The 138192-nt window shown below is 59.1% G+C and overlaps 2 protein-coding genes and 1 long non-coding RNA gene across 11 annotated transcripts; 2 read left to right on the top strand and 1 right to left on the bottom strand.

Moving 5' to 3' along the window:
• Nucleotides 1-13313: 13313 nt before the first annotated feature.
• On the top strand, nucleotides 13314-16856 carry ACTG1 (actin gamma 1). 3 transcript variants are annotated; one of them, XM_038370853.2, is made up of 6 exons: nucleotides 13314-13421; nucleotides 14229-14361; nucleotides 14478-14717; nucleotides 15005-15443; nucleotides 15620-15801; nucleotides 15896-16856. In XM_038370853.2, the coding sequence occupies exons 2-6, from the start codon at nucleotides 14239-14241 to the stop codon at nucleotides 16037-16039; spliced, it is 1128 nt and encodes a 375-aa protein (XP_038226781.1). In that variant the 5' UTR covers nucleotides 13314-13421; nucleotides 14229-14238; the 3' UTR covers nucleotides 16040-16856. The 3 variants fall into 3 exon arrangements, with proteins under 3 accessions (XP_038226781.1, XP_038226782.1, XP_043353445.1); XM_038370854.2 differs by having other exon boundaries at nucleotides 13341-13421; nucleotides 14226-14361; XM_043497510.1 differs by lacking the exon at nucleotides 13314-13421 and having other exon boundaries at nucleotides 14220-14361.
• A 17858-nt stretch (nucleotides 16857-34714) lies between these two features.
• LOC119843183 lies at nucleotides 34715-41859 on the top strand. The gene is made up of 3 exons (XR_005288883.2): nucleotides 34715-34791; nucleotides 34875-34927; nucleotides 41472-41859. It is a non-coding gene; the product is annotated as an uncharacterized LOC119843183 (long non-coding RNA).
• Nucleotides 41860-47145: 5286 nt separating this feature from the next.
• Nucleotides 47146-136958, bottom strand: BAHCC1 (BAH domain and coiled-coil containing 1). Of its 7 annotated transcripts, none has more exons than XM_038372080.2 (29): nucleotides 136821-136958; nucleotides 136201-136521; nucleotides 120023-120332; nucleotides 86749-86928; nucleotides 78324-78446; nucleotides 75781-77502; nucleotides 74563-74668; nucleotides 73434-73642; nucleotides 72847-73005; nucleotides 72487-72677; nucleotides 71746-72106; nucleotides 69744-70529; nucleotides 65954-66129; nucleotides 65095-65231; nucleotides 64572-64700; nucleotides 59992-60106; nucleotides 59299-59581; nucleotides 57916-58074; nucleotides 57095-57420; nucleotides 56741-56848; nucleotides 55719-55851; nucleotides 55046-55160; nucleotides 54498-54573; nucleotides 53962-54070; nucleotides 53295-53417; nucleotides 52874-53047; nucleotides 51242-52377; nucleotides 50466-50702; nucleotides 47146-49744 (listed from the first exon to the last, which is right to left on the bottom strand). In XM_038372080.2, exons 3-29 carry the CDS (start codon nucleotides 120195-120197, stop codon nucleotides 49538-49540), a joined length of 7755 nt encoding a protein of 2584 aa, XP_038228008.1. In that variant the 5' UTR covers nucleotides 120198-120332; nucleotides 136201-136521; nucleotides 136821-136958; the 3' UTR covers nucleotides 47146-49537. The 7 variants fall into 7 exon arrangements, with proteins under 7 accessions (XP_038228008.1, XP_043352373.1, XP_043352372.1 ...); XM_043496438.1 differs by having other exon boundaries at nucleotides 65954-66126; XM_043496437.1 differs by having other exon boundaries at nucleotides 86749-86925.
• Nucleotides 136959-138192: the final 1234 nt, after the last annotated feature.

The raw sequence follows: 138192 nt of genomic DNA, 5'->3' as shown, positions 1-138192 counted from the left end.
GCAGCTCCCTTGGTCTGGGTAAATGGTTTCACTCCCACAGGCCCAGGCTCTGATTGCTCGGGCAGCCGCTGGCTGACGGGCGACTCGGGTTGCAGCAGGACCAAGAGGCAGCCATTGTTCCTGAAACTAGGTCCAGGGGATTGGTTGCCTAATAATGTTTTCATGCTTGAGCTCTCGCTTTCTTTGGCGGTTCCGCTTACAGCCGCCTGCGGCCAGCTCCTCGCCTGCCTGAAGCCAGGTGCACGTTACCTGAGCCGCACGGCCACGGGTTAGTGTAACCGCTGCTCGTCATGCCCGCTGGAAGGGAGGCAGCGCTGTAATGTATACGCGGCAGGCAGGTTGTGTTTCCGGGCTGGGCTGGGGGCTGGCCAGCGCTGGATTGCTAGCATGTTTGGAGCTCAGTTGCGCCAGTATTTCACAGGGCCGACTGCTGCCCTCCAGCCCTGCTCCTCGGACACACCCACTACCCCACCCCAGTGCGCCCTGCAGCGGGTTACGAGCGGGAGGGAATAGCAGGGACCTGGGTTTCTGTTGGGCTTGGAAAGGCTAAAAGATCATGGGTCAAATTCAGCCCCTGGAGCCAGTGGGGTTGCTGGGCTGGAGCGGAGGGCAGAATCCGACCATAGGTAATCAGAGCCGCAGAAGAAACCAAGTTAGTGCTGTCCCTTGCAGTGGGAGCGCGGTGTGGGTGTGCATGGGTGTGAACACACACGCCTGGGCGGGCACTTCACCATGTCTGTCCACAGATGCCCACTCCCTTCCCCACCCACTGGGTACCTCTCAAGGATTGTTAGTGGGTGGAGACGTCTCTGCCACCTGCCCACTGGAAGAATGGCAAAAGGTGCATTTCTGACCCCCAATCTGGACAGGAATAGGAGTGGGATCAGCTTAAAAAGTCCCTCTTCCATGATTTATCCCATTTATAGCCAGCCTACAATGGAGGGATCCAAACTTCCCCTGCAGTGTCTGATCCAGGGTTCACTTCCTGTCCTAAACTGTTGTGTTGTGTGGCTGTTAAATCGTTGCTGGGTTCTACCTCAGAGGTGGCTGCATTCCTGTGGCAGGCAAAGCGATTCCTGAGCTAACTGTAAAGCACTTTTGGTCTCCTGCATATGTGAATTATTGAACCTCCCATGCCAGAGAGCCTGAGACAAACCACACCCCCAGCCCAACTCCAGAGGCAACAAGCTGAGAACTGAGCAACTCATCCCCTGTCACTGGTTTGGGGTGAGGGTTGTTCCCGGCGTGCACTGCTCTTCCCCTTAATCCTGTTGTGTTCCCCTTTGCCCTGGCCTGGTGCCTTCCTCAGAGCTGGGCGCAGGTCACTGGAGATGCAGCAAGAGTTGCAACCCCCCGCGGCTGCCTCAGCACGAGGTCACCCCTGGCACTGGCCTGTATGTGCCACAGGCTGCAGCAGGGGTGAGGCTGCCAGGACAGCGGCTCTTGGGCACCAGGCTGCGCTGTGTCAACCCAGGGACCCACCTGGTGGCTTCCACACGAAACTACAGTGCCCTGGCCCCAGGATCTGTGTGCGAGCAGAGCTCTCCCGGAGAGAGGGGAGATCAGCAGGGTGCAGATGGGGGCGCTGTCTGGGGAGCGCTGAGAACACCTCTAGTCCCGTTGACCCCCGGCTTTAGGGAGCCATCTGTACCCGTGCAAAGGCAGCGTGAAACCAGTGCAGAATCTTCCATTCACTTTGTGCAAGCAAGGCAAGGAGGCGTGGGGGCTCCCACCCATGCACGGAGCAGGCACAGCTGCTCTCGGCTAGCGAGATCTCCCCCAAGCACAGCCGGGGGGGGGGGCACAGGCAGAATCAGGCTCTGGGGAAATCCTCCTGGCAGACCCCACACTGGCTGGGCCAATGGGGATGGGCTGGCCAGAGATGACATAATGCACCAGGGGCTGGGTGGGTCCTTACTGGTGTGTGTGTTTTCCCGTGTTACCGGGGTAGGTGGATCTCGAAAATTACCAGCTCGCAGCCCCTGGTTCCTGCGATTGATGGCCAGCAGCCCCTGCGGTGCCAGAGGGTCTCTGCAAACAGGGCAGGGGCCAGTGTTCTCAGCTGGGGACATGGCTTGGTTCTGCGGGGTGCTGAGCACCTGCAGCTCTGTGGCAGCTCAGCCTCGCTCAGGGTGAGGCCTGGAGCTTCTCTCCTTTGGCTTCTGGGTCCCAAATAAACATCAACCCCAGAGGGGCTGGAGAGGGCCAGAAGCAAAGTATTAACCCTGCCTAGGTCAGGGCCACAGCCCCCCGTTCCCTGGGAAGTGGGTGGCTAACGCTTACCATAGCGGCTGGGCCAGGCTCTGGGACGGTTCAGACGTCATTTCTGTCTGCTCTTTCCCCACGCACACCCAGCCAGTGGGGACCTGACTCTGTACTGGGGCTGGGGGTGAATCAGGAGTGACTCCATCCCTGGCCTTAGCGAGGGCCCCCAACTGGCTCAGTGATTGGTGCCTGCTCACTCCCCAGGCCATCGGCACAGCCAGGCCGGCACAGAATGGGTCGGGGGCCAGCGGCAGAACTGCACCTCCCTGCACTGGGTCTCTAGCCCAGGCTATCGATCTATTGGCACAACACCGAGGTCAAGGGGTTTGCAGGGCCGGTAGCTACATCATGATGAATAAGGCATTTGGAAGGGGCCGCGTCATCGGAGGCGTTCCTGGCTGCACAGAGGACCTCGGAGGACCAAGCCTGCTGTTACAAGCTGATGCTTCTGCCAGGAAGACAGGCAGCAGGCTGATAGCCTGGCGGGACTCTGACAGCCCAGACAGGAAATCAGTGCATTTCCCTCCTACATGACGATCCATCCCTCCCTCTAGCCCCACGGCTGAGAGCACATGCCCTAGAGACGAGAGGGTGGAGATTTTAATGGGGAAGCCTTTAGCCTTCACAGCCCACTGTGCAAAGCAGACATGGGTCCCGTCCCTGGTGAAATGAGCCAGGCAACCTCACCTAGTGCCAAGGAAAGAGCCATGGGCATGAACACCCACTCCAGAGATTGCACCATCCACTGCCCGCAGTGTGAAAGCTAAAGCCAGGTGGAACTGTGTCCCCCAGCCAGGCACATGTATGGGGGTACAAAGGGCTCCAGGCCCAGCAGTAAGAAAAGGAGTACATGTGGCACCTTAGAGACTAACAAATTTATTTGAGCATAAGCTTTCGTGAGCTACAGCTCACTTCATCGGATGCATTAGCTCATGAAAGCTTATACTCTAATACATTTGTTAGTCTCTAAGGTGCCACAAGTACTCCTTTTCTTTTTGTGAATACAGACTAACACGGCTGCTACTCTGAAACAGGCCCAGCAGTGCAGACCAGGCCTTGCTGAACCCAGAACATGGGCTGCAACGTCAGTTCAGATGCTCCTTCCAACCATTTCAGTGCATCCGTCTGGCTTTCTTGTGAGCACCCAACACCTCCCGGGCTGGGGCGCGGAGACTGGCAGAGACGCCATGTGGGTGGGTATTGGGCTTTCTTCATCTTGCCAAAATTGGGGGGTAGGGGGTTCTTTCTAAACAAAGTTGACACCTGGCATCTGATCTTGGGGTCCAGGCTCTGGCCTGGCAATGTCTGAGTTTGCTCTAGGCCAGGGGAAGGTTCAGGTCAGTTCTTCCATCCCAAGGACTTAACCCCGTCTTGACCCAACAGCATTTACACCCAAAGCGACTGTCTCGCAGGCTACTTCCACTGTTTGTTAGTGACACCCAAGTTGTCCCAGGACAAGAGCCTGGGAGAGCGGCAGCCTGGCCTGGCTGAGACACAGGGAAATCATTTGGATGGCACTTTGTAAACATTCATCTTGCTGGAAAAAATCAGGGCCAGCCGTCGGATCTCTCAGCTGAAGACTCTTCTCGCTATCGCCCGAGAAAAACTTCCCTCCTGAGGGTGGGAACCAGCCGGGGCTCTTTCCAGGGGCCATCCCCAGGCCTTTGGAGAGTGCAGGCTGCGCCCCACCATGCCCTGCGTTCATGTCCTCCCCCTGCCCACGTCTCTCCCCGGCTCCTGGGGTCTGAGCAGGGGAGGGAGAGAGAGAGGAGTGGCTTGGCCTGCCCCGCCTAGCATAGTGGCCGTGGGGAAACAGGGAGACACAGAGCCCCTGTTCGTGGCAGGGTCTTTAAATCGCTGGCTGCTCTGCCCAGTGGAGCCAGGGCCCAGGGAGACTCACTGAGGAGAACGGCCAGTGAAACTGCCCCAGGGGGGCAGGGAGCGTGGCTGTGGGGCTGTCCCCAGCTCTTCCTTTCATGGCAGGATTTTTCCCTGCCTGGATGAGACCAAGTGACTTGCTGCTGTTCTGCATTTGCAGAGCTGAAATACGCTGTTCGACACCTGGCTGGGGCACTGGGGATCCCCCGCCCGGATCCGCTCCAGCCTTCCTTTCCAGCATACCGCCCAGCATCGGGCCGGACTTGTCCCTGGGCAGCGTCACTGTGGTGGGCAGCAGGCAATGGGCGCAGGCTCGTGACAATTCGACATACGATGCTGCTACAGTTAGGGGAGGCAGGGCCAGAGGGCCCCACTGAGTTGAGGCTCAGCACAAAGCCCCTGTGCATCGCCAAGCAAGGGTGCATTATGTCACATCCCGTTAGGCCACGGCAAATTGTTCAGCCAAGTGAGTGCAGAATCCAGTGGGGCAGAACAGCCCCTCTTGCCCAGAGTCCTGCCGCTGGCTACTGCAGAGGGAGGTGGAAAAACCCCATCAGAACATTTTGCCATGGCCTAATGGGATGCAGTGTAAGGCCCCCTTGCTCAGGTGACACACGGGGGGGTTGTGCCTGCGGTGGTTTGGCCGAGGATGTGGGGTCAGGGAGTTTCCTCCTGACCCCAGCTATAGGCCCTGAAGCTGCAGCTGACTCAAGGCTGCAATGTTATTTGCTCAGCATGTGTCTTTAAGGTGCCTTCTCTCCAGGCAGCCTGGCCCCTCCTCCCCAGCGAGGTAGCCCTGCTCTGAGTTGGGGGACGTGGTGATCCTCTGCAGAGGGGGGGTCCCGACAGAGCTGGCATGCTAGACTCCACTTTGCGCATCACAAGGGGGAGGCAGAGCCGTGTGAGGGCTCCACAATGCCTGCCGGGAGCCTGGGCTGGGCAGCAAACCCTCCAGCTGCTCCCCTGGGGAGGGACTGGAGATCAGCACCAAGGCAGCCCAGCCTGGCACACGGGCAGCATGGGGGTCTGGCTCACTCCCAGCAAGCCAAGGTCTGGGACTGGGGGAGCAATCACAGGGCTGCAGACGGAAGAGTGGCAGAGCTGGAGGCAGGCAAGCCTGGGAGAGTAGACTGTGCCTCTGTGCAGGGTGGGCGCTGGGCAGGAAGCGCCAGGTGGCACGGGAGGCTGGCTGAGCAGGGTCAGGGGACTTGGTGACACAGACACCGGGGGCTGCTCAGCTCCGATGTGCCCACCAAGGCCACTTTCAGCAGAGAGACTCCCCCAAATTGCTTGGGGCTGGCACCTGTCCATGGGGGGAGAGGGATGTCTTGAGAGGAACAAGAGTTGCTCCCTTCCTCCAAAGTGCCAACAGATCTATCCCCCGGGAGGGGCCAGGCATCTGCTCAGGGCTCTGCTCCCTGCTCTGCACCGCCACTGAGGCACACCCCCCACCTCGCCCCCTCCCAGCGCTACAGAAACTGGTGCTCACCGACAAGGATCATCTGCCCACAGGCTGTGCCCCAGGGGAGGTCACGGTGGGTGTGGCACAGTCTGGGGTAAAACAAGAAAGGACCAAATGGAAGAGACTCCCCCTTCCCCACACCCCAAATCTCTGACCACGTTCACCCCCGGATCTCCCCCCGCACATTTAAACCTTGCCACCTGCCAAATCGCCCCGGCCCTGTCCTGCCTCCCGCCTCGCTCCCCACATCTCCTTCACCCCTAGATTCCCCCGGACTCCCACCCACCCTCAGTGTCCCCCAGCCCCTGGTAGAGCGGAGGACATGGCCTGTGGGTGTGTCATGGTGACCTTCAGGGCCCCTGAGGCTATAGAAGGCCCTGTTGCTGGGGCGTTGGCACCGGGGCTGTTCCCTACAGCACTGCTGGAATGACACCTGCTTTAAAAATGCACCTATCTGCCCCCGATCTCTGCCCATCACCAGGTGGGGAGCGAAAGTCCAGCCCCAGAGCCAGCCGGGTGTGTTTGCTAGGTGTGGGTGGTTCCCAGCTCACGCAGGCCTGGCTCCCAGCCAGCAGCCTGAAATCACCAAATATAGACATGCCACAGGCTCCGTCCTGCCTCCTGGAGCCACCTGGGCAAGCTCCACCTGCTGCCCACACCCACGAGGTTTCGATGCAGGCGGCTCCCTCTGCACGTCACGCTGCCGGCGAGTGACACATTCGGGGGAGCCTGGCTGGGGCGGGGACTTCACCAGCTGTGCATGGCACGGCGGTTCCCTTTTACAGGGGGGTGGGGTGGGGCTGTTCCCATACCCTGCACTGGGGAGTCCTGCCCTTTATACCCCACACCATGGGGGGAAGTCAGGCTGTGTCTCTCATACCCCACACCAGAGGGGGCTGCCCTCATACCCCACACCAGAGGGGGGCCCTGCCCCTCAGACGCCACACCGGAGTTGGGAGTCAGGCCCTGCCCCTGATACCTTATACCGGGGGGTTGGGGCTCTGCCCCTATACCCCACACCATGGGGGGGTTGCCCCCATACCTCACACAATGGTAGGTTGGGGGGCCAGGGCTCCACCCTTCCTGCCATACCCTGGGGGAGGAGGGACAGGGTGACCCAGTTCTGCCCCTCGTGCTCCTGGTTCCGAATTCAGACTTGGCAGGTTCCCCCCAGGCAGCAGCCAGGCCAGTGCCCCTGGGCCTGTGGCTCAGCCTCACTCAAGCCCCTGCTCCTCCCCTGCCCCCCATGCAGACCCCCAGTGCTCTGCCCCACTACAGGCCCCTGGCACTGTGCGGAGCCAGGGCTGCCATGACCAGCGCTGAGCAGTACACACCGCCTGCTCCCTGCCGTGGTCCCTGCTCAGCCCTGGCAGGCAGCATTCGCGTCGCGGGCACTGTACAGATGCCAGGATTATTTCCCGTGCTGACCGAGGAGCCGCCTGGCCCTGGAGCTCCAGCTCAGCGGGGGCAGCGCCCGCCTGGCCACTGTTTGGGACCTGGGGGTTCACAAATCCTCACTGGCTCCAAGCCTTAAGTGAGCTGTGCAGTGGGACGGCAGAGCTGTTCACCCTCCTTTATCTCTGTGGGGTCGCTCACCAGCACTGTCCTGGGCACAATTACGGTACTGGGGCGTTCTCTGTTATTGAATGCTGGGCTGCTGGCATTGGTTCATTCTTTGTGGGGGTTGGAGGAACCAATGATGCTTTCATTTTCCAAATAAAAACCTCTAAAAAATTGCAAGAAAATCACCACAGTAGGTGCACTGTCGGGCCTACTGCCCCCGAAAGCAGTTCTTCTTTACCCTCAGGCAGCTTGAGCCTGCAAGTGGCCAGAAAGGAACAAATATGCAGGAAAAACACATGCCATCTGACATACCCCCAGCCACACCCTCCCTGTTCCCTACAGGCTGAACCAGGCTGTTTGCGTGACCACCTATAAGAAGTCACACATTGTTTTGTATTGTTGCTAAATTCCTGGCCACTTGTTTCTTTTTTAAATAACTATGGCAGGGAAAAGATCAGTTCCTGAAGGGAGCAGACACAAATGCAGTAGGAGAAACCTTGACATGGTCCTTTTAACGCAGCTTGGGATCGCTGGGTTTGACGCCTGGCAGAAATGACACACGCAGCCTTGAGCCGGACAGTGGGTTGTTGTGATACCCCTGCGGCAGCTTTGATGCCCATTTGCCCCCTGAGTACTCCAGCGGAAGGATGGGTACCACAGTCAGCCGAACTGGGGATGATGGAAAGGAAGGTAGGACTGGATCGAAAGGATGGGAAGGTGGTATCCAAGTTGATCTGGGTAAGGGGGCAGCAGGTCAGACTGGTTATCTGAGCATTTCTCTGTATGTCTACAAAGAGACATTCTGCTCACCTGGGAGCCAGTTCTGCCCCTCCCAGGATCTGATCTGGAGTTACTCAGATGCACTAACACTGACTACTTGGGGATTGGCAGGGCTGGCAATCTGTTTTCTAGTTTGGCCAAGAGGAAGAGAACCAGTTTCCTTGTCTGTGGGAGGGGACGAGTCAGCTGTTCGTACACCAGGGCTGGTTAGCTGTCTGTGCGTGGAGCATGTGGGGATGGGAAGGGCCCAGCAGTTTACCTGGCTGATGCTAGTGTTGCTTGTGTGCAACAGGGTTTTGCAGGCCATTCAGCCAGGACAGGAGAACAATTAGCAGCAGCAGTTGCCCCTCTCCCTTTTTATATCCAGGCATATACAGGCATAGCTGGTTTCCATCAGCACCTCTAGAGTATGGCTGTAAAAGCCTTTTAGTGCTGTGGCGATGAATAATGGCTGTTTCCTCTAACTAGGTGATTAACCCATTTCCCCCCAGGGCCCAGAGGTCTGAATGATGGAAGATTATGTGTTTTTCCCAGATGCACTTGAGGTGTCCTGGACTGTAACAGGAAAGGAAAACAGCCTCTCCTATTGTTAGAGGGAACCCAACAGGACAGCCCTCCAAACAGGAGCTGGTTATTCATCACACAATATCTAATATTAAAGATCTCAAACCCCCCATATTTTAAAGATCTCATCCAAATAGTAACTTCAAGCCCCACCCCAGATCCCTACATATCCCGTGCCAGGAACTTCTCTGAATTGATACTGTGTCAGCTTCTGGGTAGGCCATTACTCCACCTAATCCATCGGTGTATTATTTCACTTGTATACACTGGCTTGCTATAATGAATCTTACATTTCCTGCTTAAACGCTAATAACGGGTATTTGTTGATATAGCACAAACCTGTTTGTGCTCTGGGCTCTACAGACAAGCAAGACAAGGAGACATGGTCCTTTCTGCACACGGGGGTTGAGTCTCCATACTATCAAAGGTGAGATTACCCAAAACTGGGGACTGCCCCTCCGGAGCAGCCGTTTCATTCACTCTGACCAGAGGTGCCACGGATTGCAGTCTGCACGCTGCACGCTGCCATATACGGAATCAATTTAGCATTTTCATTCAACATCCCTGAAGGCAGAGCGGTGACAGCGGTAACTAGCCATCAGGGCTCCAGCTCTGCTACTGACCTGCTGACCTTTGACCTTGGACAAAACACTTCACCTTTCTCTGCCTCCATTTACCCAACTGTAAAGTGGGGATAAAGATACCTACTCATCCGGCCGATAGGCTAATAGGCAGAACAGCCCTGCAAAGAGTCACATCCGTGTAGCTATGAGTACCATGGCTTACTCTGGGAAGAGTCGTTAGAAACTGAGCTCCTGCACAGACACATCCAAGACACTTTGTACCCTGATGTGTTTGGGCACAAGGATGCTCTTTCTTGGGCCTGCTGTGTCACCCTTCACTCCAGAGGTGGCTGCATTTCACTGCTGCTTTTGGCATATTCAGTACAACATGGCTTATCAAATCCCATTTACGCAAAACTCCCTGTTCCATGTCCCCTGGTTTTTAATTACATTGACCATGTCCGCCATTATCCATATTTACTCAGTGTTCCCATAATCCCCTAGCGGAGGGCCTACTGCACTCAAAAGTAGGGCTGAGCACTGAAGCCTGAATAAACCTGAGTAACTTGGTATTTGCTTTTTCTTGCAACTCTGATGCACAAGAAGAGCTGACTGCATGGTATTTCGTCCCCAGCAATGGCTTCCTGAGGCACTCAGAGAGCCCATGAAAACAACCAGATACAAACACGAATTAGTTAATGTTTGTAAATCCCTTTGAAGATGGCAATCAATATTAAACACAAATGCAAACACTCGGCTATCCGCATCTAGAGATACCTGTCCCTACTGTAAAGTGCTTTGGAATCCATCCAAAGGAAAGGCGCGATAGGACTCTAATTGCAGTTGCAAGGCCTGATTGCAGGGCTGTGTGAGAATGTGGCCATGCAGCTCCCAAGCAGCTTTCCAGGGGGTGGCTCTGGGCGCAGAGTGGCAGGGGCCCTGTTCGAGTGAGATGGGGACCTGGGGGGTTAGAGGATGGTGCTGTTGCTGGGACGTGATGGCAGCACCATTAGGATGAAGGTGTGTGGCGGGGTCGTACCACAACTGGTTAGGAGCTGAGGCAGGACAGCAATGTGTGGTGGGTGGGACATGCCATGGCTGGAAAGGGGGGGGAGGGTCATTGGGTTGTGCTGGCAGTGCCACTGGGACACAGTGTCACCACCGGGCACCCAGTGCCCGGCACAGGGCAGTGAGACCTTTGGGGCACCCAGTGCCCGGCTTGGGACAGTGAGACCTTTGGGGGAAACAGTGCCTGCTATGGATGGTGGTGTCATTGCAGCACACATTGCATGGCCTGGGGGGGAGCCACTGGGGTGCACAATGCAGGATCTGGGGATACCATTGGGGCACAGGGTCTGGGGGTGCCATTTGGGTGCATGGTGCAGGGCCCAGGGGTGCCATTGGGGCACAGAGTGCAGGGCCCGAGGGTGTCATTTGGGCGCACAGCACAGGTCTGGGGGTGCCATTGGGGCACACAGCGCAGGGCCTGGGGGTGTCATTGGGACACACAGTGTGGGATCTGAGGGTGTCATTGGGGCACACGGTACAGGGTCTTGGGGTGCCATTGGGGTGCACAAAAGGTCTGGGGGTGCCATTGGATCACACAGTACAGGGTCTCGAGATGCCATTGGGGTGCATGGCCCAGAGGTGCCATTGGAGCACACAGTGAAGGGTCTGGGGGTGCCATTGGGACACACAGCGCAGGGTCTGGGGGTGTCATTGGGGAACACGGCGCAGGGTCTGGAGGTGCCATAGGGGAGCACACAAGGTCTGGGGGTGTCACTGGGACACACAGTGCAGGGCCCAGGGATACCATTGGGGCGCAGGGCACAGGGCCCCGGGGGTGTCACTGGGGCACACGGTGCAGGGTCTGGGGTGTCACTGGAGTGTACATCCCAGGGGTGTCATTGGGCACACGGCACACGGCCCAGGGGTGCCATTGGGGTGCACGATGCAGGATCTGGGGGTGCAAATGGGGCACACAGTGCAGGACCCAGGGGTGTCAGTGGAGTGCACGACCTGGGGGTGTCACTGGGGTGCAGAGCCTGGGGGTGTCGCTGGGGCAAAGGGTGCAGGGCCTGGAGGTGTCATTGGGGTGCACGGCGCAGGGCCCAGGGTGTCACTGGGGGGCAGGGCCCAGAAGTGCCATTGGGGTGCACAGCTCAGGGCCCGGGGGTGCCATTGGGGCACACGGTGCAGGGTTTGGGGGTGCATGGCGCAGGTCTTGGGGGTGTCACTGGGGTGCAGGGCCCAGGGGTGCCATTGGAGTGCACTGTACAGGGTTTGGGGGTGTAATTGGGGTGCACGGCTCAGAGCCCGGGGGTGTCCCTGAGGCACACGGTGCAGGGTTTGGGGGTGTCCTTGGGGCACATGGTTCAGGGCCTGGGAGTGTCCTTGGGGCACACAGTGCAGGGTTTGGGGGTGTCCTTGAGGCACATGGTTCAGAGCCCGGGGGTGTCACTGCGGCGCACGGTCCAGGGTTTGGGGGTGTCCCTGGGTTGCATGGTGCAGGGTTTGGTGGTGTCCTTGAGGCACACAGTTCAGGGCCCAGGGGTTTCCCTGGGGCGCATGGTACAGGATTTGGGGGTGTCCTTGGGGCGCACGGTTCAGGGCCCGGTGGTGTCACTGGGGCACACAGTGCAGGGTTTGCAGGTGTCCTTGAAGAACACGGTGCAGGGTTTGGGGGTGTCCCTGGGGCACACGGTGCAAGGCCTGGGGTGTCACTGCGGCACATGGTGCAGGGTTTGGGGGTGTCCTTGGGGCACACGGTGCAGGGTTTGGGGGTGCATGGCGCAGGTCTTGGGGGTGTCACTGGGGTGCAGGGCCCAGGGGTGCCATTGGAGTGCACTGTGCAGGGTTTGGGGGTGTAATTGGGGTGCACGGCTCAGAGCCCGGGGGTGTCCCTGAGGCACATGGTGCAGGGTTTGGGGGTGTCCTTGGGGCACATGGTTCAGGGCCCGGGGGTGTCCTTGGGGCACACAGTGCAGGGTTTGGGGGTGTCCTTGAGGCACATGGTTCAGGGCCCGGGGGTGTCACTGCGGCGCACGGTCCAGGGTTTGGGGGTGTCCCTGGGTTGCATGGTGCAGGGTTTGGTGGTGTCCTTGAGGCACACAGTTCAGGGCCCAGGGGTTTCCCTGGGGCGCATGGTACAGGATTTGGGGGTGTCCTTGGGGCGCACGGTTCAGGGCCCGGTGGTGTCACTGGGGCACACAGTGCAGGGTTTGCAGGTGTCCTTGAAGAACACGGTGCAGGGTTTGGGGGTGTCCCTGGGGCACACGGTGCAAGGCCTGGGGTGTCACTGCGGCACATGGTGCAGGGTTTGGGGGTGTCCTTGGGGCACACGGTGCAGGGTTTGGGGGTGCATGGCGCAGGTCTTGGGGGTGTCACTGGGGTGCAGGGCCCGAGGGTGCCATTGGAGTGCACTGTGCAGGGTTTGGGGGTGTAATTGGGGTGCACGGCTCAGAGCCCGGGGGTGTCCCTGAGGCACACGGTGCAGGGTTTGGGGGTGTCCTTGGGGCACATGGTTCAGGGCCCCGCGGTGTCCTTGGGGCACACAGTGCAGGGTTTGGGGGTGTCCTTGAGGCACATGGTTCAGGGCCCGGGGGTGTCACTGGGGCACACGGTCCAGGGTTTGGGGGTGTCCCTGGGTCGCATGGTGCAGGGTTTGGTGGTGTCCTTGAGGCACACGGTTCAGGGCCCAGGGGTTTCCCTGGGGCGCATGGTACAGGGTTTGGGGGTGTCCTTGGGGCGCACGGTTCAGGGCCCGGTGGTGTCACTGGGGCACACAGTGCAGGGTTTGCAGGTATCCTTGAGGAACACGGTGCAGGGTTTGGGGGTGTCCCTGGGGCGCACGGTGCAAGGCCCGGGGGTGTCACTGCGGCACATGGTGCAGGGTTTGGGGGTGTCCTTGGGGCGCACGGTGCAGGGTTTGGGGGGGCATGGCAGTGGCCTAAGCTGTGACTGAGACGCCCAGCTCCAGCCGTGCCGGCGGCTGGGCTGCCCTGGTCCTGGGCAAGGGGAGCGCGACCCCCGAGCCCCGCTGCACCCCGGGCTCCCCTCCTCCCCTCCCCTCCCCTCCCCCGACTCGTTTTCGACGCAGGTTCCAGGGCGCGCTGAGCAAGGGAGGCGGGGCCAGCCGCCCCACGTGGCCTGGGCCGCGCCAGCCAATGGGAGCGCGTGTTTCTGAAAGATCTCCATATATGGCTATGTTCTCGGCCGGCGAGGCGGGGCCGGCGCCCCCGGGTATAAAAGCGCGGGGGTGCGCGCCAGACGCTCTCACTCAGCCAGCGGTAGCGGATCTGGCAGCCTCGCCTTTCCCAGCACCGAGAGAAGCCTCCTCCCCGCAGGTACTGGCCGCTCCCCTGGGCCCGGGGGGGTCTCCTGGCCGCCGGCTCGGGCCCCGGAGCCGCCCATCGCGGCCGCCTCGCCGGAGCGGGGCGAGCACGGGGTTCTCCCCCGGCGGGCCCCTGAGCAGCGCGTCCCTCTCTTCTCCTCCCCCCCCCCCCGTTCGGTTCGCGGTGGTATCGCCCGGCCAGCCGTTTGAATGGCGCGAGCCTGTGGGTGGGCCCTGGCCGGGCAGGGGCTGTGATTGGTCCCGCTGGCGGTGACGTCCCGAAGCGGGAGATTTGAATGGGGGAGGGCGGGGCTGCTTCTTCCCAGGCGCCGGAGAGGCTGGCGCGGGGCGGGGCAGCCAGCAGCCTCCTCGTTGCTCTGGCAACAGGCCCCCTGGGGCTTTGGGTGGGGCGCCCCGCGCGCGGGAGGGGGGGCGGCTGAGCCAGTCCTGCCTCGTGCTGGGGGGGCGGGGGAGGGCGGCTGGGCCTGGCCCCAGCCCTGACCCTGCTGCCCTCTTCCTGGAGCTGATCCCCCCCGCCCTGGCTGCTAGAGCAGGGCTGTGATGGGACTTAAACCTGTGCCTGGCCTGGGGGGGGCCCTGGCTGTTCCTGGGAGCTGCCCCCGCAGCCTCTTGTGGCCAAAAGCTTGAGTCCCTTGGGGGTGGATGGGTGGGGCAGGCACTTGCCTGCAGGCCTTAAGGGCCCAGCCCTCCTGGCCCGGTGGAGTGCGCTCCTGCGGCCATGACTTTGGGGGTGGTCAGGGGCTGAGGAGAGCACTGGATCTCCAGCGTTGCTGACCCAAGGCTCTCCTGTTCCCAGCAGATTCTCCAAGATGGAAGAAGAAATTGCAGCCCTTGTCATTGACAATGGCTCTGGTATGTGCAAAGCTGGCTTTGCAGGAGATGATGCGCCTCGGGCTGTGTTCCCCTCCATTGTCGGGCGCCCAAGACACCAGGTTAGTAGCCAAGCGGTGGAATGTGTGCTGTTTAAATGAGAGCGCTCTAGTAGAAGCCTGCCAGGTATTACAAAGATGGGCATCTTAAACTTAGGGCTTGTCTTTTTGCTTTAAAGGGTGTCATGGTTGGCATGGGGCAAAAGGACAGCTATGTAGGTGATGAGGCCCAGAGCAAGAGAGGTATCCTGACTCTGAAGTACCCTATTGAACACGGCATTGTCACCAACTGGGATGACATGGAGAAAATCTGGCATCATACTTTCTACAATGAGCTTCGTGTGGCACCTGAGGAACACCCTGTTCTGCTGACAGAAGCTCCCCTGAATCCCAAGGCCAACCGAGAGAAGATGACACAGGTACACTTGCTACAGTACAACAGTGATCTACCTTCCTCTGTTTTTTTTCACAAGCCATCTCTGAGTTATGACATCTTTTAAAAACCAAGTGTTCTTTCAATATTTTCAGGATTCTGTACTCCTGGCATTTCCTTCTTGAAGTCTCAGGTTTCTTTTATTTGTCTATTTCTGCCTGCTTTCTTTGCTTTTTTCCTTTCTCAACACATCAATTTTTGCATGCCAGCATGTTTTCTAACATTGGCTTGAGGGATTTTTATTTCTTGTAGTAAAACAAATTTTCTTTCTAGATCATGTTCGAGACCTTCAACACCCCAGCCATGTATGTTGCTATCCAGGCAGTGTTGTCCCTGTATGCCTCTGGTCGTACCACTGGTATTGTTATGGACTCTGGTGATGGTGTTACCCATACTGTGCCCATCTATGAAGGTTACGCTCTGCCCCACGCAATCCTGCGTCTGGACTTAGCTGGCCGAGACCTGACAGACTACCTCATGAAGATTCTGACAGAAAGAGGCTACAGCTTCACCACAACAGCTGAAAGGGAAATTGTACGTGACATAAAGGAAAAGCTGTGCTACGTTGCACTGGATTTTGAACAGGAGATGGCTACTGCTGCTTCATCTTCCTCCCTGGAGAAAAGCTACGAACTGCCTGATGGTCAGGTGATCACCATTGGCAATGAGAGGTTCAGGTGTCCAGAGGCCCTCTTCCAGCCATCCTTCCTGGGTAAGTATCTGCCAAACCATATTGAGGACCAATCCTTGTCTGGAACATGATTGATTCAATGAGACTCATGAACTGCAAGCGCTATCTTTCCAGTTTGCCTGTGATTGCAACCTAAATCTGGGGTTGGGATGGTGTTTAACTACCTGTGTACTAAGTCTCACCACTCCTGTCTCTAGGTATGGAATCCTGTGGCATTCATGAGACCACTTTCAACTCTATCATGAAGTGTGATGTAGATATTCGAAAGGACCTGTATGCCAACACAGTATTGTCTGGGGGGACCACAATGTACCCTGGAATTGCTGACAGAATGCAAAAGGAAATCACAGCTCTGGCACCCAGTACAATGAAAATTAAGGTAAATAAAACTCTGAAAAAATAGAGCCAATGAGTTATGGAGGGTGACTGTCTAGAAGGGTGACCTTGGCAACTGACTTCTCGTTTTCTTTTAGATTATTGCTCCACCTGAACGTAAATACTCTGTCTGGATTGGTGGTTCCATCCTGGCTTCCCTCTCTACCTTCCAGCAGATGTGGATCAGCAAGCAGGAATATGATGAGTCTGGCCCATCCATTGTCCACCGTAAATGCTTCTAAATGGACTGCTAGCAGATGCACAGCATTTGCTGCATGAATTTTCACAAGTATATGTTTGCCTGGGCAAATTTATACACTTCATGCTAGCCTCATAAAACTGGAATTAAGCCTTCCTTCAAAAGAAACTTGCCCTTGGAAAGTCTGTATCTGAGACAAAGAGCGGTGTTGGATTGAGCTGTTGCTGATTTGACCCTGTAGTCAAGTTAACTGGTCCCTTGGTATACATTTTAGCATAATACCCTGTACATATCTGAACTAAACCTTGGTACAGGTGCCATCACTCTTGTGATAAAATGCTAGGGTTAACTTGTATTTGTGGAAGAGAATCTGCCTGTGACTCTAGTTCCGGTAGCTGGCTAGTATTGACTAGTGGCACCTCATTTAAACTCTGCAGGGCTTGAGACTGATTTGTACAGGGTATTTGAGGTCAGACTTCCAATACACAAAGCGCTAAGTATTCCAGATTTTGGTATAGAGGCTGGTAGGAGTTCATCAAAGAACTTACTTCTGTTGCTGCCGTTCTAGCAAGGCTGGAAAACATTATCCAAGCCTTAGGAACCAGTTTTCCTTTTCTTACCCCTCCTGTATCCCAACAGAACATCCTTGGGGCAAAAGTTACTCAACTTAAGTTGCTGCAAGTTTGCATTTACACCTGTAAATTCTACACCAAGTTTAATTTATGTATGATTTTTGTATGTTGCCTTAATGTTCTCACATGACAGTAGAAAACCAAAATTTGTAAGTCATCCTGAAGTTGAGGAATTGTAATGCCCAATACATCCTTGTGTAAGGGAAAATAAAGCACTGCAGACAACTACTCTGGGCGTGTGTCTCTTCAGAAGGGGAGAAGGATCTTGGACTCAAAGTCCTGGGCTAAATATAAATAGCATGCAAGGTTTGTTAAACATCCAGTGACATTCTCAGCTTCTTGTACAGGCTTGCCTGATGGCTCAATTTTTCAAGCTCAAACTGGCTTCCTTGGCCTTTGCTGGCTCTAAGCCAAACCTCTTTCCTACCTTAATTGCCAGCTTTTGTGCAGACAATGACTTGATCCTAATCAAGAGCTCTAAAAATGGAATTTTCCTTGCTAAGAGTCTGAATTATTAGGCAATGTCTCAAGCTGGTCTAGATGGACAAGTTTTGGAATAACTTCAAGTTCTTGGTCTCTCCCTTGTCCCTAGTACAGGTATGAGAAAACAGCCCCTGGCTTGTGTGGCCTAGTACCACTAAACACCAATAGCATAACCAATCAACATCGATCAGGCCCTACTGGCTTATGCGGGGGGAGGGAGGTGAAAGGATAATGAATGTCCTTTAAGGTTTCTGACTTCTGTTAAGCCAGCTTGAATTTTGCATAAAGAGCAAAGCAGAGTGAATAGGCCTCTAGGATACATAAGAGCTTCAGAGGTGTAACATCCAGTTGGTGGTCCTTGAAGATAGGAGTGGACTACTCCATTTGGGCCAAGCAAGCCTGCTTGGGCTCACTAACTCCCCCTCACAGCTAGTGGAGGGGCAAGAAAGCATCTAGTAGTATAGGACAGCGCTTCCTCCCTACTACTGCAGGAAAGGTGATCTGTTCACACCATTATTCATGGGGATCTTGCTGTGAAAGGGACACACAACAAGTCCTGGGAGCTTGGCTGGAGGGCTAACCCAATTCCCTAGCAGTGCTGAGTCAACTCTTCCCTGTAATGACTCATACTGGTGCACAGAGCAATAACTAGATGCCTGATTATTCCCCTTCAGAAACTCATTCAGCAGCTGCTGGTAATTCAAGTAGTATAAACATGTTAATGTACTTCACTATCTGAATTTCTGAACCTTCCTTTCACTGCATGTGTAATGGTTGCAATAGCTAGGGGCCTTGATTGCCCCATGCATAGGTCTTGGCCCTAGAAATGCTAGTAAGTTCTGGCCTTTGTTCAGGTGCAATCCTGCAAACTCCCCATTTCAGTTTGTGGCTCAAACTTCAATTGCTCTTTGGCAAGATTGTTGGAAGTTGATGAATTCAACGAGCGTGCCTAGTTTTGCCAAGGACGAAATTTCTGATGGATGGAACCCTATAGAGTTTATTTGAAATATACACCAAGTGGATTCTAGGGTTTAGCATTAGTGAGTTTCCTGGTGGTAGACGGTTGCCTTGTTGCAGAAGAGATGAGTTTTCTGCCATATGCAGAGGCACCATGTAGAAAACTGGATGGTTTCCATAACATGGAGCATTCAACTGAGGGCTGTAAATTTCAATGTGCTGCACAAACAGTAACTCATACAAAACCCTGTATGATAAGTATTGTTCTAAATAGGGGAGAAGAGATGCTAATTAATCGAAATACTGAAGGTCCTGCAGTGAGTTAGTGGCAGAGCTGCAATTAGGTTCTTACATTTGCTTCTCTAATTACTGCTGTACCACTGTTCAAAACCTTGCAGTTAAATGTTAAACAGCGGTGCTGCTGTGTTAAAGCACCATGGCAACTGGGCTTACAGTCTAACAACTTTCCTCGTCGCACACACAAGCTGCTGTGGCCAATAAATCAGCTTTGCAGTTTGGTTTTGTACAGTAGCGCTCTGATGAACTGCCTGCTTTTCAGCCACTTAGTTTTTCCTTGCAAATAGAAATAAGGTGATCAGCCACCCCTGGGGCATGTGATGATGTGGGGTAACAAGTATGGTGAAGCTGGGGCAGGGAGGGCAATAAGTACAGGCTATTGGGGTGGCTGCAGGGATAGAGGATTGGGCTGTTACCTTACAGGTGTTTTGGAGTCCTAGGCTAAGGAGAGAGCAAAATCACATGATTTGAAAAGCAGAACTCAATAAGGCTGCTTGGTCCAGATCCACAGAGGTATTTAGGCTCCTCTCTTCCATTGGTCATCTGGGCCCTTGTCACTCACTGCTCCCCAGAACCTGGGCACTGTTTGGGAGGTTCTCCAGGGACTCTAATTACCTTGGATTTTTTTATTCTCCCTTTCCAAGGCCTCCTGCCTAGATCTTTTCTGCATTTGCCTTTCCCACCATTACAGAGATTCTTACCTGACCTTAGCAACAGTGAGTGGGGTTAGTGCTTTGTGTAGCCCCAGCCGTAATGACATGCCCCAGAATTCATCCCTTCTATTTCCCTCCCGATGGAGACAAGGGGCTCCCCACTGACCTGGAGAGGGAAAGCCCAGTCTTGGGGTTGAGGACCCCACCTGAGTCTGTTGGTCTTGACTCCTGATGGCGGCTGGGTACAAATACTAATGTTAATTAAAAACTTCACTTCCAGGCCTGTTTCCCTGGTGGCAGGTGCCGAGTGCTTCCAACCAACCAAGCTTTCATATCTCCGGGCTGAACAAAACGCTAAGGGAGGAGCAGCTTGCTTTCAATGGAAAGTATTTCCATGCAAAATCCTACCTTAAGCACGTCTTCATCAATCGCTATTTTAGAACTGGCCAGACAGGATCAAACTTGGGGTTCGTCTAGCCCAGTGTTTTGTCTCTGGCAGTGGCTGGCAACAGATGCTTCAGAGGAAGAAATCCTGCATGAGGCAACCTGCCCCCAGGGAAAGTTTCTTCCTGACTCCCACCAGCTAGAGATCATTTGGGCCCTGGAGAATGAGGGTTTATATACCTGCCAGAGCTCTTCGGCCTGGTCTACACTAAAAAGTTATATCGCTTGGGGGTGAAAAATTCATGCCCAAGTGATGTGTTAAGCTGATTAATCCACATTGCAGACAGTGCTAAGTCGACGGAAGAATTCTGTCAGCCTAGCTACTGCCTCTCAGGGAGGTGGAGTACCTATGCCCATGGAGAACCCCTCCTATGGACGAAGGGAGTGTCTACACAGAAGCAGTCCTGCGCTTTTGAATCCTGTTACACACCTGGCTTCCGTTCTAACTTGTGCACAGTGCTGAGTCCCACTGGAGGGCTTGGGGCTAGTGCCCTGTGTCTGGTGCATTAGGCATTTCCACTGGCACAGCAGACTATATTTTCACCGTGGGGGTGGATTTGAAAAACACCAGGTGGCAATTTTTGCCAAGCTGTTAGGTGCCATAATAGAGTCATAACCTGTCTCACATTGGCTTTTGCTGTGTGATTTGCCAGGGAGATGGGGGTGAGGGGAGGGAGCCAACGTGTTTTGTTCATCCATAAATATCCTTAAAAATGAACAAGAGGGATGGGTAACTCCCAACTAGAGTGGAAAGCTGGGTTTGGATTCTGTGGGGCAGGAAGATTTCCTCTGCCATGGAAAAACAATTCAGTCTTCAGAGATGCCGTTTGGGATGCCTAACAGATGTCAAGCTAAATACGCGGAATCTGTCTGTTGGAGAAATTTTAGTTGGCAGCCAGCCGCTTGCTTCTATGTATCCACAAAGGCCTTAGCTCTAAATCCCCTTTCAAGTGTTCGCATATTACAGGATATGATGTACTGTTCTTAACCTCCTAGGTAGAATGTTTGCACATTAATCACTCCAGAAAAAAAAAGAACGAAAGAAAGTCTGCAGGGGAATGTGCAGGGGGAGCGGAAGGATGTGGCTGCTTAGTCAGAGCAGCCGGTACTCTGCATCCCAGACCAGTGAGCTGTGAGATCATCCTGCACCTTCGTATTGGAGCTGCAGGCGTTCCGGCCAAGGGCGGCTTCTCACGTCGCTTGCCGCACCCCGTCGGTCTCTCGCTGGACATATATGGCAATGCCACAGGGGTGAGGCACTTGGGGCCTCCCAAAGCACCTTGGGTTTGCGTGGCAAGGGCGTGGGGAGGGAAGGGACGCGCTGAGCCAGCCCTTGGAATGACGTGGGGGGAGGGGGTTGCAGTTTCTTAACTCCTGTGGGACAGCTGCTCCATCGGTTGACTTGTGTGGCTTCTTAGCACCAATTTATGCCAGCTGAGGATCTGGCCCTACACTGGGATTTCTTAGTGATCCCAATCCTGAATTTATGCAAGCGTGTTACCGCCCTCAGGCTCCTGCAGATAAAGGGGTGTTGTGCTGTTTGCCGTTGTTTGCCTCTCTCTGCATTCGGTGGGCTTGCTACGATATAGATATTCAGGCCTGTCTGTAAAGGCCTAGACTCTAAGAATTTAGGTGTATTCTTATCACTTGGCTAGTTGTAGAGGTATAAAAGAAAGAATCAAAATCACTGTCTGCCGGTGTAAGGGCCTTCTCCTGCTGTGACCGTCTGAGGCCCTGTGCTTAGGCTAAGGCTTTTGGCTAAGCAGCAGAGGCAGCCATAAGCTGGGAAGCAACCGGTCACCTCCTCACATCCCAAACTAGTCCCATTGAAAGCAGGTGCTATTGGGCTGTTAGGATACAATCCTGCCCTGATAATGCCTGTCGCCTCCAGAGAAAGGGAAGTGCCTAAAGATGTAAAAGGAAACTTAGTTTGGTAGCATCCTGTCTGGCAAGAACTCACTGATCAATAGCTGGGATGTGAAATCCTCATTTCTGTGTTGTTCTATCACTGTAGTCCCCATTTCCCTATTGTTTGTCTGTATAATCTCTGTCCGGTTCTGTGATTGTTCCTGTCTGCTGTATAATTAATTTTGCTGGGTGTGAACTAATTAATGTGGTGGGATAATAATAATTGGTTAAATAATCATGTTACAATATGTTAGGATTGGTTAGTTAAATTTCAGTAAAATGGTTAGTTAAGGTACAGCTAAGCAGAACTCAAGTTTTACTATATAGTCTGCAGTCTATCAGGGGGTGGGTGGATGGGGGAAATTGGAATCATGTTTGGCTAAGGGCAGGAATGGGAACAGGGACACAGGTGTAAGGCTCTGTGGTGTCAGCGCTGGGAAGGGGGACACTAAGGAAGGAAACTGGAATCATGCTTGCTGGAATTTCACCCCAATAAACATCGAATTGTTTGCACCTTTGGACTTCAGGTATTGTTGCTCTCTGCTCCTCCTCCAGATTCCCGTTGTGCATCCCACGATCCCATCGGCTCTTTTGGCCAGTGTTGCACTGGGAGCTCACGTTCAGCTGATTTCCCCCAAAAAAATCTTTTATAGCATCAATGCTCCCCAAAACAGTCCCCCACCCTGGCAGCATGGCCTGCCTTCTCTGTTCCCAGATGTGTAGTTACATGTAGTTATATTCAAACACCCTTTGTTTGCTTGTATCCAGGTTACCAAGCGATACCAGCTGGCTGTGTATCAGTGTATCAGTGACCTGGCCTCTGCATTATTTCCCACTCCCCCAATTTTTGAGTCATCGGTAAACTTTATCAGTGATGAGTTTCTGTCTTCTCCCGGGTCAATGGTAAAAATGTTAAATAGAGAAGGGCCAAGGACCGATCCCTACAGGACCCCACTGGTAACACGCCCACTCCATGGTTATTCCCCGCTTACCGGTACATGTTCAGACTTACAGTTGTCCAGTTTTTAATCCATTTTGTGTGTTTCGGGTTAATTTTGTATCAGGAGAACCCGGCCCTGTCTGCCGAGGGGACTCCCAGGGCTGTGGGAGGAATAGGCTAAGTCTGAGGCCATGGCAGGGCATTTGTTGAAGGCTCGACAGCTGCCGCAGTGAATGAGGATGCTCAAGGGGCCAGCGAGAGCAGAGGGCCCCTCCGAAAGGCACCAGTGAGCACTGGCGCTCTCTCCCAGCGGCTGCCAGGGGACTGATCACCCACGAGGGGTTTCACAGAACAGGAGGCGAGCACCCGACTCAGCGGCAGTTCCACGAAAAGAAGCCAGGTACAAGGAGAATCCCGCCGGGACATGTAGTGGCCGCCATTAACTGCATCAACCTGGTGTGATAAATAAAGTGGGGGTAGCTTCCTTTTATGGACACCCAGCCAGCCAGTTAGCTATAAAGTCCCTCTTGGTAGCTGTTCTCTACTTGCGTTACCTGTAAAGGGTTAAGAAGTCCCTCAGGTAAAGGGGAAAAAAGGTGGGCACCTGACCAAAAGAGCCAATGGGAAGCCTAGAACTTTTTAAAATGGGGAACAAAACTTTCCCTTTGTCTGGTTTCAGAGGAGCAGCCGTGTTCGTCTGTATCCGCAAAAAGAAAAGGAGGACTTGTGGCACCTTAGAGACTAATGCTCAAATAAATTTGTTAGTCTCTAAGGTGCCACAAGTCCTCCTTTTCTTTTTCCCTTTGTCTGCTGCTCTCCTGGAAAGAGGGGAACAAAGGGCAGCAGGAATGCTGTGTAAAGCTTAAGCCAGGTATGATCATAAATCATCAGATCATACCTAGAACTACTTATCTGAACTTTAAATGTGTAAGTAGATCAGAATGTTTAGCTAGACGCAATCAGGTTTATTTCTGTTTATTTTTTCAGGCTTGTGGATCTCTGTGCTAACCCGTGACGCTTTTGTTTGCTTGTAACCTTTAAGCTGAACCCCCAAGAAAGCTGTTTCGGGTTCTTCATTTTTGTAATTGTTTCTTTTAAGATCTACCAAAAAGCCTGAGTTCCAGATGTATTTTTTCCCTTTTTGTTTTTAATAAAATTTACCTTTTTAAAGAACAGGATTGGATTTCTGGTGTCCTAAGCGGTTTGTACATGTTGTTTGATTAGCTGATAGCCACGGCTAATTTCCTTTGTTTTCTTTTTCAGCTCTTCCCTGGGGGGGGGGGGTGTGAAAGGGCTTGAGGGTACCCACAGGGAGGAATTCCCAAGTGCTCCTTCCTGGGTTCAAAGGGTTTTTTTTGCATTTGGATGGTGGTAGCGTTGTAACCTTGGGAGTTTAATGCCAGCCTGGAGTGGCAAGTATTAATTTTTAGAATCCTTGTGGGTCCCTATCTTCTGCACTCGGAGTGACAGAGTGGGGATTCAGCCTTGACACCTGGTAAAGGTCAAACACTACTTTGTGGGCTCCCTGCCCTGCCGGGGCCTTGGCAGGAATGGAGTGACTCGTCTCCCCCGGTCCTGAGAGAAATGAAATGCATCAATATCGTGGCTACTGCTGCTGTGTGGGCATGTTGGGGGAGGGGAATGGGATGAGGGGGTGGGGGGAAGGAATGGGGGAGGGGGAGAGTGGGGAGGGGTAGGGTAGGGCAGTGGGGGAAGAGGGAAGATGGAGGCAGGGGTGGGGAGGGGAAGGGAGAGAAGGCAAGATTGGGGGTGAGGGGTATAGAAAGGGGTGGGGTGAGAAATGGGACGAGGGAGAGATGGGAGGGGTGGGCAGGGGGAAGTGATGGGGAGGGGTGGAGAGGAGGTGACTGGTGGAAACTTTACCAAAGCTTCAAAGTCCTGCAGGCTAATGTGGTGTGTAGAGAAATGAGGTGAGTGGGGAAGACAATCGAATCCAGCGTCCTGAGAATAGTAGGTGGCTAGTGACCTCCCCATTCACACACGTACATGTTACTCCGTGGGTGACTGTCAGCCCGTGAGACTGGTCCCATTGACAAGCACAGGGCTGCCTGCGGGAATAAATTGGACACCCCGGGACTCTGCACCAGAGCTAGGCCTGGGCGTAAATGGGATGTGAGCGTCAGGACTGGCTCGGCGTGTTACAGATCTCAGGGATGCTGATGGAGACAAGAGGTAATAACAGCCAGGTCTGGAGGGGTAAGGGTTAGGGTTAGGGATTTTCATCAAAAAACTGAAAATTGTGGCTCTGAAGCCAAATCATAGGGTGGGGAGCGGGTTTCGTTGACAAACATGGACATTTTTTCACAGACATTTCCATTTAGGTGAACTCCTGGGCTCTCAGCAGTCTGGCCCCTGCTGTCGCTGCTGGGGGTGGAGCACTTGAACCATCTGGGCAAAGTGACTTGGCTGGGGTCACCGAGTGAGTCTGTGGCGAAGCTGGGAGTTGAAGTTGGCTCTCCTGAGACACAGCACAGGCTGTAAGCACTAGGCCGCGCTTCCTTTTGCAATTGGTGCTCAGTCCCTCCCTCCCTGGAGTCACTGGGAGTTCTGCTTGAGCAAAGACTGGGCCAAAATAACATCAACACCTTGGATTTGATCCTTGGAAGTTCCTGCCGCTGCTGCCCAGGTGCTGCATGGCCCTCCCTCATGCAGGCGGTCCCAGGGGCTCCGGGTCAGCCCTGCTGCTGTCACGGCAGTGAACACCTGCTGGCCATGGCCGTTCTCCATCTCCCTCTGAGCCCCGGTGCCAGAGGATGTTCAGGAGCCAACGGTGACTCTGCAGAGATGTGGAATTCTTCTTCTTCTTCTCCTCTTCTCTTAGTATTAACCATTTGCCTGACAGGAAGATTTAAAGAAAAGGAAGAAAAAAATCAATAACCCCATTCTGCCGAAAAGTCCCCCGGGCTTTCTCAGCAGGGCTTTGCGAGCCTGTGCTAAGTCATTTCACCAGATGGGGCTCAGGTCAGAGCTGGGCTTATTCTGGTAGTGAATCCCCAGAGCAGAGTTGGCTTCAGGAAAATTCTCCCAGCACCTTTTCCTCACCGCAGCCTGGCAGCAGTGTGCAGGCGGGAGAGCAGGGTCGGTGGCGATGGCTGCCTGTCCGAGGTGCCAAGCTGTGTGCGATAAGCCGATGGGTAATGTGATTAGAGCGGCTGCAGAGAGCTCAACACTATGTTCCGGCCTCCCGTTGCTCTCTTGATTCCAGGCTCTTTCTGTTCCCAACTCTCCAGGCTTGACAGGGTCCCCGCGGCGCCAGCATTCCCTGCCTGGCCTCTCTTTTGTCTCGGGATAAAGGGCCTGTCCTCTCGGAGAATTCAGCAGCCAGATGTCACATGTGGAGCCCCAGAGGGGTCTGTCTAATAAATTCTGCTCTCCCCTTTTATAGGGAAATATTGATTCTCTTCTGCCAATGAGGCTGCTTTAGCCCAGCAAATGCCCGTGGTGCCAGGTCCTTGTGGGTGGGGGAGGTGGGCATGGGGGGTGCTGCGCTAAGGGGCCAACATCTGGTTAACATGCTCAGAATTAGCAGCCTTGGTAAAGGGAAACGGTCCATGGGAGCCAGGTGGCATCTTATTGCACCATCCGGACATGTGGTGGGCTCCAGCCGGGGTGCTGGTTCTGGTCACAGGGATGGCGCAGATGTGCCAGGAGAGGTGTGGGGTGCCCTCAATGTATAAGAATCCCCTCCCCTCCAACCTGCTTCCTTCGCTGTCCTTGGGAGCGATTCTCCTGCCACAACCTGGCCTCCGACCCTTCCCAGGCCCTGCCCCGCCCAGGTAAGAGGCACAGAGACCTGTGTATGAAAGGCCAATCTCCTGCAGCTTCCCACCCTTGCTCCATTCCCACGTTCAGGGGGCAGGGGCTGGGGCCTGCTGTGTGGGTTTGCAGCCTGCCCAATGGTCTGGCCCTGGCCTCTGTCTGTAGGGATCCATCCCAGTGTGCCCACCGGGGAGCATTGCTGCGGCTTTTGGGGGATACACCCCCACAGGTGGCCCCAAGGAGCAGTTTTAGTCTTAGTGTTAGTTTTTTAATCTTTTCAAAGATTTTGAAGGGTAATTTAAAACCAGCAGTCCTGACCCGCAGTCCCCCTAGATCCTAGCCCTGGGCTCACCCCACTCTGCTGATGCCCCTCTATCCTGACTCATAGCCCCCTGCTATCCCAGCCTGGGCTCACCCCGTCTGTCGCTGCCCCTCAATCCTGACCCACAGGACCCTCGGACAGTGCAGAGTTGCACGGTGGTTTTGTTCAGATGCCAGCTAGGCTGGTCTCTCAGGAGCGGGCCGGAGAGCAGGGGCCCTGCTGGCTTCCTAAGGGGAAAGGCAGGGGCCCTGCGCGGGGTCCCATTTACACTCTTTTACAGCTACTGGGCTCACACAGTCTCCTCCCTCATCCTGTGCAAGTTCATGTTCCCAGCCGCCTGCTTCCAGCCACGGTCACTCCTGGGATCTTGCTGCAGGGAGAATGGGGGCTGCAGGGGTGGGTCAGAGTTCCTGCTGTTGTAATGCAGCCATGTGGACTCAGAAGCCTGCATTGCTCTGTGCTCGCCAGGTGCTCTGCATCCTCCCCCCCCCCGGCCCCCTGAGCTGTAGCAGTACAGGCCTTAGGCACAGGGGCAAGCTGCTCCCACTCCCTCCAGCAGAGAACAGTGGTCATCCATGTGACACACATGCGCACCCAGTTCACCCCAAGCTGCTCTGTGAATGAATCTGAGTCGTTTGACTCAGCAGGGCCATGAAATCTTCCCTGGGGGGCAAGTGGAAGAGGGAAGGGGGCATTGCGGGTGGTTGTGGCCGTGCTCCCCAGGAGCAGAAGGGCTGAGCTTTGGGGAAGGGCCTGTCTAATACAGAACAGACACCTGCCCCTTCCCCACCTCAGGCGCTGGTGCCCTCCCCCCGGCCCAAACTGCCTACCCCTGGGTCTCCCCCGCTGAGCAGGGCAATCCCACCCTGGGTCCCCAGAGCCAGTACCGCCACGTGGTGCCAGGGGCCCTGTGGGTATTTCAGAGCCCTAGGAAAGAGGGGGCCTGTCCTCAGGGGGCTGAAATCTCTCAGCCCTTGGGACCTGCAGGACGTCCCCCTGGATGGGGTGACCTGGGGTGCTGCAGCCTCGGGCCTGGCTTGGCCTGCTGCTCTCACACACCTGAGGGGCACGCCGGCTCCTTGCCCCACTGCTGCTCTAGCTTTACCCCACAGCGGCCCAGGCCCAGGCCAGCCCAGAGTGACGCGGGATGGCCCCCCGTGTGCTGCCCAGCAGCCCAGAAAGGGTTCCTAGCATGCTCCCCAGCGCCTGTTGGAGAGCCGCTCTCTCGCAGGGACCCAGGAGTTGGAGGCAGGTATGTAGCACACCCGCCCTCCGCATCTCTCTGCAGTGCCAGCTCCGCACAGATCCCCCCGTCATTCGGGGGGGGCTGAGTGCTGGCAGGCCTCCCCAGGTGGTGTGGTACCCTGAGTTTGCCGGCTGTGCAGGCAAATGGTTAGTGCTGGGGAGACCAGCTGGGCTGGCGCATGGAGGGGAAGCAGGGCAAGTTGTCCAGGCATGGCTCGCTGGTTAGAGTCCGTGCCGGAGGCAGAGCTGCTCCCTTGGAGATGGGACAGCCCCTGCCCCTGCCCCTAGCTGTGGGACCCAGGAAGGGGATGGAGGTGAGCTGCAGCTCCTGCCCCAGTGCTCACCGCCTCAAGCAAACACAGGCCAGACCCAACGGGCAAATGCTGCTCTGGCTCATGCGCTGTGTAGGACTCTGGCCCACTCCTGAGACCTGACATGGGCTGCTCTCCTGTATGGTTATGGGAGGGTCACTCAGAGCACGGGGCCGGATGGTGCATCGCCCTGCACTCATGTGGTGACATTTCCCTGGCTGAAGCATGCCGCCGTTTGGACCCAGGTGAATTTCTCACCTGCTTCAGCCCAGCGGCAACGAAGAGACAGATAATGAGGACTCAGGCCCTGCAAACTGCTGCCATCACGGTCCAAGGCACCAACTCCAGCCTCCAGGTTCTGGGTGTCTCCCCTGGCTGCTGTCCCCCAGGTACCTGGGTCATCATGGTGGGTCACTAGCTGCACAGCTCGGACACTTAGCCTGCTGCACCCTCTGTTCCCAGAATCCCAGGCTTGGCACTGCTGGATCCCAGCTCAGGCCGGACAGTGCTTTCCTCTGGCGCCAGAAGGGTGGCAGCATCCAAACAAGATTCCACGGGGTATCGGGTAATGCAGTGGTAGCCCTGCTACTAGCTGCCTGGCGCAGTAGTTAACATTAACCCACCCGGGAACTGCAGGCTCATCAATGCAACATCTGACCCCCACTCGATTCCCCGGAGGCTGCTGGTCACAGGGAGCCAGCAGTCACTGGGTCCCATCTGGGCCAATGTCTGTCTGTCTGGCCAGTCATTTATTTGCTAGGAACAGAAAAATCTCCCTGGGAGGCAGTCAGAGTACAACACAGCAACTCAAATGCTGCCCTCGCTTGGATCAGCTCCTGAGAGCTCCAGCCAGGGACTGGCAGGAGTAATTTCCCACGTCAGACTCCCATTAGCCAGGTAAGGCCACCATATTGCTGATTTGTTCTTTATCTTCACCAGTGCCGTGCCGAGGAACCCCAGCATGGCCCAGGACCCCGTGGCGCTAGGCACTGTACAAACAGCACAGAGACGGTCCCTGCCCCAAAGAAACACCAGCTGGAGACAGACTGACTAACGGGGGAGCACAAGTTCACACAGACAGTTAATGTCACTTTCTGGTTCTGGTCGATTTCACACTCATCCCCTGGGACCATCCTACCAGTGATTCCTGCATTGAGCCCAGTAGCTGGTGGTGAACCAGAGCCCAGCTCTCAGCTAGAGATGGCCACTTTCCATGTGAGGCCTCGCATACTGGAGACTCCCTGGTGTCCCTTGCTAAGTTCTTCCCGGAGTCACCATCAAGGGCATGCCTTGTGGCCAGTTTGCATCTTCTTGCTTCAGCTGCCCCCCGTTGGGCTTTGGGGCGCCCTGTGGTGCGTGTTATATTCAAGAGCCCTCCTGCACCAGCACGAAGTGGCACCATTTGACTCCTCCCCACCCCTCAGCATTTCCGGTGAAAGTTTAAACTTTTTTTTTTTTAAATTGGTTTAAACAGAAATTAACAAAATCATTCATGAAACCATTTCCAATCTGGCTGGGGGGGAGAGGTTGTTTATTTTTAAGGCCCACGTCTATTACAATCAAATTGAAACTGGGGCCTGAGACTAGTGAAAAATAGCTCCCTGGCTCCCTGTTTTGTTGAAATAACTTGGAGTAGAACATAGCCCTGGTATTTTTTGTTCAGGTTTTTAACAAACTATGGGGACTTTTCCTGCTCTCTTCCCCCAGAGCTCCTCCAGTCAAGCGTATTTCATTGAGAGTAAAGGAGCTGTTAGATTTCTCCCCAAATGTCCCTGATCTAGCCATCTGTCTGTCTGTCCCATCCCATCCCCATCTGCCTGCCGGTCTGTGGAGGCTGCCGAGACAGAAGCAATCTCTCTGTCCCTGGCTGATGTGTCTAGCCTCACTTCTACAGCTGTGCGTGTCAGTTTTCCCCAGGCAAGTGTAACCATAGTGGCTGGGTTCGCTCGGGTAAATATCCTTGGAGGCTGGGCCAATAAAACTATTACCTCACCCCCCCTGGTCTCGCTAATATCCTGGGGCCAACACAGCTCCAACAGGCCTGCAAACAGCTTGGTGAGTTTGTATGTTTGGTTCCTGCGCTGTTTGCAGCCAAGTGTAGAACATAGGCCGGAGGCAGGTGGCAGGGCAGCGTTTCCTGCCAGAGAAGGCCTGGGAGTGTTTTGATCCCCATCCCCTTCCCATGCCACCAGCAATTTGAACCCAACGCTGATGAGTTTCCGCTCCAAACCCAGTCTGTCATCCCCAGGGTGCACACTAGAGGGCAGTGCAGCACTGCTCCAGCCGGCCAAGCATTTGGGGGTGCCATGCGGGAGATGGCTCTCTGGGTTCTCCTCTGACTTTAGCCACTGGAGCGATGAAGGGGGGTGCACAGACACGTGCCGTGGGTTTCAGCTTCTCCCAGCTGGCAGGCCTCGCCAGGCTGGTCGTTATTGTTATGGTAGCGCCTTCAGGCCCCAGCATGCCGGGTGCTGCACAGAGTGGGAGATGGTTTCTGGCCGGAAGAGCTCGCTGCCAGCTGCTGCGCTCATGCAGTTGGCAAGGACGGTGGCTGCCTCCCTGCTGAGCCATGCGGAGCCTGGTGCCCGGCAGGCGCTGGCACTGGCCCAAGCCAGGCTCTCTGCTCTGCGAGCATGGCAGAAACAGCTCCCTCTCTCCTGGTCCTGGCTGACAGCCTCAGCCAGAGGGGTAAGGGGTGGAAATCCCCTCTCTGCCCTAGAGCTGGTCCCTCCGGGGCAGCCTGGAGTGGGGGTTGGGGGCAGAGGGCCTTGAACATAACTGCAGGGAAAGGCAGCCAGCATCTCCGGCTCCTAGTGCTGGGCCAGCATTAACTCATTGGGCCCCACAACCCACTGTGTTTTAGATCAGTCTCCTTGGGGGAAACTGAGTCACACAGCAATCTAGGCCCAAATGTCCAGCGAGTTTGCATGCTCAGACTGTGGGCTGGTTTTCAGGGGGTGCTGAGACTCCAACCTGCTGCCAAAGAGCGCTGAACACCACCCACCTCCCTCAGGAATCAGGCCTGCACGCTGGGGGATGAGCACCCAGCTGCTCCTGGCTCCAGCCGCAGCCTACGTCACCTGTCTGCTATTGGGCAGGGTTGAGGGGCACTGATAGAGCTCGGTGGATGCAGAGGTGGGAGCCCAGGGCTGGGCTGGCTGGGGGGCCTGCCGGCAGGATTATGGGGGATCAGCAGAGATGGGTGGGCAAAGCCAGCCAGCCCCATCAGTCCCCCGCCCTTATGAGCCGCAAACGTTCACCAAGAAAAAACAAGCAAAGTTCCTTAGTGTAAAAGCAAATGGCTGGCTGGGGGAAAGGTGCGGGGACTACTACCCCATAAGGGATGTGGCAGCTTTGGCACTGAGGTTCCTGGAGGCTATGTGCCCCTGGCACAGCAGCTGGAGGTGGGGAGAGCAGGCTGGCAGGTTTAGTGCTAACAGGTGAGTGGAGTGGTGGGATTAACACTCCGCAAAGCCAGTGCGCAGATGCCCATCTGAGCCAGTGCCCCGAGAGGGAGACTGCCTGGAGTGCTCCAGTTGGGGTGCTGGGTTCCAGTCAGTGTGCAAGGGCCCCACTTGGTTGCTGGGAAGACCCTGCCAGGGTTTTTGGGTCCTGTCAGGGCACTGGGGATTTGGGGGCCCCACTTGGTTGCTGGGAAGACCCTGCCAGGGTTTTTGGGTGCTGTCAGAGCACTGGGGATTTGGAGGTCCCACCGGGGTGCTGGGAAGACTCTGTCAGGGTTTTAGGGTGCTGTGATGGTGCTAGGAACACCCCCTTGAGGCGCTGGGATCCAGTGGGGTTAGGGGGACTCGTTGGGGTGCTAGGACACTGGTTGGAGCCTTTTCATGGAAGAAGGGAAAATCTGTAGCTCAGACGTGTCTCCGTGGGGTGTCCCAAGCCCGCAGTGGGACTCAGCCGGTGACCAGGACTCCCTGCCCCCCCTGCAGTGCGGGTGCCTGGGGCAGCACAGCGGGTGCTCAGGGCTGTCCCAGGGCTCCATTGGGGCACCGTGCCCTGGCAATTGCAGCGGGCACAGGGCACAGCAGCACTCTCTGCCTGTTGCTGTGACATGGGGGGGGGGAATTACATGGGTGACGGCAGGGAGTGGGGTGAAGAGATGACCCCTCCCACACCTCCTACAATCCCCCCTTGACCGTGGGCCTACGTGAGCCCTGCTGCTTCACCGTCCATGCAGGGTTTGGACTCTCCGCCCGTGGGGATCCCAGCAAGGGATCCCCAGTTCAGGGAAATGGGGGAGTCAGCCAGGCCCTCGCTGTTCCTAGGACAGATGCTGTCGCTTCCTGCTTCCTCCCTGTCCCCCAGAAACCCCTCTCCCTCAGGTTCTCCTGCTCCAGGCCGTGCTCACGTCACATTCTGCCCGGTGGCCAGTCTCGGCCCCAGTTGCCTCGGCCCCAGCGTGTGACTAGATCCATCTGTGCGCTCAACTGCCTGCACATCCAATCCGGCCGCAGTCTGGCCCCGGGGCCTTGGGCCGGGCTGTTTCACTTTTTACAGCTCTGGCCTGGTAGAATTTATAGCTGCTTCTTGGCAAAGTCCTGAGCTGCACCATCCCCAATGTGGTTTGAATTATTAATATTGCCCATTGTCTGATACCGCAGCATGAGTGTTATTGATAATGTGCTGGGCACTCGCTATCCCACAGGGAGGACAGGCTACTGCAGCCATGCCCCCTGCCGCCCATGGTGCGGGAATGCCAAATGCTGGCATGGACGTTTACAAGGAAATAGCCGATGTCCATGAGCAAATTTCATTTGTCAAAGACATCACCTGTGCCAACAATGCAGAGCCCCAGCCCGGATCAAGCTCTCCCCACCATCAGCCTGTTCTCCCAAGAAAGAAGCAGCAAAATGCATTTGCTTTATGAACAAGAATCCTACATGGTAAAAAAACAACCGCCATGATTGGCTTGAAAATCATTTTATTTATTTTTGTAATGAAGTTTGGGTCCTGGTTTGTTTCTTTCTGGTTCTGGAGCCTGTTGGTTGCACCCAAAGTCACAATTTCAGGTTTTTCTCCAGTCACAAGGGCTAGAAACGTTTTGATTTTTTTTCAATGAAAGCCAAAATTCTCAGTGACTCACAGGACTCCAGGAGCTGGGGTTTTATGACGACCATCATCAAATTACAAGCACTGGCTGCACTGTGTTTGTGTCCAAATTGCTCCTGCCTTGTGCTCATCTCAAACAGTTTCAAACCAAAAGGAGGGGGCCTCACATTGGTGCAACCATGCGCCCCACTTTCAGTGGGCCTGCTTCACTGCTAGGCTACGCCTTGGATCAGCACTTACTCCAGTGCAAAGCAAGGGTCTGATTTCCCCCCTGCTAGACATGCATGTAAATGCGTGTCTGCAGCAGAGAGACCCCACCAAACCTCTCTGTGGCAGAGAGGGCCCAGATACCTCGGTGATGGGCACAGGATGGTCGGCTGGAGAGACAGACATTTCAATGCAGGAGGCCTCTGTGCAAGTTTTGCACCATTAATTCATGGATCCAGAATCAGCAGATGTTATGGTGAGCTCAGCAAACTGCCCAAGGGGCTACCAGCTGTGAAGGGGGAGCGGAGCCCTCCCAGCTCATCCCAGCTGGTGCTGTGGTGGGGATCATCCTGCCCTTCCCCTTCCCCCATTTCAGAGCCAGTGTCTCTCCACACTGCCACCATCCTGTGTCAGTTATGGGGAGATGCCAACGCTGGTGTGTCTGGGAGTGACAGACATGCCAATGGGGCTCCGCGCTCCCCATCAGGTTCCACAGAGTAAGGGAGGCCAGGGGGCTGGTCACAGGCTGGCCATGGAAGGATGTTTGCCCGGATCTGAGGGAACCTGCTTCCTCGCTGACTGCTGCTGAGCAGGAGTCGGTCTCTCTGGCCCGCCTGCGAGGATCTGAGTCCCAAGGCCCAGCTCTCCCTTGGCATGAGTGGGCACAGGGCAGCCACCTGCCCATCTGCCACCTCTCCCTTTGCTCCTCAGGAGCCGCTGGAGGAGCTTAGGACAAACCACAGAAGCTGTGATCCAGGCAGAATCCGAGAGGTGTCGGCTCTGGGCCCTGGGGGTTCTGCAGCAGCCAATGCCATTGCTGGCACCGTGGCGGAGGGTGCCTTCCTCGCAGGCCAGGGCATGAGGGATGCCTTCACTCTTGCAGGGTAGATTCCAAGCTTGGGGCTTGGTGAGGAAGAGAGGGGGTGAGCGGCAGCTGCTCTTTGCCGGCACTCTGGGCCCCCTCCAGCTCCCAGGGGAGCCTGGCCTGCAGGGCTCAGGCCCTGGGCCTGACCCTGGCTGGGGGAGAGACCCCTGGCTCGTGCCCCTCAGGCCTGCTGCACGGAGAGCAGGGTACGGTGCATGGCAACGTCAGTTTCCACGTGGGGAGTGGGGCCCCTGCCACTCTGTCACCATGGCCAGGGCTTGCCCCCCTCCCCCCGAATGGGGGCTGTCCCTCACACCCTGAGAAAGATGTGTTGTGGGGAGAGGGGCTCCTGGGAGCAGGACAGGCTGGGAGACCACCCCTAGATCCAGCGGGGGCAGCCTCAGGAGGGGGGTTGTGGCTGTGTGGCATTGGGAACCAGACTGGGTGGTGCTCGCCCCCCAGTTCTTCGAGATTCTCTCTTGCTCTTGGCAGATGGCGGCGCTTCCAGCTCCCTCGGGCGTGAGGCGGGTAGGTCAGCAGGGTGCATGGAACTAGCTGAGTGGGAACGGGTGATCCACAGGGACAGCTTTCCCCGCAACACCACTCCCTATATAAGGAGGAGAGAGAGCTATGCCAATCCTTTAGCTCCCAGGGTAGGGAGCTGCTGTGTTGATCCCGGGGAAGGTAAGGGGCTGATTTCAGTGTGGGGGCTTGGTGTCTGGAACCTGACATCTGGCTCCTAACAGGTGTGTCCATGCACTTCGTAGGGAGCCTGGCTGGATGGAGAAGATCAGGGACCCAGGGCCATCACCAACTCCAGGTAGGTGCATCTGATCGGGGAACAGGGTTAACGATGTGGTGGTACCTAGAGAGGGGGACAGTGTCCTTTTCTGTGATGCCCCCTGCTGGCTGCACCCCCTGTCTGAGAGCTGGGCTGCTGGCAGGGGGTGTTTACCGCATCATGGTGTATGCGGTAATGGCCTTTCTGGATGGGGTGCTGCGCCTTGCAGCCCATCCAGAAGGGCCCCACAGAAAAGGGCAGCCCTGGCGCAGTACAGGAGGTACGCGCTGGGGAAGCTGGGGAGGGATGCCGGCTGCATCTGTCAAGGCCCCCGTTCCTGCCCTGGCCCCACTCTGCACACTGTGCCTTGCGCCCGGCTGGCTGGGCAGTAGCGATCCCACTGCAGTCCTTGCTTGTCTCTCAATTGGCATTCGTCACGGCTTCGCTGTAGCCAATTTGGCTGCGGTTGATTGTTCACTTGTTAACTTGCTTAGTCGGTGACTTTTTATACCGTGGTGTTGGAAGGAATTTCCAGCCTGCCTCCCTGTGCCATGTGGGGGCGGGGGTCCCTGTGGCTGCTGAGTGATGGGTGGCGGGCTTAACCCTTCGTTGGCCTGTAGCCAAACCCAGGGGCTGGTGTTGCAGCAACTGCTGAGCTCAGGGCCATCTGCTCCCTGCCTCGGGGATGGAGAATCTCTTCCCCAGCCCGAGGAGCGGCTGCCATGTGTGGGGTTCCCTTTCCTTCCTCCCAAAGATGTAATGTGCTGTGGGGGGCAGGGCACTCAGCCCTTCTCCTATGCAGCAAAGCAACCTAGACCCTCTGTGCCCACAGTGTCACCAGCATGGAGCCAACTGCCTGCTGGGCATCCTCAGGCTCCTGTGGCTGCCTGTCTCCTCCCCTGGCCCCGGTTCAGAAGCCCTGGGTCTCCAGGACTCTCAGCCACCCCACACCCAGCTGCCCCCTGCCCTTGGTGATGGCCTGCTGGGTACCACCTAGTGGCGGAAAGTGGGATAGATTCGTGTGTCTCAGCCTGGGGGTGCAGGAGAGAGGCCCGGGTGGATGGGTGGGTGAGTGGATGAAGGGCTTCCTGGGCAGCCTTGCAGACTTATGGCCTGGGGCCATGTGCACCCATGATGCTGGGCAGGTGCCATCTAGGCTCAGGCTTCCTGTGCAGAACCTATGTGGCCCGATGCACTGGTAGCCCCCAAAGATGAAGCTGCTGGCTGTGCCAATGCCCAGATCCATCCCTCTCACCACCCTGCCTAGCTTCTGCGGCCGGCACAGAGTCAGGCAAACGACTCTACTACACGGGGTAGCTGGAGCTCTGCTGTTGCAGCAGTGGGGAGAGCCATTAACAGCCCCAGTGACCTCCTGCCAGCATCCGAGTGGGGCCTAAGGGATGTTGGGCTCACCTGCCCCCGTGTGTGGTACTGTCCTGGGTGCAGAGGATCTGGCTCTGCTCTAGCAGTGGGCTCAATTCCTCTGGCCTGGGGGGTCTGGTCACCGGCCTACCATGGCCCATCTGTTCCAGTGGGGGGGCTGGGGGACATTGTGGCTCTGCCCCAGTGTGCTGGGGTCACACACTAGTGAGCTGTGTGACCCCCTTAAAACTCCTGTAATGGTTTCCCCCCACTCATCTGACTGATCTGGGAGCTTCCTGGGCTGCATTTTTGCCCTGGTGGGGAGGAAGTGGGGACATTATGGGGGTCCTACTGAGTATTCCCCATTGCATCCCCGCCCTGTGCACCACCAAGTCACCAGAGCATGCACCCCTGCCAGCAGGGGGGAATGTGAGGGAAGGGCATTTGCAGAGAGTCCTCCCCCTTGCTAGGAAGCCGAGGGCATTGTGCCCCGCTGGCAGGTCTTCTCTTTTCCCAGCCTGTTGCCCTTGGGAGTGATGCTGGCTCTGTCCGGCTAGGAGCACCATGGCTTGCGCTGGCTTTCTGGGGGGGGCTCCGTCAGGGCGAAGGACATGCTGCCGCCCATAGGCCCAGGCGCTGGCTGAGCCCTGGGTCATTGCTTGCCACCGTGGGTCTCCCTGCTCTGTGGCACTGAGGGGTGGGTAAAGGGCCCCTCGCAGGCTCCTAGGGGGTCTCTGCACCCGCTGCCAGGGGGACCTGGCCCTTGTCCACCCGCCTGCATTGCTCTCCCTGGAGCACCCTGCTGATTCCCCAGCTCTGGGGGCGGCTGGGGGGCTGGTGCAGGGCTGCCCTCACCCCTGGGGCACGTGCTAGTCCCGGGGCTCCCTGGCTCAGCCAGCGCCCCCTGGAGGGCAGCGGCTGCCGCTGGTCCAGCCTGCGGGGAGGGAAGTGTTAACGGCACCAGGGTGGCGAGAACAAAAGGGAGCCCCGCTGACCAATGGGCGCGCAGAGCTGCGTTTTGACACTCTCTTGTTGGCTGCCGCGGGGCCAATGGCAGGCGGACGCTGGCCGCCAGTCCTGCCCCACGTGGGGGAAGGAGCCGTGAGTCGGGTCTCCATTGGCTGGCTGGGGGCCCATCCGTCGCTCAGCCCCTGGACACGTCACCCCGCGTCAATGAGCCGCGTGCGCGCGCGGCCGGCGTGGGGGATGGAGGGACCCCCTGGGCGGGGCCTCGCGCTCCTCCTTCTCGGAGGCGGGGGCCGTCGCGCGGCGCGAGGCCCGATGCCCCGGGGATGGGCGCCGCGGGGCAGGGGTCGGTCCCGCCCTGGGCGGGCTCCCCGCAGCGCTGCGGACGCGGGATCCCTGCTCCTCCCCCTCCAGGGGGGCACATGCACAGGCGGGGAAACTGAGGCAGAGAAGGGCCTGTGCTGGGGGCGGGTGCGAGGTCGGGATGAGGCGGGCTCATCCCTTGGAAGTGTCTGGCTTCCCCAGCCTGGCAGGGGCATCCCCGGCTCAGCGCCTCCTGCTGGTGGGAACGGGGAGATACGGGCAGGCAGGGGCGGGGGGGGGGGGCGCCTGCTGGTCTAGTTTAACCCCTTGGCTGCTGGAGGAGGGCATGTCTCCAGGGACCGGCTGCACTCGCCCTTCTCTTCCCAGTGCAGCAGCTGGAGGGAGCAACTCCCTGGGCCCCAGAGGGAGCCGCCCAGGCTTGGTGCTGTATGGGGGCAGGGGGTGGCTGCAGCCTCGCTTGTGGGGTTCTGGGGGATACGCCTGGTTCTCTGCCCAGGCGCGACCCTGCCCTGGCGCCATCTCCCAGCCGCTCAGAGGCCTGCAACTGAAAGTGCTTTAGAAACTCTTCCCTGTGCTGGTGTTTGGCTCCTCTGGCCGCCGCACCTGGGGGTCTGCAGACCCCGGCTTGCCCCTCCCCCAGCCCCTCTGTGCAGCATGGCAAAGCTGGCACTGCCAGGCTCTGTGGGAATGGCGTGCTGATCACAGGTCTGACCCTGTGGCATCCTGGGTGCCTCTCCCTGAAGGAACGAGCCTTCTTCTGGAGCTGTGCCAGCGCTCTGCCCCAGCTGCCCACGAGGCCGGCTTTCCTCTCGCCCTCGGTGCCAAGCCCTTTGCTGCCATGCGTCCTTGAGACAGGCTGGCTCCAAATCAGCAGGTTTGCCCGAGCCTGATCCTCGAACTGTATCCCCACTGTTGGGGGGCCATGCTTTCCCTTCCCTGGTCCTGGCCTGCTGGGGCCCCCTCCCCTAGCTCAACCCATGGTGCCCCTGCCCTGGCAGCTGCACTAAAAGCAGCGGTGGGGTAGCCTATGAGCAGGGGCCCCGAGCTGGGGGGGAAGGGGTGTCACGGAGCATGGGGGAGTCCAGGCCCTTCACTCCTCTTTGTCAGATTCACAGTGACTCTCAGCCAGCCAGTAAAACAGAAGGTTTATTGGACAATAGGAACACCATCTAAAACTGAGCTTGTGGGTACAACCAGGACCTCTCAGTCAAGGCCTTCTGGGGGGCAAGGAGCTTAGACCCCAGTCTTGGGGTTCCCTGCATTCCAGCACCAAACTGAAACCAAAACCCCTCCAGCAGGCTCTCTCCTGCAGCCTTTGTCCAGTTTCCCGGGCAGAGCTGTTACCTTCCCCCCTTCCCCTCCTGGCTCAGGGTACAGGCTCTCAGGTCTCCCATCCCCAGTGAAACTCCTCTGCCACATTCCCAGGTCAACACTCTCCCTCCCTGCTGCATCACAAGGGGGATTCGTGGGTTCCTGGTTCCAGAGTCCCCCGGCGGGGCTCAGCTTGGTGAATTCCTTGCCCCTCTGAGGCCTGGTGAGCTCTTCATCTGAGCGCAGACTCAAGGCTCTTTAATCTAAAATCCCCTGTAGCTCTTGCTGCCTTCACTTTTGATCCTATAAGCGAAACCAGCCTGGATCTGCTCTCCAGGCCCCACCAAGCTGCTGGCAGCTTCCCCCTCCCCTCCCCCCTGCTTGGGGTGGGGGGGGGGCTTTGGAGGGGTCACTTCCTGCTCTTGCTGGCCCCTCACCCAGCTCGGATGGCCCCGTGATCAGCCCCCGAAGGCTGCAGAGAACCCCCTGCCTTATGCCATTGGGTCATTATGGCTTTGACTTGAGGAAGGGGATGCTGTGGGGCTGCGGGTCAGGATTGAGGGGCACCACAGGCATGTTGGAGTTAAATGCGCACTGTAATGCTGGACTAATGCCTTGCTCTGAGCCGCTTGCTGGCACGGGGGCCTGAACCTGCGCGTTCTCTGCTGGTTGGGGCTGGGTCCCAGCTGCCTGGAGTCACCCAGCTCTGTGTCCCACTGAAGGAGCAGGGGGAGGACGAAGGGCTAAGCCTGGAGTTTGCTGCAGTCCCCCTCCCCTCTCTCCTTGAGTGGGTTCCTGGGGGGCACCTGTGACCCCAGAGCCGTGCCTGCAGTGGGGGAAGGGGGCTGGCATCTCAAGGCTGGGATTGGGACCTGGCTTGTGGTGCTGACACTCCAGTATGTTTAAGGGCCATGGAGGGAAGCGCAGCACTAGCCATTCCAGGGAGCCCAGCTGGGCCCGTGAAGGAGGGGTGGGAGAGCCCTGCCATCCCCGTGACACAGGGCTATTTTGTTGGCAGGTTCCGGGGCGGTTCGGCATCCTTGTTCTGTGCTGGGGCATCTCCCCCACCGGGCGGCTCTGCTGAGCTCCCAGGCCGGACCTGCCATGCCAAAGGCTCATCTCCTCCCGCAGACCTCGGGCAGTGAGCTGCTGCTGCCTGAAATACAAAGGAGGAATCCCGTGCCACGGGTGCCTGCTGGCCACCTGCAGCTGGCCCATTGGAGCCATGGGGAAGGGCAGCAGCAGGGGCTCCCTAGGGATCAGGCTGGGAGGGGAAGGATGTGGCACTCTTGGGTTCTCCCTGCATGGCTGAGGCAGCGTCTGGCATCAAAGGGAAGAGCCTGACATTGGGCCCTGGTCTCTGCTCAGGCAGCTCACAGTCCAGCCCAATGGGGAGTCTTGGCGGGGGGGAGAAGAAGTTGAGAAGCCACAGACTAACCCGGGTGCAGGGAGCCTTGCCTGGCCCAGCCAGGGGTCCCTCCTGTCCCTCTGTTAACCACTGGGGCCAGCTCCCTGACGTGGGATCCCTGTGGTGCCAGTGCATTGGGCCGTGCAATGCTCGGCTGGCCGAACGGGTGGGGAGTCCTTGGGCTAGGCAGTGCAGGGGAACAATGGCTGTGTATAGGGATGATCTGACACCCCTCAGAGTCGGACCCCCATGTGGGTGAACAGGGAGAGGTTCAGGACTGACTGGTTCCTTTGCAGGTCCTGGCCACCCATGCTGGGGAGCAAGACTCCAGGCCTTTCTCTCTGGTTTGCAGCAGCAGCCTTCTCCAGCCCTCCCCAGAACAGAGGGGACCTGGCCTGTCTCTGGCTGAGAGGCTCTGGGGATAGATGGGAAATGGACCAGGGTCTCACAGGGAAAGGGGGTTTGGGACTCAGGCCTCATCCCAGCTCCAAGCTGTTGGCTGGGGCTTTGCAGCACCCCTGTGCCTGTGTGGGCACCCAAGGCATCGTGCACCAGAGCTTGCCCAGCGTGGAGCCCCATTAATGGGTGAGGGAATGGCAAAGGCTCCATCTGCCCAGCCCTGCACAGCCTAGCTCCCCCAACAGCCCTGGCCTGCCAACAGCTGCCTGGCTGCCAGCCAGCTCTGCTGTGGCTGATTCAGTGTTACAGGGCACCACTGAGAAATCTGCTGGGGCTGGGGAGCTGCAATGGGACCTGGTCAAGCCAAGTTCCCTGGGGGTCCTGTGGGGAGAGCTCCCCATGGTGCAGCCCCTTGATCTTACCTGCCCTTGGGAGCCTCCAAGCAGCCCCTGTATGCAGATACCAGAGCCAGCGGCTGGCCTGTGCCCCCTTTGGGTGAGCTGTGCAGGGAAAGGAGTAAGCTAGGCTGGGACCCAGAGACATCTACCCTCTGCTGATACAGGCAGGGTTATCTGTGTCTGTCTTCAGCTGTAGCCTGTACCCCTACTGGGGAGCAGAGAGGGAGGACCCCCCCAGTTCCCATCCACTTCACTGGGCAGTACGGAGAACAGGAGCTGGGCCATAGCGTTTTGTCAGCCCAGCCCAGCCTGTGGCCTTGGGGTAGGGAGGGGGCAACAGCTCTCATGGGCCCTAGGAGAAAGTTGGAATTTTCTGTAATAATTTCAATTTCCCCTGTGCTGTATTGGTACCCAGTGGGCCGTTTGCTCTGGGGGCAGACGTGGCTTCAGACCTGAGATCAATGGAGCATCTGTGAAGACAGTGGCAAAGCCAGTCATCAAGATGCAATCACCTACCAGCTGACGCTCTGAGGGAGCTCGATTTCCCTGCCTCTGCTTAAGGGAGCTGAGCGAGGATCCCCGCTTGAGTGCAAAGGACGGGAGGGGACGAGAGCTGGCTGCTGGAAGGAGTCGGGGTCTCACCTGGAGTCTGGCTGGGCAGAGATGGAGCCAGAACATGGGTTCACTGCAGCTTAGCTGGGCTCTGGGTTGACCAGGAGGCTCTGTGCTTTCACTGTTCTCTGTGCCACCCTGGGGGTTTCCTGGGCAGTGCTAGGTGACTAATAAACCAACTGTTTTGCCAACACTGTGTGTCACTGTCGTCACGGGCGAGGACCGTTAATCCTGCACAGTGGACTGGTCTCACCCGGGGCCTGCACTCACTGCAGGGAGCCAGCAGGCCCTGAGGTGCAGTCGAAGGAGGTGGAAACCACAGGGCTTCCCCTGAGGAGGAGTGAGACCCAGAGGGGCTCTGGCCCACTGACAGGCTTCTCCTAGGGGCTGTTCCAAAGCTGGGTTCATCGCCTCCATGACAGTCCCTAAACAGACCCATCCTGCCTGGCCCTAGCGTCAAGGGGGGAGCGATAGCGCAGGCTGGAGTGATGCAAGCATCCCCAAAGCCCCTCAGTCCTGACCTGTAGCCCCCTGCTAGCCCAGCCCTGCCCCTGAGCCCTTTGATAGGCGGGTTGGCTAGTCCCTGTTGAACTGCTGTTCTGTAGCTCCTGCCATCCTGCACTGTGGCTCCTTGGCACCCCCCGGCTCCAGCCTTGGGGTGCTGCCGGCCCCAGCATGGGAGGAGCAGCCCCTCAAACTCCTTGCTGGGTCCTTCCTGTAGACCATCTCTACTGCCCAGCACTGGGCCCGGGAGGTGGCTGCAGGGACTGTCCAGCCAGAAAGTCACCCCTTGCCCTGATTCCCCTTGCCATGGCCAGTGGCCCCTCCCCTTCAGTGCCTTGTGCCCTGGGGTGGCAGTTCAGGGCCCTCTGCTCGCTGGCTTGGCTCATGGGGCCTCTGGCAGGGTCTCCTGGCCAACTGGCTCAGGTTTGGTGCCAGGGAGCTACTTCCCCAGCTGCTTAGGATCACACACGGTGCTGCCCCTGGCCTCAGCACCCTGCTCCCAGGAGTGTCTCCTAGCCTGAGCTGGCTGCATGGGGCCTGCTCCCAGGTGCACAGGAAGCCTGAACTGGTGTCCAGCCAAAAGTGCCTGATAGGCTCCCATCTGAGCTGGCAGCAGGGGTGGGAGCCTGGGGCTACCTGTGGCTCTGACTGGATGTTGCACCCTTCCCGGGAGCTTCCCCAGCCTGACCTAGAGAAATGGCTGGGGAATATGGAGGCCCTACCCAGGCCAGGAGGGGCCCCATGAGCATGCAGGGCTCTGTAGAGCATTGTTCACCTTGGTTCTAGATGGGGCATCACCTCTTGTGGGGCATGCGGTGTGCCAGAGGCAGGTGAGGGTGGAAGACAGGAATCCTGGCTCCCTGCCCTAAGCTCTAAGGCTGCAGCAGGTGCTGCGAGGCTCCAGTGCCCCAGGGAAAGATGGTGGCCAATCCCAACCCCTTGGAGTGAACCCCTTCGTGCTGCCTGCTGGGGCCTCTGGCACAGCTGGGCACTTTCAGGAATGGCTGCTCGGCACGGTATCTGCTGAACTTGCTGGGGTTTAACCCCTGTTCCTTAGGGCCCCTGCTCTGCCCTGGAGCCAGCTAGGCTGCAGCAAGGCCTTTCCTGGAATGATAGGACTGCCCCCCACTCTGGCCTCGGAGCTCCTTGGGACAGGGACCCTCCCCTCTGCCTGGCAGCACCCTGCACTGGCTCACTGTCCAGGTGCTCTCTGGGAGCCAGGCTGCCCAAGGGAGTTAGGGACCTAAAGGTGCAGACAGGCACCCAGGGTGATTTTCAAATGTGCCTGGTATTCTCTGTATCTTGGGGCCTTAATGCCCTTGGAAAATCTATCCCCCGGTGCCTGCTGGCTCCATGGGCACTAGCGTCCGTGCTGGGACTTTCAGGCTCTGTCTGTCTTCAGGATAAAACAGCACTCTGCCCTCTCCCCCAACTCTCATGCCTCTTCATGTCCCATTTCCCCTGTTCCCCCGCTAGGCTTGGCATCTCCCCTCCCACCATGATCCCTGCCTGACCACGTGGAAGCTGCAGGTGGCCATCGCGGCCCATTGGGGCCAGCCTGGAGCTGGGCTGGGCAGGGCAGGAGGTTGTGCCCATCGCTTTTGCCCCCTGTGGGATTGGTCCAGGAGGGAGCCTCCTGCCCTGGGTCTGCAGGGGCCATGATGGAGGTTGTGGGGAGCCTGGGCGACAGCTGGCACTTGACAACGGGGTCTGGGTGCATGGGGCTGCCAGCCCCACCATCTAGAGGGCACTGGGGGCAGAGAGGACATGTGGGCGGCTTGACCAGTCTGTGCTCCTCATGGGCTGGTGGTGGGTGTTGGCTCATGCCCGATGGGTGAGAGGTGTCAGCTGCCTGGGGGGCGGGAGGCTGCCCATGTGGCGCTTGGAAGCTTGTGGTGGGGGCGTGTCTGGGAAAGCCCCTCCTGCAGTGTCTCTCCCCTCCCCACTCACCCATCTCCGCTTCGCCCTTGACTGGCCAATGTGCCCATTTCTGTGGGCACCTGGCTGGGTGACGTGGGAGAATCTCTATCCATTAGCATCCCTGCGGACTCCCCCTCCCATAGCTGTGGGGCACCAGCCAGGGGTGCCTGCTGCTCTCTGCGCAGCTCGGTAGGAAGCGAGGCCAGTGCTTGGTGGATGAATAATTAACGTGCCCTCGTCCCCAATTGGTTTGTGGTATTAAAAACTAATTGCGATTGGCCCCGCTTGTCATCTCTACCTGCGCCAACGTCCCGTTTATTGATCAAAGTCACCCGGTGCCACCATTTATCTTGCTGTGGCGGTTCCCATAATGCCTCATTTGTCTTGGTCACAGGCCAGGCACTTTGTTTTTAACCCTGTGTGTTCTGGGCGCTGCCCCCCACACAGTGTGGGCCATGCTCCAGGGGGGTGGGCACAGGGGAGACAGGAGTGGGGCGGAAAGGGGGAGGGGAGTTGCACCTGGCCATGGCCTTGGTGGGTGGGGAGAGGAATTTGCTCCTGTGGTACCTGGGATGGGCGAAGTAGGGATGGAGACCTCAAGCCCTGATCCCAGGGAGCTGTGGGCCCTGGCTGGGATGGGGGTGCATGGGACATGGAGAGGTGACATGGTCCCTGGCGCTTGTTGGCACTTGTGCCTGCTCCAGGCTGGTGAGAGTCAGTGGTTGGCTGGCCTTGGAGATCTCTGCCCAGGAGACATGGCTGCATGGCCCCTTGTGCCCGGCTGTGATGAGGGCAGCTCGCCCCTTGTAACAATCCAACCACCAGCGCTTCCTGGCACCCACCCCCAGCCTGGGACAGGGTAGAGCCTGGCCTGTGGCCGTGCAGCTCCCCACTCCGTGCCAGGCTTGCTGCGGGCCGGGCCGGCTCCTGTTTAATTTCGTCTCTCTTCGGCTGGGCAGAATTAAGCCAAGCCGGCTGTCAGGACAAAGGGGCTGGTGTGGCCTGGGGGTCCCGGGCAGCAGTGCTGGGCTGAACGCCGAATCCCCGGCCTGCACGCTGGCCTCCCCTGGGGCGGGATCACTTTCCACACAGTGCAGAGAGACACAAAGTATTGACGTGGAGCAGCTGGGCTGGTGGAAAAGGGGGGCAGGCATTTGGGGCGCTGTGGCTGGCAGTGAGAGAAGACAGAACATTGGACCTCCTGCCCCCACTTCTGCGGGTGGGTGGGGGAGCTTGGTCTCCAGGGCCCCTTTGCTCTGTGCCTCTCTGCTGAGCCAGGTAGCACACGTGGCCAGTGCTGAGAACACCATGGGGGGGCCCCGTGACAGCCACGGGATCCAAGTTGGCACTGAAAGGCCACCGTTCCCATGGCTAAGAGCCTCAAGCGAGTCATTGCTGCGCTGCTGGCCTCAGCCCCCCAGCTGGGGGCCCCTTGACCCGTGGGGTGCCTAGCCCCTGGTGCTGTCTGTGTCCTCCCCTTTTTGGCTGGAATCTGCCCAGCTCCAGACGGGGCATTTACGCCCCTGCCCGTCGATGCTCGTGGGGAGCCACAGTTGTCTGGTGTGTCGCTGCTGGGGTTAGATCTGCCCTGTCTGGGTCCCAGCGCTGTGCTCCGGCCACACCAGCCCCAAAGCCTTATGCAGTGGGACTTGCTCTCCATAGGGATGGTCCCTGCAGGGGTCTGCAATGGGGTAGCATCCCTGGCATGGGAGAGGGCTGGGAGAGAACAGGCCAGAGAGAAGCTGGGTGCTGCTTGCTGCCCTCGAGAATGGTATTCAATGGTCGTGCTGGAGCCTGGGGGGTTGAGTGTGGGACTGGCAGTCAGGGCTCCTGGGGGCTGTAACTGGTCTGGCACTGACCCACAGTGTGACCATGGGAAGTCAGGTCCCAGCTAAATGCCTCAGTTTCCCTGTCTGGAGAATGTGGGTTGGAACTGAGAACATCCCAACATTTCACCAATGCCCCCCCGTTGCCTGTCATCAGTGCACCCATTAATCTCACTGCACCAGCCTGTGAATCGATTTATCCCACCCCCCCCCGTGTCTGTCTGTCGAGCTGGGGGGAGCAGATGTGTTTGCCATGGCTGCTGCAGGAGGACTAAGGCCAGCAAGATCCCGCTCGCCCTGGGCATCCGGACCGCTGTGCCAGCAGCAGCTCCAGCTCCCTTCCTGAGCGTGGTGCTGGAGCCAGGCCCGGCGGGCAGGGGGTGGGCAGTAATTGCATTGGCTGCTAATTACACCTCTCTTTCTCTGTGCTTGGGAAGAGGGCAATAAAATTTTGAATTAAGATATAAAACGAAGTCATTAGCCAGCAGCTGCGGGGGGCCGTGCTGGGATTTACAGTCCCCATGCTGCAAATGGCTCGGCTGGGAGGGGGCCTGGCCTGCAGTCAGGCCATGGGGTGACCCTGACCCCACACTGCTGGAGAAAGGGGTGGGCTGCACCAGATCAGCCAGGGCCTGAACCCAGACAGTGCTCAGCCAAGGATCTCAAAGCACACCCCTGTGTGAGTCCCAGTCTCTCCTCTGGGGAGGCCACTGAGACCCCCTCAGGCAGAAGGGGAAACTGAGGCACAGAGCCACCCTCCCCACCCCCAAGGGACTTGTCTGCAGCTGCAGAGGGTGTCAGTGCCAGAACTGGGAACTAGAACCTAGGTGTCCTGTTGGTCTGCTCTGAGTAGTGCTAAGACAAAGCGAGGTCACATGGAGATGGGTCCTGGCATCCTGCTTTCCCCAGTGCCACACTTGGCCCATGGCTGTCACTGTAACTGTTGTGCAGCCCCGCCCGTTACTGATGCCCCTTGGCATGCCCCCCCCAGTGCACGGCACCCCCAATCCTCCCCTCTGATCCTCACCCCAATATCCCCCAAAGGCAGGGCACCTCTGATCCTCCCTCTGATGCCTCCCCCACCTGCGCAGGGCACTCCCGATCCATTCCCCTCACAGCCCACCCCCAGTACATAGGATAGAGCCGTGCCCCGGTGCCCCGTGCCTGTCTGTCCGTGGGGCTGGTTCCACACACCGTCCCACAAGGCATGAACACCCGGCGCCCAGCAAGGTTTCATATATTTATTCATAAGCCAAGTTATCGATAGAAAAGTTCCATACTAAAAGGCCTTTACATCGTCTGCTGTTCAGAAAACCGGGGTGTTTCCCCCTTTTTTTGTTGTAGTTTTTTAGTGTTTACATTGAAAAAAACCCTCCCCTCGGCGCAGAACGGCCCTTTACACATTTACAGCATAGCGCGGCCACGGGGAGGGGGGCTCGGCCACTCAAGGGGGAGGGTCCGGGGGGGCGTCTTGCGCGCTCATCAGGAATCTGGGTTACTCTGAGACCACCGGGGGAAGAGGAGGCTCCTTTCTCTTTTATCTGGAGCTTTAGGGGGGGCTGGGACGAGCCAGCGTCCCCCTGCCCCAGTGAGGGCATGGGTCCCCGACTGGAGCGGGCAGAAACCACAGACAGCAAAGTACTGGGAGAGTGGGGGCTGCGGGGGCACCTCAGAACACATTACATCAGCCCCCGCTGCAGCCCTGGGAGTTTGGACGACTGCCAGGCCCTGGGGCAGCACGGGGGCTTGGGGACATCTGGTCCTTGGTTGGGGGTGCCCAACCCGCTCAGTGGGGCCATGCTACCCTGAGCTGGCATGGGCCGCACGGAGCCCAGTAGTGTGCCCAGTGGGTGTCACCTCCCGGTAGGGCAGGGCTGTCATGGGGGGAGTGGGAGACATGCTGGCAGCCCCTGGGTGGGAGAGCTGGGGTGTCTTCAAATCACCTCCACAGAGCAGGTGCAGGGGCAGGCCAGGGCAGGGGCCTGCTCCCGAGTGTCCCAGCCGGCTCCCAGCATAGCCCCCATGGGGGTGGGTGAGCAGGGTGGTGGTACTTTGGTTTGACTGCAGGAAGCCACCCACTGCCCCTCTGGCTCACTCGGCATGCCAGGGCAATGGGATGTAAGCAGGGCGCAATATCTGCTCCCGGCTGACTCAGCCCCACCTGCCTGGGCACCTTCTCACTGGGTTCTTCTGCTTTCAGAAAAGCCGCAATTCCCCTGCGTGAGCAGCCTGGCTGTGGGGTTGCTGAGCCCCACGGCCAGAGCTGCAGGCCCGAGGGCACTCACAGGGGAAAGAGACATCTCGGCTCCAGCTGGGCCCCAGACCAGGGCATCGGGGCAGCCACGGCCCATGGGCAGCACCTGCTCCAGCAAGGCCCCTACATCTTCTCCTGAAAGGGTCTGGGTTAGTTTGCTTTAATGGATTAATAGGATTCAGAAAAGAAGTTTGGGGCTGCCCGGCCTCAACTAGGAGGGGGTTCGGTGCTGTCAGGCACCCCTGCGCTTTGTTCTTTCGGTGCCCATGCACCCCTCCGCATGCCCACCCCTCCGCGTGCCCACGTCCACATGCGAATGCCCCTCCCTTCCCACCGTCTGCACACATCCACCCACGTCCTTTAACCAGGGTCCTGGCGCGGCTGGGAGACACAGAGAGACGCCTAGTCCGGCTCTGTCTCCTGCTTGTGCGGGGCGTGGGTGCATGCAGGAGCGGCAGGTCTGTGCGTGTGGCGGCTGCATGCGTGTGCATGGCGGGCGTGTTTGGTTCCCGAGGGAAGCTGGCTCGGGCTGTGCGCTCCCTGCCGAGCATGGCCTGGGCTCACTGCCCAAGTTTATAATAATATATATACTCTCTCTGTTCCCCCGTCACAGGGCACGTGCCCCCCGACAGAGCGCCGGGGTCACTAGCATCAGAATAAGAATAATAATAATACACCGAAGGACCGAGGGAGCGCGCCCAGGGGGTCTATATTACACAGTCCGGCCAGGTGGGCGCCGTCCCAACAGCGAGGTGAGTGCGCCGGGGCCCTCCCTGCTCCCTCCCTATGTACAGAAAACCCCAGCTGTCCTCAGCCTCAGCCAGGCTGGGGGCAAACAGTGCATTGCAACCCCCCCCCCCCCCCGCTTGTCTGTCGGTTTCTCTGTTTCCATAAAACTTCCTGGAAGAAATACAATATTTACACGAGAAATAAATAGAATAATACACCTGATTTCTGCTTTACCTGCTGGCAAACAGTCCGAGGTACTAGGGACAGTATGGCTTGAATTCAAATCTCTCCGTGCCTGCCAACGGGAAGGAGAGCTCTGTGTGCAGGTCTCTGGTGAGCCAGGCTGGCTCTGCCCCACAGCCGGGATCCGGGCTGCTGCTCCGCGGGAGCCGCCGGGGTCGTGCCGCTGGGGGGCGGGGGTTTGCATAATTACCAGGCCTGGCTCCAACGGGCAGAGATGATGCTGCTGGGAGAGCTTCCCCGATGTCAGCGCAGCCCTTCCGTCGGCCAGCCCACCCAGAGAGGGAGGCAAAAGGCCTCAGGGTGCCCGGTTACTCCTGGCCCCGGTTCCCGGCTCCTTTCCCCTGCGTGTTTACCAGTGAGTGGCCGGGGGGTGGTTGGTTCGCCCCGGCGGGGTCAGCACAGAATGGGGACGCCGTCGGCAGTCACCAGCCGGCCCGTGGTGGGGTCGTAGGTCCCCGCTAGGTAATAGAGGTCCTGGCGATCCTGGTACTTCTTGCTCCTGGTCAGCTGCTCATAGTGCTCCCGCCCCACCACCTGGCACTTGTGCGAGATGGTCTGCACATCGTTCTCGTCCTCGTGGCACGACTGGTACAGCGCGTTCTGCGGGCAGAGGGCAGGGTTAGGGTCCCCTGCAGGCCCCAGGGGCTTCAGCCACTGGACGGGCGGCCGGCCCGGCCCAATGCAGACACTGGGCCCTGTCCACCATGCTGGCAGCTCCATGGCCATCCTGTTCTGAGCGCAATCCTCGGGTTCTCCCGGGGGGGCTTGAGAAAGGGGCCGCCCTGTGCCCGTCCGCCCAGTGCCCCATCCTGTGCCGGTCCACCCAGCAACCCCCATTTTGTGTTCATCTGCCCAGTGCCCCCTCCCATGCCTGGCAGCCCAGAGCACCGTCCTGTGCCCATCTGCCTTGCAACCTACATCCCATGCCCGTCACCCCCATCCCATGTCTGTTCACCCAGCCACCCTGTCCTGTACCTGGCTGCCCAGTGCCCCGTCTCATGCCCATCCACCCAGCACCCTCATCCCATGCCTGTCTGCCCAGTGCCCAAATCCCGTGCCTGTCTAGCTAGTAACCTCTGTCTCGTCTCTGTCTGCCCAACAATCTCCTTCCCATGCCTGTCTGCCTAGCGCCCCCATCCTGTGCCCATCTGCCTAGCAACCCCTGTCCCATGCTCAGCCACCCCCATCCCATGTCTGTCTGCCCAGTGCACCCAGCCGCCCTGTTCCGCACCCATCTGCTCAGCCCACTGCCCAGGTCCAGGGTCTGTGCCCAGCCACGCCCCCCCATCCAGGGTCCATGCCCAGCCGCCCACCCCCTCACCTTGCCGTCGCTCTGCCGCTTGCCCAGCTTGGTCTCCTCGGGGTGGTAGAACCACTTCACCTTCACCACCATGTTGCTGCCCCACGACTCCCACATGCTCTCGATGCGCCCGATGTAGGGCAGGTTGGGCCGGCCGGCCGAGAGGAACACAGCACAGTCGCCGATACGCAGTGTCTCCTTGCCCCGCACGATGGCCTTGTAGAACAGCTTCCGGGCCTTGCCTTTCATGCCCCTTCTCTGTGGGGGGTGGAGACACAGTCAGACCTCAGCTCGTGATCCTCCCGCCCCACACTGGCATCCCGGGCACCGGGATGAGGTGCCAGTATAGCAGCACGGATGCCCTGGTGGGATGGCGGGGGGGCTGGTAGCGATACAGCGGCTCCAGGCTCCCTCAGTGAGTCCTTGGGCTCCAGCAGGACAGGGCAGGCCCAGGGCTAGCAGTGGGGATGGGGTGCCCCTGGTGGGGGTGGGGCAGTTCTGCCAAGCTGGTGCCCCCTCAGGCAGTGACTGTGCCTCCATGGCAGGGGTCTGCTTGTGGAGGTGCTGGCCTGTTCCAGCAGCTCCCTGACCCAAGACATCCCCGTTAAGGGCGCGCCCTGTCCCTCGTCCCACCTGCTGGCAGTGCCCACGCTAACAAGCCAGGGACAATCGCATGGGAGGCCTCTACCTGCCCTGTCCTTGAGGCTTCCCTGGGGGCGGGAACAGACATACCAGGGGCAGGGCCAGATACTTCCAGGGGCGGGGCCAGATGTACGCAGGGGCGGGGCTGGACATACCTGCGTGGGGTTCCCCGACCACTTCCAGAGCTGCCGTGCCGGCAGGAAAGCGGAGATCTTTGGCCGATTTTCCACCGACGGCAGCCGCTGCCTCCGGGAGAACTCTTTGGCTTTGGAGAAGCTCAGGGCCTCCTTGCGCTTCAGCTTGGCTTTGGCGCTGGCGGCGGCAGCCTTGGCGATGAAGCACCTCTGCGGGGTGCTGCTCTTGGAGTGCAGAGCCTGGGACTGAGCCAGCAGGGTGGGCACGGGGTGGGTGAGGCAGGTCTGCAGCAGCAGGGTGGAGTCCTCGTCGTCGGAGCTGTAGGAGGAGTCCTCGTTGTCGGAGGAGCACAGGCTGGAGGTGGAAATGGAGCCGGAGGAGGAGGAAGTGGAGGAGCCGGAGGAGGAGGAGGAGACCGAGAGGCGCGTTATAAAGCGCGAGGGCACGCTGGCGCCCAGCCCGCTGGCCTCCTCGTCCTCGTCCATGTCGGAGTAGGAGCTGTGGCAGTCGCTGTCGCAGTTCAGGGCGTAGTCGGCCTGGCCCGAGTACTTGCGCAGCGCCAGCCCCATGGGCAGCTGGTGTATGGGGGCCCGCCCCTTTTTGTCCTTGCCCACCAGAGCTGGGTGGGCGTAGCCATGGCTGGGCAGGGGCCGCTCCAGCTTGGGCCCAAAGCCCTTGTCGCTCATCAGCAGGGCCTTGCAGTTCTTGTTCTTGGGGGACGTCACACCCTCATGGTCCAGCTTGACCAGGTACTCGCTGCCCGACTTCCTCCTGCTCCCCTTGCCCACCTCCGCCTCCAGCCTCTCCACCTTCTTGGCCCGCAGGAGCTTCTGGGCGCCGGGCAGAACCAGGCTGGCGCCAGCACCGAAGGAGGCATAGGAGCTGGCGATTCTGCTGAAGGAGTCGGCCCCGAAGCCATTGCCGAAGATGGGGGTGGCCACACTGTGCACGGGGAAAAGCGCCTCTTTGGCCCGCAGTTTCTTGCTGCTGCCATTGAGCTGGAAGAGGTTCTGCAGCACGGCCGGGTTCTTGCTGGCCGCCTTCCGCTTGGTCTGGGCCACCGCCGACCAGCTCAGCAGGGGGCTGCCACGCCGGCCCAGGAAGTGGTCAGCCGGTGGCAGCACCTTGGCACCCATGGCCAGCACATCAGCTTTACCTGCCGGGGAGGGAAACAGCTGGGTCAGGGCGATGGCTGGCCATGGGTGCCAAGGTGCTGCTGTGGCTGGGAACAGCTCCGGGCTCTGCCAGGCTCCTGATCCACAGCCAGAGCCTCCCAAATGTGCCGCCCCCGGTACTGAGCCCCGCACATGCGGGTCCCCAGGCATGGCTGTGCCAATTCAGCTCTCAAGTCGGGGACGAATGCGCTGGCTGGAGAGGAGTATGATGCCAGCAGGGTGCATGTGGCCCCCACGGTGCAGCTCTGCCAGCCCAGTCTGACTTGCAGCCCCCTGCTACCCAGCCCTGGGCTCCACCACCCCAGCTCTGCTGGTGCCCCTCACTCCCGACCCACAGCTCCCTGCTAGGCCAGTCCCAGGCCCCTATGGAGTTTTCCCTCCAGGGAAGAGCGTAGCTCTGCTGGCTGGCTTTAGCAGAGTAGGCAATGGATCCTTGGCCCACTGGGAGGCTAATTCCCAGCCCCTAGCTCTACCTACCGCCTTTCTCTTTACCAGCAGCCTTCTTGCTGGAGTTCTTGGCTGGCTCGGCGCTCTCACGCCCGTCCACACACAGGCTGGGGACCGCCTCGCTGGGCGGGGGGGCATCACTGGAAGACCGCTTCGTCCGCCGGCATGTGCTGGATACCAGCAGGGCGGGGGAGGGCTCCGTGCCTGTAACCACAGCGAGCGTCAGGGCTGGGGAGGAGACTCGTGCCCATAGCCAGATGGGCCAGCCCAGGCTCCAGAGGCAGGGAGACCTGGCTGAGTCCCTGCCCGGTCCCCTGGCAGCGCGAGGCCAGTACTCTGGCCCCTGGCCCTGCATACCCAACTTGTGCCTCTCTGCAGGGCTTCCCCCCAGCCCCAGGCAGGGCACGGCACGGCCCCCCGCCCCCCACCGGGGCCCAGCTGGGCGACTCACACTGGATCTGGTAGTCCGGTGGCAGCAGGCGGATGTTGGACACCGAGATGTGGCCTGTGTCCCCGTCGTCGAACTCCACCATCACCGAGTCCAGGTCCTCCTCCTCCTCGTCGCTGGAGGGACCTGGGGGGACATGGTGTCAGTATGGGCAGAGGGGAGGGGGAGCCCCAGCGCTGGGCGAGTGGGGGGGCCACCCCACTGCCAGAGCAGCCTGGTCCCCCGCTGAGGACAAAGCCCTGAGCAGGTGAGGCTGCACTAGAGGCAGCAAACAGGGGGAGGGATGCGCTGATGGCATGGGCATCTCTGGGCCACAGTCGCATCCGCATGCAGCACAATGAGTGTCCTCCTGCAGCCAGGCCCATTCCCAGCTCCCCCCGCCAGCACTCACTCTGCGCTCCCTCTGTCTCGCCCCGTCTGCCCAGGCATGTCTGCAGGGCCATGTCCCTGGCAGAGCTGAGCTCCCAGCTGTGTGCCAGGGAGATGCCAGCCCTGCTGACCTCTCCTCTCGCTGCCCCTGTCCTGGGACCCCTGCCTGGCACCTGAGCACCAGCCTCAGTTCTGCATTTCTAACCCCAGCCCAGGAGTGCTTGCACTGCCCCACGGCCCGAACGGCTCCTGCCCCGGCACCTGCACCTGCGCCCCGGCCTGCACCCTGCAGGCTCCTCACCTCGCACAACGTTCCCCGGGTAGAGGCAGCGGGATTTCTGGCTCCAGTACGCGCACACCCTGGCGCCTGGCGGGAGGTGGTGGCTGGACTGGGGTCTGACGTCCAGCACCTGGAAGGAGACAAGAGCGCGAGTCACTAGGGGCTCCTCGGCAGGGCGGGGGCCTCCTTCCCCCCAAAGGGTGTGGGGAGAAGTCTGTCGCACCATGTGGGGAGAGCTCTGCCTGGGGAGTGTACGCGGGGCGGGGAACCAGTGGGGTTCTGGGTCAGCTTGTCCTGTTGTGCTCCAGCCGCTGCCCGGGGTGCTCTGCTGCTGTCCCGGCCTGGCTCCCGTCCCCCGCTGGCCTCACCCAGCGCATTGTGCGCGCCTGCCCTTGTTTGCCTTGGCCGGGCGCTCGCCAGCCCGCCCTTCCTGCCCGCGCTTTGAAGGCTGCCCTGCACAGATGGCCGGGACCTTCCGATTGTCTGAGGCAGGTTGTTTCCCTCCCCGGGACTCTGGGCCAAGCTCTGTGTTTACCCAGGGTGAGCAGAGCACTCACGGCTTCCTGCAGGAGCTGCTCCAGGGAGTAGATCCGCTGGCGGTTTCCTCTCTCCCCCTCGATGACAACGCTGTAGCTGCAGGGGGGATTGAGTGAACAAAGGAGTCAGGCCAGCACGGCGGGAGGAAGGGGCTCACCTCCGCTTTCGGAGCTCACCCAGAAGGGGGAAGGTGGGACGTCCGGCCCGAGAGGCCTGGAGCCCAGTGAGTGGCTATGCTGGACGGCAGTCTGGGGTCACAAGGCCAGCGTGGTAAACCAAGGGCCCGCTGCAGCGGCCGTGAGAGAGGCAGGACAAGGGTGTGGGGGGCTGGACTGGGACAGGACTCATTTCGTATCCCAAGAGCGTTCCCAGAGAATCATCGCTTTCAGTGGCCTCTCCGGGGGAGAACGGCCGGGAAAATCCAAAAGGGACGAGAGAGCAACCTACAATGGCGGGCCAGGGGCATCACAGCAGCCCCACCCGTGCAGGGGTTGTCTGTCCATCCGTCTATCTCCTTCCTCGTGGGTCCCCCCCCCGGGTCTCTCCCCCATGCCAGTGTGGGCCTTACATGTCCGGAGGCTGCAGGGTCTTGACGCTGCCGGCATACAGCAGACTGTCCTCCTTGGGGATGAGCACGTGCAGGCCGTCCCGCAGGTCCTCCTTGCGGATAGTACAGGAGTGTGCTGGGGGAGAAGATGGGGCATGAGTCCCCCAGGCGGCCAGCACTTGCCCCCCTGCCTACACCGTGCCCGCAAGGCAAGCCACACCACGGTCACTCTCACGCCTCATGGCCCCTCCCGTGGCTTAGGGATCCGGAGCATGCTCATTGGCTTCTGGGGGCTGCCCATGGGATCCTGGCTCTTGTTACAGAGCACTGAAACAAGCCGTGGGGTGCACTGTGCCCCCGGGATCCTGGCCCGTCACTCTGTGGCCCCACCTCGCTCCAGGGATCCCAGAGCGCTGCAAGACGTACTGGATTGAGCCCCATGGCCCCACTCTTGAGAGCCCCAATGGCTCAAACTGAGGCACAGAGTAGGCACAGGGCAGTCACACACAAAGCCAGGCGAGGACCCAGGAGTCCTGAGCCGGGTGCCTTAGCACTGACTCCTCTGCCCTGGACCCCCCTGAGCGGTGTCCATTCATCCCACACCCCAGGCTGCATTTACTGGAGAATGGCGCCATCTTCCCCCATCCCCCAGTGGCCTGGCAGCTCTGGGATCTGCCCGGGTGGCTGAGCTTACCGTGGGCTGCGCCTTGCTCAGCCCCCAGCCGCGGGCTCTCCTCCTCTTCTGAGAAGCTGCTGTTGTCGTCGAACTCGAAGTCGTCTTCCACGGTGAAGCTCTCCAGCAGCTTGCTGACCGCCCGCCCCTTGCACTGTGGGGACAGAGTGCCGGGGGCCATGAGCAACCACCCCCTTGTGGTCTGGGGGCCGCCAGGGAGCCCCTCACCCAGCCCCCAGCCAGGCCACTGAGTGCATTGGTGGCTCAGCCAGGCCTTGAACTTGGGTCTCTCCCGACAGCACCAGCAGGGAGCTCAGCTCTGCTTGCAGCCCAGCCAGCCTGGGGAAGCGAATGTCTCAGGGGGCCCGGGGGAAGCCTGGGAGCGTCTGGAGGGAGGGATGGCCCCAAGGGGCTTCTCGCTGCTTCTCCTCCCGACCCCCAGTCCCCCCTTAAGGTCCAAAGACAGCCCTGGACAGGACTCCAGCCCCCGCTGCCCCGAGGCCAGCTCGGTCTCTCCAGATGGCTCCGTGCCCACAGGACTCTGACCAGCCCCTTATCTCTGGACGGCTGGGGGGCTGGTGACTAGTCAAGGGGCTGCAGGCAGCTGGCCTCAGCGTCTCTTCTCTTCCCAACCGTGGCAGGTTGGACAGGATGTGGTTCAGGGCTTGGCTCCTATGCCACAGACTAGGGTCCATGGGGGCTGCTGCCAGGGGTGGAGGTGTGGGAGGGGTTGCTGCAGTGGGGATGGGGGCAGGGCTGGCAGAGGAGGGGGAGAGGTTGCTGCAGCGGGGCAGGGCTGGAAGAGATGGGGGAGGGGTTGCTGCAGCGGGGGTAGGGGCAGGGCTGGTGGAAGCGAGGGAGGGGTTGCTGTAGCAGGGGTGGGGGCAGGGCTCATGGAGGTGAGGGAGGGGTTGCTGCAGAGGCAGTGTGGGCAAGGCTGGCAGAGGTGGGGGAGGGGTTGCTGTAGCGGGGTGTGGGCAGGGCTGGCAGAGGTAGAGGAGAGGTTGCTGCAGTGGGGGGGCAGGGCTGCCTGGCTTCCTTACCTGTTTGGTGGCCACCTTGCTCTTCACCTTGCCCAGCTTCTTGCCTTTGCTGAGGATGGTCTTGGCATTCCTGGGAGAGAGGGCCAGGGCCAACGCCCCGTTCTTCCGCTGCCGGGGAGGGGCGGAGGGGGGTGGGGGGTTAGCGCACAGCCAGCTCCTGCCCGCGTCCGGTCCTGACAGTGCATGGCTGTGGCCCAGAGACCCCCAACCACAGCCCACTGCCCTGCATCAAGCAACACCCCCCCACCTGTGAGCCCCCAGCCTCTCCACACTCAGCACCCCCAGCACTCATCCGCAAGAGCCCTCTTGCCCCCTGCATTCACCCACAGGAGCCCCCAGACCCCCAGCACTCACCCGCAGGGCCGACTGCAGCACCTTTGTCTTGCGGGTGGCTTTCTTCAAGCGCTCGCTGGAAATCTTGGCCCCATCCTCCCTAGGTGTGAACTGTCTGGTGTCGGTGCTGGGGAACGGGCTGTTGCTGGCTGCCAGGCTGCCCACGCCAGATTTCACCAGCTGCCGCAGGCTCTCCTTGGGCTTCCCCTTCAGCTTCTTCTTAGCAGCCCCCTCGCAGCCCCCTGTCTTCCTCCTGGCAGGCACTTTCTCCAGCTTCCCCGTGCCAGGCTTCCCTGGGCGCCGCTTGATCTTGACTTCGCCCTCTGGGCTGGAGATTCGACAAGGCCCTGCAGGGAGAGACGGGAGGGACAGGCTGCTTAGGCCAGGAGTCCTGGTGACTGCCAGCCTGTGCCTGTCCCGAGCCCACCATGGAGTAGGGGCCCAGTGCTGGCATGCGGGCCAGCATCCTTGGGCACCCGCAGGGGAAGCAGGGACTCCTTTTGCATGGTGCCCCCCCGACCTCGTGCCCGGGGGTGCTCTCCCTGCACTGACTCTGAACCATGGCCAGCCGGCCACACGTTTCCATCAGGGCAGCTGCCGAGCAAAGCATCTGGCTTCGCTCGCTGCCTCCTGAAGTAGGCAGATGGGGCAGGTGCTGGGTACAGCACGGACGGTGCCAGCATGAGCCCCTTCAACGTGCTGTCCCTGCTCTGGGCAAGGCAGCTCAGCCTCCATGGCCTGCCCCCTGCTCAGCAGGGTCTGTGCCAGGGGCCCCCTGCCCTGTGCTCCCTGCGCCTGGCACCTGCCAATCCCTGGTACCCCCGGCCTGCCTTTCCCGTTACCTAGCAACCCCTGCCTTTCCTTTTTCTTCTTCGCCTTCTGATTGGCCTCCATCTTCACCACCGAGGATGGAGAGGGCCCGACCACGGCGGGGGGCACCGAGGGGGGCAGGGTCTCGTCGGGTGACAGGGCGGCACCGTCCTCGCTCTCGTAGTCTGCGTCTGCAGGGGGAGGCCAGGCCGGGAGGGGTGAGGAAGAGACTGCAATGGCGGGCGTGAGGCTGAGCACCAGCCGGAGGGCGCAGTGGGGCCATCCCTACTCAACCCCCTCTCCCAACACTGCCCTGCCCGGCCCTGGGATCAGGGAGGGACCCACTGGGCAGCCGCAGGGGACTCGGCAAGTCCCGCATGGCAGGACATGGGGTGTGACCTGGTGCCCGGGGAATTGCAGCCAAATTCGCTCAGCTCCTGCTGGCAGCACCTGGCCTGCAACCACGGGTCAGTCCGAGAGTGGCTGGGGGAGTCTCTGGAAGCCATCCTGGGGCTTCCCTGGGGATATCCCCAGAGGGGTTGGGTGCAGGGCTGGGATCCCCCTTCTCTGGCCCCAATCCAGTGGCCAGTCGGGAGGTAGGACCCCTCCTGACAGGAGCAGAGCAGAGCAGAGCCATGCTAGGCAGAGCTGGGCACCCGGGAGAGGTTTGCTGCAGCCAGACACAACCAGGGCCGGCACAAAGAGCCTTGGATTTCCTCGTCTTATCTGCCCTTCCCGCTTCTCTGCCCCTTCACCTGGGGAGGACGCTCCCCGGGGATGGCACCTCCTGCTCCTTCGCAGCGAGCGCTTCCTGCTTCAGCTTCCTCCTTCCTGCATCCTGCCCAGGCGGGCCCCTCTCTTTGTTCTGCCGGACCAAAGGGCTTTTGGGGAGAGGAAGCCGAGGCTTTTCCCCAGTCGTGTGTGTCAGGGCCTGGCTGCCCGATAACCCTGCCTGGCAGCTGCGGGGTCGCCCTCAGGAACCAGCCCCGGGCCAGGCAGACAGAGCTATTTCTAAATTCCGCGTCCCACAGAGATTCCTCCATCTGTTGGCCTCCCCTCCCCTCCCTTTCCCCAATAGCTGCAGCTCTAGCGCTCACCTCTGTGCACGGCCCCTAGCCCTGGGGAGCCCCCTGCCCCGCTCTCAGAGCCGGCACCCCAGGGAGCCTGCGGTGAGCATGGCCGAGCAGCAGCAGCCAGGAACAGCTCGCTGCCACTGCAGCCCTGCCCTGCCAGCTGCCCTGTGCCCAGGGAGGGATGCCCCTTCCCTCACCCATGGAGCTGAGACTCGTGCCCAGAGCAGCAAGGGCCTCCCTGCAGCAGTATGAAGGGGGGGCAGCCCTAGGGCCAGGTGCCAGGGGGACCCGACTGTGCCGTGGCCCCGCACCCTTGGCCCGTGCCCTGCCCCACTCCCGTACCTGCGCCGGCTGCCCCCGTGCTGGGCATGGCTTTGAAGTGAGCAGTCTCCCGGCTGGCCAGGTCCTGCTGCGGGTACTTGGTGGAAACCGCGGCTTTGGCGCCCTTAGCCCTGGAGAGTTTCTTCTGGATCCTGCTGCCAGGGCTGGGCTCTTTCCTGCGGAAGGGGCTGATGCCCGCCGGGAGCCCTTTGCTCTTCACTTTCTGCTTCAGCTGGGAGACCTTGTGAGCCGCTTTGGCAGCGAGTTTACTCTGGGAGCTGCTTTTCTTGCACCGCACTTTGTCCTGCATGGGCCGGAGACAGCACAGCCCTGAGTAGCCACCGGCCACCCCTGCGGGCCCACCCACCGTGCTCTGCCCTGCCGCCCGGCCCCTCACCAATGGCTTCTCCTGTCCCCCGTTGCCAGATGAGGAGCTGGTCTTCCCAGCGGTGCTCATCCCTGCTCCTCCCAGCTGGGGCTGGCTGGAAATGGGGCCCCCCAGGTGGGGCCCCATGTGTGGAGCAGCCAACGCCCCCCAGAGACCCTGAGCACTGTGCCCAGCGCCCTCCCCCAGCATCCAGCTGGAGGCTCCTCTCTGGAGCAGGTGGTGTGGTCGTGCCAGGCTCTGGGCTGGCACCAGTTCAGCCCCCCACATCCCCCAGCCAGCCCGGCGGGGCCGTTCCCGGCGAGAGCCTGCCGGCAGCAGACACTCACCTGGGTGCCCTTGAGGCTGCTGTAGGTCGCCTCAGCAATCCTGCTCCGCTTCTTCTTGGGCTCGCCGTCACTCCGCAGCTCCGAGCACAGGAGGGACAGGCTGGTCTTCACGGCCCTGTGAGTGGGGGAGAGCATCCCTCAGTGCACCGGGCATGCAGAGCTGCTGACAGGTGGGCCTTGTCCCGTGGTGCTGGGAATCCAGTCCCACCACCAGCCTGCCCACCCCGCCATCTGCCCTAGCCTGCCAGGAACCCTACCCCCCATCAGCCCCACCCTGCCAGGAGCCCCGCCGCACTGCCAGACCCACCCCAGGAACCCTGTCCTGCCGGCTGCCCCAGGAATCCCAGCCAGCCTCCACCTCAATGTCAGCCCCACTGCCAGGCCCCATGGCCCCGTGCAGAATGGGCAGAGCCTGACCAGCCAAGCACTCTCCCAGGAACGCTCCTAGCCCAGCAGCACCAGCTCCCCACAGCCGCTGAGCCTGGGGCCCTGAGCAGCACCGTGAACTGCACCGGCACCGGGCAGCCTAGGGGGGTGGGGGAAGGATCTGCCTTGCCCCCACCCGGCCCCTTTGCCCAGAGCCATGTTCTATGGAGCCAAGGCCCGTGACAAACAGCTGGTGATGAGCCAGGTCCATGCTGGAGCAAAGCACCTCCAAATGCCCACCCCGGCCTGGCGCTGGGTTCTTGTCCCAGCGATGCGACGGGGCAAGTCGCCAGGTCTCTCCCTGCCTCAGTTTCTCACTGTATAAAATGGGGTCACTGAGATTTCTCTGCACCCCTAGAGGGGAACGGGAAGGCAAAATCCATTGTGGTGCTTTGACATCCTTTGAGAGGCTGCACAGACAATGCGAAGTGTTATTGCCCTTCAGCCTCTCTGGCACCGGCCCTGTGCCCCTTCCTTCCCTGGCAGATGTATTGGGGGCCGGGGGCAGGGGATGGGCTGCATTGGGATCCCCCCACCCAACAATGAACACAATGCAGGCCGCAGCTGGGATAGGCCAGATCCACCCCCCACACCCCCACTCCGCATCTGCTCCCCTTTTGGGGGTGGGGGGGGGAGTCCTCTCCCTGGGACATTCCTGGGCTTTTGTGCCTTCCTGCCACATTCCTCCAGAGCCCGCGAGGCGGCTGCTGCTGGAGCTAATTAATACGGGGGCAACCTGCTCCACGGACAATCGCCTCTTTCACCAAAAATGAATGGCCATCCCCAGCTGTTAGGGCGCTTTATGGGCATGGGGCTGGCAGGGGAAAGGCAGCTCCCACGTGGGGCTGGCCTGTCCCGTCCGAGGATGTCAGTGCTGCCACTGGTGAGCGGCGGTGGGGGAGACCACCCCCCCCCCGAAGACTGTGGGAGATGCACAGGTGCTGCCCTCCCGGGGCTGGGGGCATTTATTACTGACTAATTGCTTTAGTCATTAGACTGCAGTAAAAACCAGGCAGGGCCTGGGAGCGGCAGCTGGGCCAAGGGGGTGGGGGATGGGTTGGGATGGGAAGCAGGTCACAAGTGGAGCAAGTTCAGTGGGTATCAGACCCCCCCTTGCCCTGCCCCTCAGCACTCAGATCACAGCACCTCCCGGGAAGCAGCGCACAGAGATGCTGTGGGTCAGGGTGCCAGAACCAGCCACGCCCCCCCATCCCCACTGTGCAATCAGCTGGACAGACCCTGGGCCCCACACACCAGTGCCCGCCCTGGCGGTTCCACAACCCTGCCTGTGGCTCTGTGGGCACTGCCCGTGCATCTGGGCATGAGCTGGAGCAGACACCCCCCAGGGATTTCAAGCCCAGGGCTGGGTGGGGGCGAATGCCTCCCCCCCCGGGGCTCCCTGAATGGGGCTCATTTACCCATCCTGTTCATTTCTTCCCAACGCTGCTGCCCACCCCAAACCAGGGCATCTCGCTGCTCCAAGGTCTGGCGCCTGGAGCCCCTCCATGCCAGGAGCGGTGCTGAGCCCCAAGCTCCAGGGAAGCTGACTTTGCTCCCCTGCCCTGGAGTTCCTGGCTAGGGTCTGAGGCTGTCCCCGGGCCCCGCACCCACAAGGCAGCTCCTGTTCACACTCCTCTGGCAGGGCCTGACACTTTCACTCAATCTTTTGACCCGGCGCCCTTGGGTGACTCTAGCACCCAGTGTCAGCTCCAGGCAGCAGGGAGGGAATCCCCAGCTAACCAGAGAGCCAGGAGGAGAGGCAGGGACGCTCCCAGCTCCCCAAGTCACCGGCTGGGGCCCTTGGGCCAGCCAGAAAGGAACAGGGCCCTGCAAGGAGATTCCACAGCCCAAGGCCACAGCTTTGCTCCAGGGGAGTGTCTGGCTTTGGGAGGCATCTCTGCTCAGATGGCTCTGTGCCCTTGGGGAGCTTGAGGAGGCAGGAATGCTAGTGATAGGACGGCAGCCAAAGGGCCAGAGCTGCAGCTGCTGGAGGAGCCCTTGTCGTATGGCTGTGGCCAAGATCCCACATGTGGCACACAGGGAGGGGCAGGGCCTGTGTGTGGGGCTGCAGACTCACAGCCTGCAGAGGCAGATTTCCTGGGGTGCGGGGCCAGTGCATGTGGCGGGGGCATCTGTGCAAAGATGTGCATGCACACAGGGTCACAAGCAGCGTGTAAGCCAGGGGGGTGTCAGCACGATGGGTGCAGAGCACACACGTGTGCAGAGTGCAGGGTGAGCACAGGGAGCCCGCCGCAAGGCCGTGTGTGGGTGCATGAACACGGGGCGTGGCTGTGTGCAGTTGGCGGGTCTGGCCAAGTGGAGGGTTGTGTGATTGTGCACTTGTGTGTGTGCACTGGAGCACAGACGTGTCTGTGTGATGAACATGTCCATGGGTATGCACTGGAGCACATATACGTGAGTGTGTCGGTCTGTGTGGCTGCATCTGTGCAAGACAGTATGTGCATGAGCACACACGTGCACACGTGAGCAGCAGGAACACACCTTAGTCTGGCCACCGCCCGGGTAAATGGCACAGACCCATCTGAGGTTCCTGTTGGGTCCTTTATCAGCAACGCCAGGAAAGCAGAAGCTCCAGTGACTTTGGCCCATGCACCAGGGGAGGGAAGTGGCCAGATCTGGAGCTGGGAAGGAATTTCCAGGTATGCCAGTCCCCTGGCCTGGGCCTCACCATGGCATTTTCTGCCCCTCCTTCCCCACTAGAGAGCTGGCAGCTCGGGCAGCCCTGGCCCGGCTTCTTGCACGAGTCCAGTCGTGCTTAGCCCAGGTATCTGTGGAGGAGCCTGGAACCTCTTTTCTTCAGTCACCAGAGGACACAGACCTGCTACAGGCAACGCGGGGCTGACAGGCGGGGCACTCCGGTGGTGCCAGTCGGGGCAGCGCGTGGTGTCTCCGGGTTGGACTCTCCTCCCAGGGAGCTGGCCCTGCGTTCAGCGTACTGTTTTTCTGAGGGCTGCAGAGCTTTGAGGATGGGGGTGAGGGAGATTTCTCCTCTTTCCCCTGGACTGGGCGGAGGGAGCAAAACCAGTTGTCCAAACAGCCCAGGAGAATTCCCACCAGCCATATGGTCGAGCCATGTTGCAACCCTAAGCCAACACTAACTGCTTTTTTTTTTTTTTAACTCTAACCTTCACTCCATTTGCTAATGTTTTGTGACATAAAACCTCGAGATTAATTTTTTTTCTCTGTCTTAATTGAAGGAACCATTTAGTACAGATTTAACTATTATTACCAAATCATCAGGATTGATGCACTGCATGCACACACTCCAATCATGTTTGGACTAGCTCAGAGGATTTATGCAAATGGGCCTGCCGGGAGAGGCAATTTGTAGCAGAGAAGGACAATTATACAGGGCCCGTGAGTGCGAGAATGACTGCGCCGGGCGGCTAATGGATAATAATAAAGAGCCAGCAGCAATGAACAGCACTGCAGCGTGACCAATGACTTTATACAGCACAGATAAAGAGGCTTTTATGCAACGCTGCCTTCCCCTTCGAAGCGGGGGGGCTCCATGGAACAGTGCAGGCAAGTCGGAACCGCTCAGCTCGGCGAGCTGGGGAGGGAGCACACTGTATAGAGAGGAAGAAGGAAGCCAACCTTGGAGCCAGCCAGCCCTTTCTTCAGCCCCATTTGGATCCCAGCGCGCTCTGCCAATTGCACACACAGTGACCGCATCTCCTGCCCCTGAAACGCTGCCGTTTCTGGGGATGAGGAGCCATGAGGCGGGCAGTGCCAAGCAGAAGCAGGAAGGAGAGCAAGGACACCAGGACACGCTCCTGCCAAGTGCAGGGGGCCGCAGGTTTATAGTCCCAGCTGAGGCCCACACACACACAGGGCAGTGCCCAGCACTCGGCGTGCCCCCACCAGGCCCTGAAGGGCTCTCTGCCCTGTGGGCTTTCAGCCTGGGGCTCGCTAAGACAGCCAAGCAGGGGCGCCCAGAGTCATATCTACCACGCCGGGGATGGGGAATGAGCCCCCACCCTCCCATGCCACAAGGCAACGTATGCAGCACACCCCCTGGAGCCAGAGCACGGGGCTTCCTGGGGCCGAGTGACCCCCAGAGCCAGGGGCCCCAGCTGCTGGCATATCCCCATAATCCCTCCTCCGACAGCACCACACGCAGCGTCACTCACTTGACTTTCCTGCCGTCAGCCCTGCTGAGCACGTTGTTCTGCCGCAAGGTGCCGAGGGTACTGGAGTGCTTCCGTTTCCTCGGCCGCCCCGGGCCGCGCCGCGCCGGACTCCGCGAGCTCTCGTCATGCCTGTGGGCACCAGCCACAACAAAACCAGAGTGATGCCAGGAGATCCCCTGGGAACTCGCCCCCCACCTGCCCTCTGCTCTGGATTCCTGCGTCTTCTCCACTGACTGGCTCATTGCATGAACTAGGCTGAGAACGGCCCCAAACTCATCACACCAGTGACTTTTCACCTGCCTTGTTTTTCTGCTGCTATTACAGGTTCTCCTTGGGGCTCTGACACCTCCTGGAACACTGGGCAGTGTTTCCTTTGTGCCGGCTTCCCCCGCCCCGCCCCACCTACCCCACACCCCATCCCCTGCCCCTTTCACAGACTGGCCTCCTGGCCCATGCCCTGCTGTCGCTGTGGGAGGGGGGCTTCAAAAGGCCAATGGGCAGGGGCGCGTAGAGGGGGACGTACTCATGGTCATGCCGTCGCTGCAGTTTCACCAGCTCCCGCTGTTTCTCCTTGTAGCGGCGCTGCAGCTCTGCCAGCCGCAGCCGCATCTCCACCTCCTGCGTGTCCAGCTGCTCAATGGCGGCCTTCAGGGGGCAGACCTGGCGGGGCAGGCCCAGCATCAGCATGAGGGAGGAGAGCCAAGGGCCTGCAGGTTGGGCGGCCGGGCATCATGTCCCCAGCTGCTCCCTTCGTTGGCATCACCATCCTGGCCCCCCTTCTCTGCCTGAACCGGCCTTTGGAGCCCAGCAAAGGGCCAAGGGCAGCATCAGCTGCCTGGGGGGGAGAAGCCCGGGTGCATTCCCTTCCAGCTGGGATGGCCCCTCTCTCCAGGATCCCAGGTGCAAGGAGGGATCCATCTGTCAGCGACGGGCCACGCCACCCAGCCAGCAGGTCCCCATGGCTCCAGTTCCCATTGTCCCAACAGTGTGAGGCACCCGGGCTCCTCAGGGAGGAGCCTGATGGGTGACCTTGACGAGACAGGGAGCGCCCTGGAATCCCCATGTGCCAGGGAACACACTTAGCTCTGGAGTGTGGCAGGAGCCCTGGACAACCCCAGACTAAACATTGGGTAGGCCCTTCGACTGTCAGTGGGCCCAGGGCCCCAGAGGCCAAAGGGAGGCTGGGGGAGAGAACACAGGGCTCCCAGGAGCAGAGAGAGATGCCACCATCTCTGGGGCTCAGAGAGGGAAAAGGGCTTGGGGGCCTTTCCCAGGGGGTTGCCGGTTGGAATCCAGGCCGGTGCGTGGCTTGGGTGGGCCCTGGCATATACTGCAGAGACTGGGGGGGTCAGCACTGGAAGGGCAGCAAGGCTGGCACTCACAGGTTTGGGTTTGGGGGTCCAGGTGTATTTCCGTCGCAGGCCCCGTGTGCGGGGGGCCAGGGGGACTGCCAGGGGGCTGAGGCAGGGAGGGCTGCTCTCTTCACCGGTCGCCTCCACCAGGGCAGCAATGGTCGCCAGGTTCCGAAGGTTAACGGCCACCAAGTCTTCATCCTCCACTGTGGGGAGCAGAGAGGTCAGGGGAGGCAGAGCTGCCCCCCAGCAGGGATCAGCCCTCCCCGCTGTCTCAGAGGCACCCAGTTCATTAGCTAACAACCCCACTAGCCCACCTCCCAGCACCGAGCAGGGAAGGAGCACAAAGCGGGGTCCAGCCCCCGAGGGCCTTTTGCAGCCCCGAATGTTAGCGCCTGTTGGCAGGCCCAGCCAGTTGGTATAGATGGACCCTGGGCCCAGGCACCAGAACCTTTGCCATGGGCATTGGCTACCTCCCCTCCCTGCACTGCCCACTGCCTGGCTCCCTGCCCCGGGCCAAGCCCGGCACTCTGCGGCTGTTTATTTCTGGCATACCGAGCAGCAATCCAGCCGAGGGGAGTTTACAGGGACACCAAATACCTTGGCCTGAGGGTCCTGGCAGCCACCTGGCGGGGGTGGGGGGCTTTTCCAGGCCAAAGGTTGTGTGATGGCAGGCAGGAGTCAGGGCTGGCTATGGGAGGGAGAGGAGGAGGCAGAATGGGGGGAGAGCTTGGATGTGGGGGGCAGCCAGCCAGGCCTCATCCCAGGACAGGCTCCAGGGGGCAGGGTCCCGCAGGTGCAGCTTGCGGGGAGTGCGGGATCAGGGTCCCATGGGTGTGGCTGGGTGGGGAGGGGGCAGGGTCCCATGGGTGCAGCTGGGTCGGGGGAGAGGACAGGATCCCCAGGACCCGAGGCAACACAGCTTCTCCCCATGCTGGTCTGTGATGGATCACTGGAATGACAAGGCTCCGAGACTGCATGATGCTGGAGGCAGGGGGGGTTCAGCACCAGGATCTGGCCCATCGACTGGGCTCAGCTGCCAGGCTCAGTGAGGATGGCTGCGCACGTGTGTGCGTGTGATTGGCATGTGCTGTGTACGAGAGACGAGTGCACACATGGCGGGCAGCATGGGTAAAGCTGTGTGCTCCATGCACGGCTGGGCAAGTGACGCTGGCTTTGGCAACACCTGTGTGAAAGGCATGTACTGCGGGTACACTCCTGCCGAGGGCCCGTGCACACGTGTGCAGGGGTTTGCTGGCCTGGCACGCTGAGTACGCCTGTACGTGTGGCAGTGTGGCCTTGTTGGGGAGGGCGCAGACACGTGCAGGCGGGTGGGCGCGTGTGCATGGCGTGGCAGTGGGAGCGGGGGGGAATGCCTGCGTGCGGTTTCCGTTCCGTTGCGGGCACAGGGCGGGCGGGTTCTGGGAACAGTAACCGTCTGAGCAGAGATGAAAGGAACAGACTTTGCTTGGCCGAACGACGGCGGGGGGCAGGAGAACCGTCAGTGCACAGCAGAAGGTTATTTATAGCCCTGCAGTGATGGCGGGCTAGGAGGGCTCATGGCGTGGCGAGGAGCCGTGTGAGCGGGATGACTGGGCCGGGCCAGGCTGGCTGGGGGGCCATGTCTGTGGGTGTGCAGCCCCCAGTAACCTCAGCTGCTAGCAGCAGCCAAAGCCCTGGGGTGGGGATCTGGTGACCCAGGCCTGGTCCACCTGTGCTCTCCAGGAAACCTGTATCTACCAGGGCCAAGCCAGACACAGCTGGGCAGGGGGCAGAGGAAGTGGGGGGTGATGCTGGGTTGTTTTGGTTCTGCATGGTGCAGGAGTTGGGGGATTTTCTGCCTCTAGAATTTAAGGAAATAAACAACTCGATCCCAGAGACAAAGTCCTGGCAAGCTCCTTGCACCCTAAGCGGTGTGCCCCGTGGCCAAGCCCCCGTGCGCTGGGTGCCCATTCCCTGCCCTCCGATACCCCTTCCCTGCCTTCTGATGCCCCATTCCCTGCCCTCCGATGCCCCTTCCCTGCCTTCTGATGCCCCATTCCCTGCCCTCCGATGCCCCATTCCCCTTCCAGGGCCCATTCCCTGCCCCGGCTCTTGCTGCAGTGGGGTTTTGCGTTTCCTTGTTCCTGCCAGGACACCCAGGTCCCCAAAAGGATCCCCAGCCCTAGAGTGGGGAAAGTCCCATCCCTAGGACAGGATGCTCCCCTAAGTCTGTTTCTTGGGGCTCAGATGTGGGAAGGGCTTTGGGGGGCCATCTGCTCCCTTTCCTTTTTTTCATGTAACTGGGGCCATGCCCAGGGGGTTCCTCCCTCTGCTCAGAGCCTGGTGCCCCTTCTCGGATCCTCCTCCTCCCAGAGCCCTGGCTCAGGAACACCCCCTGGCCTGGCAGCGAGGGGCCAGGCTGAACAGGGAGCCCAGAAATCCCAGATGTCAGGGGAGAAGGGACGCTGGACCGAAGACTGGCACCCCACCACCTTCCCAACTCCTGCCCCCAGGGGACATCCCCAGTGCGCTGGGTGACTGGCGAGCAACCTGCGCATTTGCCGCTCTCTAAACACAGCCTGCAGCTCACCCGGGCCAGGCAGGCCCCTCTCAGCGGGGGGTTTTCCTACGCGCAGAGCACCCTGGCATCTGGCAGGGCAGCCACCCACCTGCTCCACTGCACGCCCCGAGGGGCATGCCAGGGACCCAGCCGTGTCCTGCCTGTGTGGGACACGGAGCCGCTCGGCCAAGGTTCGCTGGGGAGCAGCCCATATCAGGGGGAAACAGGCCCAGAGAGTGGCAGAGGGCAACCAGTTGGACAAGGGCTTGAGGACCAGGCCAGGTAGGGGGCACTACCAAGACAGAGCAGGGCCATGCTGGGACCTGGCTCCTCACCTCTATCTAGGGGCTGCCCCCCGGGCTCTGGGTGTTATCCTTCCCCCGTATGTACCCCCTCCAGCAGCGAGGCCCACGTGCTGCTCTAACACCCCACCCCCGGTGTGGCTGGGTCTGGCCCGGCAGGGGGAGGTGTGCTTTCCCTGCTCCCTATCTGAGCGCCCCGAGAACCCCAGGGTATCCCCAGCAGAGGGAGGAGACCAAGGCAAAGGACTGGGAGGGAGTTATGTGGACTGGGGAGGAACCTGGGGGACACTAAGCTCTGGAGCCTCCCTCTGGCAGCAGAAAGCAAAGCTGGCTCAGTCCCCTCTCTCTCCAGCCCCATCTCTGCCTTGAGGGGCAGGCACACGAGCACGGGGCAAGGGGTCAGGCAGGCTGGGGGAAGAGGGTCTCCCCAGCTGAAGGCAGTAATTCCAGTATCCCAGCCCCATGCCCCCCAGGTTCTCTGCACCCCATAACCCAGGCCTGTGGGGAAATGAACATCCTAAGAGCCCCAAGGGTGCTGGCGCTTTGTGCTAGGCAGCAGAGCTGGCAGTGCTGGTACCCGGAGGTCTCCATTGCCTCTAGTGAGCCAGGGCGCTGGATCGGCTCAGCCAGCCCCCAGGGACTAGCCCCTAACACCTTTTCAGAGCCAGGATGGTGCCTGTCTGCACTGGGCCACTGCCCCGTGGTGGCCGCCCTGACATCCTATGCAGCCACCCCACCAATGCCAACCCCACACTGCACCCGTCCTGATGCCAATCCTGCACTGCAGCTGCCTGGCCCAGTACCAACACCACACTGCACCATCCCATCCCATACCAACCCTACATTGCACCTGGCCCGATGCCACCCCCACGCTGTGGGGTGGAGGTGTTAGAGAGCAGAGGGGCTGCAATAGGGGGACTCCCAGCCCAGGGAGGGGCCCTGTGTGAGGTCCGGGAGGAGGGTGGCAGCTCCTTACCTCCCACCGCCGCATCACATCTCTGCCGCTGGAGCTCCAGGTCGGCCAGTTCGCTGAGCAGGGTGATCCCTGAGCTGCATGGACAGGGTGAGGGGGGAGCTGCTAGGGGGGCCGGGCTGGGTGGGCTCAGGGCCGGGAGGTCTCCCAGGTCGATGCCCGCGATGATCAGTGCGTCTAGCCCGCTCAGAGAGCCCTGGAGGCCGCTGCCCGCCCGCAGGAGGCTCAGGGAGTCGCCTTCCTGCTCCTCTTCGCAGCCGGCCTCCCGCCCCGCTGCGTGCTCCTCCCCGGCTGCATCCTCCGAGGCCTTCAGGGTGGGGCCTGCAGGTGCCCCCGTGAGCTGCGCTGCCCCCGGCTGCTCCTCCAGGACCCCGCTCTCCTCCGGAGCTCCCTGAGCTGAGGCCAAGCTGGGCCCCCCCAGCATTGGGCCGTAGGACATCTCTTCCAGCTCCGCCACCGGGCCTCGCCCTGACGCTGCCCCCACCAGCTCCCCGGAGGCCTGCCCCGGGGGGAGGAGGAGGAGGTGGTGATGGAGATGCTGGCTCATGGCAGCTTGGGCTTTGGGCTCGGCCGTGGCACCCTGCACCGCCCGCCCGGCCTCCTCTAGCACGGCCGCGGCGCTGGCACGGCACGGCTCCTCCGTGGGAGGGAACGTCCGGGACTGCTCGGGCTCGGCCGCCGGGGAGACGCTTTGCATCGTGTCGGGGTCGGCTGGCTCGGCGGCGTGCACGGCCAGCGGCGAGGAGTAGCCCATGCTGACGGTGGGGTAGCTGTATCCAGGCGGCAGGTCTGCGGGGCAAGGCAGCACAGTTAGTGAGGGCAGGGGAGGGGACCGCGCACCCCACAGTGCCAGGGGCCAGCCACAACCCCAGTCCCGACGCTTTCCAGGACAGGGCTCTGACCCCCGCTACCCTACTCAGTATCTGGGGGTCTCCCACCCTTGAGGCCCTTGCCTGGATATTCCCCCTGCCCTCTCCCATCAGCCCCATTGGCCTGCCAGCTGGTCAGAGGTGCCTGGTGTCTGCCCGCCTGGGATCACCAGCCCCGAGCCACCAGGGGCCCTGGGGACGTGTCTAACTGGCCCACGCGTTTGCCAGCTCTGTGCCTCCCAAGCTAGGACAAAGGGGGTGCGTGGGATGACTCGATAGGCCCCTCTGATCCCAGGTAGCCCCTCAGGGGGGCCAGGCCACCCCCTGCCCAGCCTGCTCCCCGCCGGAGCTCCCCACCCCAATCCTCCGGCCCGGCAGGCAGGCCTTAGCCAGTGCTGGGAAGGGGAGCTGGCTGCAGCACAGGCACCGAGCCCCATTAACCCTGCTGGCGGGCATCCCCACGACAACCATGGGACCAGATGCTACGTCCAACACACGGTTCCAATGTAAATGCTGGCGGTGATGCCAGCTAAGTTAAATGCCCTTGTCTGAGGGCTGGCAGGGCCAGCGGGCAGCTCGGCGGGCACAGGGAGGGAGCTCGGACAGTGGGACACACACATGGCCCGCAAGCGCCTGGTGGATTCCTGGGGCCAGATCCCTAGTGGGCGCCAATCAACTCCAGCCCCTCTGCCTGCCCGGGCACTGGGCCACCCCATGGCGGGCTGCACCGGATGGGGAGGCTCTGGCCTCGCTGACGCCCCACACGTCCCCTTAGGCTTCTCTCCCACAAACAGGACTGACCACCAAACGCCCCCCACCCCCCCATCCCAGCATGGAGAACCAGGGCCACCCAGGCACCTCATCCTGCCCCCGGTAGCCCTGAGCTCCCCCCATCCCACTGGCCTCATCACCACGATGCCCAGCTGCTGTCCTGACAAGGCTGGATCCTTCTGGCCAGAGCTGGGGCAAGCCCTCAGCATGGCCTCCCCCCGCCCCAGGGCCAGAGACCCCAGCTCCACACCCCACAGGACTGCCCTCAGGCACATGAATGGGGTTGGCCCCATTGTCTGCCTCAGGGCTCAGGCCCCGGCACTCCTATGGCTCCCATCCAACCCCAGTCCCAGCACGCTCCCCACCTGGCTCCAGCGACTTGGAGTAGCTCCTGGGCGGCTGCCCCTCCACCCGCTTGTCTTCTGCTTCGTTGCCCTTGTTGCTGGGTAAGGGGCTGGGGCTGGCGGGCGGGGAGCGCGGGGCAATGGCCGAGCTGGGCGCCGGGCAGACAGGTAAAGTGCAGGGGGCGGCAGGATGCGCCGAGGGGCATTTTGATGGGTGCCGCAGGGCGGGCGAGTGGCAGCAGGGTGAGAGCTTGGCAGGACAGGGGGCCGCCGAGGAGAGGCCCTTGGTGGGGGGCGTTAAGGCAACTGGTTTGTGGGACGGCTTGAGGGGCTTCTCGTGGCCTGGCTCCTCCAGCTCGCCAGGCTGCTCCTCTGCCTTCCGCTGTGGGGCAAGGACACAGACAGGTCAGCCCCACAGCCCAGCCCCATACCCCGGACAGGTGAGCCCCATGGTCCAACCCCAGACAGGTCAGCCCCAGGACCTAGTCCCAGCCCCACACCCCAGACAGGTCAGCCCCAGGACCTACTCCCAGCCCCACACCCCAGACAGGTCAGCCCCAGGACCCAGCCCTATGCTCCAGACAAACTGGACTCACGCCCTAGCCCAACACCCACCCCAGAGAGACCAGATGGTCCCAGCCCGGTTTGCCCAGTGCTGGCTCCCCAGGCGTGAGGCTGCCAGGGGCTGGAAGGAGCTGTGTACCTGCACCTCCCTCCTCCAAACACCCCCCCACCCTTTCCCGCTGGCCCCCTGCCCCCGACCTGGATCTGCGACTGCCTCTGCAGCTCCAGAGCCTGGGCCGCCCGCTGCTGCTGCAGGGCGTAGAGCTCCTGCTGCCGGAGGAACTGCGAGCGCGAGTAGACGGGGAGCTGGCCCGCATGCTGCAGGTGGGAGCTGGGGCCCCGGCCCGGGTACATGGGTGGCCACAGCGAGGCCTGGTCCATAACATCAGCTGCCGAGAGAGAGCAGGGGGTTAGACAGAGCCTCAGCCCAGCCATGCCCCCCTCTCCGACAAGCCCTTTGCCGAGGGAATCCGGGCGAGAGGGACAAAGCCAGCCAGGGAGCCGGGCGCTGGGCCCACGCTCCGCAGGGGGCAGTGTCTCCCCGGCGGCTGCCCTTACCCAGCGTGTGCGGGGCGCCATGGGCTGACGGTTCTGTGGGCAGGATGACCAGCTGCGCTGGGGGGTCCTGGGGAAGGGGGAACACGGACTGCATGGTGCTGGGCATGGAAGCAGGGAAGCCGGGCGGCAGGTTCTGATGCAAGGCCGGGTGGCTGATGCCTGTGGAGGGAACAAACACACAAGGGTCATGGGGGCTGGTGTAGCCAGAGGCACCTTCCCAGCAACCCACTCTAGCGGGCTGGCACCATGGCCAGACTCAGGGACTTGTCAATGACAGACCCAGGCTGGGCAGCGAGCCCCCGGGCCACGTGCCAGGCTCCGTGTGGCAGCTGGGAGCTGAGTTAGAGCAGGAGCCGGAAGAGTCTGGAGGACTCTAACCCCAGCGAGCCCTGGCTCCGATCCAGAGTGCCTGCGAACAGGAGGCCAGGGTGGGTGCAGCAGGGGATTGAGAGGTGCCAACAGAGGTGTGTGGCTGGCAGCATGCCAAGCTCCCGTGATGCCAGGGCCCAGATGGGTCCAAAGACCTGGAGCGAAGCCAGGGGCCCCTTCTCCCCAGCAGCGGCCAGCTAGCCACGCCCTGCACTGACCATATGAGTGTCCCCCCATCCAGATGGAGGGGCTGCGTGTCCGGGGCAGCCAGTGCGTGTGGGCCGGGTGTGCGTGGGCTGCAGGGTCCCCACCCAACTGGCCGGCCTGGAGGGAGGAGCCGCCTGCAATCATGAGGTGGGGGGTGAGATCGCCGGGGCAGCCGCTGGATGGGTGGATCCTGGCAAAGTCCACGAGGTCCTTGTTCTCCCTGCAAAGCGAAGGGGAGACACAGAACAGGGTGAGAGGGGCCACAGGTCTCCCTGGAGCCATCTGTACTGACCACGCCCATTGCTCCCCACCTATGCCCACAGCTGCCCCGATCACTGGAAACAGAGACGAGATGCCTGGTGATAATGCGGGCACCTGGCTGCCCCCAAGCATGGTTCCAGGCATGCACCATGGCGGTCATTTGTCCAGCTGGCTCTGGGCTCCCTCTGCCTCGTTAGCCAGGATGGGACCAGCCCAAGACGCCTGCCCTGGGCCAGCTGCCATGTGAGTCCCATGCTGGGCCCTGAGCCAGAGACAAGCGCTGGGCTCCACGCACGTAACAGGGGCAAAGCAGTTCCCAGGGAGGGTCCGCCCCACCCCCGCTCTACAGGTGGGAAATGGCTGGGGCAGACAGACCCCCACCCAAGGCCACACCCATGGCAGAGGTGGGAGCAGAACCCAGGTGTCCTGGTGCCCTGCACCCCGGCCTGCGCTGCCCAGCCCTGGAGCTGCAGGATCTGGGAGTGACAGGGTTTGCGTCCCGCTCCGAGATTGCTGCCTCCTCCCCTTGTTCCTTGCAGCTGCAAACGGGCCCAATCCTGGGGGCTGAGCACCCTTGGGCCGCAGCAAGAGCTGCCAGCATGCTGCACATTCCAGATTGGGCCCATGATTTATAGAATGAAGCTAGAGACTTTGGCGCAGCCTAGCCCCCCTCCAGCACCCACCCACTGCCCAAAGCCCCAAGTTACTGGCCCTGCTCCAGCCAGGACCCAGAGGCCTTGGGGGCCACCCACGGCCCGTTTAAGACCCAGGGCAGAGAAATACCGGGGACGTGGGATCCGGGCAGCCCCGGAGGGGGTGGGGGAGGCCAGCCAGCCTGACTTTCCTGCCGGCGTGTGCCAGGGCGCGCTGGCTCCTTACTGGAGAAGAAGCTCTCGGCCCGTGATCCCCAGCCGCTCCTCACACAGGCGGCTCCGCTCCTCCTCCGCCTCCAGGTCGATGACGTGCATGGGTCGTGCTGAGCCGGCTACAGGACGCCCCGTGGGAAGGAGATGAGAGAGAGAGAGACGTGAGGGACAGAATCCCTCACACACACCCGCGGCCCACCCACAGGATGCAGGCCAGGCACCCGCCTCTCGCCCTGGGCTCCCGTGTTCATCGGGATACACACGACGGGGTCTCAGCCTGCCCCTGCCTGTGCCCATCTCACCCCCCGGCTTGGGCTGACGTGCGCTCTCGACAGGACACTGCACAGGGCTGGGAACCTGAGGGTGGGGCTGAAGGATGGGAGTGAGGGGCACCGGCAGGGCTGTGTGGGGCAGGGCTGGGCTAGCAAGGGCTGTGGGTTGGGACTGAGGGGCACTAGAAGGGGTGTGGGGGGCAGGGATGGGATGGGGGGGCTGTGGGTTGGGACTGAGGGGCACTGATGGGGGGTGTGGGGCAGGGCTGTGGGGGGCAGGGGCTGTGGGTCCGGACTGAGGGGCACTGGAAGGGGTGTGTGAGGCAGGGCTGTGGGGGCAGGGGCTGAAGGTCAGGACTGAGGGGCACCAGCAAGGCTGTGTGGGGCAGGGCTGAGCTAGCAGGGGCTGTGGGTTGGGGCTGAGGGGCAGTGGAAAGGGTGTGGGGGGCAAGGCTGTGGGGGCAGGGGCTGTGGGTTGGGACTGGGGGGCACCGGCAGGGCTGGGGTAGCAGGGGCTGTGGGCCGGGTCTGAGGGGCATGCACTGACTGGTACAGCACTGGTGGGGAGGGCTCAGGATGGAATAGTCCGGGGGGGGGCTTTCAGCCGAGGGTGACACTGGGCTTCAGGGGAGGAAAACACAGAGAGAGGGGCTGATGGGTGGGGCCCAGGGGACTGTGCAGCCCCTAGGCGGCAGCAGGCGTGAGTGTGGGGTTCCCTGGCCTGTCAGTGCTTTCCCCCGGGGCCGGCCATGCCCCTCCCAGCGGGGCTCTGGGCCGAGGCACGGGGGGCCATGAACTCGGGGCAGTGCCGGCTGGCAATAAGAACCGAATGCTCGTGGTTTCTGGGAAGCGCCCTCCCCCCACCGCCAGCCCTGCGGACACCCCCCACCGTTGCTGCTCCTCCCAGGCATGGGGCTGCCCATCCCTGGGGCAGCGTGTGGCTGGCCTGGCCCCGTTACCTTTCAGGCCCATGGTCGTCCGGCCCTGCCGACTGGAGTTGGCACCGTACGAGGGCTCCGGCCGGCTCAGTGTGTCCTTCTGTCGCGCCACCGCCACAGCGATGCCCACGGGCGGCTGCCGCACCTCGCCCTCCCCGTGGGCCAGCTCGTGGTCTCTGCTGCGGGCACAGTCCGGCCGTTCCAGCTCCTGCTGCCCTTTCCCCACCGGGAATTTCCCGTCCTGCTGGGCGCAGCTGCCCTTGAGGGTGCCCAGCCCCACAAAGGGAGCCTTCTGCCCCACGATAAGTGCTTGGTTGCTGTATTTCAGCAGGTTCTTCATGGCCGACACCTCGTCAGGGGGGCTCTGCATGTCCTGGCTCAGCACCGAGCCCTGAGTCATCAGCGCAGCCTGCTGCAAACTGGTGCTGAAGGGGTCGAGATAGGAGCTCTTCCTCTCCTCGCCCATGGGCATGGGCGCGCCCTGCCCCTGCATGCCCCAGGGGGGCAGGGGGGCTCCGTTGTAGCTCATCGACTTCCTCCTGGCCTCGGAGCCGCTCCCCGCCAGCTCCAGCTCAGGGGGCACGTGCTGCTGGTGGCGTATCCGTGCCACCTTCTGTGCGCTCTGGCCCTGGCACTCCTTGGAGCCCTTGTCTAAAGTGCAGCAGGACTGGCTGAGTTTGACGCACAGGGCATCTTGGTGGCTAGCGCGGGAGCAGTCCTGAGACGGCGCCATCTCGAAGTAGCTGCCTTTCTCCAGGCTGCCCTTGGGTGCCTGGGGCAGGCTGGGGAAGGGGGTCTCGGAGCCGCCGCTGTTCAGGTACTCCAGGCCTTTCAGCCGGGCGTTGGAGCTCTGCGCCCACTCCAGCCTCCGCTCCGCCTTGCCCTCAACCTTGAGATGGTGGAAGGAGTTGCCGTAGGCGCCCGTGTGCTCCGAGCCCATCTCGTGCCTTTCCTTGGCCTCACCGCGCTCCAGGCTGCAGGCCTCAGACGCCACCTGGAAAGACCTGCTCTTGTCGGTTAAGTGTCCCACCGATGGCACGAACGTGGCCCCGCTGAGCTTCAACTCGCGCCCGGCTTTGTCCTGCAAAGGGCACAGCCCGTCGGGGCTGGAGTGGAGCTGCAGGCAGGGGAAGGTGGCAGCCGAGGTGCTGAGTGGGGGCGGGATGGCGGGCAGGCTGGATGGGACGGTGTAGGAGACCGAGTGGTGCAGCATCTGGCGCCGCTCCAGGCACTCGCTGTAGGGCTGGGGCGACTCGTGGGGAGCCAGCTCCCGCTCCGACCTCAGCATGTCCTTGGGGCAGCGGCTCTGGGCCATGGTGGTGCCGGCGTGGCGGGGCAGGGCGCCGCCCGTGCAGCTGGGCAGCACGGCCTTGTGGGCGTCACCATTGAGCATTTTGGAGTTCAGGAGGCAGGAGTTGAGGTGCTTGGCCCGGTTCTCGCATGAGCTCCTCTGGTGGACCCCCTCCTTGCAGTGCCCCTCAGGCGTCATGGGCAGCACCAGCTTGTGCCGCTCCTTCACGTCCTCCTCCGCCGGCCTCTCCTTGGCCTCCCCCTTGCCCGCCTTCTCCTTGGCCAGGAGGTAGCGGTCATATTCCTTGTGGCTCTTCAGCCCATGGCTGGCCTCGCGGTCACGACTGCAGGACCCAATGGGGTGGCCGGGGGCTGCCCGGGCAATGCTGGGGAAGTTGTGGTTGGCTGACAGCAGGGTGGGCTGGGCTGGCAGGTTCCGCAGGTAGAAGTTATCTGGGGGGCAAATGCAGCCAGTGATTGCGGGGCCTTCTGCACCGATGGGCGCCCGCTTCCCCACGGGGCCTGGGACACGGCCCCAGCTGGGCTGGACGCTGGTTCTCTCCCCAGCGCTCACCCACCACCAGGCCCCGCTGACCCTGCGCTACACTGCAGCCCCCTTCGCCCACAGGAGGCACTTGACGTCTCAGCGCCAGGGCAGTCGCCTCAGAGATGCTGGAGCCCACCCAGGCAGCACCCCATTCCACAGCCTCCTGTCCCCAGCCTCCCCCCGCCCAGCACCTCCACAAATTGCCACACCCCCCACCAGAAGTTCCCCACTTTTTGGTCCGAGTGGCTGAAAAAAATCAGCCTCTTGCCCAAATCCCTCGCTCCTCCATCCCAGCGCAGGGTTATGGGCTGGGCCTGGGCATCACAAACCAGCCCGCACTGCCCAGGCCGTCTCCTTGTGTGGGCCTGTGTGCTGCCCCCTCCTGCCATGGCCAGGGGGCGAGGGGGACTTGGCCCTTCCTTTGCCACGGGGCGGGACAGGATTCTCCAGACAGGGACCGGGGGTATCTCTCCATCAGCTAGGGTAACCAGCCCTGCTCCACCGGCATCAGTGGGCCAAATCCCCAGCAGGAAGCTCTCGCGGGGCACAGGCTTGTGCCAAGAACTCTAGGTGGCTTCCTGCCTCTTCCCCCCCTGGGCTCGGCTGGTCCCCTCCCAAGGCACCCCGGCAGCTCCTTCCCACCCATTGCCTTGGGGCCCAGGAGCCCGGCCACTGGGGCACAGACTCCAGGCTGGGGGGCCCTGCCCCAGCGCCTCCTGGTACCTGCCTTTCTGGCTTTCGTAGAACCGATGCTGGCCGTAGAGGACGTTGCTGTTTCCATGGTGATCCAAATGGCTCATGGGAAGGAAGGTGGAGGCCAGACTCCCCGAGAACCTGGGGTACCCCGGAGCTGGGGAGACAGAGCGAGCGAGTGAGCTGGCACCACGGTGGGGCACAGACAGGCAGGCAGGTCATGAGCACAGCACAGGTGCCGCGCGCAGGCCAGTGGGATGCCCTCGGTAAATGGTACCATCATCACCCCCAGTGCATTCTTCTGTCGTAAGGCTTAGCCCTGCTGCCCATCCTCATAGCATCTGGGCACCTCCCCCAAACGGGTCACAGGAACACCAAAGCCTGCAGGGACAATCCAGGCTCCTGGCCCCTCTCCCTGGGCGGGTTGCTGCTGTCAGGGCTCTGAAACGGGCCCGCAGAGCCATGTCCCTGCTCTCCACAGAGCCAGCAGTCAGACAGCCCCACCCCACCCAGCTGCGGCCGGCGGGAGATCGCCCTGGGGCCTTTCGCTGCGCACCGGTGACATGACACCCTTCCCCGCCATTCGCACCTGGGCCCCCTGCGCGCAACCCCACCCCGTGCGCAGGTGCTGGGGTGACGCAGGGGGCAAGGCAGGAGAGAGCCAGCGGAGAGCACACAGTCCCGTTGTGTTTCAATCAATCCCCCCGGATGCCAGTCTTGTGGCGGGGGCAGATCTGGTCAGTGCACCTGCAATAGCCCAATGCCCCCCCCCATGCGCTAGCCTGTCCAATCCCCTTTTGGCACGTCTGCCCAGCGCCCTGGCAGCCCTCACAAGAGGGGGAGTGAGCTGGAATGCACATGAGTGCTCAGCTCGCTGGCTTCTATGCACTTGCCCCTCCAAGCTGGACGGTGCCTCAGTACCGGGGATTGTGCTGTGTGTCCCCCATGCTCTCCAAGGCCAAGGGACCAGCACGGGGCACCTGGTATTTCTCCATGCACCAGAACCTGTGCCCGCACAGACGCTTGGCACTACTCAAGCCCTGCCATAGCCCTCAGCACTCAGCATCACCCAGCCCTGTGGCTGGCCCTGGCATGGGGCAACTCCACCCTTGCTAAGCTTTCTGATCCGCCAAAGCAGCTGGGCAGTTCTCGTTAGACTCTGGGCACACAGCAGCGCTCACCGCTAGGCCAAGAGCACCCCCTCTTCCCCACGTGGTGACAGCCCCATGGATCTCGCCCATTACACTCTCAAGGGCAGCAGCTGGCTGGCCCAGGCCGCACCCAAACCCGGGCAGCACAGAGCCCAGAAAGCAGCGAAGTCAGGAAACAGCAAAGGCAGGATCACCCAGGCTCCACATGGAGCTAACTGGGGGCTCTGCTCCACCCTGAGACCTCTTAGCCCCGCTCTGACTCTGGCAGCTCTTCCCTTTGGCCCCAGTCAGACTAGAATGACCCTCGATAACATCCACTACTGCCTCGTCAAGGGCACCTTTCTGCCCGCTCCAATGCCACCTTCATCCCGCGCTGCACCTGCCATCTCCAGGGGCTGTGTCACGGGGTGGGGCTGGGAAAACCCTGCAGCTGTCCCTCTTTCATCAGCTGCTGTTAGAAGTTTTACTGGCCCTCATTTCAGTCAACAGAAGTCTGTACATTCCTCAGTTCCAGATGCCTAATCTCCTGCTGTCACCCCCTGTCTCTCCTCACCCCACCCCCAGTCCGGCCAGGCTTCTGTGCTGTGTCCTCACATGGGGGCCAGTGCAGGCCCCGAATCTTGTGCAGAGCCCAGCCCCCTTGAGTACCCTGCCCGAGAACTGGAAACCCCGTGTCCCGGGACAGCTGTGAACGGCTGGGTCAGACAGACGTGCGCACACAGAGACAGACACTGACACATGTACTTATCGACACAGAAACATGCACATATGAACACAGACACTCACACTGACAGACATGCACGAACACGGACGCAGCCAGCCAGACGCAGACGGCGAGACACCCACGTGCTTTTGGAGTTGTGGGGGCCCAAACGCAATGCATGGCAAGGGGTCTAAGCCCTGCTCGATCAGCCCCGAGCGCTGGGTAACAACGCTGCAGCTTGGTGGATCACCCCTGCTGGGCGAGGGGCTGTACTGAGCTGTAACTGAGGGTGCAGCACCCAGGAGGCCCCGGAAGGTCACGTTCCCCTCCACACCCATGTCTGTGCTCAGCCAGCAGAGCTGGGGGAGGGATGGCCAGCAGGCAGGGAGTCCTTCCCCCTCGGGGGTGGGGTTTTCTCTTTGCCCTCTGGGGTCCAGGTACCCACAGGGCACCTCCCCCTGGCTGGGGTGGCAGGTGCAGTGGTGAGGGAGGGGGATTTTCAGGGGGCCAAGGGTCTGAGCTCTGGTTCACCAAGCTCCACGGGGCAGAGCAGAGTGGGCTCAGCCAGGCACTCTCCGGTTACCCAGAATCCCTTGCCACTGGCAGCAGGGCCTGTTTCGGGACACCTGTGCACCCATCTCTGCCCGGAGGTGAAGGGGACACAGGAGCAGCCGAGGAACCAGGAGATCCAGAGCTTCTGCCAGCCTGGCCCAGCCCAGCCCAGCCTCAACCGGTTGACTCCTGTACTGGGCACAGAGGGATCAAATCCAGCCCTCCCCCACGGCAGGGCCCCCCCAGTCACACTGTCCAGCCCCCAGGCCCAGCAAGTGGCCCAGGGCAGCCCCCCAGGCTGGGCTGTGGCTCTGAGAGGGGCTGTGGTTGCGAGTGGCACCTGCCCAGCCTCAGGGGTCTTGGCTCAGTCTGGGGTGGGAGGGGGGAGCACACACATAACTGCGGGGGAGAGAAGGGGTTTCCTTGCAACCTGCGGCTCAGAACTCCCGACCTCACCGAAACCTGAGTGCACCCAGCCCTGCCAGGGAGCTCACCCAGAGCTGTATGCACACAGCAGGCACATGGGACCAGGGGGTGGGGGGGACGACAGGGGAGCACGCAGCAAGTGTGGATAAAACATGCCTAAATGCACACACGTGAGCATATACCCACCCACGCAGATACATACATGCGTGAGCACATAGGAATATGCACGGGTCCTGCCACCCACACCCAACCATGGCCGTGCACACAGGGAGGCACACAGACACACACAGAGACACGTGTACAGACACACAGTGATATGAGCACAGCCATAATCCACAGACATCAGCCTTGCACGGCCCAGCAGCCTCGGCACAGGAACATACCCACTCCTGCTTGCCTTGCCCAGGAGCTGAGCACGCCTGGCTGCTGGTGAGACATGCTACAGCAGGCCTGGAGGAGCCCAACCTGTCCCTGCTGGGAGCTTTGGTCACGGGCTGCCAGGCGAGCGGGGCTGAGATGAGTCAGTGTCTGGCAAAGGGCACAGAGACATAGACCCAAGCCCTGGGCACAGATGGGAACTGGGAGACACAATGCACACTGGCCCCAAGTCCTCAGCGGGGACGCTGAGCTGGGCAGGGTCGTCCCGCCCAGGGATAGCAAACCCAGGAAGCCTGCGGTCATTCAACCTCCACCTGCACCAGGGCATCAGCGTCCGCATCCTGGTCAGATCCCAAAGGGGCAATTCCATTCTGCTGCTCTAAACTCACGTGCAGCTTCAGCGGGGCATGTTGGCTCCCTCACTCCTTGTCCTGGCTGCGTTGCTGGGAGCGGTTAAACAGTTGCTGCGTGGCAGCCCAGAGGTGGCTGCATTTCAGTGGCGGGTGAGGCAATTTCCCTGTACAGTCACAAATGTCTGACAGTGGCAGTAGGGCCCCGGGTGATTCCCCTCCCTCTGGTGGGATGGGACCAGGAGCTGCTGACGGGTCTGGGCCCAGTGAATTTGCTGCACTCCCTCCTGGGGCAGTTTCACCCCAGACTCTGACCCTCTTCCAAGCCTGGACCCCACCTGTGTCTGTCCAGCCCTGGCCTGGACCCCTCCCCCCACATTTTTAGATGTTTCCTATGGGGCATCCTGAAGACTCACTCTTACCCTTGGGGTCACCAGTCCCACCTGCCTCCACCAGGGGCAGGCTTCCGGCACACACCCCGGCCAGCCCATCCTCTCCCCATTACTGCTTCTGGTGGCTCCCCTGCTCCCAGCCATGGGACACAGCCACACCCCACCCCTCTGGCCCAGGGCTCAGGGCCTCCCAGGGAAGCCAGCGCAGTGGGGCCCAGCAGTGGGGTCTGGGCCCACGGCCCAGCAGATCTGTGTGGAGCAGGAAATTCCCACAACCTGGGGCTGAGATGCAGCGCTCTGCCGAGGTCTCTGCCAGGGATGTGCCAGCCCCATCGCACTCCTCCACCCCTCTACCCTGCCCCACCCCAATGGGCCCCATGCTGAGACCCTCCAGACTTGTGTCACTGATGAACAGAGCCAAGACGGCAGCTCATGGGCCCTGCGGTGAGATGCCAGGGCTCTACTCCAGGTGCCTGCAGCCCCATCTTCTCCTGCCCCGCTTCACGCAGACCCATGCCCTTTCCCACCCTGCTGTCCCCTTCCCACCCAGCCCCCAGGACTCTGTGAGGCCCCCTCTCTGCTTCCCTCTAGCGCAACAGGGCGGACAGCAGCCGGGTGCCCAGTGAGCCTGGCACAAGCGCCCTCCTGGAAGGCTGAGTTATGAGCCCCATGCTGCGCACCGGCCCCTTTCAGCTTCATTAGCCGCCGGTGCTCAGCCAGGCTGCCCGTCAATAAGGCCTCTCGTGATCTTGCTCATGCAGCCGTGTGCTGCGCCCCCCCGCCCCCAGCCGACGTGCTGAGCAAGCCCCGGCATGCCGGAAGCCAGCTGGCACCAGTTCAAACTAGCAGCCGGGCTCGGTGCCAGGGCATCCTGCCAATACCACCTTGCTCCTCGCTCCTTAACTCTGCATCTCCCTCACTTCCCGGCGCTGACCCAGCTCACTGGACAGGGATCAGGTGGGGACACTGCAGACTCAGCACCAAACCCAGGCTGGGGAGAAGGGCAGCAAAGGGCTGTGGGTTGGGAGTGAGAGGCACCATCAGCGCTAGGGTAGGGCAACGCTGAGATAGCAGGGGGCTGCAGGTCGGGAGTTGGGGGCACCAGCAGAGCTGGCAGGGCATGGGGAGGGACTGGAGAATGGAGCCAGCTATCCAGTGGGGTACAAATAGTTCTCCTTCGGGGAAGGGGGTAGCAGGCAGGGGTTAGGGAGTGAGCCGGGATCGGACATACAGTCAGTTCCGTGAATTCTGGGGGTTTGCCCAGCCCAGAGTGGGCACTGGGAGTGCTGCTCCCCACCAGTGAGGGAACCAGTTCCCTGGGGCCAGTGTGGGAGGCAGGCAGGCTGCATCTCTCCAGCACAACCCCCATGATGCAGAGCGGCGTGGCTGGGGAGCTGAGCCAGGAGCCCCCCCCCCAGTCTGTGGCAGTAGGATCCCCCTCCCCCCGGCCGTTAGTGGCACAGGAAGCCGGGGTGTCGCCGGTTTAACCACAGAGGCTCTGTGCTTATGAGCGGGCAGTGGGGGGAAGGGACAGGCGCCAGCCCCCGAGTGGGCGATAGCACCCCAGCCCAGCTCCAGGAGCCTGGGATAGTGACTCCGGCTAGGCTGGGTGTGGGGTGAAAGGCCGTGGTCACCCCTTCCTCCCGAGCTGCTTCTGGAAAGGGGGAGGGGCCCTTCAATCCTCCGCCCACCCAAATCCCCTCTCCCTTCCCCTGAAGCCCCTGCTGCTTATCGCGGAGATCGGGGGGCAGCCAGTGCCTGCCACAGGCACCTGCAGCTCAGGGCCTGGTGTCGGTTATGCCGGCTGCTCCCTGCGCTGTTTCCTGGCACCTGCCCCCCTCCCCACAGCCTGCTACGGACCCACCCCCGAGTTGGTCTGCGACCCAGTGAGCTGCTGGCCAAGGCACTGGTTTCCCCATGGCCCAGCTCACACTGCAGCGCGGCCTCCATGCTGGACTCCTGCCTGCACTGCACGGCCAAGGACGGCCCCCGGGGTGCTGCTAGGAGGGTGCCCGGCACAGCGAGCTGGCAAAGCAGATTCCACGTCCCAATGGTCACAAGTGGCATGAGTCAGACTGGCCTCAGCCCAGTCCCTGTTTGTGCACATCACACAAGCCATAGTGGGAGCTGGCACTGCCAGGCACGGTCTGGGGCAGGGGAAGCTGGGGAAGGCGCACAAGGCGTGGCATGGCACAGCTGTACTGGGCTCCCCTGCCCACTCCCCCTTAGTTCTCTCTAACGCTTTTCAGTTCTGAGCAGTCAGGTCCCTGAGCAACGTGCCCCTCCAAGCCCCGTCACACCAACCCCCCAGCCAGAGACACACAGGCCCCAGGAGGGCGAGCGGGCTGCAGAGAGCCCCACCCTCCCACACACACACCTCATCGCCTCTCTAAACACTTGATTTGCAGGAACCATCGCATTGCAGTGCAGGCAGGTGCCAGCAGCACAGAGCCCACCGCTCACTCATGCTGCCAACTGCAATTACCTCTCCACATGCCAACCATGCCGAGAGCCAGCGCCTGCAAAACTTTAACCCCGCCAGACGTGCTCATCCCCCGGGATGGGAACCAGAGATGGGGTTACCGAAAGCACCTGGCTGGGGCCAATAAAGTCACCCTCGCCCTTCTCCTAAGGCACAGCTAACCCGAGGGGCAGGGCCACACAGCCAGCCAGGCAGAAAGACATACCTGGCACATCTGGGGACACATGACCCTGGGGGCAGCTGGCACATCTGGGGACGCGGAGCCATGAGGGTGGCTGGCACATTTGGGGATGCACAGCGAGGGGGGCAGCCGGCACATCTGGGGACACGCAGCCGGGGGGCAGCCGGGACACAGATTTATAGATTCCAAGGCCGGACGGGACCATTGCAATCACCTCGTCTGACTTCCTGGATAACGCAGGCCAGACTCAGAGACCTGCCCCACAACAATCTCTAGGGCAGAGCTTTTAGCAAACATCCAGCCTTCATTGCAAAATTGCCCGTGATGGTGAATCCACCAGGCCCCCTTGGGAAATTGTTCCAGTGGTTAGTTATTCTCATCACTAAAAATGTCTGCCTTATTCCCAAGCTGTCTAGCTTCAGCATCCAGCTGCTGGGTGGGGTGAGACCTTCCTCTGCTAGACTGAAGAGCCTATTATCAAAGTTCCCCAGTTCGGTACTTCCAGACTGGGATCCAGTCCCCCCGTTAAGCTAAACAGACTGATCTCCTTGGGTTTGTCACTACAAGGCAGGTTTTCTAACCCTTTGATCATTCTCGTGGCTCTTCTCTGACTTGTCTCCGATTTATCCACATCCCTCTTGAATTGTGGCACCAGAACTGGACACAGGATCCCAGCTGCGGTCAGACCAGTGCCCAGTACAGTAGTGAAATAACCTCTCTGCTCCTCCTTCAGATTCCCATTGTGCATCCCACGATCCCATTGGCGCTTTTGGCCAGTGTTGCACCGGGAGCTCACGTTCAGCTGAATTCCACCTCCCCAACCCACCCAAATCTTTTACAGAGTTGCTGCTCCCCAGGTCAGAGCCCCCCAGCCTGGCAGCATGGCCAGCATTCTGTTCCCAGATGTGTAATTACATGTAACTGTATTAAAATACCCACTGTTTGCTTGCCCCCAGGTTACCAGGCGATGCCGATCGCTCTGTACCAGTGACCTGGCCTCTGCATTATTTCCCACTCCCCCATGTTTGTGTCATCAGTAAATTCATCGGGGATGATTTTATGTTTTCTTCCAGGTCATTGATAAAAATGTTAACTAGTGAAAGGCCAAGAACTGATCCCTGCAGGACCCACTGGTAACTCATCCACTCAATGGTGATTCCCTGCTTACAGGTACATTTTGAGATCTATCAGTTAGCCAGTTTTTAATCCATTTCATGCATGCCAGGGTAATTTTATCTCATTCTAGTGTTTTAATCAAAATGTTGTGTGGTGCCAAGTCAAAGATCTTAGAGACGTCTGAGTGTGTACATTTGGGGACACGTGGCCTGGGGCACTGGGACACACCTGGCACATCTGGGGACACATAGCCCTGGGCTGCAGAATGCGCCTGACACATCTGGGGACACGTGGCCCTGGGCAGGAGGACGCGCCTGGCACATCTAGGGACCTGTGGCCCTAGGCAGCAGGGTGCGCTTGGCACATCTGGCACACATAGCCCTAGGCAACAGGACGCACCCAACACATCTGGGGACACGTGGCCCTGGGCAGCAGGACGCACCCAACACATCTGGGGACATGTGGCCTTGGGCAGCAGGACGCACCCAACACATCTGGGGACACAGGACCCTGGGAAGCAGGATGCACCTGACACATCTGGCACACGTGGCCCGAGGGTGGGCAGGCAACTCGCTGCCATTGGTTCACTGGCCAAATCCCTGTTGTATGCAAGGAGGAGCAATGAGTCGAGGCTGGAGGGCTGCTGCTGCTCCCTATGTCCCCACTGTCTCCCGTGCCCCGCTCCCTCCCCAGTTCACCCGCGGTGCTCTGGGCCGCCGAGCCCTTACCTTCGTGGGAGTGTGAGAACCAGATCTGGGAGGTGCCGGAGTGCGGGCCCCGGTAGGCCGGCTCCGAGGGGGATGAGGCGGGGCCCGTAGGATGCGTGGGGGCGGCCGAGCCCAGGCTGCTGGTGAGGAAGCTGCCCATGAAGGACGAGGCGGGCGTGTTCCCCATCAATCCACTCCCTGCTGTGAACACAACAAAGGACCATCAGCTCCGCCGGGGCCAGGATCACCCGCATGGGCACACACACAGCAGCACCCGGGCACCCACGTGCTCTGACCCGTTCACGTTCCCCCAGAAAATGAGTGCCCACATGCCCAGGCATGCACACACCCACTCACACCCACGTCTGTTGGGAGGTTCACCCTCGGCTCCATGAAGTCCCTGCGGGCCACTCCCACCAAGGAGCCGCTAGGCCATTGGGGAAACGCGGGGAAATCTGCCCCTTCCGATTTGCACTCTGAGCCCGGGGCGAGGGCTCATCTCTCACCCATGATGTGTTTGGGTGCGTGCACCAGCTGGCACAGGCGTGCAGGGCGCATGTGCATTTCCACGTACATGTCTGTGGGCACTTGTGGGGCTGCATTCACCTGCCTGTTCTGGAGCGTGCACATGGCTAGGGCCGTGTATCTCGGTGGTTCTAAGGAGCCGACAGTGCCTCTCTGCGTGCCCATACGTGGCAGCGGGTACCCCGCTGCTCATGCTGATCGGGGGGAGCAGGCAGCTCGGTCTCCCCTCAGCAGGACCACAGAGCTGTTGGGCAGGGAGCCCCTGCTGGTCTCCACACGTCTCCCACAGGCAGCCCCAACGGGACTCTCTCCACGGTGCCCCGCCCAGCCCAGTTCCCCTCCCCCAGCCCAGGAGCCACACACGCATATTGTCACAGGGGCCTGCAGGGCTGTCCAGGGTGCGCTGCACCCTTCACTCAGTACAGCCCCCCCACCTCGCTCCCCAGGCAGCCGCCTGGCCACGCACAGGGAACTTCCCTGAGGCTTCCAACTCCGGGCCCTGCTCACGCTGCCAGGGGCGCCGAAGGGCAGGTGCCACTGGGGCAGCAGGGCAGCTCGGCACCCCCCTTCATTCCTGCGCATGTCAGGCAGCAAGTGGTGCCGTCAGTGCCTGCAGGGAGAGCCCAGCGCCGGCGCTTCCATGGGCTGGGCCCAGCACCGAAGGCGGAGAGGCTGCATAGGCGGGTGTCAGCCGGGGCGCGAGCATGCATGGGCCGCAGGGCAGCCTGTGCGCACAGGAGTGCGGCCCCATCCAGGCCCTCCTGCGTCCAGCTCTGGATCAGGAACTGGCAGCACCCCAGGGCAGAGCAGGTGTCCAACCCCACTGGCCCCCAGCCTGTGAGACACCAGGTACAGTTGGGGTGGAGCAGGGAGCAGGCGCAGCGCCCCTCCGAGCCCTGCCACACCCACCCTACAGCAGGCAGTTGCCTTCTGTAGCACACACAGCCCCCACACCTCAGGGCCTGGCTGGGGGCTGGCACCCCAACCCCCCAGCAGGGACCACACACCCCATGCCAGGTGCTCACCCTGACTCGCAACGGGGGCAGGGGGCTGGGTCCAACACTCCCCAGCTTGCAGGCTCCCGGCTGGGCGGGAGAGCAGTGGTGCTGGGGAGCGGCTGGGGCTGGGGAGGTGTGGGCTGGGGGAGGAGGCGAGCGTGGAAGACCGGCCTGTGAGATCATATTGGAAACATCGCAGCCGGTAGCCAAGGGCCAGGCGGGCTGGCCCCGGTCCTCTCCCCGCCCCAGCACATGTGTTTGCAGCCGGGGGTGCGGCTGAGGAGCGGGTCATTCCCTGATGGGAAGCCCAGCGGGGCCTGGCCAGACGCCCACACGGGGAGGAAGTGAGCTCTGCTCTCTAAGCCGGCCCACGCTCCGGAGCTAATCCCCAGGATGCCTCTGGGATGAGTGTCGGGATGTGGTTACGCTCGCCCCAGCCTTCCCACTCGCAGAGCCAGGGGCTGGGGCTGGGCACCGCAGAGCGGGCTGTGCTGGGGGCGGGTGCCCGGGCCGCTGCTCGGTGCGTATCTCCGGGGCAGCTGAGCAGCCAGCGGGGCTGGGACGCCAGGGCCCAGCTCCAAGGAGGAGAAGGATTTTTCCAGGCTGCGGCTCTGAGAACGGGGAGCCTGGGCCCTCCCACACGCAGTGATGGGGGATTCCCAGCGGAGCAGGGGGACCTGGGAACGAGGGGAGGCCGGACCCCAAGTGAGGGAGCTGGGAGCCCAGGACCCCAGAGCCTGCGTTGGCAACCGTGGCACAGGTGACGGCCTCAAGGCAGGGCCCACGACCCCCACCTGCTCCCCAGAGCAGCATTCAGCCCCCACAGGCGATGCGGGGCTCGACCCGCGTTGCCAAGGAGTGCCCACCCATAGCTGCAATGAGGCAGGGATGGGATGGCAAAGACAGTCTCCCCTGCGCCTGCAGCCAGCCCAGCTCTGTCCCAGCCTCCAGGCGGGGGCTAAACCTGCCGCAAATCCTGGAAGCCACCCCCCTGCCTGGCAGAGGCCATCTATGTGGGCGCAGAAGGGGCTGGCACCCCCGAGTCCTCGGCACTCACCAGCCCCAGGGACCTCACCAGGCAGCTGCCCCCTATGGCTCAACAGCACGGCCACTCCCAGCTCAGCCCTCTGTCCCCAGCTGGCAGGGCCCAGCTCAGCTCCCAGTTCTCCATCCCCCCCAGCCCACGGCACCAGCTTGGAGCATTTGGGCATCCCCTTGGGATTTCCCCCCTCCTGGAAATCTCCCTCCTCCCCTGCCCCCCACATCCAGGCCCCCCCAGCTACGCCAATACCCCTCAGTCCCAACCCGCAGCCCCCAGTGCTGGGCCCGCTCACCTCTGTTAGCCAGGGCTCCGGCCCATAGGCCCTGGGTTCACACAGGGGTTGGCTGGGCTGGGGAAGCAGCTGGCAGGGGTGGGGTGTTTCCAAACTCCTGGACTTTTAGAACTAAGTGTCACTGGCTCCTGATTTTCACCCAAACTGCCCTGGAGTGGCTGGTGGCCCCCTGGCTCTGGCTGGGACCCCGCTGCGCCCACCAAACCATTTCCTGTTCTCCTGCCATAACAGAGCCAGACAATTACTTTTCCTGCTCCATTTGGGGTCGGAGACTCTGGTGTTCGCTCCCCCTTCCCAACCCCACGCTCAGTGCCAGCAAAGGGAGAGAAGCGTTGTGGGCCAAGGGCACCCCAAGCCAGCTCACCATGGGAGGGGGAGGCCAAGGGGCTAGGATGGAAGCCAAGAAGTGGAAGTGGAGGAGACAGGCCATGAGAGAAGAGATCTCAGCTAATGAAGAGATGGAGCTCGGCTGATGATCCCAGCCCTGGGTCTCTGCCTCACCCTCCCTTTCACTCCGCACCTCTTCCCAGCTCCAACATGCTCTTGTTCTGCAAACATCTTTCCATGTCACCCCATCTGCCCCTCAGCCTATCCCCAGCAAAGCCCCACCACGGCTCTTCATGGCTCAAGACAGAGGACAGTTCTAATGGCCACACTGGCAGGCCGTGGGGTCAGTCTCTCCCATCCTTGGCCCCACAGCTCTCCCCCCAAACAGCTGCTCCCCCAGCACTCACTGAGCCCTGGCAAACCGCCCCCAAACTCACGCTGCCCCCCCAAGTGCTAGGCAAGACCCCATGAGCCCACCATACTCTGGCAAGCCCAGCCTGGTTAGAAGCACTCTGAGCTTGATTTAAATCAGATGCGATGAGGCAAAGTGTTTCCATGCATCCGCGGCTCCAGCCAGGAGCCAGGCCGCATTATAGGGCCCAGGCAAGCAGACAGCTCAGGAGAAGCAGCAAGAGGCTGGATTCCAAACCCAGGAATCACTGAGTCACCGAGAGGGAAGGGGGAGCGCTCTGCGCTCAGGGGAGAGGTGCCAGCCTGGCCCCCAGAACCGGATGTGCCCCCTCTCCAGAGCAGGTGCCAGGCAGGCATGGCCACCCCACCCTGCCATGTACCACTTCAGACTGGGCTACCCTGCCCCCTCGGAGCTCACGCTGGGGGGGGAGGGGCACCATGACCTGGGGTGATGGGGTGCAGCGACCCAGGGTGGGAGCAGAGGGGGGAGCAGGGTCCTGGGGGGGATGAGAGAGGGGTGCAGCATCCTAGGGTGGGTGGAGTGGGAGTGCAGTGTCCTAGACTGGGGGATGAAGGGGGGCATGATATCCCAGGCAGGAGGAGAGGAGGGGCATGGAGTCCTGGGGTGGGAGCAGAGGGGGGTGAGAGGAGAGGGGGGCATGATGTCCAGGGGGGAATGAGAGAAGGGCACGGCATCCCGGGGTGGAGTGAGGGGAAGAGGCATCCTGGGGTGGGGGAGAGGAGGTTGTGGCATCCCAGGGCAGGAGCAGAGAGGGGCCGGCGCATCAAGCTCCGGCCACGGCTCGTGGCCAAGCTGCCCCATCCCGGCACCCCGGAACTCCCCATGCCCTGAGCCACGGCCCAGGGCGAACAAGGGCTCTCTAACGGAGTAATCTGATCGGCTGAGCCAGGTTCAGAGTCTAACTTTCCCCCCAGTCTAGCTCCTCAGTGTGTGTGGGGGGGATTTACCCCGGCTCCCCCCAGGGAGCAGCGGGAGGAGCTGGGCAGGGGGCCAGAGCTGCCATGTGCTGGGCAGGGCAGGCCGAGGTTCCAGGCCCAGCCTGTTCTGGAAGCTGGGAAGCAGGCGGCAAAGCGACCCAGGCTCTGCGCTGGCTGGCTCGGGGCTCCCTGAGAACAGGGCCCCCCCGGCCGCTCTCACACTCCCCCCCACGTTTCCGAACAGCTGACTCACAGGCCGCTGGCACCGGCTCTGCTCCCCAGGCTCCGGGCCTGGCTGCCGAGCCCCGCGGCCAGGCCAGCGCCAGGTTCCCACCCCCCTCCTTTCACACACTCCCAAGCAATCCCCCCGCCGGAGCTCTGCTCCCACAGCCCTGCCAAGTGCGGAGGAGACGCACGCACCTTTCCCTCGTTCCCAGCCCCCGGGCCCTGCTCCGCAGAGCAAAATATCAACCCACCAAAGAAACCGGAACCGTCGGAGAGAGCCCCCGGCGGGCCCCAGGCGGGGAGAGGGAGCCCCCGGCGGGCCCCGGGCGGGGAGAGGGAGCCCCCGGCGGGGAGAGGGAGCCCCAGGCGTGGCCCTGGGCGGGGAGAGGGAGCCCCAGGTGGGGAGAGGGCCCCGGGCGGGGAGAGGGAGCCCCAGCCGTGGCCCCGAGCGGGGAGAGGGAGCTCCAGGCGGGCCCCGGGCGGGGAGAGGGAGCCCCCAGCGGGGAGAGGGAGCCCCCGGCAGGCCCCGGGCAGGGAGAGAGAGTCCCCAGCGGGGAGAGGGAGCCCCAGGCGTGGCCCTGGGCGGGGAGAGGGAGCCCCAGGTGGGGAGAGGGCCCCGGGCGGGGAGAGGGAGCCCCCGGCGGGCCCCGGGCGGGGAGAGGGAGCCCCCGGCGGGGAGAGGGAGCCCCCGGCGTGGCCCTGGGCGGGGAGAGGGAGCCCCAGGTGGGGAGAGGGCCCCGGGCGGGGAGAGGGAGCCCCAGCCGTGGCCCCGAGCGGGGAGAGGGAGCTCCAGGCGGGCCCCGGGCGGGGAGAGGGAGCCCCCAGCGGGGAGAGGGAGCCCCCGGCAGGCCCCGGGCAGGGAGAGGGAGCCCCCAGCGGGGAGAGGGAGCCCCAGGCGTGGCCCTGGGCGGGGAGAGGGAGCCCCAGGTGGGGAGAGGGCCCCGGGCGGGGAGAGGGAGCCCCAGCCCCGAGCGGGGAGAGGGAGCTCCAGGCGGGCCCCGGGCGGGGAGAGGGAGCCCCCAGCGGGGAGAGGGAGCCCCCGGCAGGCCCCGGGCAGGGAGAGGGAGCCCCCAGCGGGGAGAGGGAGCCCCAGGCGTGGCCCTGGGCGGGGAGAGGGAGCCCCAGGTGGGGAGAGGGCCCCGGGAGGGGAGAGGGAGCCCCACACGTGGCCCCGAGCGGGGAGAGGGAGCCCCAGGTGGGGAGATGGCCCCGGGCGGGGAGAGGGAGCCCCAGGCATGGCCCCGAGCGGGGAGAGGGAGCCCCAGGCGTGGCCCTGGGCGGGGAGAGGGAGCCCCAGGTGGGGAGAGGGCCCCGGGAGGGGAGAGGGAGCCCCAGGCGTGGCCCCGGGCGGGGAGAGGGAGCCCCAGGTGGGGAGATGGCCCCGGGCAGGGAGAGGGAGCTCCAGGCGTGGCCCCGAGCGGGGAGAGGGAGCTCCAGGCGTGGCCCCGAGCGGGGAGAGGGAGCCCCAGGCGGGGAGAGAACCCCAGGCATGGCCCCGGTCGGGGAGAGGGAGCCCCGGTCGGGGAGAGGGAGCCCCAGGCGGGGAGAGGGAGCCCCTGGCGGGGAGAGAACCCCAGGCATGGCCCCGGGCGGGGAGAGGGAGCCCCGGTCGGGGAGAGGGAGCCCCAGGCGTGGCCCAGAGAGACGAGTTCTGGTGAGCTGCCGAAGCGGCGCTTCGCTGGTACATGCTGTATTCGGGGCGTGCCGCGTGCTTACGGATGGGCCGGGCCAGCTGCAGGAGCCGGCAGAGCACAGGACAGACAGAGAGTGTGGGAATGGACGGACCGATATCAATGTACAACCAAATCCTGGAAAGGTCAAACCCCACAGAGCAGCAGGAAACAAACATTTCCACCTTAAATACTTTCCCCTTTCCCCAGCTCAAAGGTGGTGGTAAAAAAAATCCACCTTAAATCTCCTGTCCACACTCAGAGCCCCAGGAGAACTGAGGCGGGGGAGCGGGGGGGGGCATGCTACTCTCATCTCGCCAGCGGGGCACAGGGCAGCAGCCGGGCAGGGGGCGAGGCTGTCACAGCCCCCTACCCCTGCACATTGCTGGCTGATGAGTTCCCATCCCAGCACCGGATTTCAGCTGGCCGGGGTATCCTCCCCAGGACTCCTGGATCCTTAGGGGAAAGCCCCAGAACAGCGAGGAGGATGTGTCCTTCCCACGGCCCACTGGGGCCTGGCTCCAGCTCTCCCACCCAGCCTGCAGCCGGTTCTCACTGGCTGCTGAATCCACAGCACAGCTACACTGGCCCTTGGGGGCTCCTGCAGGGCAGGGGCAGGGACAGGCAGGGGCACCCGCAGCCTGGATCAGGGGAGGGCCAAACCTCCGCATGGCTACTGACTGCACAGGGCTGGTCAGTGAGTCCTCCCACCACCAGCATGTCCGGGGGCCACTGGGCAAGCACTGGGCCTGGCCCGGGGGGAACAGGGGGCTGACAGGCTGGTGGACCCATGCACTCATGGAAACAGCACTCACCAAAGCCAAAGCATCTTCCCTGCTACCTCCCCAGCTCTGCCAGTGCCCCTCAATACCAACCCGCAGCCCCCTGCTAGCCCAGCCCCGGGCTCCCCCCACTCCAGCTCTGCCAGTGCCCCTCAATACCAACCCGCAGCCCCCTGCTAGCCCAGCCCCGGGCTCCCCCCACTCCAGCTCTGCCGGTGCCCCTCAATCCCAACCCACAGTCCCCTGCTAGCCCAGCCCTGGGCTCCCCCGCACTCCAGCTCTGCCAGTGCCCCTCAGTCCTGACCCGCAGCCCCTGCTAGCCCAGCCCTGGGCTCCACCCCAATCCAGCTCTGCCGGTGCCCCTCAATCCTGACCCACAGCCCCCTGCTAGCCCAGCCCTGGGCTCCCCCCACTCCAGCTCTGCCGGTGCCCCTCAATCCTGACCCGCAGTCCCCTGCTAGCCCAGCCCTGAGCTCCCTACTCACCGCTCTACTGGTGCCCCTCAATACCAACCCGCAGCCCCCTGCTAGCCCAGCCCTGGGCTCCCCCACTCCAGCTCTGCCAGTGCCCCTCAATCCCGACCCACAGCCCCCTGCTAGCCCAGCCCTGGGCTCCCCCGCACTCCAGCTCTGCCAGTGCCCCTCAATCCTGACCCACAGCCCCCTGCTAGCCCAGCCCTGGGCTCCCCCCACTCCAGCTCTGCCGGTGCCCCTCAATCCTGACCCACAGCCCCCTGCTAGCCCAGCCCTGGGCTCCCCCGCACTCCAGCTCTGCCGGTGCCCCTCAATCCCGACCCGCAGTCCTCTGCCAGCCCAGCCCTGGGCTCCCCCCACTCCAGCTCTGCCAGTGCCCCTCAATCCTGACCCGCAGCCCCTGCTAGCCCAGCCCTGGGCTCCCCCCCACTCCAGCTCTGCCGGTGCCCCTCAATCCTGACCCACAGCCCCCTGCTAGCCCAGCCCTGGGCTCCCCCCCACTCCAGCTCTGCCAGTGCCCCTCAATCCCGACCTGCAGTCCCCTGCTAGCCCAGCCCTGGGCTCCCCCCCACTCCAGCTCTGCCGGTGCCCCTCAATCCTGACCCGCAGTCCCCTGCTAGCCCAGCCCTGGGCTCCCCCACTCCAGCTCTGTCAGTGCCCCTCAATCCCGACCCACAGTCCCCTGCTAGCCCAGCCCTGGGCTCCCCCCACTCCGGCTCTGCCGGTGCCCCTCAATCCCGACCCACAGCCCCTGCTAGCCCAGCCCTGGGCTCCCCCCACTCCAGCTCTGCCAGTGCCCCTCAATCCCGACCTGAAGTCCCCTGATAGCCCAGCCATGGGCTCCCTACTCACAGCTCTACTGGTGCCCCTTAATACCAACCCGCAGCCCCCTACTAGCCTAGGCCTGGGCTCCCTACTCACCGCTCTGCTGGCGTCCCTCAATACCAACCCGCAGCCCTCTGCTAGCCCAGCTCTGGGCTCCCCCGACTCCAGCTCTGCCAGTGCCCCTCAATCCCGACCCGCAGCCCCGATTCTCTGTTGCACCAAAGTCACCAGGGATGAGTTGGTTTTTTGATGTGGAGAACGGGGGCTAGAACGAGTTATTTTCCCTTGAGAGAAGAGGCTGGATTTGAATTCGGGGTGGCTGATGGGAGCAGCTCCCAACCCTGCACACACCGGCTCCCATGAGTTGGCCTTAATCCAGCACAGCTCAAGAGAGGCTTCCCCGGAGCCTCCCCCGTGACGAGATCCCCCAGCTCCCTGCCTGCCCCCAAAGCAGAGATCTGAACCCATTCCCTGCCCCTGCAATGGAGAAGGTCTCCCCCAGGGACTGGAGAGAGTCCACAAGGTGGACTGAGCAGCACCCAGTGCTTACGTAACAGCCCCTTTTATCCACCCCTGTGACACCAGCAATATCGAGGAGCCCCCACCCCAGCCAGCTGATCGCCAGCCCTCCTGCTCAGCCCATCCCAAGCCTGCCTGCTGCAGAGACACACGGACAGAGATGGAGCCCCAAGCCCCATTCCCCCCCTGCTCTCACTGCCAGGCTCCAGGTATCAGCTACTGAGGGGTCCCGGTACCTGCGAGGGGGGCTGAGACCAGCCAGAGCATGGTCCAGAGGGCGAGAGAGACCCGAGGGAGGGGCGCCAGCTCTGCCCAGCTCGGGTCCTTCTCCATGCTAGGCCTGTGGGCCGCCCAGAGGGGCCAAGGGAGCCCAGCAGACCGAAGCCTCTATCCAGGGCTGGATCACATGGAGTTTGGCCAATAGGCCTCCAGACCCCTGCTGGGGACCCCATCCACCCGGCGGCCTCACCCTAGGCAAGGCGGTGACTGAGGAGCCTAGTCATGGGGACCGAGACCCCAGCACAGGTTTGAACAGCTCCCCAGATGGGCCTCAGTTCCCCCCAGCTCCCCGCGCCCGTCAGGCCCTGATGGCGCCATTCCCACCCTGTCAGGTGCCTGAGCCAGCCAATGTGCCCAGATGAGGGCGAGCCGGGGCAGATCCAGGCCATTCGCAGGTGCGTTATCCAGGAGTCGCTCGGGGCTGGCTGCTCCCAGTGCTGGGCGGGGTGGGGGACCCGCTGCCTGTCTCAGCAGCAACCCACCAGGTCTGTCCTCCTCTTGGAGAGTGCCTGGCACCGGCCTGGCTGCAGGGCAGCACCCCACAGTCTGGGGGCCACTCTGTACCCCCCGGGAGCTGCTGCCCGCATGCTCTGACCCTGGGTGAGACCTGACAGGAGCCCTCTTCTCCCACATCACTGCCATCCCATAGTCAGCCACAGCCACAGCCGGCCCATGGCACCCCCACCATGGCTGGGCCCAGCCCCTGGCAGCGAGGGTGAGTAGCGGGAAGGCTGTGCAGATGGATGGGGAAGCAGCCCCCTACAGACGGGCATGCCCGGGCTATTGATGGCTGCAGAGGGGCAAGCTGTTCCCGTGTGCGCTGCGTGACCATCCCAGCCCGTCTCAGCTGGAAGCAGGGAGCCAGGCAGTGCAGGGCACCTCCCATGGGCACTGACCCTCCCCTCCTGCACAACACCCAGCGAGCCAGGCCCAGACTGAGCCGACCCCCCCCCGTGGTTCCTCTCCCTGGCAGGGAAAGTGCTTGGGAACAAGGCAGCTGGCCAAGAGCCCTGGGAGAGCCCTGCAGCCCCATGTGCTTCCCATTAGTGTACTATGGGGCCAACCGGGGTGGGGCTCTCTCCTCCTGCTACCGAGAGCAGGGCTTGCTCTGGTGGGGTCCCAAAGCATCGGGGGAGGGCTAGGCTGCTCCAGCCTCTCGCCTGCCAGTCCCTCCCAGTTACCACCTGAGATCCACAAGAAGCACTCGGCCTTGCCCCCAAACTGGCAGGTGCCACCTACCGAAGCGGCCCAGCCCCTCATCCTAGTCACCCACTCCCAAACCCACCATGCCACAGAAGGTGGGTCAGGCACTCAGAGGGGCGGAGAGCAGGAGGGAACCACCAGCAACCCAGAGGGGAGACCCGGGAGGGTGGGACCCATCAGGATTAGGCGCCGGAGGCAGCGGTTTGCGACCTCCAAGGCAGTGAGTTCCTGGCATGGGCATGGGAGGGAGTGTCCAGAGCTGGGGCTGAGCCTGGTCTCAGGGTAAAGCAGTGTTTGGGGTGGAGGCTGACAGCTCGCGACTCCCCATGTAATAACCTTGCAACCCCCAGTTTGAGAACCCCTGGCCTAGAGCATCCTGCAGCATCAGGGACGCTAGCAAACCCTACAAGGTCTTACAAGAGGCTGGGGGCCCCGGCCAGACCCCGGAGCACAGGTGCCTACCCCAACCACCCCATGATGGGCAGTAACCAGCCACCCCTTTGGGTCAGGCTGGGCCCATTGGCGAACGGGCAAAGCTGGCTCAAGAGAGGACCTCAGTCCTTGGTCTGTGCAACCCTCGGCCTGTCTCTTCAGGCTGCCAGCAGGCCCCAACCCAGGACCTCTCCTCACACAGGGCTGGGCTGGCCTTGGGGCTGGGGCTGCACATCCCGTCCCCCCCATCTCAGTCACAGCCTCCACTCTCTGCTTTGTCCATCGCACACCCCCCCCATGCACAGGCCCCTCCATCGCTTGCCCGGCTTGGGGCTCCTCCCCGACTGGGGCCTGGCCAGGCTGGGCCGTGGGACTGGACGCCAAGGTCCCTGGAACAGCTGCTGCTCCCTGACCGGACGCCTGAAGCTGTGTAAAACAGGACAGCCAGCCCCAAGTGCTCTCCTCCCCGGAGAACCGGGCCCTTTGTGCCAGGGGTAGCCACCTTTCAGGATGGGGAGCAGGGTTGGCCCCACCAGCTTCAAGGGCCCGAAGCGAACCCCATCCCCATCCCGGCACCGCATGTCTCCCTGAGCTGAGAGACAAGAGCTGCAAGGAAAAGGCAGCCCCCGAACAATCCCCCATTGGTTGGCGGCCTGGCCAGGTCTGAGTGGCATGCGTTGAGTGGCGGTGCGGTGACGCTCCGTTTCGTTAACGCGGGCTGGCGTCCCTGCTCGCACCAGCTAATCTCCTTAAGATGTCAGTTACCATGAACCTCAGTAGATAAGCCGTGCCCGGCCCTGCGCCCAGCCTGGGGGAACGGCCCAGCGCAGCGGGGAGTGGGCAGCGCAGGATGCCAGGGGACGGGAGGTGCAGCAGGGACCCCGCCCGGGCTCGGGGTCACTGGGTGAGTCACACCAGGGTCCCCAGGCTGCAGCCAAGCTGGGAGCTTCCCTGTGCGGCTCTCTGAGCTCCTGTCTGCACAGGGTGTTCCCTTTATCCCAGCGAGGCGGCAGCTAATGGGGGGCCCCCCCACTCCCTCGGCACGGCATACACTGCCCAGGCTCCCCAAGCCCCCTGCTGGGGTCCTGGCTTCGCGGGCCCAATCCCGAGGGAACAGGGCAAAAGGGAGACGCAGCAGCAGGCAGAACCGGCTCCCACCCCCAAGCCTGGCCGGCCGCTCTGGGCCACTTGGCTTGGGCACTAGCCATGGCAGAACCCCAGCAGAACTGGAGCAGAACCACCTGGAGCCAGAGCCAAGCCAGCATGAGGCAAACCCAAATCCCCTGGCACTGACAGAGCGGCCCACGCACCCTCCCCATCGCCACACACAGCACAAGCAGAGCGGGCCACAGCCATGCCCCCTGCTCACGGGGCGTTCCTGGGGCACGAGGCAGCACGGACGGCCTCCTGTGTCTCCGGAGATTCACGCTCAAGCCTGCAAACCTTTCTGAGTCCTCCCCGTGAGACTCCTCGCGGGACACTGGGGCACTGGGTCATTTACCGAAGGAGCCAGAGGTGTCCGGTGCCGCCCCTTCCGGGCCCAGAACTCTGACTGGGGGCACGCACTAGCTATGAACACCCTGCCCGGCCACTCGCACTGTCGCTTGTCCAGGAGCCACAGGCTTCGTTTCCAGGAGACAGATCCAATGGGAAGGCGGGTATCTGGGCAAGGGGGCCTGGTGCTGCAATGCCACTCTGCAGCCCTGGGGGTAGCTCTGTCATGGCAGGGACCGAGCTTGGGGGCATTTCTGACTCACATGCCTGGGGGGTTCTGATCGCCAGTCTAATTTATCCAAAAGTCATTGACCAGGGTCACACCCCTTCCCCCTCCAGAACTAGCCCCGGATCCCCGGATCCCAGACGCTCACACGCAGAGCTGCATTATAATGATTTATTGCAGTGCCATCTCCAGATCCCCACTGCACCAGGCACTGCAGAAGCAGAGAGCCCCCAGTGAGTTCACCATCGAACCAAGCTGACAAAGGCTGGGAGGGGAAACTGAGGTACTGAGCGGGGGAGTGACTTGTCCATGGTCACCCAGCAGCTCAGTGGCAGGGCTCGGAATGGAACCAGGAGCCGCTCCTCTATGGCGGCCTCCTGCCGGGAGAGAAAACCGCCATGCAGCTGGACTCAGGGGACTGGCTGCAATGACGGCTTTAGTCTAAGTTTGCACTTGTCCTGGGCTGGCTGTGCACACATTCTCACACACACACACACGCGCGCGCGCGTTCTCACACGCACACACGTTCTCACACGCATTCTCGCTCACACGTGTATACACATGCACATACACACATGTTCTCACACACAAACTGGCTTCGGAACTTTTTAGAGGAAACCCATGAAACTCTGGGCTAAGGGAAGGGTTAAAACAAAACCTTGGAAAACAAGTTTAGCCTCATTCTCCTCACCTGCCAAGAATGAGGGGGAGGGGCAGGGAGGCTGGGAAGCCCTGGGGGAGGCTTGGGGGCTTTTCACTTGACATACCCTGGTGAAGCGAGCCAGGCGGGTCTCAGCACAGTCCCCTGAGGGGGGGATTGGTGAACCCTAAACACAACTGACCAGCGCAGCTGAGCCTGGCACTGAGAAATTGGAACAGCATGAAGGGGCATCGACAGAGCTGGGGAGCCCAGGGCTGGCAAAGCAGGGGGCTATGGGTCGGGAGGGAGGGGCACAGGCAGAGCTGGGTGTGTGGGGAGCTTGGGGCTATGGGTCGGGAGGGAGGGGCACCGGCAGAGCTGTGGCCGGGAAGCTTGCACCATGCCTTCCTGCATCATATCTCCTCCCTTTTGAGAGCACCGAATTCTCACACTCACACAAATGCGCTGGGCGGATGGAAAGTTTCACTCGTCCATTCAGCTGGGCTGGGGCTGCGGGTCAGGGCTCGGCATCTCTTCAAAACCCCCTCGCTGGGGAGGCCTCGCCCTGGCCGCAGACCCCAGGGGCCACATGGGAAATATGGAGGCAACATCTGTTTTACGACTAAGCAGGTTTCTGGCCAGTGTCTGAGAGCCGCCAAGTTCCAGTGGAGCAATAGGAGCCAAACCAGCGCTGCCAGGAAAGGGAGGGGACACCTCCAAAATAACCTTCCTCTCCGGGCAGAGCCCGCCCCTGCGCTCGTAAATAACAACACCGGGTCCCCACTTCATCCCACACGCCCCGTCTCTCTCCCTTCCCCCCTCCCAGTGCAGGTCAGACACAGGGCAGCTCCAGCCTTGCTGATCCCCCCTCGGCAGCTTTTGCCCCTCCCTCCCTGAGAGCAGCGTCCTGAGTGGACCCAGGGAGCAGACACTGGATGAGGCCAGCGACCCTGTGGGGAGACATTTACAATGCAGAACGGCCAGGGCAGCAGCCCCCTGCCCGCTTGCCCGGGTGGCTGGTGGGGGAAGAGTCACGGGAGCGGGCCAGCCCCCCAGGCGGGAGACAAGCAGTGCCAGGCTCTCCCCAGTGCCCACTACCCCGGGGGCCCCTCCGAGTTAGGGCCTCCCCAGAAATCTCTGTTGGTGGGAGCCATGTTTCACTCCCTTCTACAGGCAGGGCAGGCTGGGAGCTGGCTGGGCACCAGGTGCCCAGACCCACAGGCCTCACTAGCCTCCTGGACAGCTGGCAAGGCCCCAGCCCCTCCTCCACGCAGGCTCCTTCACTGCCCCGGGGTCTCAGCTCGCACCAGGGCAGAGGCTAGTAGCACCAGCCGACTCCCATGAGAAACGCAGGCATTTGGGAGGCCGTGTCCCCCGTCCTGCACTGGGATGGAAGAGTGGATTAGTTTCTTACTGATACAGCTTAGCACAGCCTTTCACAAACAGCTCCTTCACCTGCAGGCTCCTGAGAGGAGCTGCCATCCCTAACTCCCTGCGACAGGAGAGGGAAACCGAGGCAAAGAGCAGGGAAGGGACTTGCCTAAGGAGGCCCCACCACCCAGTGGCAGAGCCAGGATTAGGCCTTGGGAATTTCTGGCTCCCAGTCCTGCGCGCGGCCTGCTGGCTGACACCTCCCTGCCGGGGACTATCTGGCTGGGTCGCTGCCCTAGAGAAATGCCAGAGCGTGACTCAAATCCCAGCAGAGAAGCCGGGGGAGCAGCCAGGCTGGGGGTGAGTTACTCATTCGTCTGTTGCAGGTTTAGAACATTCTGAGCAGGGACGGGGTCTCTCCTGTGTCTCTCCTGCGCCGCCCGCCGGAAGGCTTTGGGTAACGCCAGCCTGTCCGATGCTAGCCAGTGCTCTCAGCCCCTTGTGCTCTGAGGCACCAGACAAATCTGCTCTCCCGTATGCCCCCAATAGTCTAATGCCCCAATCCTGCCCTTCAGTGCTGCGTGCACCAGCTTCCCACTGGGATCGCTGTATACTGGGCATATGAACGTGTTTGGGTGTGATACTGACGGACCCACGTAGATACAAACATACTGGCATGACACTTATGTGCCTGTGTGCACACACGCACAGATACAAACAAGACACTGATGTGTATGAGAACATACGAACATGCACTGGCATAATACTGATGTGTATGTGAACGTGCATTCATATGAGCATGCACTGTCCTGGTGCTAATGTGTGGGAAGATGCACGTGTGAACACATGCTGACGTCAGATCAACAGGCATGTGCATATGAACACATGTTGACACAAGACTGATTATTCCCGCATTACTTCTCCCCACCAGGCCCTGTCTCCTTTGCTGATGCCCCCAGGCTCTGGATTCCCCTATAGGAGATGTTTCCTCGCTAACACCCATAGCTGACCCACAACCCCAGCCAGAAGGCAGCGGGAGGGACTTTTTTAAAAAGGAGAGAGCAAGGCGCAAACACAAAAGAGAAGAGCCTTAAACTGGCTTGAACCCTGAATGACAGGTAATTATCTGTAATGGACTAGAAACACTCCTTGGGTCTGTGTACACTGGCCAAATGCCTGCGCTAGATTTCGCCGGGTACATTTCAGAATTCCTCCCAGCCACATCAAGAGCCTTGAAGACAAGGCCCAGCAAACAGCCCAGCGGGTTCCCCTCTTACCGCAGCAAATCCCTCCCCCCCAGGGAACGCGCTCCCGTTCGCCCCCAAAGCCGCTCACCCTGGGGAGCTGAGCTGGCCCCTGCCAGCCCCCATCCTCCTGGAGAGCATCTGCCCACGACCTTTCCATCCTGCCCCTTCCCCGCGGGGACAGGGCGGGCCCTAGCAGGAGCCCGGAGGCAGGGGGAAGCCTGGCCATGATACTATCCCCTCCCCAGCACAGCGGGGGATTCGGAGCAGTGTGCTGCCTAGTATCAGCCATGGCGTAAGCCCCGAGCCTCGACCCTGCTCTCCCCCCACCCCTCCTGTCCCTCCTTGCCACCCACCCCCTGCCCCAGCAATACCTCCCCCCATGCCCACAGGCACGATCCCCTGGTGTCCAATGGCCCCCCACTGACTCTAGCGCCCTGTCTGCCCCCAGCCAGAGCGATTGCCCAGCCCCACCGGGCCAAGCAGCGCCTCTCCCGCAGGCCGAGTAACCCGCTCCACAAGGATGGGGAGGGAACGTTGCACAACCTCTTCCGCTGGGGCAGGCTGCTGGCCGGGTTCTTGCCTGGTTCTTCCCAGATTGACTCAGCTCCCTGCGGCGGGAGCGGGGCGGCGCCAGCTCTGAGCTGAAGCGTTGGCCAGCTGGAGAAAGGTTCCATAGACGGAGGGGCCTGACTCCTCTTGGCCAGGCAGGAGGGGGCTGGGCCGGGGCAGGAGCTCCCCATAGCCTGGCCATCCTCCTTCAGGTCCCCCCGTAGAACTGCCGTGTGCCACCATGCCCACAGAACCCACTGCCACAGGGTGGTTGTTGGCAAGCGAGAGCCACCGCCCGTAACACTGCCAGCTCTGTCCTACTGTCTCCTTGGGCTCCCTCGTCTGGCCCCAGCTTGTCTCCTTTCCTATATGTAGCGCGTCAGCTCGCTGGGGCAGGGACCAACTCTGCTCTGGGTTTGTCCAGCGCCTGGCACAGCGGGCTCCTGGGCACTACGCTAACACAGATGCTAGCTCTGGGGGGTGAAGAAGGGACCTACAGAACAGGCAGCCCACGTGGCAGTCCGCTGCGCAGGGGCCCAGCTACGGCGCAAAGATGGAATCCAGTTGTTGTGCACCCGTCCCCTGCTCTCCAACACGCCCCTGGTTTTCATATCCCCCAGCTGGACTGGGCAAAGCGGGACAGCTGGGCAGGTGGGTCAGAACACAAGGAAGGAGTTAAATGAGAGACAAGGAATCTCTCTTATTGGTCCAATTTCTGCTGGTGAGAGAGACAAGCTCTCCAAGACAAGCTCTCTGGAGAAGCTGGAAAGCGAGTCTCTCTCTCACCAACAGCAGTGGGTCCAACAAAAGTATTACTTCCCCACACTTCGTCTCTCTCCTACCCTGGGACCAGCCCGGCTGCACCAACGTGGCATACAGCACCAGAGAGTTAAATGCTCACGCTCCGGTTCCAGCCAATCAGCGCCTGGGGCCGTTCACACCTCCCCGAGCCCTGGCGTCAGGCTCTCTGCAGACCCAAGCAGCCATGTTGCTTGCGTTCACACTTTGTGGCTTTTCAGGGCTCTCTTCGCCCTGGGAAAGTTGGAAATATATTTTAGACTGAAATTCGGCAGCATCTGGAAGCTCTCAGGCCCTCCTGGCTCCATGTCGAGAAGCAGTGTGTCAGAGACACCTGGCCTGGGGGGTCCTGGCTTTACACACTTCCTCAGGCTTTTAAAGGGGAAATAACTGACAGGCCTGGGCTGGCCGGGCTCTGCACAGGGATGCAGTAGGACCTGCATGAAGGGAGCCCTTTAGAACCAGGTCAAGGTCCTGGAGTGCACCGTCCTGCCCTGCCCAGCCCAGGATGATGGGTGGGACGATCCCCGCTCTCTCCTTGCCCAGACCCAGAGCTGGGGGACAAGCCGAGGAGCACAGACATTATTCCTGCAGGAAATTCCAGCTGCAGCAGGGTCCTTCCCTGGGTGCCCAGGCCTCCAGCTGCAGCCCCAGCAAGCCATTCCACGCTGCTCACATGCAGGATTTCGCACTAATCCGAGCCAGGGGCTGCCCCAAATGTAAGAAGCACAGGGAATCTGGAGACAGTGGAGGGAAGGGGGAGGATGAAACAGGACTTTTCCATCTGACTCCGGCTCTTCTCTTGAAATTTGCCAGTGCGACCCCTCACCTGCCCCTGCAATCCGATAGACATTATTCCTAGGGTGCCAATCACCAGTCTTTACAGCACCACCCTCACACGCATGCTACTCATCCTGACGTCCCAGTGGCATGAGACAGAGGGAGACTGTGACAGGCTAGATGCAAGCCAGGAGCACCTGGGGGCCACCTCTCCCCTTGCCTGATACACGTTTATTTCATTCTTTCACTGCACGATATCCAGGTCACTGAGTTCTAATCTCGGCTCTAACACTCACTCCCTCAGAGGCCTCAGTGAGTCACTTCCCTGCTCTGTGCCTCAGTTTCCCCATCTTTCAGGCATAATACAGCTCATTTCCCACAAAAGCAGCTGGCACACCCAGTGTTACTCTAAAGAGAAGATGCTCTCACAGGCTGCACAGCAAACAAAACAAATATTTGAGGATCAGTTTGCTGTTAAAATGCTATAATCTAGAGATATGTTGTCACCAATAAAGCACTGGTAGATTACATTGGAAATAGGGAAAAACAAACAAGGAAAATGCAATTGATTCCCCTTCCACTGCAAAAGAAAACCCCCGAGAAACGCAGAGCTGGGGGAGACGCCTGTCACCAAAGGCATGAGCTAGTGTTCAGAGTCGACAATGTTAGATTTTATGGAGACCATTTCTTTGAAGTTTTGGCCTGAAACCGTGTGAAAAATGCTCAGGCAAACCCAGAAATCTGTCTGTTCATTTGCAAGCCGTTTAGCAGGTTCCATAACCAGAACAGAAAGCCAAGGGATGCAAATTAGCACCCAAGTAGCATTGCAACCCCCACCACAGATGTGCAGCCCGCCGCCTCCCCCCCGGCTGGTCCTCACAAGTATCAGCAACCTGCCCTCTCCAATCTAATCTTTCCCCATCTTCCTCATCAATCAATTTGTCCCATAAAGCTCCGTGACATGCTGAAATATCGGCTAAACATCCACTCCATCCGTTTATGCAAATAGAATAAATCCATCCCAGCTTCTCTAAATATTGATTATGCTTCTTAATTTATCGCAAAATAATAATAACAATAAAATGAAAAGTTGGGAGCAGTGCTGGGGAGAGACGGGGGTCAGGGGGAACAGTTTGTGTCTGGAAAATAAATGGCAGCGAACATGGAAAAGGTGGAGCAGGCTGTGTGGCAGGGACGGGGCGAGAGAAACTCCTGGACAAGGCTGTTCATTTCTGTCCCCAGCATGGGGAAGGGGCTCCAGTATTTTCACTAGGGCAATGGTGTGAGGGACGACCGAGGCTTGGCCTAGCTCCAAGCATTCAGTGGGAACTGCCTTCCAGACCCTGGATCTCTCCAAACCTCCAGCTCTTTAGACCATCACAGGCTTGGAGTCAGGACTCGTGGGTTCTACTCCGAGCTCTTGTGTGGCCTTGGTCAGTCACTTCCCCACCCTGTGCCTCAGTTTCCCCACCCAAAGCAGAAGCTCATGGCACCAACTCCCCCCACCCCTTATAAAGTGCTTTGAGAGCCACAGCTAAAAGCCCAATAGAAACAGAGTCTTCTGTAAATAACAACAGTGAAAGTTTGTCGGGCCCAAGCACAGACCATTGAGTGCTGATCCTCAGCGCCCTGTCACAACTCAGCAGTGTGCACCCCCAGCCGGACAGCCAGCCGGGGGCTGTGGACAGACATGGCCAAGAGAGCAGGTTCCTCCCAGGTTCTAGGGGCCCAGGAGGGAACGGCTGCCCAGAGGCGCTGGACTGTGCTGGAAGGAGAGGAGCATCACTACAGCTCGTGAATTGGCGTTGAGGCCAAGTCATGGGCTCCAGGCGGATGGCACTGCTCTCCCCACCTTGCCTCCGACAGCCCCGATCCCACTGTGCACCGCAGCCTGCTGCAGCCAGAGCAGGCAGGGCATGCCGAGGCAGCAGGGAGGGCAGAATATGCCACCCGTCAGCCACAGCACAGGGTGACGGACCTCGCGGTGCTCTCCAGTGACCCCGTGTAGCCGGTCCAGAGCACAGGGGCTGGTGCCAGAGCAAGCCACCTGCTCAGTTACCATCAGCAGGTTGGGGCTGACGCTGCCCACAGAACCCTCTGCGGCTCTGGGAAAGTCACGGCCAGTGCTCTGCCTGCAGGACGCCCCAGCGCCGGGACCAGGAGCACCTCACACACTGGTTCCAGTGATACGCGTGGCACCTGGAGTGGGAACTTGGGAACCCCTTTCCCTGCCCATTGGAGCCATCCAGGCACTAGAACATCCTGGCCACTTCTCCCTTGGTCCTGTCCAAACTGGAGAGATTCCCAGGGGGCAGCCCTGGGGAATCCGGTGCTTTATTTATCCACAGGCAACGGCAAAGCAAGTCTCTGTTCCCCCCATGCACGGTGCCACCACCACCACCTGCGCAGCACAGCCCTGGCATGCAGAAACCCCTCCTCCCCCTGCAGCCCCTGGCCTTGTCAGCACAGGGACCAATTAGTACTTCTGATCCTGGTGTTTCTGTGAGCTGGGCACCTGCCCCTGGGGAAAGGGCTGAAGCCAGCAGCTCGTTTGACACAGAGGCCAAACAGCTGTGGGGTGGGGCCAGCCGGGTGGCTGCAGAACACATCCACAGGCTGTGGGGCCTGAGCTCGCTCCCCGGGCTCCCCTGTGCCTTGCACTCAGAGCGGTGGATCTTTGTAAAGCCCCGAGGGTGGACAATGCTATGCTCCTCTCGAAGTCCAGTATCCTGGGACCTGGAAATGCAGCATTCTCCCTACTTTACAGGAGTTTTGCAGAGAACAGGAAGGATTTTCAGTCCTGTTCCGTGGGATCAGCTGGTGGGAGGTTTGTTCAAATGGGACAGGGTGTCTCCGCAAATGCTAAACCTGGCTTCCTAAAAGAAACTCCAGGAAAAGAAAAATACATAGAAAAGGAGATAAGGAATGCAGTTCTGCGCACACACAAACGTGTGTGAACACACACACACATGCAGACGCACACACGCAGACGCACCCCCTTCTCTCCTCTCTGCTGTTCATGTGTCCATTGCTCCATAAAAGACAGGAGAGAAATAAAGAGAGGCTGTTCTTGGCCCCCCACCAGGGCATATCTCTATTTGGGCACTTGCCCTAGTGTGTAGCCATGTTCACATTGACGTGAGCGTGATTCATGAACACCGAGGAGGGGGAAGAGGACTCCCTCCATCCCCTGCCTGCTCTTAGAACCGAACCTTTGGACTGAGAAATACTCGATTTGTCACTCAAAGCTGCTCCCAGGACAGCTCAAGCTGCACTCAGCCCCAGCCATTTACACCAGACACCCAGGGTTTATCTGAAAAGATTCGGCCAAGCAAACAAACAAAAACAAACAAACAAAGAAAAAACCTGGCACCAAGAGAAATCAGCGATCACCTGATTTTTTTTTTAAAGTAACAATGAAACCCAGTTTGCATCTCAAGTTAAAACCCAAGCTCTTTGCAGTAACTGCTACCTGCCCCTTTCACCAGCGCCCAGGCATGAGACCGAAAACTGACCCTAGTTAGGAAGTAAGAGCTGGATAACTCCGCCCCATAGGCGGGAAATGCAAAGAGAACCAACAAACAGGATAAATAATGAAAGTCTTTTCACGTCCTTCCCTTGTACTAATCTAAAGTGTTATCCCAGACCCCACACATGAATTTCCTTTGTTTTTCACTTCAGATAATGAGATTTTTAACCTGATGCTGCCCCTTTAAATATTTGGCAAATAGGAAGTAAGTGTAATACAATTTCCTCAGTGTTATAATTTAAGATTAATCCATATTGTTATGGCACTAAATAAATGCTGTAATATTGAAATGCAGTTCAAATTAGCTTGACAGAGTGCCAGACATACAATTAAAATGTTATCCAATGGGTAATCACAAGCTAGTTTCTACGTTATAAGTGCCACTTGCAATCTGTCGCCTTTTGACTGAGAGAGAGAGAACGGAGGAGCAATTCTGATCAACACCACTTCACGTCCCAATGCTTAAAAAGCCAGATAAACACAGCCACCAGAGCAAACACCTCCAGAACTCCTCCTGCCAAGCTCAGTTCCCCCATCATCACACTGGTACCACTCTGAATGCACTCCAGAGCCAGCAGAAAGGTGCCCATGGGAAGCAACAAGACACAAGCTGCTGGGGATGTGGGTCTAGACTGAGAAATGACCCACTGGTCACACCCCTCTCCCCTCCTGTGGCCGTAATCACAGCACTGGTGATCCCATTAGCCTGGGACTTGGCAGACTCTGGTTCAAATCCCTGCTCTGCCAGAGTGTCAATGGGACCTTAATCTCTAAATTCTCTGGCCTCACTGCATGGGGAGGAGGAATCTGTCAAGACAGTAAGGTGCTCGGATATCCCCAAAACGGGGTTAGGAAGCAGCTGTTCCGGACAGACAGTGGCTGCCCCCCAGGGGTAGGTGCACTCAGGAAGTGGGGGGGGATGCACAGCTCTTCTCTGGTTGCAAGGGAGTGCAAGATGACTGGGCGCCTGCTCCCTGCTGGAACAGACAGCGCCCCGGGCCAGCTGGAATCAGGGCAGTTTTGTGAACCAGGTCAGCTAAGGGATCTCTTGGGTGCTGCCTCTACTAGCCCCTGGGCTACTCACACAGCAAGGTGCTACTTGAACATAGTCATCACAGCCAATAAACCCTGGGAACTGAATCCGATCCCAGCCCACCTGGAGCTTCCTGCACACCTGCCCCTGGATGCGATTCTGCCCATCACTGCTTAGGCTCAGGGCCCTGCTTCACCCACCTGACCCCTTATGTCACCATTCGCCCCGCATGCAAGGGGCGTCAAACGCTGCGGTTCTGAGCTGAGCAGTGTCACACCCACTTTGGCCAGGTGCGAAGGACAGCAGGCACAGAGGGGCCGGGTGGGGACAATCACACCCGGAGCTTCTTGCATCCAAACCGGGGCCGGGAAATCCTTCCTGACAGCCTGCTTTGCTCCCTGCGTTTCTGTAACACAAGCAGGAGGCTCTGACCAAGGCTGAGCACTGCCACTCTGGGTAAATCCAAAGGACCTTTGCCGACGAGCTGCAGTCTGTAGGGCTGAGAACCAGCCCTGGAATTGCTACATTAAGTTCTCAGAAAGTGTTTCAAATACATAAAATCCCCACAAAGGGTGAGAGCGCAGAGCAGCCCCTTTCTCTCAGGCCCAGAGCAAAACAACAACAAAAAAATTACCAAAACAGAGTATAAGCAATAAAGCAAAATTGAAAGGTAGGCCAGCTCTAAGCCCTGCTAACATAAATATTGGTTTTACTCGGTGAATCCCACTCCACCTTCAAGAGGAGAGCTTCTTCACCCTGCTATTTGATGACTTATTCCTGAATTTCTGAGTTACCCTAGAAATAAATAAAACAGAGCTGGGTTTTGATCCGTGCTATACACACATGCTGGAATTTCACTAAGTCTGGTGGCTTCCAAAAGGGGGCTCTGATAATGGTGCAGCTCAGCTCACATGGGGCGGGGTCTGACATCTGCTGACGTCTGTCTGTCCATCTCAGAGGACGCTGGAAGAGGTGTGCATGGTACTTTTTATCTGTAGTCTCAAAGGAAGCGGAGTTTCCTCATCCTCACTTTAGAAACGGGGAAACAACGGCTCTGAGAGGGGAAGTGACTTGACCATGGTCACACAGCAGGGCACTGGCAGAGCTGGAAATAAGAACACGGGGTCTCCTGGCTGCACTGCACCTCCCGCTAACTGGGCCTGCCCCTGGAGGTGCCGGCTCTCCACAGCTGAGGCCTCAGCTCTTTGCTGGAGGGGCGTTGACCTGGTCTGTGGAAAGAGTCTTTGTTTATCGAGCCAACTCCCCGTGGTGTTTCCCTCGCGGCTGCCCCCAGAGATTTGTTCTTTTACATAGCTGTGGTCCTGCCTCAGCCAGAGTGCTGAGCCCCGACTCCCTGTCGGGGGGGCAAGCTCACCAGTGTGGGTACGGGCTGCCATTCACCCGCCTGCAGAGAGCATGCAGCAAGCCCACCACACTGCAGCATGGGGACAGGCAGGGTCCCTACAGGTCAGAGGGACCCCAAATGGCTCTGCCCAAGGAAGGAATCGGGGAGCTTGCCAGGAAAGGGGCCACAGGGTCTGGACCCTGAAGAGGTATCTCAGTGGCATGGTGGGAGGGAGGAGTCTGTCCCCTGCTGGCCTCCTGCACCCATCTTCCCAGGTGTGGAGGAGGAGGCCTTAAGGGGGAAACACCTGGTCCAAGTGAAGCCAATGGCCCATTGGCCTCGAAGCTGTAACACTGCCCAGCTGCACCTGGGTTCAGTACGTTTCCCCTCAGTGGTTTCTCTCAGGCCCGTGAGCAACGGGTCCTGCCTGGACTCCAACAGCTGCTTCTCCCTCGGAACTACTAATATCTCGTGAGCGGTGGCTGCACCTCTGATGGGCTCCTCGGCCTCCCCCAGGGTCACCCCCACCCCCCTGCATTTCTCCAGCCCCGCAGCCCCTGCGCTGGGCAGGGACACGGCCTGGGACAGTTCAACATGCGCATCCCACAACCAGCAGCCGGATTAACACAAGGCCCAGCCCCCCACCTCTGGGCACTGAGGCAGGTTAAGAAATCCGGGGGTGAGCAGAGACCAGCCAGGAGCTCAGATGCATCCCCAAAACTTGGGCCACGCTGCTTTGGTCCGACCCATGGGCCAGATGTCTTCCCAGGGCCATTTGTGGGGCCATCCTGCCTCCAGTCCCAGCCTGAGGGACGAAAAGGGCCGGGAGGGCTAGAAGTGGGTCAAGCCCCCACGCAGTGGAGACCGGGGTGGGGAGAGACACGAGGTTACCACCTTCGGTTTGACAAGCTGTGACGGGGAGAATCGGTCTGAGGCCCCAGAAGGGAAGGAAGGGGAAATGGGGGTTTGATCTCCTGGGATCGGCTCCTCTGCAGTCCAGAGGGACTCCCACCTCCCGACCTCGGTGTACAGTGCAGCCAGGGCAGAAGGGAGATGAGTGTGCAATTCTGGGCCCATCTGTTTTATTGTATTTTACAGAGTGGATGAAAAAGAAACCAGCCCAATAGTAAAACCATTGGGAGGATGGTATATTCACACATTCTGCCCTGTGCGATCCACGGCTCTTTCCAAAACAACCTATCAGCATTTACAGGAAGTGCATTTAACACAAGTTCGTTTGCCCAGCCTGGCCCTGCCTCCTCCCTATGTTCCATTCTGAAGCTGCCTGTTTAAACTAGGGTGCTAACAGCTACAGATTCCCCTTCCCCTACATGCACCCCTGGGACACTGGGCTGGTCAGGTGAAGGGGACATTTGTTCAGATCTTGGGGGCTCAGCACCATGCAGTCCCTGGGAACAGAGATCAGTGATTTGCATGGTACATTTTTCTTCCCCTAATATACACGTCCCCCTTCCCCACAGGATCTCTCTCTCTCTCTCTCTCTCTCATGGCCAGACACACACAATCACTCGCAGGATCTCCCTCTGACATCACCGGCAGCTGGAATATTTATCTCTCTTTCACCATGATGAATAACAAATTTATACCAAAGAAAAAAAAACCCCCTCAGTACATCAAAGAGATTCACATCCCTGAAACAGGAATCCAATTCCATGTTACAGCGTGGCCACTCTGGCACCCCGGTGTCAAGCATTCATTTCCATATTTTTGGGCAATCATAACAGTATTTATTAGAGACACTTAGTGTCCACAGGTGAGATCATAAAGTGTGCTGTACCGTTGGTCTAGGCCCGGCCTATCTGGTTCTCCACAGACATGCACACACCAGTGTCTCTGCCCAGATCCAAATAGTAACTAATGAACAGATGAAACCACTCAAGTGTAATTCCCCAAGATTTTGGTTTCTTAGTATTCTGCTTTTTTTCTCCCTGACACATGTGCATTTACCTCCTGCCTCCCTTCCTCCGTAATCTTCAGCAGGAGTGTCACTAATAAGGAGTAGACAAGTTAATCTCAAAATCTGTTTTAACTTTGACACCTACTTTTTAAAATGCAATGCAGAGGCTGGGCTGGCAAGCCACAGTAACACACAGGCGATATGGAGGAGAGGAAGAAAAAGCTCCTTTTAGGATGATGGATAGCTAACTGATCCCTGCAGCTCTGGATCCTCATGCTAGCTCAGGCTGTGTCTGTAAAAGATGGAAGGCTATCATCTTCCACCACGCCCAACTGGTGTGACTGGAGCTGGATGTATACATGGCCCCCCCACCCACACACACACTTTAAATGAGTCAGATTTAATCTTAAAGTAATTAAAAGACAGTTGTGAGGTGGTTTGCCTCAAGTTCCAGTCTTCATTCTTGCTCCCACCCAGCATTGGTTTTGTTGCTTCTCTCCTGCTTGGTGAATTGCTGCTGAAGACACACACAGCTGCACATGTATGTGTGTGTGCGTGCGATCAAGGGCTCCTGTACCCAATTCACCAGCCTCCGATGACGTGGATTCGACTGATTCCAAGGTCTTAGGAAATTAGAGAAACAATCTCCAGCCCCTTTAAAAAAGAAAACATGGCCCCACCTGTTTCTGACCCATCCCTTTCTCGGGAATGCCGGAATACAAAAATTAAGTGTTCGGACCGATCCCAGTCTGGAATTTAATCCACTGAGACAGCTGCAGTGAGAACAAACTGGAGCAGGAGATGCTGGCAACTTGAGCCCCGAGGGCTCGTAACTGACACACGATGGGGCCTGACTGAAAACCAGAAATCACCAGGATCACGTCACAGCAGTGCTCCGGGGCTCCCTCAGCTACTCAGCAATGTTTGGCCTCGGCAAAACTCCTGCTCTGCCTTATGTAAAATCCCCTTCAGACTGCTGCTCGCAGGGTTCAGTATTATTATATATTACAACAAATAGAGAGCTTTTCTGCAGTGACAAATAGCACTACATGAGCTAACCTATATATTAGCCTATAAAAATGTCACAAGGGCAAAAATTTAGACTCCGTGTAAAGTATCGAGTTCACAGAACCTCTTTGTCGAAGTTTTCCACTTCTTCTTTCCCTTATTTCATTTATTTATGGGCATTTCCACTGTGGTGTCTGAGCACCATGTGAGATTCAAGGTCCCAGGCCAACATCCACCCTCTGCCAGACCAGTGTGAAGTTGGAGTAAGTTTGCAGATTTACACCAGGAAAACTTTGATGAGGCTAGTTTGCTACTAGCAGGACTCTTTCCGGTCTCTTTCCCAGACAGTGATGGGGTCTGGCAGGCTTTTCATATTGATTCAGCGATAATTTTTCAGTTCCTTCATAGAATTTTAATTGTGGAACAAAGTGACTTTTATAGAAAATCTGTTCTATATTACAGGGTATATTCCATGAGGGATTGTCAGTGACTTTAATGGGAGTTAGGCAGGAAAATTAAAATATGCCCCTATAGGTTCCAAAGGACAAAACCTATTCTGTTCTGTTTCTTTCTCTCTGTAATTGCATCAGAAATAAGAAATGTCAAGCATCCAAACTCTGACGTATCAGAAGTCACACACGCAACTTCCCAGAGCACAATGCTGCGCCTATAATGCATAAATCACACTTTGCTCTTGTTTAGTAACTTGCATTAGAGAATTTCAGCACCCTTTACAAAGGTGGGTAAGTGGTCTCCATATTGTATAGATGAAGAAACTGAGGCACAGAAAAAGACTCAGAGAGCAAGGAAGTGAGAAAGCTGGAAGCCATGGGGTCACGATTCCCAGTCCTGTGTGCCAGCGCTGGAGAACATTCTCTGACATATTCATTTGCATGATATTTGCGCCAAAACCAGATGCAAAGCGAAGCATTTGGCTGTTCTAACTCCCAGCTTTGAATGATGGGTTTAATAAAATAAAATGAAACCTTTTTATCTTATATTCTGTGCGTCCTCCAAGTTACCCACAACCTTGGAGCCATCTGCAAGGTATTCTGGGACGTGTAGTCCCACGCTTGAAGGGGCAGCAGGGGAGGGAGCCATGTTACAGACAGACAACCCTAGGGCCTCATTTCAGGGCCACACATGCCCTGTGAATTGCACTGTGGATAACCCTGACCACGAGGCAGCCGGTACCAAAGCAAAGGAAAAGACAGATGTAGGAGAGACATTGGGTCCTCTCCTCAACGTGTGTAAGTCTGGGCAGCTTCCTGACTTCAGGGGAGTTATGCTGATTTGCACCAGTTGGGGATCCGGCCCTATCCTGTAATTAACGTTCTGCGCCTGTCTTTCCACCTTTTCGGTTTACCACAGTCAACCCACTATTTTGTCTGGTTATTTATTGGGGAGAATAATTATTAATCATCGTTCATTACCGTTAGCCACGTTTCCAAGGCACTCGGCGCCAGGCCATGGAGCAGCAGCGAGAAAAGAATGAAACTGGGTTAACAGCTAAATAAGTAAACGTACGGTGTTCTAATGTCTCTTCCTTGCAACCAACTGGGCTACTTCTCCCCCCTCCAAATTAGAGACCCAGCCACAGCTAGCTGGAGGGGTTACACCCAGCTTTCCCGAAAGCACATTTGGGGGCTCCATTACCTTAATACGTTTCTATTGTGAAGGCTCGCTGCTGGCAGCAGCTACAAGAGGAGTGTGTCCTGAAGTGGCAGGGGGGGAGATTCTGACTTTGCACTCAGACGTCCCCCATTTGAAGGAAGGCGAGAGGGCTCTTTTGTGGGTACCAAGCAGAGGAGTGGAGGGTATTCAGAGGCGCTCTGTCGTCCCATTATTAATGCTCGCAGGCTGCACTAATGACACAGGTAAGTTGACAGCATACATCCTAGCCGCCTGCTGGACTGCATCTCGATTGCTCAAACATACTCTCAAAGGTGTCCAATCATTTATCAAATTGAAATGACCGTGTCGCGTTCCAAAGGCCCGAAGCATCCAAATCGCATCCTCATTTCCTAACACCCCCTTCCCAAAACTCCACCACCGCACAGGCTGGCAGAAAGGAACTGTTTGCAGGGCAAGTCTCCTTGTCCTGCCTGTGCCCAGAAATATGGCATTTCATGATTCTGCCTTTTTTCATTCTCTGCTGTGTCACAGACTCCAATACAAATCTACTAATCCAGCAGGAAATGATGGACTCCAGAAGCCCAACCAATTAAATTTAGACTCATGAAAAGCTCGGTGGCTAGTAAATTATAATTTTTATTAGCTTGAACAATGTTCCCGTAAGAGAAAGTGGAGACTCTCCCATGAATGGCTCTTGTATAATTTATTTAACTTCATGGGCCTTGCCAAAGCCCGGAATATTTTTAGATCTTTCTGTTGTTGGGTTTGGCTTTTTTTTTTTTTAAAGCGAGTTTCTGGAGGGGTATTTTGAGACTCATACATGTTATTTTAACAGACTTCTTTGCATTTGGACTTCCATATGTCACACAGCCTCTCCTACAAGGCTGGGAAGGTTTCTAAGAATTGCTGGAGTCAATTTCTTAGGATGCGCTATTTGCACCGAGGCTCTGCCTGCCACTAAATTAGCATCACCCAGCATGGATAGTCCTATAGAAAAATTCCACTTCTTTTAGGAATAATTAGACATGATGGTGTAGCAATTCCCAGTGGAAAAATGCACATTCCAAAATTGAGCTTTAATTTCCCAGTGTGTGTGTTAACCGCAGCTGCCTTGCATAACAATGTATATCTTACAGTTCTTGTGCAAAAGATCAGCCCTGGCAGTTCCTAGCTGTTAGCTGTGCATTGCCTTTGATGTCTCATGCTACTTGTCATTTATAAGTAAAGATGGTTAGAGTCTTTAGAAAATGTCTTTGAACAGTAACTCTTTTAGCACCTATTTAATGCTGGTAACTGTGTTGCAAAAACACTCACTGGTGTCATGCAGTTAATGAGGTATTTACTAAAATGTATTTTCTTTTTAAAAAAGAAGAACACTAAAGGCAGTGGGGGGAACCCCTTTACAGGGTTTTTCTCACCAGGAAATTACTGGATTTAATGATAACTAAATCTATATGAAGATCTATTATTCCTTGCAAGTTTCAGGGCTTGGACGGTGGTTGAGTAAAAGATGGAAGTACTACACCAGAAATTCTCGGCTTGCAGTCCTTTATGGTCCCTGCTAGAGACGGCTGCCACTCCTGATTACTATTAATCTTTATTAATTAGTATGATGATTATATTTGTGTTTCTTGCTGCAGCAGTTCACAGATTATTTCTTATTGTCAGTCCCATTCAAGCTAAAACGCTGAAACATGCAGCTACCTTGGAGGGGTGGCAGGGGAGAGAGAGAGACAATGTTTATATTTGGAGGTTTCCCTAAAAGATAAGAATGTCTCTCTTACTAAATAAGAGTCTACAGCAATGTTGAAATTTCAACAGCTTGAAGCAGCAGGACTGCTAAATAACCCTGCTCCCCTCTCTCTCTCTCTCCCTCTCCCTCTCCCAACTTTCACAGCTTTGACTTTGGACCATCTGCATTAGAGACAAAAAAATCTACCACTGCACTAAAAATAACGCTACAAAACATTTTAATTGCACCTTTTGTGACAAGGTTACTATAACAGCACTTTACCATAAAATTTCTACAGCAGGATTATAAAACTATCAGCACTCCGTTTTAAGAAAAACAATTTGTGAAACATTAAAAGCTAACTTCAAAATCAAGGTCTTTGCAGCTGACTAAAAAAAAAAAAAAAAAAAAGTCCAGTTTGAGGGGAGAGAGGAAAGCTTTCCATGGGGAGAGAATTCCACAGCAACAGGAGTGTTACAATAAATGCTCGATCAACTATGTATGCCTTCTGGAATTTTGCCTGACTAGAAGAATGACTGGACATAAAAACAAAGTTCATTCTGAGCAGCGCTTTTCTTATTAGAACCAATATACCCCCAATGGATCTGTCTCATTTGGGGGCCTTCCAAGCCATACATTTCAATTTTTATCCAAATCTCAACCTGAAAATTGAAGGAGTCAAAACAATTCCGTCAGGATAGGTTTTTCTCAGGATAGGTTTTGCTCAGGATAGGTTTTGCTCGTCGTCTTTCCTAAGACATCTCATGTGTGTATATTTAAAAGCTGAGAGCAGGGGGTTAAGAGACATTAATAACCTTTTTCAGATAAAAAAAACTGGCAAAGCTCCATCCAGTCTAGTCGGTATATTCCTACTCAACAGCCTCTGGTCCTTGTGAGGTCGTTCCCTGTATTATAATTAAATACTCAGTGTCAAGATACCATCAATAATTTATTCTACAGGAATCACCAATTTGCTTACCTGCAAATTTTCTCATCTCCCCCGAATTCCCCAATGAGACTTAAACACAATGCTGAGGGCTTTAGAAAGACGGTTTCTCTGAGCTAAATGAGCGACTATGTGCTTGATCCAGTGAAGACTACACGGGGCTTTGGATCAAACCTTCTCTGAAGCAGGATGGGGCACTGTCTGAACTAGGGACACTAACCAAGGAGTACAGAAGAAACAAGATTTATACACAAATCTGACAATTTGCCCTGTTTGTCCAGCTTTATATTTTAAAATAAACCTTGGTGTCATTTAGGAGCAACTGTTTCTGAAAGGCTGAGCTGCAATTAGCATATTGCAATTTAAAAAAAAGAAGGGGAAGGGAAGAAACAGTAAGAGGAAATACACATTTCATCCAGGGAAAATTCTGCAAATATATGATGTAATTATTTAAAATACAGCACATTTAAGAATAAGTATGTCTAGATCATTGCGTTTGTTAGTGGCACTTTTTTTCATCTCATCATGCTAAAAGCCCATTAGTAATTATGCAATTTTTGTGTGTCATTTTTTTCTTTTTAGGAAATCTACAGTCTTCTTTTGACTGCGCTCCCAGATGACAATTCTCCATTCTAGTCCATCTCATGCCGTCCTTTTTAATCCACGCACTAATTGTAATCCCATTAAAGCAGATATAATTTTATTAGTATTCACAGTTCATCAAGCTAGCAATAATAACTCTTGCTGCTGAGTTTAAAAAAACTGCAAAACATTTACTCTGATGTTTAAAGCAAACTGTAAACAAACCGACTAGCTATGTGCTTGTGCAAGACTAGCACTACATCCATCCATCCTTAAATATATCTCATACATATACACAATGCACACACAGCTTCCCACAGCCTTTCTTTCTTGACATTAAAAAACAGCTCACAGATTTCAAATCCAGCAGGCTGTGCACAAAAACTTTGAGGACAAAAATATATTCACTTGTGGGTTAATACGGAGGCAGCTGAGAGTAGCACATAAGAATTCTGCCATTCCCACTTGCAAATACATTTGCAGAGGGAATATGGAGGAAACAAGATTTCTAACTCCAATCTTTCATTTCGCACACAGCAGAAGCTCACTTTAAAATCCAGGCCATGGTGGATCAACCCTTTGGAAACCAGAGGAGCCCACAATACTCAGAAGCAAAGGCAAAATGTGAGGGCCAAATCCTGAAGCCTCAGTTCCATTTTCTCTTACTCCTCTCTCAGGCAAGTTTCCCAGTGAGTGAGGCCTGAGAACAGCACTATAGTGGGGATTGACCCCGGCCCTTTTGATATACATCAGTACTGAAGACAACGAGTACACACCTTACCTCCCCAGAAACCCTGACCTGCTCATGCATATAATTGACCCACTGATAGTTTTTATTGTGGTTTGTTTAATACTAAGCATGTAGCTAGGAACAAGTAGGTACCTGGTAGATTTCCCCTCTCTGGTTGCAGGCTTCTCTGAAGCATTAGTTGATTAAAGGGCCACTGCCGATGATCTCCAAAGACCCTACTGCATCTAACTGGGTCTATTTTTCTTGCCACACTTTGTATGCCTTTAGCAGGATACCGGAGGCACTTGTTAAAGCTATTGCATGGCCCTGCAAACCCATTCGCACCCTGACACTTCGGGGCTTTATATAGAAACAGGATTTTCTAGCCCTACACCACCAGCCCTATTAACACAGCCCGGCACACGCCACTGCCCCTAGTCGGCAAGGCCCCAGCCAGCCCCTCGCTGCTCCCCGCTTCCTGGCACGGGGCAGCCCTTTTGCTCAGCCCCCCGAACGCCTCCTTGTCCCCCCCCCACCAGAGGTTCTCCGGGCTGTTAGGGCAGCGAGGGCTTTCCGGTGGGGTTGTTTCCCCTTCACCGCCAGCGGCCGCACAGAACAGCTCCCGCTCGGGGACACAGACCGCGAGCGGCCGGGGGGACCGAGCGGGGCAGCCCCCCGCGGAGCTGCGCGCTGCCTCCCGCCGGCCTGGCCGCCGCGCTGCCCGGGGGACCCGCGGCGGGCTCCGTGCACCGGCCGCTGGCTGCGGGGGACGGGCGGGGACCCCACTGACCTGTGTGCGCCGCCATGGAGATGGGCGCGGGGAAGAACTTGCCCGGCTGGAAGTGGCCCGGGTGCTGCACGGGGCTGTGGCCGGACGCGGCCAGGCGGCCGGCGCTGCTGCGGTGGCCCACGCTGCCGCGCTCGGCGAGGAGGTGAGGCGGGGGCGCGAACTCGCGGCCCTCCATGCCGGGGCCCGCTGCACGCAGCCCGGCGGGCGGGCGAGCGGCGGCGGCGGCGGCGTCTCAGCGGGGCAGCGCTCCTCCTTCAGGGCTCCGGCGGGCTCGGGCCCCGCTTCTGCTCCTGGCGTCCCGGCTCATCCTCTGCGGAGGGGAGAGAGACAGAGCGTGAAACCGGCTGCAGCCCACCCGGGGGACGGGAGAAACCCCCGGCCCTGGCTCCGGCTGATCACCGAGCCGCTGCGCTGATGGGGGCACGAGAGGGTTTTAAAAATACAGAACCCGCGCATCCCCCCCTCCCCTCCCCGCGCAGCGCCCCCCCCCTTTTAACTGGCACCTTGAGGAGACCAGCCCCCCACTCCCACCCCACGGCAGAGCTACTTTGGATCCGAAACGTGAATTGCATCTGCCAGGGAGAGACCCAAAACCTGCCCCCGGACCTGAAAATGCCCCCGGATCTATGGGCCCCGGGCCAGGCCTGTGACGGGGCTGGGTTTAAAAAACAAAACAAAAAAACCTCTCCCCGTTTCTCGGAGAATGTATTTCTCCGAACCGCCGACTCCCCGGGCACGCCAGCGCCCGCCCTGCGCGGAGCCGCCCCGCGGGCGCAGGGGACACTTCTCCCCAACTCTGCCTTCGGGCGGGTCGCGCTGTGTCTTTGCGGGGTCAGTTCCCTGCCGCGGGGGCCGGGCCTGCTTCCCCCACCATCCGCCCTCGCAGAGAGAGAAGTCGCACGATGGTCTCCAATGGCTCCCCGGGCCAGCCAGTGCAAGGAGCAGACCCCAGCGCCCGGCCTGGGAGAGAGAGGACGGGGCGGAATCAGTGACACGGGCCCCGAAATAAATCTCACCCTCCGGCCAGCGCGGTGGCAAACCCTGCCTTCGGTGGGCAAGGCCGGGGCTTTAAATTCTTCTATACACTGTTCCCAGACCAAACAGTTATGTAAGGTGCTTCCCCTGCATTCACTCCGTTTGCACACAAGGCTGTTTGGCTCGGGCCCAGCGCCTGTAACATTAGGCCAAGAAGGGGGGGGGGGGTCTTGCTTCATAAATGTGGGAAAAAAAGCGAACGGTTAGGTAGCATCTACGAATTTCACTAGCTCCCTACTTCCAGCATTTTGCCTGCGTGTATAAATAAATACAAACAAAGCGCCGGCACACCCGGGACCCGAGAGAAGCCTGCAATAGTTCCGCTCCTGCCACACAATTCCTCGCCGTTCAAATCCCAGCTCCCCGCTCCAGTCCAGGGCTCCCAGACACTCGTTTTTGCCCAATCTTCTCCTTCAATCTGTATTGTTTTAACGTTTCATCTCACCTTCAACCAAAGGAGAATAATAGATTCACTACCCTTAATTGTTAACATTCCAGGGGGGAGAAAGGATATTATTTTAACCCGGATCATAACAACAAAGCAATTAAGATGTTTTTCATTTGGCGAATACCATTTTCAATTGCTATGTTTAACGCTTCCAGTCCTACAGTGTCTTATTTGCAGACTAGTTTTGTGTTTGATTTAATCTATAACCGAAAACACAATGTATTAAGTGAATACATATTTGCACAGCTGATAAGTATTTTATATATATATTTAGATGGGGAGCTTTTCCATTGTAAATAAATTGGAACTAACACAATGAGCTCTCTTTGGCTTACAACTTAATACAAGGGGGGGGGGTTCTCCCCCTATTGAGATCATAATCTATCTCTTTTAGCCTAACGAATATTTCCTACTTTGCAATTACAGGGAATTATTGGAAGGATCCTTCGCTTTGCAAGAATCTTATGGAAGGGGTTTTTTTCTCAGCAGTCAGCCGAAATCACCTAAAAAGCAGCGGAAATGGGTCTGGGTGAGAATACGGGAAAACACCCACTTCAAAGCAATATATAGATATGAAATTCACAGGGGGAAAAATTGCAGCCTGCAAGACAAAGCTCAGTTCGCAGTTTCAGCAGCCTGGCGGGGTGAATGGTTTCACATAGCAACGCGGACGGGAAAGGTTGTTTTGCAGAGGGAAAGATTCCCATTCTCTGATTCATCTCGGGTTCAGATTTTTTTTAAAATGAATAAAAGGACAGCAATCCGGCCAGGAAAAGTCCCGGGATCAGTTACAGGAAGGGGGGCTGGACACCCCGCCCCGCAGTCCGCTTACGGCTTTGTTTGCACAATGGAATTATTACTCTTATTTGTAAGGATCGTGTCCTGTTTGCAGGCCAGGGTGGAGCAGGCAGCGGAGAAGGGCTGGGGGCCGAGGTGTTACACACCTATATTCCCAGCCGCCGTTCTTCTGCCTGAGACCTGCGGGGGTTCGGTAAATCCCCCCCACCCCCGCTTCCAAACATGACCCGATCTCCAAACCCCATTCATCAAATCCCCTCCCCCACCCCCCCAAAATCTCTCCTTCCGACTATCTCCCTGCAGCCAAGGGCAGGCGGGCCGGGGCTGCTCCGAGTCAGCCGCGGCTGGAACAATGCGAGGAAGGAAAAACACGGAGCGGGAAGCGGTTAAAAATACATCGCGGGGAGAAGGTGGGAACAAATATTCCACCGCAAACGGCCCCGAGTCCGACCCGGCCCAGTCGGGCTTCCACGGGGCCTTTGCGGGAAGGTTTGGTCCGGCCCAGCCCTGCTCGCCTCGGCGCCGGAGCCGTGGCCGTGCAGCGCCCGGGCTGCCGCCCTCCCGCCCCGCGCCAAGACAGCGGGCTCTCCATAGCAGGCACCCGAGCTCGGCTCCCCGGCCTCCTCCCCTCCGCTCGCCGCTTTGCATCCGCAGAAGCTAGGGGCGGCTCGCGGTGCAAGCGCCTGCCCCAGCCCGGCCGCGAGAGCTCTCCGCCGGCAGCCGTGGGGAGAGCGGGCCGCTGGGGAGCTGCGGACATCGGCCTCGCAGCAGGCCCAGCGAGAGCCCGGGTTGGGGCCGGCTGGCCGCGGACCGGCTGTGTTCCTCCCCACCCCGAGGCTTTCTCCTGCTTTCTAGCTGGGTTTTACAAACCCCCTTTTTGCAGCGAGAGGGAAAAAGCGCCACCAGCCGCAGCTCCTCGGAGAAGAGGCGCAGCCTCGAGCCCTGCACCCCGAGATTGTGCATTTGTCTAACAAAAACCTCCCCCGCTCGCGTTTCCAAATGAAAATTAAACAAAACAAAAAGCAGCTTCCCGATTAGAGGAGACACATCAGGACCCGGGAAGAGAGGAGACATACAACAACCGCCACGGCCAGCAAACGCAGACAGATTTGCAACGAGCCGGCCTCCCTGCGACAAACAACAAAACCTACCGAGCCAGAAGGTTTAAAAAAAGCCGGATTTTCTCCCCAGTATCTCCAACTCAATCTTCGTTTAAAATCTACTAATTAACAAGCAAAGTCCGTGTGACCATAAAAAAAAATCAACAGCCTCAACTTGCACCTTCCCCCAAACCTAATTTTGTTTTGGGTTGGGTTTTTTCCTTTGGATTTTTTTTTAATTCAGCTTTGTCCTCTATTCAAATTTAGCAAATGCGCTGAGGGAGAAAGAAAGGACTCCTTAGCGCTCGATGCAAAGCTAAACCTCTCCTGCAACCACCTATTTTTTTTTTTAAATAGAAAGGCTGCAAATTTGCATCCTTTGCCTTTTTTAAAGTGTTACAATGGCTCTGTTTGTTTTTCTTTGCAAAGCACCATTCATGGCTGCATTTAAAAAACCTTAGAATTGCATTAGAAAATTTGCAAACAATTGTATTTTTGTTGGTGCTACCCGGCGCTAGGTACAAATTTCCAGGGGTAGAGAGAGCAATTTACTGTAGCCATTAAAAAATGCCCTGTGGCATTTCTTTTCATTTGAGGTGGTAAGTGTAGCGTATTCCAACATGTCTTTTTTAGTATTATTATTTTCAATTGATATGTGTTATAAACAGTTCCAAGCAAAACACTCCTATTAAATTTTTTTAACAGATGTAACATCACACAGAACTACAGAATGTTCTCAAAAGAAAAAGAATAGCAACATGGTATTTTCAACCACCAAAAGTTCTCACTATGCAAAAAAATAATAAAATTTACAATCCTGGATTTTATTTTAATTCTAAAAAAAAAAAAAAAGCATTTTTTTAAAAAGCAAACAAAAATAGAATTGCAGTTACTTACTGGAGATATGTTCCTTGCACACAGTGAATGCAATACAATTAAATCAGTAAATGGGACTTTGCATTGTATTCCTATTGGTATTTGCACTGTGCTGACTGTTGCACTGTAAATGCACTGGCTGCTCTTGCAGAAGGGAAAGGACCCTACAGTGGGTTCCTTCCAGCCTCAGCAGCTCCCCAGCCCGCAGCTCAGTCCTGCAAGCAACTCTCCCTGCATACTAATAAGCTCGTGCCACTCACCCAGGGTGAGCGCGGTCGCTGATTGGACGCCTGGCCCTCCACGGTAATAAACTCGTGCCACTCTCCCTGCGTAAACAGGCCTCCCAATAGGCTGGCGCGGGGCCAGCGAGCTGCCAATCAGAGAGCAGCAGGGCTACTACTCAGCCCAATGGCGCCTAATTCAAGCCTTGCAGCTGCGCAGCTCCTCTTGCGCAGCTCCCGTCCCCGCTTGCTTGGTGAATGGGGATGTACAGCGAAGGCAGCGGCGGGGCGGGGTTGGTGTTTGGGGGTGGAGGGAAAGGGGGGTTGCAATGAGTTCTTCCAGGGAGTCGCTCCAGCCCACACACACTCCGAGCAGCTGGGCAGGGAGAGTTTTATTTTTTGCTTTGCTTTGCTGGACTGGGCCGTGCTGGAAGCTCTGGTAGCAACCACTGCATGGAGCTATTGCGCAGTCTGATATGTGGGGTTGTGGACTGGGCTGGGTACGTGGGCGTTGCACCAAACCGAGCATCCCTTTTCATACAGACGTGCTGCAGTCTTCTAATGGGCCCCTTGCACGCTAAGGCTCCTGTCCTGGTTTGGAGGCTGGCTGGAGAATACGGGAACGGCTTTAGAAAGAGCAGGGGCTGCACAACTGGAACATCGACCTGCAAACTCTCTTCCCCGTCACCTGCATCATACCCGGTCTCAGGACAGGCTCTTTCGGTGCTTTTTTTTCTCGAGAAGCCGGAGACTTTTATTCACTCCCATACATTCTCTTTCGCCCTCTTCCCCGAGAGAGGTAACCAGCAAAATTAAACCCTGCCAGTCCTGGGCAAGAGGGAGGATCACCCTCACGTCCGCTAGACCCTTCCGCCCCCTCCAAAGGCGTTCACAGGGAGCATGTCGCGCCCTTGGACGATTGCTGGGAAAGCCACGCGTTGTTTGTAAAGTGCCTGGGTCGGTTCGCAGAGAACGAACCGGAGCGACGGCAGACACCAGAATAAACACTGCGGTTGCGACCATTCTGGAGATTTGCGCTACACCCAGCGCGCTGCGATTTCTTTACAGGGGGGTCACAGCCCCCACCTGTAGCTCCCATTCCCTCCACCCAGCCCCTTGAGAAAGATTTGAAGAGCTAGCAAGACACACGGAAATGCAGATTCTCCCTTGCTCGATTGTCCTTTGGCAATGCAGGGGTTAACCCCACAGATTTCAGTTTCTTCCCCTCCCTTTACGGGATGTCTACGATTGGTTGGCAGCCTGCCAGCCCGCTGTCAATCACCCAGTGTAAACAAGGCGCTGATTGGCTGTTAGCCAGTCCGCACTGGGCTGCCTGAAAAAAGCAATTACTGGCCCCGCGGTTTCAAGGCGGCCCGGGGCTGCTTGATGAAAGGAGATAAGATGGGGACTGTTTCCAGGAGGCCCCTAGGCAGACCCCACTGGCCCCGGAGCCAAGAAGAGCAAAGAGTGAGAGGATCAAAGGGAGAGAGAAAGGGGCAATGGACTGAGCCACTATTAGTGATTCCTAAAACAATGCAGGTTTGGTGCACGGGGGGCAGCCCCCTCCCCTTGCAAGGGGGGGGCGAGAAGGAGGATAAGGGGGGGAGGGGGAGAGAAAATCAGCCGGTGCATCCGGAAAGTTTGCAGCGTGCGGGGCCGGGCTGGGTGCGGGGAACAGCCGCAAGCCCCGGGAAGCAGAGCGCGGGGTGCATGGCCACGGCAGCTCCGCGGTGTAACTAGGTAAGAGGGTGGAGGTCCGAGGGGACAGGTCCTGCCGTGGCTGGGCAGGGGGAGGGCGGGGCGGAACTATCGATTCCAATCGCGATTTTCAGAGCGAGCTGGCTTTCTGCGAGCCTGGGCAGCTGGGGGGGATATCCGTGTAGGGACCCCCCCATTTCCAATGCAGGCACCCAGCACTCCCAGACATTTCAGCCCAATTATCAGGCGCGGGTCTAATGAGATCAGGCGCGTCAATTTGTTTCCCTGCCAGAGCGCTGGGTTGGGATATTCCCAGCCGCAGGATCGAGGGGGCGGGGGGGTGCTGGGGATAAACCGGGCAGAAACCAGCCAATGTCACCGCTAGCAGTCCGGGGGTGGGGTGGTGAATGGCCGGAGCGATTCCCTAGAAGGGCGATTAAAATTATTTTTTAAAAACACAAGGCTGTAATTGATTGCAAACGCCGAATAAATCAGAATAACTCGTACGAGAGATTCGATTACCAGGGAGCTATTCATTAAGCGAAGGAGCAAATTGAATTAGGAACAAGACCGAGTGCGCAGACCGGCTGCGGGAGAGAGCAGACCGGAGAGGCTAGAAACCCCGCAGAAAGGCCGATCCTTCCCAGCGCAAAGCCGGAGCCAGAGCCCTGCGGGATCCGGCGGGCTTTCCCGGGCTACAAAACGCGGCTGAGTTAAACACAGGGGGTCGGGGGCGGGTGCGTAGCGGTTCAGTGGTAAACGGGAGCCGATAACACGGGGCCCGAGCCCGGGAAGAGACACCGACGCGGGCGGCGCAGACCCGAAGGGGCGGCTTTCCCCAAGGGCCGCAGGGCTGCGCGGGGATACGAGCGAGATTTGGGGGGCCGGCCTGCTGCTGTGGCTGACACCGCTGTAAGAAATCGGACTGAAAAGCCCAGCAGGGAAAGAGAAAACCCGCGTCCGAACAGGGGAGAGCGCGGGGCTGGCGGGTGGCTGAGCTGGGAAGCGAGCTCACGCTACCGGGCCTCTTGGCAAAGCAGCAGCCGCTACGCAGGGGCAGGGGGTTAAAGGGGGAAAGGCAGCTGCTAAGCCTGCAGAAGTCGCGCTGTGGGCTGTGTGGGTCCCGAGCATGTGCCATACACGCCGCGTTTCAGGGGTGAATTCTCCAGCCGCTGCGAAATAAAAGATCAGCACTAAGGAAATGTCAAGGAGACAGGCTCCTCTCTGGTGCTATTCCCACGGGCCGGCTCTCACTAGCCCGGTGTCTCGGCCGCATTCCCCTTGTGTCGCTTACATTTCAGGTCCGTAAAAGTTCCGTTTCTTTCACCCCCTTCCCTGCCCCTCTGGCAGCCCGCTCTCCGGGGCGGCTGCATTTTGGCTCCGGCTAGATTGCGTTTGTCTTTGCTTTCGCTGGAGATCACTTGAATGAAATCCACACGCGCGGCCCAGCCGCACGAGAAAGCGGGCTTTGTTTCCTTCCAAGTTGCACTAATTTTTTTTTAAAGGAGCTCCTCGTTTTGAAAACGAGACCTCAAATCCGCGTTCCTAGTCTCTATGGAAAACACTGGTTCCAACGCCTTGACTTTCTGTGTGTGTGTGTGTGTGTGTCTGGATTTGGCTCTCAGGATACTGTAGCACCGGTTAAATTAGCAGCACCGGCCTGTAACTTCCAGGCGGTTCCTAGCAGAGCGAGTTAGACGCAATGTACTGAAAGAGCTGTTTAAACCAACACAAACAACCCAGTTGAACATTATCAAATATAAATTCTGTCTAGCTGCTGTCGCTTGTACATTGATGTGATATGGGGCGGAGGGAGGGGGAGACATTAACAGGGCTGAAAAGCACTCGGGGCTGCCTACAGGAGTGAGGGATTTGAAGGTCCAGACTTCTGAAGTCTTTTTTCTTTCTGGACTCTTTGTTTTTGTGGGAGGGGGGAAGGGATGGATTGCTCCATTCTTTCAGGTGGTGCCATGTAATGAATGTGCCAGGTCTCTGAGAAGCAGCAGTTGCCCTGCAGTGGGGAATGGATGGAAGGGTAATTAATGCAGAGTGACTGATTGCTCTTGAGGAAGGCCAGTCCTGCAAAGAGGATTGTCCCTGATCACTGAAGCGTTTCTGATTGACACTTCCCTTCTATCTTCTACCCAAAGGCAACTAGCAGAGCGGTGCATTTGTCACCGGCTTAGGCCGAGGGTTGCAAAATCTCCAAACTCTTAGCATTAAAAAGGTTGGTCTATTTATTGGACCAATGAGGGAGGGGATTTTTTTTTAAAAGGGGGTCACTTTTGTTTGGCCAGGAGCACAATCCAAACGAACAATGCACAAAACCGACTGGAAATACAGCAGCGTTTTGCCCGGGGAAAATAAGGGTGAAATGTGCCAGGAGGGAACTTCCAGAGCCCTTCTTCAGTTTTTATTCCTGATTCCCAACATCGCTGGGTTGATTTTTGCCCCACCTATAAAACAAGCACTTTGTTTTAATAATAGATTCCCGAATAGATTTTTCTGTCATTTTTTTAAAAAATTCCTTCCAAGCAGTTGTGACAGCAAATAGCTGCAGCCAGGACTGGTGGACCAAGCAGGGGTCTGCTGGCAAATGACCAGTTGAGCCTGTTTGCTCACTTTTTGGCAGTAGTAAGGGGGGAAACAGATCTCGGTAGTTTCCACACGAAGGGAAAGAGGCGGCTGGGCTGGGCGGAGGGTATCTGCACCCGGGCAGCCCGCTATCAGCAGAAGTGAAGGCTTCCCTGAAGGACGATTTTTTAACTGTCCAGACCTAGCAAATGTTTTCCATTGAACAGGAACCAAGCACTGGTATCTTAGCTTCCTTGAGACAAGAGCGAGCGCAGATAATGCGCCCAGAAATAAATATTTACACTGCTCGGAGAGTGGCCTTAGATTGAGCAGCCCCCTCACCAGTGATTTGCAAATGAATCCTGGCGCCCCGGAGCCCCACACAATCTCTGCTCGTCACCGCGCTGGGGAAAAACCGAAGGGGAAAGGGCTGCAAAAATCCGGCTTTGTCGACATCCCCCCTGCCCGCCCCGGGATTGGAGATCTTTGGCACGGTCCTAGCCTCCGAGCGCTGCCCCGGGTCCCTGCTGCAGGTTTGGCAGGACGTTTATTTGAGCAGCACTAAGGAGATTAAAAGTCAGACTTGTCCCTTTCCTCTGCAGCGATTCTGTCTGTTCAGGGTCTGGTCCGCAGCCCGGTTCTTTTTAATGGCTGGGGGAGGTTTGGAGCTGTGTGTTCTGCGGTGAGCCCTCTCCATGCTCCCGGGTCGCTCGCTGGACTAGTTCCTAAACCAACCGGAGTGGCTGGCGAGCGGCTTTTTGCTCCGGGTGGCCACCCAAAGCAGCTTCCTTTCCTGTCCAAATGAATATGCAATCATTGGAAATTCTCAGCCCTCCGCCAACCTCCCCACTCTGGGGAAATGGGTTAAAATATTGCAATTGAATATCGCTCCATCTGGAAAGGAAAAGGGCCTCGGTATGTTAAATAATATTGTAGATTAAGCCAGCACACTAAATAATTGCCTAATAGGGCTGCAAGATGCAAATCTCTGCATTTGGGTAATTGCATGTTGGGCGCCTCTGAGTAATGCAATTGTTTGGGGCCGGCTCATTGTTCCAAGTGCCATTAGTCAAAGAGCAAATTAGAAACAATTTCTTGACTACAAAAAATGACTCTTAATTCTTCAAACCCAAGCGCGCCTGGCACCCGAGGGGAGGCAGCGGCCTTTGCAGCAGTCCCTCCCCCAGGGTCCAGATCCAGTGCTTTGGAAAAACCGAAATTCCCTGCCCCCCCTCGCTCCCAGAAAAAAACCCCTCGTGCTCCGATCAAAATGCAAACAATCAAATAAATCAGATCCTCCATTAAAGCCGTGTTTATTTGCTCGAACCCAGAGATCTCGGTAAATACAGGAGCCGGCTCGTGAGTTTTACATTTTTTTCTGAGGGGGGGGAGTCAGCACGTGCTGTAACTTGCTGCCAATCGCCTGAAAATAAGCTCTGTTTTGCATTACTTGTTACAAAAACAGGCTACTGGGGGGAGGGGGCACAAACCCACAGAGGGAACGAGTCAGGGCGTATTGCTGGGGGTCTCTGCCTTCCACACAAGCACCGACCCTCCCCTTTACATTGTGCCCTGCCACCAGAGTTTTACATGTCCCCCGCCCCTCCATCTCCATCTCCAGTCCCACAACATGCACTGCCCACGCTAGCCAGCCGAGAGATCGGGAGTTGCCCCTCCAGGCTGGCGTAAGGACCTAGAGAACGTGTCCCTCTGTGCTGGTCTCAGGTCCAAAAGTCAGGGCAAACTCCGTGCAATGGAGATGCCACAGGGCAAGCTGCCCTCTGACTGCCGCAGAGGGTCTCTGGACCCTAGAAGCACCAGATACCCCACGAGGATGAGAGGGATTGTCCAGAGAGCTACTAACCCCCCAGAGCCTTGAGGTGTGTGCCTCCCTCCCTGCCCCCCCATCCTGCCATACTCCAGTCTCCCAGAGAACAGACAGGAGACACAAGGCCCTGCAGGCTGCACCCCGGGAAAAGACCTTCTCGCAAATTAGGCCTGTACCTTGTTGCCACCTGTCCCTCAAGCCAGTAGCTCTGCCTCTCCTTTCGGGGGGTGGCACCTGCCTTAGCCTGCCCCCTTCCAAAAGCGCCTCAGCCAGGGCCAGGTGAATCAACCAACTGGGGAGCTCAATCATCCGCCTAGTCATTCCCCTCCCCCCAGGGCTGGGTGTCCCCTCCCCTGGCCAGGCCGACTGGAGGAAGATTGAGCTAGCCTCAAGAGTGCTGCATGGGGTTATTCCCCAGTTCAAGCCCATGGCCTGGGGACCCTGGGACAAGGAGCGGGGGCTTCCCCCACCCCCTTTGCTAAACACCAACAGATGCAAGCCCAAGGACCTTGTGCAGGGGCATTATTTATGGTGTCTGGATTGCCACTGAGAACCAAGAGTCCAGGAGGAGACCTGTGGGGGGGGGCTTAGAATGGGTGATAAAAACGCAAAATATCCAGCCGTAGAAACAGGTCGTTTTGGGGGGTGGAAGCCTGCCCTGGCTGCACTGATCACAGTGGACTTGGCCTGGAGAGGACAGCAGCCAGGAAAAGGCAAAGAGCATCCTGACAAGGCGACCTTCCCCTCCCAGTCAAACCAGTTCGGGCTAGTTATTGGCCATTCACCTATAAACATCACTAGCCAAGGCAATAATACAGCGCCGCCCCTTCTGGCCTCCCCAGAGCTAGCCACATCTTGCAGGAGCCCTGGCCTCCCTCTTTGTACAGGAGACTGACAAATTTGTTAATGAAATAAATCTACCTCGCTGAAGTGTCTGGGGACAGACGGACATTGCACTGAAGCCCCAAACACATTTTTAATCTCAAAAGAAACCTGGCCACTGCCTCACAAGCTTGTTGCCTTGTAGGAAAGGACTGAAAGAAAACTAAGGGGCAATGAGCCTTTATAATCCAAACAGGATTTCAGCGCATACACCCACATGTACAGTCACATACAGTGTTACATATACAGACACGCGCACACATCATAAATGGTGCCCTTGTTTACTATAGTGGGGGGGCAGAGTGGAGAGAATCCCCCCCCTTTGAGAGGAAGGCCTGGAGTCCAATCAGCCAGAGCAGAGGTTTTTAGGTTAGGAGCTCAAAGAGCTTTTCCACTTCCAAACGCTTAGTTAATGCCCTGTTCACTGCAGAGTCCTCATGTGAAGCTAAATCTATCCCAGCGTGTTCACACCCCCAACACACCCCTCCATGTATTTGTTGTGTGAGGGTCTCAATGAAGCAACCCATCTGGGGTAAATTCAAGGGAGTTTAATACTCTGCCCCCACTCCAGAGTTTGGTAATTATTATGAAAAGGCAGGAGACCCAGGCACTGGTGGGGGGGGGGGGAGAGACACATTAAAGGGAAGGAAGGGGCTGAAGTGAAAGAGAGAGGCAAAAGCAGCAAAGCCAGCAGGCCTGGTTCAATAAGAAGTAGAATCTTCCAAGGGGAGAAAGCCCCCAGCACATGGCGGGTGGAGGGGGGGCTGGATTTTAGATGCAGAGTGATAATAAATAATCCCAGTGACAGGCTCCCAGATGCACCTTGTCCCTATAGAATCCCAAAGACCCCTTTGCAGGGCATCCTCGGGACCCCCAAGTCCTGGCTACCTGCGCGCCCAGGCATATTACACCGGCCCTGCCTGTCACCCAGCGCCCCTCCCACAGCACAGAGAAGGGGGGGGCGCACTGCGTTCTGCACAAATATGTTTTGACATGTCAAAAGGGGGCATGTTTTAATAAACATGCAATTAGTGCCAGAATCCTGCAGCTGGCAGCCAGGCCCGCGAACAGCAGCTCTGCACGCCAATAGGAATGGGATTTGCAAACGCAACCTTAAGTGATCATTAGGGCCGCTGTTTGACTTGTGTGTGTGTGTATGTGTGTGTGCATGTGCACACTTGCTGGGCTTGCAGGATGGAATAACTCAGGGCCTTGAGAAAGGGAGGCTGGCTTCAGGGGTTGGCTCAGCAGGCCCAGGATGCAGGGCTGAAGCGCTGGGGCTTTTCCTTTGGCTCCCCATGGGAAACTGGCTGGCTAAGGTTTGACTTTTTCATTGTTGTGTAAAGGGCAGGCCTGGGTGTGGGTGTCACAGCTCTGGGCAGTGTGTGTGTGTGTGTGTGTGTGTGTGTGTGTGTGTGTGTGTTTGTTCGTTCCTGGCAGCACAAAGAAAATCCAGCTCCCAGCTCCTGCAGCTGAGGGTTCACATTCTTCGGGCCACACAGGCCATGTTCTTTCCCCTAGGAGGGGATTCACAGCTGCCCCCAAGTCCAGCACAAAGTCACCAAGAAAAAGGGCCCAGAGCCCTCCCTTTTCCTTGTATTTGAATTAAGGCTACCTCCTGCTCCATCTCCCAGTGCAACTGTGAGCAAAGAGAGTGAGCAAGCCAGCAGCTTGCATCCACAATCCCCATTGAAAAGAAACTGGGGGAAAGCCGGAGAAGGGTGGATGCTAGTGAGCAGCCTGTCCCTTCAATGCAAACCAGACCCAGGAATCTGATGGCGGACTTACAGCCCGGAGAAGGGGCCAGAGCTCCTTGCTTTCTCTTTCAACTCTTTTGTTTTGGACTTTTAGCGGCCCCCCAGACGGGGGGAGAGACGGGACGGTAGAGGCGGGGCCTGGGGGGGCAGCAGCCAGGACTGGAAGACCCCTCCTGCCTTATCTGCTCACACAGCATCAGAAAGTGTGTGTGTGTGTGTGTGAGAAAGACACAAGGCCTGCACCCAGCAGCTGCGCAGGGGGGACTAGGCTGCACATCAATTATGAATGGCTTTTTAAAACCACAACCAAGAGAAAGAAATGCTTTTAGGGAAGCCGAGCGCGGCTGGTGTCGGGGCTGCTTTCTCCAATTTGCTGGCTTTGCTCTTGCACACGAGCCTGCCTCTCCCCCCAGCCCTGCCTGCTCCCCGGCCCTGCTGGTGGGGTGCTGGCTCCGTGGGTCCTGGCTGTTAGCGCTGACCGGCCTTTCCCAGGGGAGCCGACTGGAGAAAAGCGGGGAGCTTTGGTTTTGCTTTTTTCTGTCACAGCCCCCGAAAACGGGGGGAGGGAGGCGAGAGAATTAGCCCCACAAGCCCCCGAAACCAGCCCCCCGAGCGAGCTCTGCCTTTGCACCGGGGAAGTGGAAGCCGGCTTGGGAAGGCCCCATCCCCAAGCTCGCATTGGGAAGGCGGGTTCCTTCCCCTCCGGCAGCCCGGGGCGGTGGGGCAGGCAGGGCACTGCGGGCCTGCAGCTCCTAGCGGAGCCTGGCGGGTTGATTTCCTGGCCCCGGGTTTTGTTGTGAAACTTGCAGCGACCCGCGCTGGCTCCGCGGTCCCGGCGGGGAAAGGCCGGAGCACGCAGGCCCCGGCGAGCCGGCCAGGGACCCCCGAGAGCTCCCCGCGCCACCCGGGAGCCGGCGCAAGCTTCCCCGGCTCGCCGCCCTCGCCCCGCCGGCCATCTTCCCTGCCCGTTCCCGCTCTGCCCCCCGGCCGCCTTCGTCCACCGCATCCCCCGCCTGCCTGGGGAGGGGAACCCGCCTCCCGCTACGTTTCCGGGCCTTTTCATCCACAGCGCAACGGGGCTGCGAGCCAGGGGGTCGGGCTCCCCAGACTAGCCTGGGACCCACTGGCAACAGAAACCCCGGGTTAGGGTTGTTAGGTCAGAGGCTGCCCCCTGTTCCGCCGGAACCAGCCCCCTCGGGGTGATTTTCTAAATGCACCCCCAAAAAATGTCATTTCTTGTTTCTTGGCTTTAAAACAACAACAAGAACCAAGCAAAACCGAGCCTGCCTGCGCGTCTTCTTAACGAGCCTGGGGGGAGGGGGGAGTCTCCTTCCCTCTTTCTTTGCAACCGACTTTCACCGAGCCAAAAAGGAAAGCGGAGAAGAAACAAACGCTACAAATACCGAGTCTAACCGAACCCCCCTGGAAATGGACCAACAGCCGCTTGAGGACGAGACGGCGGGTGTGTGAATCAAAACGGGGTCGCTTCCCGTGAGCGGAACCCAGAGCTTTAATCCTGGCAGCTCAGGCTTTCACTACCTCTTTTGTTAACAGAAAAGTCGATCACTTTAATTAAAAATCGTTACATAAATCTATTTTTTACTAGCACAAATATACTTTCTACTCTGAATTTGCAGGACATCGATATAAACTTTAGTGGCGGATTCCTGCGATCAGTCTCCTTAAAGAAAACAGAAACAAAAGACTGGAGAGTTGGGGCCGTATTTTTAGGGCGCCCAGGAAAGCACAATAACCCTGTTTTACTTCTTCCTTTTTATAAGTATTTTAGCCCCATCTGGACTGTAATTTTATATTGTTTTAAAAGCGTGGATAATTGTATTTATTTGTAATTAGTTTCCCAGTTTGGGGCAGAAACAAAGCTGTGGTTTTCCTTCAGTATAAAGCAGCTGTTTAGCCAGCCTACATTTGGAGCTTAAAAATAGCCGTGCGAAGATTGCTCCATTACATGGTTTTTAAACTGCAGATTTTACAGGTCCAGGATCAGATTTTTATTTGTACGAAGCCGGGGTTTGATGCCCGCTTTAACCTGTCCTGTCTGTTTTCGAGTGCAATCATTAAATACAATCTTTAGCACAAGCCGTGCCTACTTCGTGTTTTCCTTGTTCGCTGTAAATCTATTTGCAAAGGAAACCTGGAGACACGATATATTTTGTTCTATCGATTTATTTTTGCAAAATCTTGCTGGGATTTTAAATGTACAAAGACGAAAATAATTATTAAAAAATAACCCAATCAAGAACTAAAACTCCCAGCCAGGAATTTTATTTGCAGAAGAAGAAGAAGAAGAAGAAGAAGAAGAAATCTCTCCTCTCTCAACAACAAAAAAATGTCCGCAGTGAGTCTTGCTTTAAACCCAGCCTGCAAATTGCAAAAGAGACTCTCCGGGCCAGATTGCAGGGCTCAAAAAACCCCAAAGGCCAACTACGTTCTGAAGACAAAGGTTAAGTTGGGACCAGGCTCGTTCGGCGGCTGAGCCGTTGCGGTTTTATGAAAGCAGGAGCGATTTATTTTTAAAAAGTTGGAAATGAGAGCCATGTGTAGTCTCGGCCTGTCTCTGAGCCGTAATAGATCGGAGGCTGGCGGCAATTATACCGCTCGTCCGTACACAAAGTTAGTAAACAACACGCCGCTCCCTAACAACACAGCGAGAAGGCAGCGGAGAAAGCGGGGCTGGTTTTAAACCCCCTTTGTTGTGTTTTCGGGGGGGGATATGGCGGTGGAGGGGGGGATTAGGGTCGCCATGAAAGCTCCTTGAACTGCACCGGGGGAGGGAGAGTGGATGTAGAAATAGACCAGCGCAAGGGGGCCAGTTTCCCTCTGGAATTCAATCTCCATTCATTTAGGAATTAATGGGGGGGAGGCAGAAGGAAATGCGGCAAAAAGACTGGAACGAAAAAAAAAAAGAAGAATGAAAAAGGCAAACAAGCCCAAAGCACCTACCGCCAGGTCGCCGCCTCCCGGGCCAGATCTGCGGGATAAACCCAAATCCGGGGCAGGGCAGAGCCCGGAGCCGCTGGACACCCCGAAGCCGGCGTGCAGCGCGGGCCGGTGGAAAACGCTTCGGGTGCAGGGTAATTTGCGGGGACGTTGCTTTAATGCGTCCCCCCCCGCTCTCCCGAAAGCGGAAACTGCTGCTCTTGGGGGGGGGGGTTGGTGCCGGATCCCGGATTTTTCCACGGCGGGGCTGGAAGCTGCGTCCTGGGGCCGGCTCGGCTGGGATTATTTTATGGTTTTGCTCCGGTGCCAGGGTCCCCTACCTGCCTGCGTAGAGTAAATCCGGTCAGTCAGCGCGCCCAGGGGGCTGGAGCCGCCCCAGTTACGGCCGGGGGACGCGCCTCCTCCCCCCCACAGTGGGGCCGGGGAACACGCCACACAACACGGACGGGAGAGACGCGACATCGACTCTGCCCCCCCCCGCACCGCTGCCTTTGCGGGGTGGGGGGGGGCACGTGCGCGGCCGAGGCCCCCATGCAAAGCTGAGCGGGGCTTTTCATTCACTGCCAACCCCCCCCCCCGCCCAGCATCGCGGGCTCGGGCGCTGCGCCGGGCACGGGACTCACCTGGCGGGGTTTGGGTTTTTTAGGGCCGAGTCGCATGTTCCCCCTTCCCCGGGAGAGAAGCGGAGCCGCCCGCGGCCGGGCCCTGCCTCGCGCGCTGCGCGGGCCGCCGAAAGTCCCGTTTCTTCCTGCTCGTCCGCCTTTGCGGAGGCAAATGGTGAGGCTGCCGCGCGCATCGCCCCGGCTACATGCCCCTCGGCGCCCCCGGCCCGCAGCCCGCGCCCTCGGAGCGGGCAGGATCTGCTGGGATCCAGACAAAGTAACGTCCTTGCTGCGGCTGCAGAAGCCAACCGGGCTGGGGCGGGGGGGGAGGGGAGAGGAAATCCCTACATTGCACCGCGCAAAACAAGAGGAGGAAACAGAGATTTGCTCGGACTCCTGCACACAGGCAAAAAGAAGAAGCGAAGCCAGCAGCCGGGACCCTCCCCCCCCCGCGCCCGGCTCAGCACTTTCCTCCCAGCCCCTGTTCCCCTCGGGGCAGGCGGGAGCTGGCTGTGCACCGGCAGCTCTTTCCCTGCTCTCGGGGGGCTGCTGGTTTTTCACCTTCCATCCCTCGCAGCGATCTCCAGCGGTGCCCTGAGCCCGGCGGGCTTGGAGGCTCCGCTTTCTTAAAGGCGCCGGGCTCGCCTCAGCCTGCCGGGGCTTCTCTTGTCTGCTCCTCCTGGCAGGTCACTGCGGAGGCCACGGACCTCCTTGGGGTGGGTGACCCCCAGCCGCTGGAGCCAGCCCTGCCAGGGTCTCCTGCTCCCCTCCCTTGGAATGTGGGCAGCTGTGTAGCACCTAGGGGCCCCCTGCCAGATCTGGTGGTACAGGGCGCTGCACATACATGGAGTCAGATACAACACCCCCACCCCCACCACTTAGCTATGCCCCCTTGTAGACCCAACCAGGCCCCTGGAATAGTGCTTTGGTCCCATCTGCACCAACAGGAAAACTGCCTTCCGTGGGTGCAGGATGTGACTACACTAGGGAGCTCTGCAGCAGACAGCCCCTGCCCACAGAGGCCTAAAGCCCCATCCTGCCATAGACCCTTGCAGGGTCAGTGACCCAGGGCCCTCCACTAACCCCCTGGAGGCCCATGAGTCATTTGTAGGATCAGGGCCTAGATAAGGCAGGTACATGGTGGGAGGTGAGCAGCATTATCACTTGTGTGCCTGGGCAGTCCAGGTGCAAGGAGGCTAAGGGACTTGCCCAAGTGCACACAGGGAGTCTGTGGCAGGGACAAGAATCCAACTGAGTCCCAAACCAGTGCCTTTACCACAGGCACCACAGCCTTTGTCTCCCTCCTCCTTTGTACAGAAACCAAGTAGCTCTGCATTGGACCCCTCTGTGAAACTTTAACAGTGCAAAGTTTTTCCCTGTGGGGCCGGTTCCT

The sequence above is a fragment of the Dermochelys coriacea genome, chromosome 14 (genome assembly GCF_009764565.3).
Source record: "Dermochelys coriacea isolate rDerCor1 chromosome 14, rDerCor1.pri.v4, whole genome shotgun sequence".
NCBI classification, from domain to species: domain Eukaryota; kingdom Metazoa; phylum Chordata; order Testudines; family Dermochelyidae; genus Dermochelys; species Dermochelys coriacea.
This window is presented reverse-complemented; position numbering and strand designations above follow the sequence as displayed.

Coding starts and splice junctions, on each gene's coding strand:
- BAHCC1 (XM_038372080.2), bottom strand. CDS start 120,197: ATGGAGGGCCGCGAGTTCGCGCCCCCGCCTCACCTCCTCGCCGAGCGC. Junction 72,107..72,486: donor AGAGGCAGTCGCAGATCCAG/GTCGGGGGCAGG, acceptor CTTGCCCCACAG/CGGAAGGCAGAGGAGCAGCC. Junction 49,745..50,465: donor AGCGGCAGAGCGACGGCAAG/GTGAGGGGGTGG, acceptor CTCTGCCCGCAG/AACGCGCTGTACCAGTCGTG.
- ACTG1 (XM_038370853.2), top strand. CDS start 14,239: ATGGAAGAAGAAATTGCAGCCCTTGTCATTGACAATGGCTCTGGTATG. Junction 14,362..14,477: donor TCGGGCGCCCAAGACACCAG/GTTAGTAGCCAA, acceptor TTTGCTTTAAAG/GGTGTCATGGTTGGCATGGG. Junction 15,444..15,619: donor CTTCCAGCCATCCTTCCTGG/GTAAGTATCTGC, acceptor TCCTGTCTCTAG/GTATGGAATCCTGTGGCATT.